This window comes from Schistocerca piceifrons, chromosome 1 (genome assembly GCF_021461385.2).
Source record: "Schistocerca piceifrons isolate TAMUIC-IGC-003096 chromosome 1, iqSchPice1.1, whole genome shotgun sequence".
NCBI classification, from domain to species: Eukaryota; Metazoa; Arthropoda; class Insecta; order Orthoptera; family Acrididae; genus Schistocerca; species Schistocerca piceifrons.
The window spans coordinates 608665388-608809566 of NC_060138.1; the positions used below are offsets into that span (position 1 = coordinate 608665388).

Here is a 144179-nt window from a genome sequence, read left to right on the forward strand (position 1 = left end):
GGGATTCATGCCTAGAAGACGTGGAATGTAGAACATTTCCAAATTCCGAAACTGACGGTAGAAAAAATATTTGTGTAGGAAAGCCATATAAAAAGATATGCTCAAAAAATATACACACATTTTAGAGACAAAAATATTTGATACGCTAACCAGCCAAAAATTATTCACTATATACTACTGGATTTTTTACCAAGCTTATCATGCCACGAGAATTATAAAATTTGTGCAAGGAAGTCATCAGTTCCACAGAGGAAATTTACATTGAGGAAGTCCTGTAAAATTAAACTTCAAGATTGCAACATATTAACAGTACCTCTGTTGTAATATACACTCTAAGACCAAAAAAGACGCGCAGTTCAGGCATAGTGTGTTTGACTAATAATTAAAAAGTTTTTGGTCCTGGGTTCAAACCTTCCAACTGCTTATATTTTGAATAAAGGTCATCAGCAATGGCAGCCAATGACTTCTGGCGTAAGAAGTCACCCCCATTCTGCCAATAGCTTTATCAAAGAGGATGGAGGCGAGGGCAGAGGTTCAGGGCACTCTCTTGCCTGTGGGATGGGAAACTGCCCATAAAAGGTGGAAGAATCAGCAATAATCAATGGCATGAGGATGCAGAAACCAATGGAGACCACTGTATTAAAGATACATAATATGTATGCTAAGGACATGGGGCGTGCCAAAATGTCATGATAATCTCTGCATTGGCGAAAGATCTAGCCCTTTTGAATCTCCATGAGGGGACTATCAAGGGGAGGTGACCACGAGAAAAAGACTGAATAAACAATGAAAGTCTAACACTCTACGATTTGGGGTGTTGAATGTCAGAAGTTTGAACGTGACAGGTAAGATAGAGAACCTGAAAAAGGAAATAAAGGAAAATGCAGAAGCCCAATCTAGATATAGTGGGGGGGGGGGGGGGGCAGTGAAGTGAAATGGAAAGAAGACAAGGATTTCTGATCAGACAAGTACAGGGTAATATCAATACCAGCAGAAAATGGTATAACAGGAGTAGGATTTGTTATGAATAGGAAGGTAAGAAAGAGTGTGTGTTACTGTGAACAGTTCAGTGGTAGAGTTATTCTTATCAGAATCGAGAGCAAACCAACAGTGACAATTGTAGTTCAGATATACATGCTGACATCACAAGCCAAAGATGAAGAGGTAGGGAAAATATGAGGGTATTGAATGGTTAATTCAGTATGTAAAGGGAGATGAAAATCTAATAGTCATAGGGGACTGGAATGCAGTTGTAGGGGGAAAGAGGAGAAAGGGTTTTTGTAGAGTTTGGGCTTGGTACTAGGAATGAGGGAGGAGAGAGAATAATTGAGTTCTGCAATAAATTTTAGCTAGTAATAGCGGATACTCTGTTCAAGAATCACAAGAGGAGGAGGTATACTTGGATAAGGGAATATTTCTGTTATATTACAGCATGGTCAGGCAGAAATTCCGAAAACAGATACTGGATGTAAGGCACACCTAGGAGCACATATAGAGTCAGATCACTATTTAGTAATGATGAAGATAGACTGAAGTTTAAGAGACTAGTCAGGAGGAAACAATGAGCAATGAAGTGGGAATAGAAAATACAAAGGAATAAGGAGATATGCTTGAAATTCTCTAAGGCTATAGATACTGTGATAAGGAATAGCTCAGTGGGCAGTTCAGTTGAAGAGGAATGGACATCTCTAAAAAGGGCAATCACATTAGTTGGAAAGAAAAATGTCGCTGCAAGGAAGGTAACTACAAAAAAGCCATGGATAACAATAGAAATACTTCAATTAATCGGTGAAAGAAGGAGGTGCAAATATGTTCAGGGAAATGCAGAATTACATGTCACTTAGGAACGAAAGAAATAGGAAGTGCAGGAAAACTACGGAGAAATGGCGGTATGAAAATGTGAAGAATTCGAAAAAAAATCTCATAAGGACACTCAGCATATAGAGAAATCAAAATAACCTTTGGTGAAATTAAAAGCAAGGTTGGTAACATTCAGAATGCAATAGGAATTTCACTGTTACATGCAGAAGAGAGAACAGAGAGGTGGAAAGAGTACATGTACACAGAAAGGCTCTATGAGGGGGAAGACTTGTATGATGATGCGATCAAAGAAGAAACAGGAATCGACTGGGAAGAGATATGGGATCTAATATTAGAACCAGAATTTAAAAGAGCTTTGGACAACTTGAGATTAAATACGGCAGAAGGCATAGAGATTAGATTAGATTTCCTTTGGAATTTCTAAAATCATTGGAGGAAATGGTTACAAAATGATTATTCATGTTCCTGTGTAGAATATATGTAACTGGCGATATACCACCAGACTTTCGGAAAAACATCATTCACACTATTCCAAAGATAGCAAGAGCCGACAAGTGCGGGAATTGTCACACAGTCAGCTGACAATAATAATATACAGAAGAACGGAAAAGAGAACTGAAGATTGTTTGGATGTCGAACAGTCTGGCATTAGGCACCAGAGAAACTGCTCTGACGTTGCGTTTGATAAAGGAAACACGACTGAAGAAAAATCACGACACTTTCATTGCATTTGTCGACATAGTAAAAGTGTTTGATAATGTAAAATGGTGTAAGGTGTTCCAAATTATGAGAAAAATAGGGGTAAGGTATAGGCAAAGGCATGTAGCATACCTTATGTACATGAACCAAGAGGGAACAATAAGAGTGGAAGACCAAGAACAAAGTGCTTGGATTAAAAAGATTTTAAGAGAGGGGTGTAGTCTTTTGCCCCTACTGTTCACTCTGCACATCGAAGAAGCAATGAGGAAATAAAAGGAAGGTTCAAAAGTGGGATTAAATATCAAGACGAAAGGGTATCTATGTTAAGACTCACTGATGACATTGCTATCCTCAGTGAAAATGAAGAAGGATTACAGGATTTGCTGAGTGGAATGAATAATCCAATGAATACAGAATATGGATTGAGAGTAAATCGAAGAAAGATGAAAGTAATGAGAAGTAGCAGAAATTAGAACAGCGAGAGAACTGAGATCAGGAATGGGGATCACAAAGTAGTTGAGGTTAAAGAATTTTGCTGCCTAGGCAGCAAAATAACCCATGATAGGTGGTGCAAGGAGGACATAAAACGCAGACTAGTATTGGCAGAAAGGCGTACGTGGCCAAGAGAAGTCTGCTAGTATCAAACATAGGTCTTAATTTGAGCACTAAATTTCTGAGAATGTACATTTGGTGTACATCATTGTATGGTAGTAAGTCATAGACTCTGGGAAAAATGGCACAGATGATGATTGAAGTCTTTGAGGTATGGTGCTACAGAAGAATGTTGACAATTAGGTGGACTGAAAAGTTAAGGGATGAGGACGTTCTCTGCAAATTCGGCAAGGAAAGGAACTTATGGAAAGCACTGGCAAGGAGAAGGGACTGTATGTTAGAACATCTATGAAGAGAACAGGGAATAACTTCCATGGTACAAGAGGGAGCTGTAGAGGGTAAAAACTGTAGAGAAAGACACAGATTGGAATACATCCAGCAAATAATTGATGACATAGGTTGCAACTGTTACTCTGAGATGAAAAGGTTGACACAAGAGAGGAATTCGTGGCATGCCACATCAAACCAAACAGAAGACTGATGACTCAAAACTGGTTAGAAATTGACATTCACACAGGTATTAACAAAAAATGCAAAATTGTGAACTTTGGCAGCCTATGGACAGAAGTGTGACACAACAGCACCATTTCACCACACAGCTGGCAAGAATAGTAAACAGGGGACATACCAATACCAGGGCATAAATTATTTGTGTATTTCATTCTGTGTACTTAGTTGGACAGTAACTTTGCCACACAAGCAGGTGCACGAGTGATACATACAGATGTCAGCAGCTGAGAGAGGACATGTAGTTAAGATTCAAAGAAGCCAGCAGGAGTAATTAGCGAACTGCTCGACGTTTGAATAGGAGCGACGCCACTAGTCGACAATGTTGGCAGGAATGGATGAACCAATGCATAAAACAGTGCAACGAAGGCAGTGTTCGACCCAGAGAGACAACAGAACATGCTGACTGAGCAATTGTCAAAGAGGCACACAGAACCCATGATTCATCTTTATCATTGAGCTGATGTGTAACTGTTGCATCTATGACCAAAATGTCAATTAATAGGCAGCTCACAGAAAGGGGGCTGAGCTCAAGGCGCCCCTTGCATCGACTACCATTCACTCCTGTACATCAACAAGCCTGTTTGCAGTGGTGTCAGGCACATTAGGGCTGGAATCTCATTGATGGAGTAGGACCGCGTTCATTGGTGAGTCATACTACGAACTGAGCCCTGATGGCCAGCAAAGACGTGTCTGGAGACGACTCGGACAGTGGTTTGATACTAACCTGATTCGTCCACCACATGGCCTGACAACCTAAATTTCAGTAACGTAATGCTCACCCACAGACGGCGAGAGTTTGCACTGGTTGTATTCATGTTTCCAAACTCCACCTTGGCAAGCAACGTCTTCAGGTCTTTCCCTAATTGAGAACTTTGAGAGCATTATGGGCAGGGCCCTCCACACAGGTCGAGATTTTGACGATCTAACGCGCCAGTTGGAGAGAATTTGGCATGATATCCCTCAATAGGACATCCAAAAACTCTGTGAATCAGTGCTGAGCTGAATAACTTCTAGCATAAAGGTCAGAGGTGGACCAATGCGTTATTGACTTGCTCAATTTGTGAAGCTATTTCTCTTGAATAAATCGTCCAATTTTTCGGAAATCGTAATCGTTTGCTTGTCTGCATGTGCACATCACACCTACAATTTCCGTTCCATTCTAATAATTCCTTCTTGCTGGTGGGTTGTTCTTCAAATCTCTGCAGAAATAGAACCACTTCTTAGAATGACATAAAATTTGAACACCATGTTACTGAGGCAGGGGGAACATCATTGAACAAAAAAATAATAATTTAACCAAATTTTTAGCAATAAATGGTACTGTAAGAGTCTTAATGCAAATTGGGTCAGTTACAAACAACAAATGAAATGCAAAACGACGACTACACTTTGAGTTGCACATTACACTATCCATACTGTTTAATGTGCATAACTACACAAGTTTGGGAGTCAACAATTGTGCCACTGTTAGTTAGGTAAGCCCGTCCACCACAGCAAGTTCATATGACATCAGATGAGGAAAATCTGTTTTTAATAGTCCTGGACCAAAAACTGCATAAAAAGCGAGATGACATTGGTTTCTAATTGTTGTGAGACTGGCCCAAGACATGTTCAATGTGCTGTCCAATGTCTTCTGGCACAAGTTGAAATTGAGAAATAGCATGTTCCACAACAGATGAGTTTCTTGGGGGTAATGTTCAGAATGTGTTGTACAATACGTGTGCTCAGTTCAGCAACGTTCTTAAGTGGAGCACAGAACACAACATCTTTCAGATAGCTGCACACCCGGAACTCACATGAATTAAGATCAGGTGATCTGGACAGGCAGGCTGGAGGGAAATAGCGGCTGTACTAAATTACATTATCAGAACTGTAGGGTTGGTGCTCAAATGTCTTCCACTTCCAGTGGATGAGGTGGTCACCCAGACTGACTGGCATCTTGTGTAGACCTGCGACTAGCACTGAACTTGGCACATCATTCCACAATGGTAGTTTTTGGCAGACATGCTGTCTCATACACATTCTTCATTCTCTGGTAGATGCCTCACACTGTCTGCCTTTTGGCAGCTGAGAAAAGAATAACAGCACAGTGGTCCTGTTTAGACAAATTTGGTAATAACATCACCATAGCTCAAGTTTCAACATTTACTACACACACATTGGAAAGATAGAATTGCCACATTAATCCCTTGCCTGTATGTCACTGCATATTGGACTCATGCTCTGTTGCATACGTACCGCAGCAAAACCCACAAATGGAAATCTTTTTATATAAATGTTTATAATAAGTGATATGAATGCTCTAAATGTGAAGTGAATATTAAATTTAATAACTGCCTGGTCAATACTAATTACTTGTATGTCATGTCACTGAGATATTTTTTAGACATTACTCCTTGTGGCAAAAGCAAACCAGCTGAAACTTATTATAGCCATAATTCTGCCAGACATGGTGTTACTTAAATGTATATCAGAAACTCTAATACATAAACCCACCAACAATCAAAAACGTGTGAACTATATTCAGTTTAATAAAAAACAATGTAATATCTACAAAGACATTGTGTATAGTATAAAATAAATATACAATCTTATCTTTCTGGGGAACTTTGACAATCGTAAACAGTATAGTTTCATTTTAAAATACATACATTGCTCCGAAGTAAATATTCTACATTACAGTACATGTTTATTCACATAGCTTCATTATTGTCAAGACCACAAATATGAAAGATAAATTAATTACATCGGGCTTATTTTGCTTATAAAGCTGTTTACAAATTGCATATGTGACTCTCTGGAAAGCTATCTTCCAACTTCGATTCATCAAAGACAGTGAGCAAAAATTCTCTTCATCATAATGATGGTCGTGACACGAATGATGTTGACACTCGATAGGTGAAACGTTAGTTGCCAAGATAAAAACTGGACGAAAAACACCAGTTAACGTTGATATTTCCTCCTAAACTAAATCACATTATCACCACAGTTTGTCGTATCTCAGCTATTCTACATATTATTTTATCAAGAAACACCTTCCTCTCCTTCATATATATCGTTACTAAAAATCTGCTACATACGACTTTTTCAGCACCTGAATTTCTCTCTTTTTTATCTTTAGGTTTATCCATTTTCCATTGTTTCAGTTTTTCGCAAAACTCAAGCTTGCCTAGTTTCCAAATTCTGAGGAACTGTAATCGGCTTCCGCTAATGGAGCACAAATTGTCGCGACTCGAACGCCAGATGCAAAGTTAAATCGAGTTACGCTCTGTTATTCCGCTTGCGCGTCCCGCGAGTGACGTTTATTTTAGTTACATGCTGGGACACTAATTATAAGTACAATTTTTACCATCTAGTGTTTTGAAGACAATGAGCAACAACTTCTGCTCATAGTACTTGTTTCTGGTACACATAGGAAGTAGAAATTAATTGCTGACGTATTATTTTCCAAATAAAATTAAGTCTGAACTAGACTGCAATACGCATTTTACACCTCTATTGTAGATAACCTATACAGCCTTCTACAACGTCAATGATATTTATCGTGGATTAACCGATCAGTTCCTATCTTCGGCGTTGTGGGCTTTGGTTTCAGTTCAAAGGCCTTTAAAAGTGAATTGTAGAAAACGGCTACTCACTACAGTGATTTATGCTGCTCCGCGTATTATACTCCTGTGGAAGAAATATTATACACAGTATGCGAACAAATATCAAAGATGTTTCGATAAGAACCCGAAAGGTTTCTGCGATATTATTTGATCTTGACAATACATTAATAACCACCAGGAAAAGTGATCAGCTGACGTGTGAAAAGGTACAGTATGTTTAAACGAAAACAAAGACGCCTCTATATACCGGTTGTTCAAGGTTAATTTTCAAGCGACTCTACAGAAGCCTATCGATGTTGCCCGATAATCGATAGATAGTGGCGGAACTCGCGTTTGAGTGCTAGAAATAACTCGACCACGGAAGCCGATGGAGACGCTATGGAAACTCTAGACATGTGTTCCAAATATAGACTTCGGGGCGACGGTCAATGTGTTTTCGAAAATAGACAGACTGATAGGCAGCTTCTGCTAGTCGCTTAGCGGCCCGTGACACGAAAATCATGTGCTGCTGATTTCGTTTGTTTACGCAGTTGTTTCGAAGTGAAAGTTTACGCAGTGCAGACGGCGAATTTGTGTTTATGTTCTTCACGTAGTTTCCATTCATAAAAGTGTGTGAATACTTCCTCCATCATGTCGGGAGGGGTTCCAGAATCTGTAAAGAAGTGTGTAGCCATTCTCAAGGCGTCCCAGAGCGATACTGAAAAGTTTGCTGCCCTTTTTATGGTGACGAAACTTGTTAAAGCTAAAGATTGCAATACCGCTAGCAAAAGACTTCTGTTTGAAGCAATTGGTTTCCCGTTCTTGAAGAGACTGTTGCTAAGCCCGGACGTTCCTGCTGATTGTCCACCAACTGTTTACAAGTCAGTGGCATTGTCAGTCTTGTCAAGTTTCTGTTCAGATCCTGAACTCGCAACTCATCCAGAGATGCTTGCTAATATACCCGTGTTCTTGGATATCGTGCAACAAGCAGATGATGACGATCTTGATGATAATCTGATGGTTGTAAATGAGGCATACACATGCCTTCAGCATATAGCTGCACATGAACCTGGTCAGAAAGCTTTGCTAGATGCTGGTGCTATTTCCAAAATGTCTGAGATATATTCGCAGCAAAGTTTTCAGACTGATGAAGCCCTTAGTATATTAGTGACTCTTGTTAGCTGTGTCGGGCCTTCTGCATGGGACAATAATCCAAAACCATTCCATGCAATAGTGACTAAAATAGCGCTGGATTTTGAGACTGATCATAGTGAGCGGAAGTTTGAACTCTGTGGGGTGCTTCAGGCCTTACTGGCTAATTGCAGGAAGGAAATAATTGCTGCAACAGCCACTGAGGAAATATGGCCTGGAACTATTCAAAAAGGATTGACAGATATTTTGTCTAGCAAAATAGGTAAATCACAGAGAGACCCTGCTCTTAAACTTGCTTCAGTCATGGTAGAAATATTGGGTGTTGAGTGGACACTGACAGATGAAGATAAGCCACGTCAGTTCTTTATGCTCTTGGTTCAACTTTGCTCAATTGAGGTTAGAATGCAACTTGAGGACCAGAAATTTCAGGCTATTATGGCCAATGCAGATCTTGTTTCAGCTTGCTTCACTGTGTTAGAATTATCTATTTCATTTGTAGCTTCAGACACACTTGAACTGGAACAGAAAGAAAAGCAGCAACTGTATACAGCACTGAAAGGTGCATTTGCAGCTGTGATGAATGTTCTTTTGCAAGTGTCAAAAGACTTTCCTAAAAATAAGGACACTTTAGATATAAAAGCAAAAATGTTTATTTGTGCCATGGTGAGAGTTTTGTCTGCTTGGCTTGCACAAGAAACCTCAGCCATGAGGAATGCGGTTTACACTTTATTGCCTTTTATGTTAACAATAGCTAATGAAACATTTTATGCATACAGATCAAGATATCTGACTGAGAAGGCCCAAGCCTCTCAGTCAGGAGTGACTGATATGGCAGCAGCTCAGAAAGATCCAATTAGTCAAGCAAATGTATTGCGTTTCATGCTTCCAGCCTTGTGTCATTTGGCTGTAGAAGAAAAAGCCCGAAAAATTTTGTTGGATGTGAAAGAAGATGAAGTATTGTATGAATCTTTTGCATTTCATTGGTCAATTGTACACTATAAAAAGCCACCTGTCCCTAAATCGGAGAGGGGCAAAGCAAAAGGTCCAGAACCAGAGTTAGATCCAAAAACACTGGAGGAGATGAAGGATTCCAGAGCAGCCATGATTAGTATTTGTAATATTTTTATGAATATAACTGTATTAGAACCAAAACTTGTCGAAGAAAGCACTTTGTTTGCCACATTACTGAAATTTATTTTTAATAATTTACCAGAACTGAAAAACATACCAGAAAATCTGGTCCTTCATGGCAACATGGCAGTTCTTGGTCTTTTACTTTTGAAACAACAGGCTAAGAAAGTGAAGAAAAATGATTTCACCATCTGTCGGTATATACAAGCTACAATTCGTTTCTTATGGGATGCATTTAATGTAGATGAATCAAATGATGCCACCTCACTTGTTGTTACTATGGCATATAAGAAGTATTGGATAGAACTCATGGAACTGTGGTTTTTAGGAATGCAGACTATGAGTGCCGTGTTGGCCCTTGTCCCTTGGATATCTGAATTTGCAATTGAAAGTGGATGGGCTCAAGGTATTATTGACACACTGAATAAAGTTAAAACAGGTTCTCTACCAGCAAATACCAAAGCAGCATATGAAGATTTCCTTTGTCGCCTTGTTGATGCAAACAACAGTGTTGCAAAAGTCCTTAAGAAACATGATGCTCTGTCAGTATGCAGAACCCACAGATTTATGGAACTTGGAAAACGTCTTTTTGGGGATTAGTTGTCAGTTACTTGTAACTTTGTGTAACTAAATTGTGTTGTGTCTTTTCTATAAAGCATTTTATTTTCTTTGTTACTGTAGGCATTAATAATGGGAAATTACAAATTCTGTAAAAATAGTATATATTTTTGTATTACTTTTCAATTGTGAGAGTTCTGTGATAACATGTGGAGATCAAAAAAGTGTCATTGATTGTACTTGCTTATAAATTCCAACACAACCACAATGCTTAATTTCACAAGAAAAACTTCAGTCTGGCTACTTTTGGACGATTCCTGGAGTACTACGATCTATGCCACTATTGGATAGAGGTATTTTATGATCAGACTGTATACTATATGGCATGGGGTGTAATTACATTATCTAGTGTGGTGAATTCTGTAGGAATTTTTTGGGTAACACAAGTGTGCTGTGATAATATGAGAAACACTTTCCATTGACTGTTAGCATGAGAAATGATAGTGTAACCACTCACATTATTGGGAAAAAAAGCCTGTAGTCAATCCCTAGTATCCAAATTAACAGTCTTAATCTAATGCATTGAGTAAAATAGGTAAACACAGAGAATGCATTGAGTAGAATAGGTAAACATAGAGAAATGAGCTGTATGATATGGTAACATGAAACATTTTGGTGTTTACTGTTTAAAGTGGTTACTCGTATAGTGAAGGACAGACATGATGTAATGAAGAATCAGCAAAGAATAGAACAAGCATTACAGGTGATTGAGCAGTGAAGTTTCAGACTGTGTGTGAACACCAAGACCAGTGAAATTAAAAATGTAATTGAATTGTGTGAAAGTGACTATATTCAGAGGGGAAAAAAGGGGAGTGGCTTGTAAGAGGGAAACATTTCTCACCTTCATTTGCTTTTGTTTAATATCATATTAACAATAAAAAAGTATTTCTAGATCAAGTCCAAATCTAAAAATAATGTGAATAGGCATGTAAAGTCCAAAATACAAATAATCTGAGGTATGGGTTGGGGGTACAACAATGGAGGAGAAGAACGCGTACTTTTCAGTTGTCAAATGTAGATACAGTGACTCTTGACTTTCCATTACATTTGGTAAGTCCATTAAGAAAGAAATAGAAGTGTAGTGACAGGCCAGAGACTATCTCAGCAGGCCCCTTGCATATCAGTTCTTATGAACTGAGATATTTGCAGCTAACAGTAAGGGGTATTTGCAGGTACTGGTCTTTTGTAATTGCTGCCATTACGAATTGCATACAGCCACAGTTTCAGATACAGAATTTCACGTCACTGACTTTGTTCATCCCACCATCAAGCACTGGTGCAGAGTCAACACCATTATCAGTGTAGCTGTTGTACAAAGATTTCATACCTAGTACACACAGTTTTCCATTGTGCTAATTATTTTCTCCAAAATTAGTTCGAGGAAGGAAAGGGACTACCTGCACTATGTCTTAAATATTGTTGGGGAAACTTATGCCTTAGAATTTGGCCTGTAAATTATTGCTTGATCATTTTAAGGTTTTTTCCTTTACATAAATGACTGACATTTAGACAGACATGTTTTTACTTGCCAGCAATGACTAATGCCATTTTACCAAAAGTAGTCGGGGAAATTAGAGCCTTCATTCTTTACTTTCTTAATATTGATGGATATGAAATACAGTAAAGGAGATAAAATACATCATTGTCAAAAACGAGATCAGATCATTCATAAAGAAGATTAAGAAGTGTAAATTATATAGGCAAGAGAAATTTACACAAAGATGAGTTAACAAACAACACATGAAAAGTTAGTGTTAAGAAATCTGGGAAAGAGAAAGAAGAATCGAGGAGGTAAAGGATACTAGAGCAGCAGCATAGAACATTGTTAGATGACTAGATTTAAGGTAGCATGCAAAGAAGCATGGCACAATATAAACAGAAAAATGACTGAGAGCAGAAGTAATTAATACAGACTGCTTTGGAGACTGATTGTGACTTTGGTGTTGAAAAAAAACCCACTTTAAGGCCTTGACTAATTGATATAATTATTTTTGTATAGTCTGTTGTGTTTTAGAGACTGCATGTATACTCAATTCAGTTTTGTACTAATTCTGTGAAGTAATTGACTAATTATTCAGCCAAAATTATGATTGTTGTAGTCCTTTAGGATTCATGTATGTACACTCAGCTCTGCAGTATTATATTTGTACAGTAACTTTTTCTAGCTTTCATCTGTACAGCTACCATCATTAGCTTATGCTCACACAAAAACCATGTATATGGACTTTTATATGGGCAGTATATTTCATGATGTACTAACAATATTACTATGCCAAGCATTAAGCATTTAGATTAAATGAATACAGTCACAAGATGTATACACTAGTATATATTTCTATGTAGCAAAAAATCTTTGTAGGACTAAGTGATCTCTGGCACTGATTTCATCTCACTGTATTTGAATATTATGAAGGTCTGGGGGTACACATGAGAGTGCTTACAGATACTTCACACTCACTGCCCATACAACACAATACTTTTTCACCACAATTGAAACTTTTCACATTCAGGTCCTTCACTCTGTGCACATACAGTAGTTGTTTAAACTATACTTCTGTTCAGAAAAGTAAAACTGCTGCATTCTCAACTCTTTTGCTTTTTTTTCTTGTCTTCTCCATATAATCTCTTCTTTTTGCATCCAGCTCCCTTTTCAGACCCATGAATGCATTTTTTTTTACTAACTGGAAAGCTGACATCTATCCAGTGTGCCATCAACCTACTTCGTAAAATCTGTAGCATCTTTTAGTGTTATATTTGGTGTGACAGTTCATGATGTTAGTGCGAGACATTACTGAAATATTTGCCAATGGACACTACCACCAGTACTGACTAAGGGTTCCAACTGTCATTTAATTGTGTGGAACAATTTCGCAAATAATGTTTGAATTTTTTTCACTAGGCTCAGAGAAATGTTTGAGCATTCACATGTTTCACAGATCATAATACAATCTCTCTTGAGGCCATTTTAAAATTGCAGTACATTTACTTAGTGAAAAACATTACAACATAGACCATTAACATGGTTGTCTTAAGATACTTTTTTTGGTTCTAAAGACAGGATAATTCTGTGCTTTCTCAGCTTTGACAGTTATTTAACGTTTGTAGGTGAAAGTTAATGATGTATTTCAGATGGAATAATGAATTTCAAGCAGAGCAATATTGACTTTATTTATTCACTACTAATTAAAATTATTTATTGAGGCAAGTTAAGATGATGCAGTTGATAGAGAATGCATTTATTCCCAAAATAAAAACAACATACACAGGACAATGACTTCTCTTAATTTGGAGCCGCTGTGGAACCGTATATACAGAAGACTACTTATGATTATGCTCTCATCTTCTGGTAGACCTTTTAACACATCAATTAAAAACGGTTCAGATCCTACATAACTGACAATATCCAATGATACATGCAGATGTTTAATAACAAAATGTATGTAACAAAGTTATACTGGATTTTTAGGAGGCTGAGCCGTTAGCATGGTATAATGTGAAGCAATAAGCTAGATGCAAAGCATATGGGAAAGTACCTACATTCAGAAATTATAAAGTTTGTAATTTAGCAACTAAAGATTTTCTTGAGGGGATTGACTGATATAGTTTTGTCTCTAGAACAGATGAAGTTGATGAAAGCAAAGCAGTGTGAGTTACACTCTCCATCTTCTCTCATAAGACTGTGCTGCATAAAAAAAGAGTCCATTAAGGATGCACTCAAATAGTAGAATTGAATTTTCTCATTTTGAGAGTAATGAAAATGTGATCTGTTTTAGTTGCTAAAAACCATTCAACAGGCTAGATGGCATAAAATGCAGGCGTTTCTTTATTTAAGACAATTAGTTTTGATGGACTTTGCTTATCTTCAGGTCTTAAAAATATGTTTGTTGTGAAAACATGTCCATTTCACACTGAACTTCACACCAAGTTGTCACGTGGATAAAAATCAGCACATTCTAAAAGGTTTGTCATAATGCAACGAGCATCTGTGATGTATATATGAACACATTTTCCACAATAAAAAGATTTTTAAGACCTGAAGATGACAGCAAAGTCTGTCGAAACCTGGTATCTTAAATAAAGAAATATTTTATGTGATCTAGGCTGTTGATAGGGATTGTGGATAGGTGGTGCTAAGTGGGAATGTGGATTGGCCATGAGAAGTGCCGAGATGTCTGCACAATTGCGATCGTGCTGTGTCTCAGGTGGTGAACATGGTAGTCGTCGGATGTTGCCTGAGTAACAAATCTACTAGGAAGATTTCAATGTTTCTAAAGCTGTTCATGTTGACTGTCTGTGATGGGATTATGTAGTTGTGAAGTGGAGCGGACTTCATGCACTGACAGACTGGGACTGTCTAGAGCATTGCAGAGGATGATCATAAAAAAAGTCACATGATATCATCGGAAGGAATCACTAGTGAGGTACAGAGTGCTACCAGCAGAACAGCTAGCAGAATGACCGTGCGTAAGGACTTTAAAAGAATGAGGCACAATGGTTAAGCAGCTTCTCACAAGCCACACATTTTGTAGCCAATACTGACGCCTGAGGCGGTGAAAAGAGCAGCGTCACTGGACAATGAATAACTGGAAACAAGTAATTTAAAGTGATTAATCATGCTACACTATGTGGCAATCTGATGGAAGTGTTAGGGTTTGGCGAGTGCACGGAGGTTGCCTGCCATCAGGTTTAGTTTGGTGTTATGGTAAGGGCACCATTTCTTCTTCTTCCTCCTCCTCCTCCAGACCCCCAACCTGAATCCAATGGAACATCTTTGGGAGGAATTAGAAAGTCGACTTCACTCCAGACCCCAGCATCAAAGCCAAGACCTTCTTTGGTCTTGGCTCTTGAAGAAGAATGTACTGTCAGTTGCTCCAAAGACATTCAGATGTCTTGTTGAAAGTGTCCACAGCAGAGTTCAACCTGGCACAAAGGCAAAGGGGGCACACATCCATATTAATGTATACTAATAGGTGTTCAAATACTTTTGGTCAGATATCTACATCTTGCACTAACAATATTTTTAATAAAAGAAGAGTGTATTCTTAAGTTGCTGAAACAACTGAATCAGGAATGGGCCTGGAAGTCATCTGTCAACTATTGAAAGCACTGCACACATCTACCCCGTGCCCCTCCTCACATGTATGCAAGTTTGTATACCAGCAATTCAACACTGAATTGCTTCACAAGCTAGATTCATACCAAGTTTAAGTCTAATTCGTGACTCCTGCTGTTGACTTTGTGTGTGTCAGCTCTGATCTCTTGTCTTTCCTTTGGTAGCTCATGAGTGGAAAGTCCTCATGCCACAATTGTTGTTTGTACTTATTTTTTACTTTCATTCTGTTAGACTTCCTCATATCTTGTTGCATTGTATGATATCACTAAGAGAAGTACACGGACCAATTTATCTTATCCAGTCATATTGCATTTGGAAGTATGAAGGTAAATCACATTAAACTAGAGAGGGAAAAAAAAGTTGAATGTTTCATTACCCTTTCCAGAAATATTCAATTCTATGATTGGTGTTTCAGATTACTGAATAATTAGTGTACTGTAGAGGAAAGAGTTCTGACTTTTTCACAAAATATTTAGTTTCACAAAAAATACTCTGCTTTGTTTAGTTTCAGTGGTATGAGACTTCTTGATAGCAGGAAAACCTTTACACTCCCCTCCTATATCTGAATCCCACTATATTTTTATCTAATGGATCATTGAGAGCCATGCACAGGCAGTTATCAAGAAACAAGATGGGAGAATGTTCATTTGCCATCTGCATAAATGGAGCTTTCCACTAAAGTACTTTGTACAAAAAAATGTAAGTTGTTCAGATGCAATGATACATGTATCAGTTATTACAGACCATTCAGGTATTGCTTTCAACGGAAAACATAAGTTTACTAAAGAATGGAAAAACTGCATCAAATACACTTCTGCAACAAAGTTATGATACTCTGGTAAAATCTGTCCCATTTCCAAACTGATCCGGTCTTTCAGTGTTTGACACTTGTCATTATTTGGCTAAATTCCAGTGTCTGAGGACACAAAGCTCCTTATTAATAAAGCAATGAATACTAAAAAGACCTCTAGTTTAACTTCTAACTTTATTGTTTAAATGAGTCCCAAAATTATTCTAAAGTTGACAATCTGTAACATGTTGTTTGTGATAATGAGCACCTGCAGTAATGCAACTGAAAAGTGCTACATCTAAAAGCAGCTTTGTTACCCAAGTGTTATCTTGACATCACGTACAGCTTCTCAAAACTGAGGAACAGAGGTCTGCATCTGACATTTATGCTCGCTCATATTGCTCGGTGAATGCAGTTCTACTTAAGTCTGGCAGATGTCAATACAACTGCTTTGGACATGGCGAGCAAGTGCACTCAACTTCCTTGGTGCTCGTTTGAGCAGGCTCAGATGGTCAAAAAGTCTACTATCCTAACCTCAGCGGCCACTCAGTTCCCCGCTGTAGGATCATAGCGCATATATGTGAGATGAAGGGGAGTGTGAAAGCAACTCCTTTTCCTGTGAAGAAAAAAAAAATCTGAGGAATTTATTAACAACTACATCTAGAAAACATTACTTGCTTTGTAGGAGTAAACTGCCAGCATTTGAATATGCTTTCACTTGTTGACGATCGAGGTACTAATGTATGCAAGGCATTGCAATACTTTCAGCATGCATAATGCTTTACAAATGTGTTGAACACAGTCCTGAAACACATTTTTGATGATGATTATTTGATAAATGAGTTTGCTGTAATTAATTCCAGAACTTATGCTGTCAAAGATACTGTCCACTTTTTGAAGAAAACTGGTCATGTGAATTTGATGCAGACAAGCTTGAAGCAAGAAATGGACACTAGGTAGGCTTTCACAGAATGCTACAGTCTGCAGTTAGGCAGTATGATTAAATCATGGAAATGCCTCGGGAGAGAAGCGTCTGTCTTAACAACTTACTAGTTACGACAACAACACTCAAAAAGAACTCATCACATTCTTAGAGCCATTCAAAGATGCAACAGAAGTGCTGGAAGGCAAGAAGTTTCTAACAGTTCAGTCTGTTTTGTTACGGGTACACGAATTGAAAAGTCATTGTAAAACAGGGCCCAAAGATACAGAGGTACATTTAAATTACTGTGGACCCATTTTCTTGTTTAACAGATTCTGCGTGTCCTGCAAATGAAAACTGCAAAGTGCCAATTTCAGCGGCACAAGTATCTAGACAGTACAGCACAACTATCACATTATCGTCTATTAACTGTGGATACTACGATTGTCGAATGAGTGCTGTCTCTGTTTCGTAGGGGAGAAAGCTGAAATTCAAAAGTTGCACAGAATTGAAATGTGTCTGTGATTGACCTTCTGATTATTGAAAATGGTCTGTTTCTGATCGGGCTGGAACACTTAATACTGTGCATCAAATATGAGATGGGATTCAGTTCCTGATAAGCTACAACAAAATTATGACATGGCAGTAATATCTCACTGTTTTTATAATGGCCACTGAGAGAATGTCAATCATGCTCAGCAGTCAAAAAAATGCTCTGTTTTCAGAGTGACTAGATTGTGGACCATGTCATACACAATCTACCGATGAAATTGACTTGTATTTAACCTGAATGGATAGTGGTGACAATGACGATCCACCTGAGAGGTGGAAGTATAACAGCAGTCTCTTTCCTAATTTAGCAAGAAGAATGTTTTGTGTTCCAATCTGAAATATGACTAGTGAAAGAAATTTCAGTGCAGCTTGGAACTTTATCTCGGATGGACGAAGTAGACTTGAAACGAAATGAGTTGATTTGCTGTAATTACACTAACAGGGAATAATTTGGAGGCAATTTTGTCCTTGTTACAATTCTAATTCCTCAGATGATCAAGTTCACACATGTACATTTGAATCAACTAAGCAGGTGGTGTTATAAAAAACAGGAATGCTCTATCAGTACAAAAATTGGTAGTTAAGTTTTCTAATGAAACTTCAAATGATTCCAAATTTCTGTCATTGCATGAAACAAGCTATAATCAGATGGCATACTGTAGGACTCTACAGTGTAGTGTAATGCTGTGAAGCAGTTGGTATACGTTTATTCTTTCTCCTGTCTATCAATAAGTGTAGTGCTGTGAAGCAGTTTGTATACGTTTATTCTTTCTCCTGTCTATCAATCCATAATGCAGTATTGTGGAGCTTATATACATATATTCTCTTTTGCCAAAAGTATGTAAACCTTCTGAAAGTGCACAACTTTATTTTGAAAAGTTTAAGGATATCTTTTACACCAATTCCTGTTGAATTCTTCATTTTATTAATTCACACATACAGGGCTATTACAAATGATTGAAGCGATTTCATAAATTCACTGTAGCTCCATTCATTGACATATGGTCACGACACACTACAGATACGTAGAAAAATTCATAAAGTTTTGTTCAGCTGAAGCCGCACTTCAGGTTTCTGCCGCCAGAGCGCTCGAGAGCGCAGTGAAACAAAATGGCGACAGGAGCCGAGAAAGCGTATGTCGTGCTTGAAATGCGCTCACATCAGTCAGTGATAACAGTGCAACGATACTTCTGGACGAAGTTCAACAAAGATCCACCAACTGCTAACTCCATTCAGCGATGGTATGCACAGTTTAAAGCTTCTGGATGCCTCTGTAAGGGGAAATCAACGGGTCGGCCTGCAGTGAGCGAAGAAACGGTTGAACGCGTGCGGGCAAGTTTCACGCGTAGCCCGCGGAAGTCGACGAATAAAGCAAGCAGTGAGCCAAACGTACCACAGCCAACGGTTTGGAAAATCTTACGGAAAAGGCTAAAGCAGAAGCCTTACCGTTTACAATTGCTACAAGCCTTGACACCCGATGACAAAGTCAAACGCTTTGAATTTTCGGCGCGGTTGCAACAGCTCATGGAAGAGGATGCGTTCAGTGCGAAACTTGTTTTCAGTGATGAAGCAACATTTTTTCTTAATGGTGAAGTGAACAGACACAATGTGCGAATCTGGGCCGTAGAGAATCCTCACGCATTCGTGCAGCAAATTCGCAATTCACCAAAAGTTAACGTGTTTTGTGCAATCTCACAGTTTAAAGTTTACGGCCCCTTTTTCTTCTGCGAAAAAAACGTTACAGGACACGTGTATCTGGACATGCTGGAAAATTGGCTCATGCCACAACTGGAGACCGATAGCGCCGACTTCATCTTTCAACAGGATGGTGCTCCAACGCATTTCCATCATGATGTTCGGCATTTCTTAAACAGGAGATTGGAAAACCGATGGATCGGTCGTGATGGAGATCGTGATCAGCAATTCATGTCATGGCCTCCACGCTCTCCTGACTTAACCCCATGCAATTTCTTTCTGTGGCGTTATGTGAAAGATTCAGTGTTTAAACCTCCTCTACCAAGAAACGTGCCAGAACTGCGAGCTCGCATCAATGATGCTTTCGAACTCATTGATGGGGACATGCTGCGCCGAGTGTGGGAGGAACTTGATTATCGGCTTGATGTCTGCCGAATCACTAAAGGGGCACATATCGAACATTTGTGAATGCCTAAAAAAACTTTTTGAGTTTTTGTATGTGTGTGCAAAGCATTGTGAAAATATCTCAAATAATAAAGTTATTGTAGAGCTGTGAAATCACTTCAATAATTTGTAATAACCCTGTATATGAATCACAAGCATAATCTTAATTTGATGTCTGTAGTGTCCAACGTGAAAAAACTTACAATGGCAATGCTGAAATTGGAGATTAAGTAAGTGCAAAGAATTGGTGGATATGTCAGCTGTCACAATAATGACTGTGGGAGGGAGAAGGGGGAGAGAGAGAGAGAGAGAGAGAGAGAGAGAGAGAGAGAGAGAGAGGGAGAGAGAGAGAGGGGGGGAGAGAGAGAGAGAGAGAGTATACACTGAGGCATTCTTGCAAAAGGTTTCTTTAACAAAAGTATTTAGATAGCTAAGTAGGACAGTGTTTCTTCATAGACATAAATGTGACAGCGTGCCTCTACACAATTTTGTCTTCCGAGAGTGGGTTCCAGTAATAACTGTGTATGTAATATCTGTTTGCCATTCAGTTTTAGCTTGAAAAGTTTTTGCAGTATTGACTAAGCAGATCAGCACCTTCCTGAAAATTTTCTCTATTCTAACATGATACTACATACTTTAATATTACTCAGTTTTCTTTACATGTAGTATTCAGATCTGCCGAGGTCTTCCGAACACATGCAATAAAATAGCAAATAATTCAAATTTAGGAACAAATTAACAGTTTTGTTTAACATTCACAAGCTATGGATTTAAAAACAAACAAAAAAAAAAAACCTAAATGTCATACTAGTTAGAGGAGCTTTCCTTTCCATGCTGAAAGCAATCCAGTTGTCTCCAAGGCAATTGAATTTCAGGTTCTGGGATAAATCTGTAGGATGAAGTTTAAAGTCTCCAGGCAACACACAAAGTACATATATTTTAAGGTACACAGTCATGTCTTGTACCTGCCAATTTTTTGGCTAAAGCTGCATCCTGACGATAACATTGTGATAAATCAAAGAGAAGGCTGTATAATACTCAGCTCAAGCAATGAGAGCGAAGTGGTTAGTACAGCACTTGAATGCAAATACCTCACTGGCACACTGTCAAGTTTTAGAAAATGACTCTGAGCGCTATAGGACTTAACTTCCGAGGTCATCAGTCCCCTAGAACTTAGAACTACTTAAACCTAACTAACCTAAGGACAACACACACATCCATTCCCGAGGCAGGATTCGAACCTGCGACCGTAACGGTCGCGCGGTTCCAGACTGTAGTGCCTAGAACCGCTCGGCCATACCGGCCGGTGTCAAGTTTTAGAGAAAGCAGTAGTGTTATAAGAAAAAATGGTAGAGATATTAAAAATTGATTAGCGAATTACACAGAGGGGGTAAAAACAAGAACAGACTGCAACACAGTATTATTAAGATCTGAATTAAAAACATATGATAGATAATAAGGCTCATGCAGTGTTATCTGGCTGCAAGATGATTCATATTTATTTTCAATTAGCTGAATAATTATTAAGACGCTCACAACCTTCTTGCCATAAAAACACAAACAGAGTCTGTTGCTCTAGTTTAAAAAGTATATCTTCTCTTTTCTGAGAATATGAAACAATCTTCCATGTGGGGTCAGCTCTTCGCTGAAAATTTCCTCTATTCTAACATGATACTACATACTTCAATGTTACTCAGTTTTCTTTACATGTAACATTCAGATCTGCTGAGGTTCTGAATACAACAATAAATAGCAAATACAGTAATTCAGATTTAGGAATAAATTAACAGTTTTGTTTAAGAGTTACAGACTATGGACTTAAAAACAAACAAAATAATCTAATGTTTTACTTAGTTAGTGGGGTGTTCTTTTCCATTCTGAAAGCAATCCAGTTGTGTCCAAGGCAACTGAAACTGCTAATTATTGAGAAACTGCTTATTATAGTTGTGAACTAGGAAGTAATAAACAAATGCCTTGTTTTGATGACCATCAAGCTCAAACCTTGAGTGAAAGGGCAAAAATGGGAAAACGAAGTCAGGAAATGTTGGTTCGCCATTCATAATACAGTCAATCTCAATTAATGGTCTATATTTAAATTTTTACCTACTTTGACTCAGAATAACATACAAGCTAAATAAACCTCAAACACTGTAAATTAACAGGTTTCAGAATACTTACAAGAAGAATATGATGTACCAAAATCAAAAGCTGAAGCATACACACGTATATTTCTGAAGAATTTCCAATCTTGTCCAGAAAATAGTGACATGAGTCTTGACCAATGGCGACTCTTTCTATGGACCCAAGCACTTGGCTCTACATATACACACATATCAGGTTGGTTGTTACTAACTGTCCTATTCTGTCAAGAATTTTCACAGCAAACAAAGAAACTATGGCATCTGTAAATCCTTAATAATGATAATTAATATGAACATTATTATTACTAATAATGTATTTTCAATTATAATATGTAACTTTAACTGATATATTAATTGAACACATTTTAATTATCCATTGCAATTGTTTTCAGACAATGTATACAGGATGTGGCTTCAATTAAGAATGACATATCTACTTCCTGGTGCTGAGATCTGGGCTTTGCTGCATAAACTTCAGTCTCAGTATCATTTAGGTTTGATTACAAATGGAACATCTCGTGCTCAGTGGGAGAAGATACAGGGATTAGGTCTTCAAAACTGCTTTGACTGTATATTGGTATCTGGAGATCTGCCTTGGGAAAAACCTCAAAAAGCAATATTTTTAGAGGCATGCAAACAGCTTCAGACAGAACCAGAACACTGTCTCATGGTTGGTGACAAACTTGAAACTGACATCTGTGGTGCAATGTTGGCTGATATTGGAACAACTGTATGGGTTCCACTTACAGGACAACAAGAACTGGATCCACGACCAGACTTCATACTGAATTCCATACTTGAGCTGCCTGAAGCTTTGCATATGCTTTCTGGATCAAAGGCATTTTCCTACTCACACAGATCAGTCCCTTCTCCTGACATAAAATCAGAAAGTAGTAATGTATGCAACAGCTTGAGCTAGCATAATGTACAAGTTTGAAATTCCTGCCTCAGTGTTGTGTGTAAAACCAAATGTTTTTATTAGGACTCTTGAGTAAATAATGAATTTAGGATTAAGCAAAAATAATGTAATTCAAGTGAATACTTTTACAGGAAAACTAGTACAACAAGAAAGACAACTGTACACTCCAAACTGTGAAACTTGTCCTACTGCCAAAGGCTAATGCCAAATCCATTAACTCCCTTGGTAACTTCGTTAGAATATTAGGCCCTGCAGAATTCTTACATTTGAAGCATACCTACTAAATCCCATTACTCGTATGAAAATCTCACAAATGAAGATGATAGCTGTACTGTGGGTGTGTTTCACACTGGACTTTACAATCAGTTTTCACAGCAGCCAGCAACATGCAGTGATTGTTGTACATTGCAAATATTTGATATATGTCCTGTTACGAAACATTTTGCTATTAAAAGCAATTTATAAAGTACAGTACCTGTACAATGGGATTTTCACTGGATAATGCACATGTGTTAAGCACAGACTTATGGTTTGTGAGCTTTAGCATGCTGTATGATTATGTGCAATACAACCTACCTACTTAGTGTAGATTAAATAACTTCAACAATCTGCACTGATGAAAGTTAGGTTCACATCCAACTGATTTACCACCGCAAGTAAGAAAATGTCAATTATCTTGACTACTCATACACGTCTCAGACTGTAGATCAGTGCTCAAGCCCTGATAACATGGAATACAACAGAATAAATACGAAGTGGTTCTCTGAGCTTTGTCTTCTGTTAAATCTCAAATTTGTTAGCTGACCTTGTGACCTTTGTTGACTCCAAGTTTACCTCCATGCCAACAGTGATGCCTGCAGGAAAGTGTAAAAGTTATTTCTCACTCATTTTTCACAAGTCTTTAGTATACTGCTGTCAATACTCTTATTATTTCCTTCTGTATTTAGTGGAACACACTGTATAGGGAATACAAATTTTAGCTTCCACAAAAATATTTTTTTATATTCAAAATTTTTGTAGTCCTGTTAGCAAGTAATTAAACCTACAGTAGAATGTAGTTTGGGTGAGACACTGTGACTCTGCCCTGTTAAACGAGCTGATGTTCTCAAAGCATTATAGTCTCTCTGTGTGCTGGAATTGTCATACGCTAGATGTTACAAAACATACTCTGACCAATCCTCACACTTAATCATTTGGGAAACAGTTCAGTTGGTACATGCTGCCTCATAAGGGCCTTCTATTTGGTCATAGGAAACAGGGTTGGAAGGTAGTGTGAAGAGTAAGGAAAGTGTTCATTTGTGAATGTCAACCACAAAACTGAAAAAAACTTTGAACAAGTTAATGTGAGACAGAAAACTGTGGCAACTGTTAAGTACCTATTATTCAAAACAAATGTGGCCTTGTTATTAGAAGAAGTGTACGTTTCTATAGACATAATTTATGTACGAATGGTTAACAAAATAACTTGATTCTTAGCAAACATTCATCAGTTCAAATTTATGTCCTGCTTCTGAAGAGCATTATAAAATCTGGATTTATTTCCACGGAGTTGACACTGTTTCATGCACTGAAGTTGTACCTGAGCCACACTTTCAATAGCAGGCAGGGAGCTGATAACCTCAGTACTTAGGGTCATAAATTCACAGAAACGCAACTTTGGATAGCAGCATCAATCATACTTTAAAATACTGCTTGTCACTAAAATTGTGTGTACATAGAGAAAATGCTTCATTTTTTTAGAGAAGCTTTTTTGGGCTTCAGATAATTGCCTTTATAAGACAGCATGTCAACTTATTTGTTAAAAAGCAACAATTTTGTGTGTTTTTTAATTATTTCATCTTTTGAGGAAGGAAAAAAAAAAAATCACGGACCATTTGTAATTTCCTACTAGAAGACTGCATGTGCCTTTATTTATACAAAATGTTTGTAACAGAGTAATACGTTTGTTACTAAATTTGTATAAATATATTTATATATATTAACTCTTTTAAATGTTTTACTTTTTAATAAATGAGATACCAAATTTAATATGTTTATTTGGATGACATTTTCCCTTACATGGTATACTACTTTACAAGAAAAATGCAAACCATTGATTTCCACACAAATTTGTTTACAGTGCAGATGGAATGTTCACAGAGAAGAATGTTGCCACATTTCAAATATCGTATTCTATTTGTGAGATAATCTTTAATTCATATAATCATGTATTTAAATGAATAATATGGAATATCAAAATTAATTACTTTACTACATCTAACAGCACACAGCAAATTGTCTACTTGCTGGAGGAGAACAAGTGCCAACCAACAGTAATATGTTAAAAGTGTTTTCTGTAAACAGTGCTGCAAGACTTTAATGTGTTTAAATAATGGCACCACAAAACTACCAAATAACATTGTAATGAATATTTTTCACAGGCAAATAGTTTCAGTCAAATGACTATATCTTCAAAACACAGATTAACATTACATCCAGCTTAAGGGAGTTTGCTGAGCATGAAAAACACAATTTTTTTTTTTTTTTATTTGCAATGACTGTCACCTGCATTTGTGTCTTTTATCTGATACATTTTCCAGCAGTCACCAAGACAAAAACAGAAAGTCTTATTACAGTGTTAAGCACAATGTCTGGCCAACACTGTACCAAATTTAATTTACAAGGAAACTGCTTTGAAACTGTTGTCATGTTATTCTGCAACTGAAAGATGGTTGCTTGACTGAAAATAGTTGCCTACAAATAAATATTCATTACAACTGCCTCTGGTGGTTTCAAGACATCGTTCTTTAGTAATTTAATATCTTGTTTCAAAATAATTATTGAGGGATAGGACACCCTCATATTAGAAATGAGGGCAAGAGGAATCATAAAAAAGGAGTGTTTTTGCTGAATTTTCACATTCTTCATAGTGGAGAAATAGTTCAACCCCCCCCCTCCCTCTCTCTCTCTTTTTCCTTTGTCTCTCTGCTCTGAAGAGTAACTTAGGCAAAAGTTGAAACCACTGCAGAAAACACTTACCTTTCATAAATCTGTCCACTACTCATCTCCTTGCGTGTAGAATGAATGGTAGCTTTTTTTTCTAAACCATTAGTTTCATATATTTCAAAGTTACCAATTATTATAGTCCTACGATAGTCATCTTCTGTATTCAAGAGATTATTTCTGCTTATTGCCAGTCAGGAATGCAAATTATTCATCCAAGTTTTATTAAAATAAATGTCCACAAAGGAATAGTGCCATAAAAATTACTGGTTTCCACTGAAGCCCATTTAATATCTTTCCTCAAACATTCAGATGAAATGCATATTTAGATAGTGATAGCATACATAGTTCTGTAGAGACAAATGTATTTACTGAATTGTTATGACCTTGAAGCTGCAACACATCAAAATTATCTATTTATGTATTAGGGAAACTGGATAAAACTAGGCCCAGATTGGTCAGTATTCACTATGCAAGATGTCCTGGACTTTCTACATGTGTAAGCTATACCAAATCAGTACCTACTGCATGTTGATGAATTTTACGTATCACATAAAGTTTCTGTGGCTTCTGTATGGTTACAGGTTAATGTTCTCTATTGTAAGAAAACTTAAAAAGGGTACAAACAATGAATGATCAATGCAACAACTTGTACAACATGAACTGTAAGCAATGAATCAACATAGAACGTCATAACAGTGCTGCACTGAATACAGGTAATGAGCGCATCAGCAAAACAGGAAAGAAAATGACTTAACAGGGTCTGATAAAGAACACAGGGCCGGAAGAGTGGGTCTCCCAATCACACAAATGTCTGTTCTTGTAATGTGTTCAAGAGCTTCCATACTAAAAGTGTTTGACATTAAGACGTTAACGACTATGGATTCACCGTGTAATGCAACTGCAGTACAGGGTAATGGTGGTGTATAAACCATTTGGTGTGTCAAGCACCTGAAATTGTTGCACCTTTTCCAAAAATGCAATGGCATCTTTCAAGGTTATAACACGGCTCTCTACAATGCACATTCTGTACAGAAATTGTAGAAAGAACAGTGTATAGGCTTTCACCACCTTGAGTCATTCTTTAACTTCATGAGATGCCAACATTACTGGGAAATAATTGAGCAACACGGAATAGCATGTTGGTCATGTAATACAAAGTGTACAACTTTGCTCATGCCGTTTGCCGACAGGTGGCGACAACGGTAAGTAGGGGTCGAAAGAAACAGATCGCAGACATCAGACAGTTAGCTTGGACCTCGGTCAACATAACCTCATTCAAGCATTAGTTGATTTGTGCCTGTATCATAAAGTTGTTCTTGATTGAAAATGTCAGTTTATGAGCCTAATTCTCATCATTTGCAGGAGGTGTTACTGTTTTGTTTCAATATGAAGAAAAGAGTGGCTGAGGTCACATCGAATGCTCTCAAGTACATATGCTAAGGATGCTATTAGTGACAGAATGTGTCATGAGTGGTTTCAACACTTCAAGAATGGTGATTTTAACATCGTTGACTGGCAAAGTGGTGGAAGACAGAATGTTTTCGAAGATGCAGAATCGGAGACATTGCAGAGTGAAGACTCACGTCAAACTCAAGAAGAATTGGCACAATTAGTGAGAGTGACACAGCAAGTCATTTCAAAATGTCTCAAGGCTATGGGCACGATTCAGAAAGAACGAACTTGGGTACCGTGTGAGTTGAAACCAAGAGACGTTGAACGGCGTTTGTGTGTTTGTGAACAGTTGCTTCAGAGGCAATAGTCACATTGTGACTGGGGACGAAAAATGGGCTCATTACGATAAACCTAAATGCAAAAAATCATGGTGATATCCTGGCCATGCTTTCACGTCTACGACCAAACCGAATATTCATGGCTCCAAGACCCTGCTCTGTATTTGATGGGACCAGCTCAACATCATGTACTATGAGGTGTTAAAACCACGTCAAACAATCACAGGTGCTTGTTAACAAACACAATCAAGGCGTTTGAGCAGAGCATTAAAAGACAAACTAATAAGGTACCTCCTATCCTACTGGTGAACCCTGATACAGCAATACATACACCTGCCCTGGCAAAATTATGAACACTTCAGGATGAGTGGCAGTCCTTGATCAGGTCAAGTGTACATGGCCTGAAGGTGAATAATCCTTACCAACAGATGTGAGTAATTAATTGTTACACATGACACAGGTGAGCCAGCACGATTTACCTTAGCTCTTGGGACAGGGCTCAATCGTCTTGCTGGACTTGAGCTTGCACAAAGGACGGGACTGCTCATTGTTGGACGTTCCAATGTGAAACAGATGATAGAAATCTCTCAGGGAAATAACAACTCTGCTGTGCATTCAGTACATATGCTAGGTGCTCTTTAAAGATATATAGTACATATGCCAGGTGCCCATTAAAGATGTATAGGAGTTTTTGACAGCAGCTACTGAACACACTGGATGCAGTTCTGATCAATGCCTGGTGCAATCATTGGCAGCTGATCCTCAACACAAATAAATGTAGTCCATGTTAATAGATGAAAAGATCCCATACTGTTTGAAATGCAAGTTGAAACTATTCCACTTGCTATTGTTCTACTTCTTTTATTAATAATTTTTTTATCCTTCAGCTGATTGTACTTATGAAAGTATGGTATAGGTCATGTACATATTTGAAGTAGGTAATATTTTGTTTCATTGGAAGCTTTATTACTTAAAAGAAATGGAGAACTGAAATTGTTATAACAGCAAGTAATGGTGAAATCTGAGTGGACTAATCAGTAGTTACAAGAATACTTAACCCAATCATTAGAAAGCCTTGCGACATTCTTTCTAGTAACCAGTTTCAGTTTAATTAAAACAAACATGAAACATATTCATAATCACAGATCAATCACACACAAATTTACTTTTGTCTACTGAGCCACTATGCTTGTTAGATTCCAGGATTCGACTATATACTTTTCTGCCCTAACGCTTCTGAAGCGGATAACTCTTCATTATTCAGTTAAGAACTTAATTAAAAATTTGCATAAATTAACAAAACTTCATACATGGCAACTTCACCTGAAAGTACACAATTCAACATGTAGGTATACAGAGAGCTAATCAAATCGTACAGAAAACTTAACGTAAAAAATAATGGAATAGCCACCACTTGAGGATTGGTGCTTGGCACCCAGAAACCTGTAATAGAAAACAGTTAAGACTAGCTTTTGAGCTCTTGCTCTTTTTGTTTTTGTAATAAGAGTACATATATTCACACATGCACCCAAGCGTACGTGCTCACAGTAGCGGCATGTCTGATTACTGAATACTGATTATTGAAAGCAGTTGCCTGTGTAGATTGAGGTGGGGAGGGGATAGGGAAGGACATTTGAGACAAGGGGGGGATAGAAGGGTTGTGTGAGACAGGTCTTTTGTCACATAACTCAGCAGCTGCATAATAAGATGAAAGGATTTCAGAGGGGGAGGGAGAGAATGAAAAGAGAGGAAGGTGGTGGTGAACAATGAGAGAGTAAGGAAGAGGGGAGGAAAAATAGATGGAGAGAGAGAGGGGGGGGAGAACTCACATGGGGGGAGGAAGAGAGGTGAGAGAAAGCATTACATGATTTGGATGGGGAAAGTGTGTTGTGGAGTGAAGAGAAAGGGAAATGGTAAGGTGAGGCAGTGGGAAACAAGTTAATGCAGGTTTAGGCCTGAGGATTGTGAGTGCGCAGGATATGCTGGAGAGAGAATTCTCAGCATCATAGTTCAGAGAAACTTGTGCTGGAAAGGAGAATCCAAATGGCCCATGCAGTGAAGCAACTGTTGGAAGTTATTGTCGCAGTGTGCTGCATGGTCGGTGACTGGATAGTCAAGCTCATGGTTTGCCACTATCTGGCGATGGCTGTTCAAGTGAGTGGAGAGGGATTACTTGTCACATAGAATGCTGTACAGTTAATGCAGCATAGCTGATATAACGTAGCTACCCTCACACATGGTGCTGCCTTTTGTTGGGTAGGAGGTGCCTGTGATTGGACTGCTGTGGGAGGGGCTGGGTGAATGTAAGGAATAGGTCTTGCACTGCGTCCATCACAATGGAATGACCCATAGGGTGCAGGATGGGGAGCACGACTGGAGTAGTGATGGACAAGAATATACTGAAAATTTGATGGTCCACAGAACACTACTTTGGGTCATGTGGGCATGACAAGACATGGAGAAAGACTTGGTGGAGGATGTGGTTGAGGTTTCCGAGGCCAGGGTGATACTGGATCATTAGAGAGGCGCTGGTCTTGGCTTGGTTAATAGGGTTATTGGCATCACAAGAGGAGATGGTGCGGGATATCTTTTTGTGTGTGAGCTGGATAGGATACTGCCTGTCAATAAAGGCTTTTGTAAAGTTATCAATATATTTCAGTAATCCTGTTCTCCACTACAGTTGCAGTATACACAGGTAACAGGACAGGCACTTTGGAAACACTTTCAAGAAGCGTCTTGAATGTAGGTTGGGAGATTACAGACAATGATTTGGAGGTGTTGGTCAAGAAAGGCAGTTCTGTTGAAACGTTGTACCAGCTACAATGGGATGTCCAGTGGGAGGACCTGTGGGGTTGGGTTCGTGGTGTTTGGGAAGTAGTTAAAGGTACCCCAGTGCTGAGTGGTCAGCATGACAGAATGTCAATCCTCAGGGCCCGGGTTTGATTCCCAGCTGGGTCGGAGATTTTCTCCGCTCAGGAAGTGGGTGTTGTGTTGTCCTAATCCATCATCATTTCATCCCCATCGATGCACAAGTTGCCGAAGTGGCGTCAAATCGAAAGACTTGCATCCGGCGAACAGTCTACCCGATGGGAGGCTCTAGTCACGCGACATTTACATTTTAAAGGTAGAAATCTGTGTATGGGGGGAGGAGTGGGGATGATGAGGGAGATGGGTTCAGGTTTTGGGATGGAACTAAGGCCTTGAGAATCTGCTGAAGGTCCTGTTGTACTTCTGGGATGGGATATGGTTGTAAGGTTTATATGCAGAGGCATCAGAAAATTGGTGGAGACCTGCAGCCACACAGTCACTACTATTCATGACAACTGGTTCCATATAAGTGATGTTAGACTCACTGGGGAGGGATTTAGAAAAGGAAGATGAGGAATTCCTGAAGTACAACACAGGATGATTGAGTGGAAGGGGAGGAGGGATCACAGCTGGAATAAGGGTGGAACAGTTTGAAACAGTTCCACACATTCCTGTTCGTTCTACCCTGCCAATTCCAGAAACTCTTCTTTGTCCTAGTAGAACTCCAAGCACACAACCTCTTTCTGAAATCTTATCTGGTGCAAGAGACCCTGCCTGATGGGCTTATTACTGACATTGACATCTCATGCTGCCATCCATCCTACCACAAGAACCTTAACCTTCCATCAGTCCCTCACGCTCACTAGTATGGTCCGTCGTATCATACTATACAAACTCAAACCATACTTTACAGCCTCTATCCCTTTTGCAAAATCCTTTTACTCTGTGACTTAACTTCCTTAATTCTATTACTACAACAGACACTCTTGCCCTTTAACAGTTGGAAGCATTCCCAGCACTATATGAGGAAGACGCCCCAGCTACTTCTGTCCTATACCTGCATGGGATTAGCTATAGCCAAGAAAGAGCCTACTACTCTGATGTAGCCCCTCACAACTCCCCAACCAGGCCTTGCTAGCTTACTCCACCTTCTATATCCCCTAAAACATTTACATGTACATCCACAAAACACACTACCCCTAACCACCCATTCTGTAACACTGCTGTAACATTTCTACCAAAACTTGGACCCCTGCAGAAATCTCAGTGCTTTCTAAATGCCTCACCTTTCACCCAAACCCTAGATTCAACCACGCTGCACTTATAAGTGGCCTCCTTTCCTTTATCCATTCTCTGCAGTGGAAACATTTCTTCATCATACATCCCACTGACAACAGCCAATCAAAAACTCACACAAAACCTTGTTTAAAACAGTTCCACAACCTCTCTCAAAATGTGATCCTCCTTTCCTTCCACCCAGCCATCCTCTGGTTATCTTTCAGGAATTCCCCACCTGGTCTCACCTACCTTTCCCAAATATCTCCCCAGTGAGTTCAACATCATTCCTATGGAACACACAGACCTTATTATCCTTCTCACAGACAAAGGCTCCAGCACAGTGGTCATGAATCATTGTGATTATGTGACTGAGGGTCTCCACCAATTTTCTGACACATCTGCATACAAACCCTATGATAACGATCCCACACCAGAAGTCCAACAGGAATTTCAATAGCCCATGAACAAACCTCTGCCTTTATTGACCAACATCTCCAACCTGATGCCCGTAACCTCCCATCCTACATTAAAAACACTGCTCACTTCCTTCAGTCCCTGTCCACAGTTCCTGTCTCACTGCCACCAGATTCCTTGTTGGTCACTGTGGATATAACAGCCTTATACAACAACATCCCCCATGCCCATTGCCTTGCGACGTGTCCCAACATCCTGCTAATACCAAACCCACCACTTCCTTCCTAATCCTCTGAGACAACCAAATTATTTCAAACTTCCTGGCAGATTAAAACTGTGTGCTCGACCGAGACTCGAACTCGGGACCTCTGCCTTTCGCGGGCAAGTGCTCTACCATCTGAGCTACCGAAGCACGACTCACGCCCGGTACTCACAGCTTTACTTCTGCCAGTGCCTCGTCTCCTACCTTCCAAACTTTACAGAAGCTCTCCTGCGAACCTTGCAGAACCAGCACTCCTGAAAGAAAGGATACTGCGGAAACATGGCTTAGCCACAGCCTGGGGGATGTTTCCAGAATGAGATTTTCACTCTGCAGCAGAGTGTGCGCTGATATGAAACTTCCTGGCGGATTAAAACTGTGTGCCCGATCAAGACTCGAACTCGGGACCTTTGCCTTTCGCAGGCAAGTGCTCTACCATCTGAGCTACCAAAGCACGACTCACGCCCCGTCCTCACAGCTTTACTTCTGCCAGTACCTCGTCTCCTACCTTCCAAACTTTACAGAAGCTCTCCTGCGAACCTTGCAGAACTAGCACTCCTGAAAGAAAGGATACTGCGGAGACATGACTTAGCCACAGCCTGGGGGATACTGGCAAAAGTAAAGCTGTGAGTACCGGGCGTGAGTCATGCTTCGGTAGCTCAGATGGTAGAGCACTTGCCCGCGAAAGGCACAGGTCCCGAGTTCGAGTCTCGGTCGGGCACACAGTTTTAATCTGCCAGGAAGTTTCATATCAGCGCACACTCCGCTGCAGAGTGAAAATCTCATTCTGCAAATTATTTCACTTTTGAAGGACAAATCTATAATCAAATCCGTGGTAGTGCTATGGGTACTCGCATGGCACCATCCTATGCTAAGTTATTCATGGACCTTTTGAAGGAATCCTTCCTATCAACTCAGCACCTAAAACCACTTGTCTGGTTCGGATTCACTGATAACATTTACATGATCTGGATTCATAGCAAGGCCAACTTTTGTTCCTTCCTCCATTTCCTTAACACTTACTCCCAAATCCACGTCACCTGATCTTTCTCAACTCAACGAGCCACCTTCTTAGATGTTGATTCCACCTCTCTGATGGCTTCATAAATACATCCTTTCATATCAAGCACACCAACCATCAACAGTACCTCCACTCTGACAGCTGTCATCCATTTCATGTCATGTGAGAAAGGCTCTTCCATACAGCCTCACTATCTGTAGATCTACAGTGGAAAGCTGGAGTCGTCAAAATATACTGATAACTGTATCAGAGTTCATCTGTAAACAGATCTGCAACATCTCTTCCTCTGACACCAGTACCCCTGTCAACTAGCCACCAACCAGCACTCCTGTAATCACCCAGAATCACCCTTCCTTTGAAAAGCTTAACCACAACCTTTACTATGACCCTAACTAACTTTCATCATGCACTGAGAGGAGGGACAGCATGCCCGAAGTCCTACCCACATTACCCAAAGTAATGTTCCTCCGCCCACCCAACCTACAGAATATCCTTGTCCATCCCTACTCAAATCCTGCTCCCAGTCCTGAACACCATGGGCCATTCCCTTGTGGCTGACACAGGTGCAAGACCTGTCCCATACATCCATCAGGGTGCAAAGGGATAGGGTCTTATTGTTTTTAGTACCTATCCTATTCTGATCAGTTATATGACGAAATCTGCAAACTTTGTCAATTTATAGGAACATAAGGGTGGCTATATTCTGAGTTAAAAGAAAAAGACTTCAAATCAAAATGGTTTATTTTAACCAAAAAATAAAAATGCCATATTTACAGGTAACATTGTTAATAATAATATTTACATTGGGGACTATCAGCTGCTGGGAGCACACAGACATAAAAATAAAGAGCATTATCTACTTCAATAAAAATTACACTTTTTAGAAATAGAGCTGAAATAAAATTCAAATTTGAACAAAGAAATTATGGAAGGAACAGTAATATTGTATTTTGATGAGGGCACTAACATGAACATTAAGTGAAGTCACAAGCAGGTGTTTTTAGTGATAGACCTTCTTCAGTCTGAGAAACCTCTTTCTCAGCAGTATCCATGAGTTTTGTTTTCATACTTTTTAGCACTCTTAGCTTTTCTCTGCTCCCATTCTTTTTTCTCTCATTTCTTTTGAGGACTTCTCAGCTGTCCGTTCCTTTTCTACTGTTTCATTGTACCTACTACGTCCATTGAAAAGTTAGCAAATGAGGATATCAATGACGCAGAGTGTCGCCTCCCAACTTCCACCCACATGTGTTGCACTGTTCCTGCCGCAGGCTTTAGTTCAGTGTTAACTAAACCAACAACTGCATGCCAAAAGCCCAATGGTTGACTGTTAGTTTTCTAATGACACTATTTTATGCGTACCACAAAAGATCTATAATCAATCTTATTCATACACAACAGCAATCAGATCGATAAATGTTGGCATGCTATGTAATTTTTCGGTATATATGCAAAACACAATGTATTGTATGTGCACTGATCATGCCTTAGTATCCTTGGTTCACAATAAATGGATCCAGATAGGCTACAAACTGCCCTAAAAGCAAGTCTTTGTGATCACATCATTTTAGCAAACAAGGGCATACTTACATTTGAACAGATGTAAATGTAAACCACACCAAATGCACAGCTCCTTGCTGGTCACAGTGTGTGACAAATTCCACACATCAACAAACCAGGGAAGCACAGGCAGGCTGCAGAAAAAGGCCTGAAGCCATTCCGCATCAACAACAACAAATCTCTGCACAACTCATCTGGGCTCAGCCAGGGTGCCCTGGCAAGCTGGGCACTGCATTGGACTGAGCGAGGGGAGGGGGAGGGGGGAGGGAGGAGATGTCAAAACAACGGTGGCAGGTGGTCACACAGTACTGAACTGAGGATGAAAGGTCAGTGCAACACAGTATCAAGCAAAGCAGAAGACAAGCAAATGCCTCTACCGAAAATAAAATCAGATATGCCTTTTCCAGAATTTTTAGGCAGAAGGCCGAAATTCCCTGAGTTTCCAGAACAAAAAAATACCCTGAGTTTTCCCCATTTTCCAGGTTTTTCAAGACATTGAACACCCATCCGCCCACCACTTCCTAGCACAGTCCAGTCACGCAGGCATTTCCTACCCAATAAAAGGTAGGACAATGTGTTAGCAGCCATTTTATATATCAGCTCTGCTGGAATTACTGGACAGCATTTTAAGTGGATATGACATGTAACCAACTGTCCACTTGCACGAATGACCACTACCAAACTGTGGTAAACCACAAACCTGACAATTCAGGCGCCAAACATGCTGCACACCACAACACTAATGACTTCAACAATTGCTTCACAACACAGGCCATTTAGACACTTATTTCCAATTTCTCTGAACTACACAGGTGGGAATTTTCTCTCGAGCATCTCCTGCATTCTCACAGTCCCCCTGATCTAAACCTTCCCTAACTTGTTTCCCATTGCCTCGCTTTACCATTTGCCTTCTCACTTCAGTTCACACCACACCTTCCCCACTCAGATATATCCCCCTCTCACCTCCCTCTCCCTTTTTCCACCCCTCTCTCTTACTCTCTCACCTCCCTGTCTCCCCTTTCATAATCTCCTCCAGCTCCTTTCCTCCCCCCTACTCTCTGAACTCCTTTCCTCATGTTGTTCAGCTGCTGAGTATCTGGCCACAGACTTGCCTCACACTACCGATCTACCCCTCCCTGCCTCGTGCATCCTTCCCTATTCCTCCCCACCTCCAACTTTCAACAATCAATATTCAATAATCAGTCTTGCCACTACCAAGAACGAGTATGTTTGGGTGTCTGGTTGCCTGTGTGAATGTGTCTACTCTTAGCAGAAAAAGAACAAGAGCAAGAATGAGTTAGGAAGCTAGTGTTAGCTGTTTTCTGTTACGTGTTTCTGTGCACCATCCTCTATTGGTAAGTGGTTGTCTTTCCCTTATTCTACCTATTTTTCATCCAGGGATATCAGTTATTGTTGTAGTGAGAACTTTTATATTTTTTGAACAAATTACCCTTATATCAAACCATTTTTGGAACCTTTAGGTCACATATTCTATTAAATTTTCACACAGCCATTTTATAAACTATAATGCAATTATCCACATCACAAAAAATCATAACACCATTCTGTACACAGAACTCCCACCTCAAAAATCCTCAGTCTGCGTCAACATTTGTACAATCAACACCTCTGTGTTAAAAATTTTGAGCAAGACAGTCAAGCAATTAACATCTTTTCATCACTCATTGAGATCCCATGTCTAACAATTGCATAATTAGCACCTCCTCGTATACGTATACATGTGTGTGTGTGAGAGAGAGTTTGTGGGTATCAATCGCCAGGCTTACACCTCGACGTAAGTGTGCACATGGTTATGATCATGTTAACAGTTTTGTTGTATTTGGATCAATAAAAATCAGTGGCTCATTTTGTATAACAACAATTATTACAGCCTCCATGATGCTAGTATCTCCTTAACTATTAACTTTTCTATCACAATATATAATGATGTGTTGTGTTATTTTTGGTGGACTGCGATTTGAAGGACAAGTAGGCTCACTGTCATTAGTGTCAGTATTAGTACTAGTGCTAATATTGTGTTGAGAGTGAATTCAGTGGATTACAAGGTAATGCTAGTTGCAAAAGAACTGAGTAAAGACGAAAGTAATGCTTTGCAATAAATCTTCTGTATTTTACATCCACTGGTTTTGATAGATGCTTCAACTACAATGAAGGGTGAATAGATCTCATGGCTCATGACAGACTATTTACTGTTCGTGTAGCTTCTTCTGCGTAATCTTTCATTGATTGAATCAATGCCCATTTGTATTGTAATATACCATGAAATTTTGAACATTCGCCAGCGCAGCAATAAACTAGTACTGTTACTGTCAGTTGTGAGCTTAAACTAAATTACTGTCTTTTAAAAATTTTAAGGACAGCAGGTCTATCCTCATTCAAAACAATCTTTCTCTAATTTCATTGTCCAGTTATTTTTGGACACTTAAACAACTATATTTTCGTAAGTTGGTGGTACGAGTGTTTTGGATACATAATTTAATTTGTAGCAAATCAGCATTTGTGGTTCACAGTTCAGTCAAAGTATACATCACCCCTGAATTTCATAGTATATCAATGCAAATAAACACACGTTTTTGAGAATTTTTGGAAGCTACCATCGTCTTTTGCATAATCTACGAGCAATCAGTGTCAGTGACTTAGTTACTGATGCAGATTTTCTAACTAATATTTTGTGTTCCATCTAGTTTTCCCTGAAAGAGGAGTAATCATATATATTATCTGCATTTATCATAAATTATCTTGGTTTTCGAGTTTGCTAACAAGTATAATTAACAACAGAACGTTTTAGGAAACTAGTAATTTCTACCACAGGTTTTTGTGTTGCCTTAATAGAAATCTCATTTAAAATCCTTTGTTCACTGCCTTGTAATGCATTGCACCAGCCAGAATGCTGTTCCCAAGCAATGGAAGGTTTCATTGACATTCGTAAGCTGCTGGAAATCCCCCTGGCAACTGTCAAACAATTGACAGCCTCTGCGAATTGGTGTGTTGGAAGAGCTCCTGAGAGTTGTGTACCTGTGATACCTATACCAGTGGTACCTCAAGTACTATCCTCTCCTGCGGATCCTGTCTCCTCTGCAGAAAATACAGGATGTCATTACCCATCCACTTGACTACGAATGGCGTGTCAATGGTAGATCTAGGCATCCTGTACAGAGTGGACGGGGACCACGGAGGACTCATGATGTTGTACCGATCCCCCTAATCAATAAGTTTGAAGTGTTGTCTTTCACTGAAACTGAGCCAGTAGGATTCACTTCACCTGTTTTGTCTGTTGTCAGGAAGAGTCAACCTCAAAAGGGTTGTTGTTGTTGTTGTTGTTGTTGTTGTTGTCTTCAGTCCAGGTACTGGTTTGATGCAGCTCTCCATGGTACTCTATCCTGTGCAAGCCTCTTCATCTCCGAATGATTACTGCAACCTACATCCTTCTGTATCAGCTTAGTATATTCATCTCTTGGTCTCCCACTATGATTTTTACCCTCCATGTTTCCCTCCAGTACTGAACTGGTTACCCCTTGATGCCTCAGAATGTGTCCTACCAACCAATCCCTTCTTCTAGTCAAGTTGTGCCACAAATTCCTCTTCTCATCAATTCTATTCAGTACCTCCTCATTAGTTACTTGATCTACCCATCTAATGTTCAGCATTCTTCTGCAGCACCACATTTTGAAAGCTTCTATTCCCTTCTTGTCTAAACTCAAAAGGGTAGGGGTCTATTAATCGTTGGCAATTCAAATGTACAGTGAATCATGGTACACCTTAGGGAAATGGCAGCGAAGGACAGGCCAGGACATCAGGGGCACTCAATGTGTAAGTCTGGGTGCATCATTCAACACGTTGAAGAGGCTATTCCAGCAGCCATTAAGCGAATAGGGTTCAACCAACTGCAGATTGTGGCACACACTGGAACAAATTATGCCTGTCATCTGGGCTTTGAAGTCATTCTCGGGTCATTCTAGAGACTGGCAGAGAAGGCTGATAAGATCAGTCTTGTGTGTGGAGTTTCAACAAAGTTCACAATTTGCAGCATTGCCCCAGAACTGATCATGGGCCTATTGGTTCTGAGTCAACTGGAAGGACTGAACCAGATACTTTGAAAGTTCTTTGACAAGCCTGCCTGACTACATGTGTGATGCGCACAAGGTTTTTTTTTTTTTTTTTTTTTTTTTTTTTTTTTTTTTTTTTTTTTTTTTTTTTAGATTAAGTGACTCTCCATCCAATCCAGATAATGATGGCTGTAGGAAACCCAGAAGTATCAGTGTAGGATTGAAAGAAGTGCCTCCCACTGGTAAGAGTATTAAAATCCTAATGGTAAGCTGCCAAAGCATACACAACAAAGTGCCAGAGTTTGAAGTGCTCCTGAAAAGCAGCGAAGCTCACATAATATTAGGTACAGAAAGCTGGTTGAAGCCTGAAATTGATAGCAGTGACACTTTTGAGGAAAATTTAAACGTGTATCGAAAAGATAGGCAAATGAGAAATGGAAATGTCGTGTGGCTAGGGCCTCCCGTCGGGTAGACCGTTTGCCTGGTGCAGGTCTTTCGATTTGACGCCACTTCGGCGACCTGCGCGTCGATGAGGATGAAACGATGATGATTAGGACAGCACAACACCCAGTCCCTGAGCGGAGAAAATTTCCGACCCAGCCGGGAATCGAACCCGGGCCCTTAGGATTGACAGTCTGCCACGATGACCACTTGGCTACCGGGGCAGGCAATGAGAAATGGAGATGGTATATTTGTCACAGTGGACAAGAAACTCAAATCCAATGAGACAGAAATTGAAGCTGCATATGAGATCATTTGGGCATGACTCAGTATCAGGGGTGGGAATAAAATGATAACTTGATCCTTCTATTGTCCACCAGACTCATCTCCTGATGTAACCCAAAACTTCAGTTCACTTGTACATAAGTTTCCCAGTCCTATTGTAATCATCGGTGGAGACTTTAATCATCCAATAATTAATTAGGAAAATTACAATTTTGTTAGTGGCGGGCATGATAAGACATCCTATGAAACTTTACTAAATGACTTCTCTGAAAACTATCTAGAACTGATAGTTAGGAACCCCACTCATGATGAAAATATATTGGATCTAATGGCAACAAATAGACCTGACCTCTTTGAGGATGGCCACATCAAAACTAGTATCAGTGACCATGAAACGGTTGTGGCAACAATGACTATCAAAGTACAAAGGACAACTTAAACAAGCAGAAAGATTTATATGTTCAGTAAACTACATAAAGTCAGTAATGTCTTACCTCAATAAGGAACTTGAAACTTTCAGCACAGGTCAGGAGCACGTAGAGGGACTCTGGCTCAAGTTTAAAAGAATAGTTGACCATGCACTGGATAGATATGTATCCCATAGAATAGTTCATAATGGGAGGGAACCTCTATGGTATACAGTCATTGTAAAGAAACTTCTAGAGAAACTGCATAATAGGTGTAAAACAAAGTGTAGGGCTATAGATAGAGAGATGCTGAATGAAACGCATTTGGCTTTCAGCAGAGCAATGTGTGATGCCTTCAATGACTATCATAGCAGAATATTGTAAAATGACATTTCACAAAATCTAAAGAAATTCTCGTCATATGTTAAGGCTGTTAGTGGTAGCAAAATTAGTCTCCAGTCCCTAGCAAATGAGTCAGGAACTGACATTGAGGGTAGCACAGCAAAAGCTGAAATGCTGAACTCCATTTTCAAATGTTTCTTTACAAAGGAAGACCCTGGAGAATTGCCCCAATTTAATCCTAATATCACTGAAAAGATTAATGAAACAAGTATTAGTGTCAGTGGTTTGAGAAACAGCTGAAATCGTTAAAATTGAATGAAGCTCCAGGCCCCTATGGAATCCCTGTCAGATTCTACACCGAATTTGCGGCTGAGTTAGCACCTCTTTTAACTATAATCTATAGTAGATCCCTCGAACGAAAAACCATTCCTAGTAGCTGGAAAAGGAAATAGGTCACACCTGTTTACAAGAAGGATCGTGGAAGTGATCCACAAAAATACCACCCCATATTCTTGACATTGATTTGATGCAGAATCTTACAACATATTCTGAGCTCAAACTTATCACACCTACACTTATTGTCAAAAGTACAATCATATGGGGTATCAAGAGAAATTTGTGACTGGATTGAGGATCTTTTGGTAGGGAGGACACAGCATATTATCTTGGATGGAGAGTCACCATCAGATGTACAAGTAACTTCGGGTGTGCCCCAGTGAAGTGTGTTGGGACCCTTGCTGTAAATGTTGTATATTAATGACCTTGCAGTCAGTATTAATAGTAAAATCAGGCTTTTTGCAGATGATGAAGTTATCTATAATGAAGTACTATCTGAGAGGAGCTGCATAAACATTCAGTGAGATCTTGATAAGATTTCAACATGGTGCAGAGATTGGCAACTTGCTCTAAATATTCCGAAATGTAAAACTGTGCACTTCACAAAATGATAAAACATAGTATCCTATGACCATAATACCAATGAGACACTATTGGAATCGGCCAACTCATAACAAATACCTGGGTGTAACATTTTGTAGGGATATGAAATGGAATGATCACATAGGTTCAGTCGTGAGTAAAGCAGGTGGTAGACTTCTGTTTATTGCTAGAATACTGAGGAAGTGCAATCTGTCTACAAAGGAGATTTCTTACAAATCATTTGTGCAACCAGTTCTAGAATATTCCTCCAGTGTGTGGGACCTGTGCCATATAGGACTAACAGGGGAATGGAGGAGTGGCATAGAAATACTGAAGGAACTGAAACAGCAGACTCTTGAAGATAGATGTAAACTCTCCCAAAAAAGTCTATTCACAAAGTTTAAAAAACTGGCTTTAAATGCTTACTCTAGGGATATACTAGAACCTCTTATGTATCACTCATACAGTGATCATGAGGATAATACTAGAATAATTACTGCAAGCACAGAGGCATTCAAACAATCATTCTTCCCGTGCTCCACACATGAATGGAGCAAGAAAAAACCCTAATAACTGGTATAATGGGACATAACCTGCACCTCATGTTGGTTTGCGGACTATAGATGTAGATGTAGACAATTTAAAACAGACATGTGTCTTGCTATGACATTAGCAACTGAAAGTGAGTGAGTGAGTACAAGTTCTCAAAAAGATATTTCATTTCTTTCTGCTTGTTTATATTCTTGAATGGATCTCTATGCTCCTTGACCTCCAAGCACAACCAAGATGTGATATCCAAAGAACAAGTGCTCTTTCACAGCAGAAGGAGAAGTTTATTCACTGCCACACCTTGCCAATGTCTGGAATTGATGTGAATTACACTATATCTGCACAGACATAAAATGAGAACATGCACACTGAGACTTTTTCCCCTGAACAACTACCTAAACGACATTTTCAGCTCTCGCAAACATCATTCATCAGCCTAAGAGGATAAGAGTGGAACATTTTATTCTGAATAATCTCATGTTACTCTACAATCCACAACAGAAAGCAAATACACAGACTGCTAATTTTGCAGTTCCCATATCAGACATGAACCCTATGCCCATGGCCTGGCTGCTACCAATCACTTTCTCTCCCATCAGCCTAAGAGGATAAGAGTGGAACATTTTATTCTGAATAATCTCATGTTACACTACAATCCACAACAGAAAACAAATACACAGACTGGTAATTTTACAGTTCCCATATCAGACATGAACCCTATGCCCATGGCCTGGCTGTTACCAATCACTTTCTCTCCCAATGTCCTATCTACTCAAAACCCACCACCTCATTCCTTAAATATCTGTCAAATTGTATCTTTAAGTGTAACTACTTCTTTGAGGAAGAGATGAACAAACAAATCTGTGGCATGACCATGTGCACCTCCATGGTACATTCCCATACCAAACTGTAACTAGGCCATCTAGAGGAAACTTTTCCAGTCATCCAAAATCCCAAAGTATGTATCTGGTTCAGCTTCAATGACAATATCTTCATGATCTGGACCCAAGGCCAAGGCATTCAACCCTTATTACTCCACAGACTCAACACATTCTCCCTCATCTGCTTCACCTCATCCTCCTAAGCACAGGATGCCATCTTCCTGGAAATTGACCTCCACCTCTCCAGTGGCTCCATCTATACCAAGCCCAATAACCTAGCAACAGCACCTTCACTTTGATAGCTGCCATCCCTTCCACACTAAAATCTCTGTTCCATGTAGTTTGGCCACCCACAGATGGCACAAGCAATACCTTGGATAGTAGACTGAAAGTATTGCTAAGGTCCTCACAGACAGCATTAACCTCCAAACCTAGTCTGCATATCCATTTATGGCCCTTATCCTCTGACCACTTCCAGTAACCATTTGCAAAGGAGCAGCCCACTCATCACTCAATCATGATTTCCTCACCAGGGCTTCAACTACATCTACATCTACATTTATACTCTGCAAGCCACCCAACGGTGTGTGGCGGAGGGCACTTTACGTGCCACTGTCATTACCTCCCTTTTCTGTCCCAGTCCCATATGGTTTGCGGGAAGAACGACTGCCGGAAAGCCTCCGTGCGCGCTCGAATCTCTCTAATTTTACATTCGTGATATCCTCGGGAGGTATAAGAAGGGGGAAGCAATTTATTCGATACCTCATCCAAAAACGCACCCTCTCAAAACCTGGACAGCAAGCTACACCGTGATGCAGAGCGCCTCTCTTGCAGAGTCTGCCACTTGAGTTTGCTAAACATCTCCGTAACGCTATCACGGTTACCAAATAACCCTGTGACGAAACGCGCCGCTCTTCTCTGGATCTTCTCTATCTCCTCCGTCAACCCGATCTGGTACGGATCCCACACTGATGAGCAATACTCAAGTATAGGTCGAACGAGTGTTTTGTAAGCCACCTCCTTTGTTGATGGACTACATTTTCGAAGGACTCTACCAATGAATCTCAACCTGGTACCCGCCTTACCAACAATTAATTTTATATGATCATTCCACTTCAAATCGTTCCGCACGCATACTCCCAGATATTTTACAGAAGTAACTGCTACCAGTGTTTGTTCCGCTATCATATAATCATACAGTAAAGGATCCTTCTTCCTATGTATTTTCAATACATTACATTTGTCTATGTTAAGGGTCAGTTGCCACTCCCTGCACCAAGTGCCTATCCGCTGCAGATCTTCCTGGCATTTCGCTACAATTTTCTATGCTGCAACTTCTCTATATACTACAGCATCATCCGCGAAAAGCTGCATGGAACTTCCGACACTATCTACTAGGTCATTTATATATATTGTGAAAAACAATGGTCCCATAACACTCCCCTGTGGCACGCCAGAGGTTACTTTAACGTCTGTAGACATCTCTCCATTGATAACAACATGCAGTGTTCTGTTTGCTAAAAACTCTTCAATCCAGCCACACAGCTTGTCTGATATTCTGTAGGCTCTTACTTTGTTTATCAGGCGACAGTGCGGAACTGTATCGAATGCCTTCCGGAAGTCAAGGAAAATAGCATCTACCTGGGAGCCTGTATCTAATATTTTCTAGGTCTCATGAACAAATAAAGCGAGTTGGGTCTCACACAATCGCTGTTTCCGGAATCCATGTTGATTCCTACAGAGTAGATTCTGGGTTTCCAAAAATGACGATACGCGAGCAAAAAACATGTTCTAAAATTCTACAACAGATCGACGTCAGAGATATAGGTCTACAGTTTTGCGCATCTGCTCGATGACCCTTCTTGAAGACTTGGACTACCTGTGCTCTTTTCCAATCATTTGGAACCTTCCGTTCCTCTAGAGACTTGCGGTACACGGCTGTTAGAAGGGGGGCAAGTTCTTTCGTGTACTCTGTGTAGAATCGAATTGGTATCCCATCAGGTCCAGTGGACTTTCCTCTGTTGAGTGATTCCAGTTGCTTTTCTATTCCTTGGACACTTATTTCGATGTCAGCCATTTTTTTGTTTGTGCGAGGATTTAGAGAAGGAACAGCAGTGCGGTCTTCCTCTGTGAAACAGCTTTAGAAAAAGGTGTTTAGTATTTGAGCTTTACGCGTGTCATCCTCTGTTTCAATGCCATCATCATCCCGGAGTGTCTGGATATGCTGTTTCGAGCCACTTACTGATTTAACGTAAGACCAGAACTTCCTAGGATTTTCTGTCAAGTTGGTACACAGAATTTTACTTATCATCTGCTTGTAAATGAAGAAAATATGACATGTTAACCTTCCCTCAAAGTCTGGTAATCTATTAAGGAAAGCAGGACTGCAGCCACACATATAGTACTTGAATAATAACAAAACCAGTGGCTGTATTTGGATCTACCATTATTTGTTCTTTTTAATACATGCTTCCAGTTCCAACACCACATGGTGTCGTCTTCAGGTCCTGAACATAACCTTCCATCCACAACTGTTTTCATGTGCAATAAACAGAATCATATGCAGCAGGCCAAAGTTAACTGGATTTCATATCTCCCGTGGCAACAACAAGCCCAGCATGGTCAGACAACCATGCTGGGCTTGTTGTTGCCATGGAAGGTGCCCGCTGCTTACAATTCTGTTCATTGCACATTCAAAACTGTTAGCATGTATTAAAAAGGAATAAACAATTGTTGATTCAAATACAGCCACTGGTTTGTTTTCATTATTCAAGGTCCCTCAAAGTGGTATTCTGCCTATCTGAAACACACCTAATACAATCTGCTCCTCCTCATTGCCAAAATATCCTATCCTATGAGAGGTGCGCCCACCTGTGACAGCAGTCAAATTACGTATCACCTCTGCTGAAATTTCTGCACAGAATTTGATGTGAGCATGCCTACGAACCAGCTATCCACACCAAGAGTAGAACTGAGTACCCTGTGGTGGACATTACTTCTTAATATTTGACTTGATGCTGAAGCCATCTTGAAAAGCTAAGTACAATTTTTAAACTAATATGTAATGTTGCCTACCTTTAACGTAGGAAATCATTGCTTACATAATGATGGCTTGCCTCCCTATTTTTTAAGCTAGCAGGCTGCACATTAAAATATACAAGCAGGCCATATGAACTTATTCATTACTGAGTGCCTGAAATTATTTGATGACATTACCTTCTAGCAATGATGATAAAGACAGACACAATACATTTCTTGTTACATGGCACTCATTTGATATACACCTGCAGAATTTTGCATTTTCAAGTTACAATGTTGTAACAAAGGTTTGTGTGATATAAAAATCATAAATAAAAAATTACTAGTAGTTTATTTACATACCTTTAGTTACAAAGTATTATATTACAAAATTTATGAAAATCTTTTTGTGTAGCTTGGCAAACGCTTACCAACTCAGCTACTTATTTATGCATTATGTCATCTTCGAGGTCAAGTTCATTTTTATCCCAGTCTTTCAGTTTGACACCAGTCATAAAATCATCCTGTAATACTTTCCATGTTTGGTTTACAGAATCCTCCTTGTTCTCATCCTCTTCCTCCTGAAAAAATAAGTATGTTCTGTGAGATGTTTTCGATACAAAGACATGATCAGCAACTTGATCTCTATATAACTTCCCCACAGGTGCTAATGCCATTTCTGCAGTTTTCTATTTGTGGTAGAGAAGTACCTTTTCCTTCAGCCATGACAATCGACACACAAAATTAAAGTAAGTAAACAAGTTATACAGTATCATTTCAACCTATGCAATGTTTTCTGAAGTGGCACAGTCCACGAGAGGGTACTAGAATAATTTTACCAAAATTCTGTAACATTAAATTACAAGAATGGCTGCTGGAGTCAAAAAGCTCTTTTCTAGTACAACGTGCATGTCAACCATAAACATCAACAGTGAAAATGCATAACTGAAGGTAGAAACCTGATACTATAGGGCTTTGTCATATGATTTTTAAAATAAAACACACATGACACTTTATCCAGCAGACATTTAGTATGACACACACAAGACTAGTGGCGTGAGTTGACTGACTAGGATGTGTAGGCACTGGTTTTAGGTAAACTATGGTAGGTGGCATTTGCTGTGCAAACAAGTATGTGCATAGCCGCGCTGAGCAGCCAATGCTTCATTCAGCCCTCTTGCCAGAATCCTAGCTGACACACATGTATTTTATTATTGTGTTCTTAATTTTGAATATTTGCACATTTGTAATTTTACTGAACATTGTTACGAAGTATGTGTCTTTTGTACATTAAGTGTATGAATTAATATGTAATATAACTGGTTCATGCTTAGGGCTTTTAGGGCTGTAAGTAACAGGAAAAGGTGGAGGGAATGGGAGGTGAACATGCCAACTAAAACAGTTGGAAAGAGTGAAGTCAGAACACCAATACTAGAACAAAGACACAGTCTGTGGATAGCCAGTGACATGGAAGCAACAGGAGAGAAGAGAGAGGCAATGTTATTACGAAACTGTAATGAATGAGCCTCAGATGGAGCTTGGCGTTTATTTATGGTTGCATGGTAAATAGTCATATGCCTTAATTTATAATTCTGTTGCCTAGAAGAGTTTCTGCAGGAAAAGCCACAGTTGCATAATTCTGGCCAGCAATACCACCACAGCAGCTCAACTCTTTGAACACCTTCTGGTAATGTAATGCACTACAACTGTGTTGTCATGTTTGGACCAGTTTTTCTTAATGTGTTCTGAATGTGTTTCCCAAAATTTTGTGACATTTTAGAAGTCCCTACCCAGAAGTGAATTATTTAGTCTCACCTGTGTGCTTTGTTAGCTTAGCTGTTGAATCTCTGTGTTTTAATTTAATTTATTAGACACAGTTGTCACACTTTCATCAGTGTCTACAGTAGAATTCTGCACTGGGTGTTGACAGTACTTTGCCTGTGTAGTGTAGTTTTCCAGAGTCTTTAGTATGCATAGGGACTGTGATTGCTCTGTGCAGATGCAAGCCAAGTTGGTGACAGTTCGCCCTCAGCTCCAGGCTGTGTTGACTTCAGTCACACAGCTTGAGACTGCAGTGGATGAGCACCACTGCTTTGGGCCAGCCATGAGGATCCAACAGATGTCCAATGTAACCCCCAAGTCCACTGATCAATCTGCACTGGTGGCCAGCCCAGTGACTGCTCACATTGAGGTTGACCTCTCAGTCGCACTCAAGTGGGAGGTCGCCTTGGGGCATGGCATGCTGTGAAAGAGTTCCTGAGCAGCCGAACATAAGGCCTCACTGGTTAGTCTGTCAAACAGGTCTTAGGTGCTGTCTGTGGCTGACACTGTCCCTCAACTAGATGTGGTCACTTATCCTTTTCAGAGGAAATCTCTCAGCCTGCAAGATCTGAGCAGTCACAGAGGATGAGATTACTGGTAGTTGGGACCTCCAACATTAGGTGCCTTATGGAGCCCCTTAGGGATGTGGCTGCCAAGGATGGGAAGAAAGCCAGTGTGCACTCCATGTGCACACTGAATGGGGTCATTCCAGATGTGGAATGGGTCCTTTCGGATGCCAAGAAAAGCAGAGGATGTAGCCAATTGCAAGTGGTGCTCACACTGGCAACAATGACGTGTTGCTTTGGATCAGAAGAGACTCTCTCTGGTTTCGAGTGGCTATCAGAAGTGGTAAAGGCTGCCAGCCTTGCTTGCAAGGTGAAAGAAGAGCTCACCATTTGCAGCATAGTCAACAGGACAAACTGCGGATGTTTGCTACAGAGCCGACTGGAGAGTCTGAATCAGAGGCTTATACGATTCTGTGACCTTGTAGGCTGCAGATTCCTTGACTTGTGCCACAGGCTGGTGGAGTTTCAGGTTCCACTAAATAGGTCAGGAGTCCATTACACACAGTAGGTGACTACACGGATAGCAGGAGTGTGTGACATGGGCTGAGCAGTTGTTAAGGTTAGAGGGTGTTGGGGAAAAACAAAAAGGACTTCAGTATCAAAGGGTGCAGGTTGAACACAGGAAGAATATAGGTCTAGGAACTATTGGTATAACACTTGTAAATTGTAGTAGCTGTGTTGGTAAAGTACCAGAGCTCTAAGCACTAATAGAAAGTACTGATGCTCAAATTGTTACATGGACTGAAAGCTGACTGAAGGTGGGGCTAAGTTCAGCTGGAATTTTTGTGAAGGATCAAACAGTGTTCAGAAATGATAGGCTAAATATAGTTGGAGGTGGTTTGTTTGTTGCTGTTAGTAGTTTATCTTGTAGTGTAATTGAAGTAAATAGTTCCTGTGAGTTAGTAAGGGTAGAGCACATCCTTAGCAACTGGAATAAAATAATAATTGAATCCTTTTACTGACCTCCCAACTCAGATGATACAAATGTCGAAAGGTTCAAGGAAAACATGGGTCTAATTTCAAACACATACCTGATTCATACAATTATAGTGGTGACTTCAATTTACCCTCAGTACATTGGTGAAAATATGTGGAGATATGTATAAAACATCATCCGAAATTGTGTTAAACACACTCTTTGAAAATTATTTTCAGCAGTTAGCTCATGAGACTACTCAAATAGTACATGGTTGTGAAAACACATCTGACCTCTTAGCAACATATATCCTGAGCTAATAAGGAGCTTCAAAATGGATGCTATACTCTCCACTCCTTTCATATTAACAATGTAAGTCTAGACCAGATGTGGCTAGAATTCAGAGAAATAGTATCAATGGCAATAGAGAGATTTATACTAAATAAATTAACAAATGGGAGAGCTGATGCCCATGGTACACAAAACTAGTCATAACAATGGTGCAGAAAAAATGAAAAAAAGTCCAATTTAAATGAACGCAAAATCTCCAAGATTGGCAATCTTTTACAGACATTTGAAATTTAGCAAGGACTTCAATACGAGATGTGTACAATAGTTTCCACAATGAAACTTTGTCTCAAAACCTGACAGAAAATGCAAAGGAATTCTGATCATATGTAAAGGATGCTAGTGGCAAGACACAATCAATGCCTTCTCTGCACAATAGCAACAAAAATACTATTGATGACAGTGCTGCTAAAGTGGAGTTACTAAACACAGCCCTCTGAAATTCTTTCACCAAAGAAGATGAAGTAAATATTGTAGAATTCTAATCAAGAACAGCTGCCAACACGAGTAGCTTAGAAGTAGATATCCTCAGAGTAGTGAAGCAACTTAAAACACTTAATAAAAGTAAGTCTTCTGGTCCAGGCTGTACACCAATTATGTTCATTTCAGAGTATGCCGATGCAATACCTTCGTGCTTTACAATCATATACAACACAACCACATGCTTGACTTAAGACCTATACCCAAAGTCTCGAAAGTTGCAAAGTCACATTAATATTCAAGAAGCAATAGGAGTAATCTGCTAAATTACAGGCCCCTATCATCAACACTGATATGCAGCAGTATTTTGGAACATACACTGTCTTTGAACATTATGAAATATGGTGAAGAGAAGTCAATGTAGATTTAAAAAACATCTTTCTTGTGAAACACAAGTAGTTCTTTATGTACACAGAACAGAGTGCTATCAATAAGTGATTTCAAATTAATTTCATATTTCTAGATTTCCAGAAGGCTTCTGAAACTGTATCTCATCATGAGTGGCTTGCAATCAAATTATGCACTTATGGAATATCATCTCAGTTATGTAATTGGATTCATGATTTCCTGTCAGAGAGGTCACAGTTCGCAGTAACTGATGGGAAGTCCCCAAAGGGAGTGTTATAGGGCCTCTGCTGCTCCTTACCTACACAACCAATTCAGGAGACAATCTGAGCACCCGTCTTAGGTTGTTTGCAGAGATTGCTGTCATTTATCGTCTAATAAAGTCATCTTAAAATCAAAACAAATTGCAAAATGATTTAGAAAAGATGTGTGTGTGGTGTGAAAATTGGCAATTGACCCTAAATAATAAAAAGAGTGGGGTCATTCACATAAGTACTAATAGGAATCCATTAAACTTCAGTTATACGACACATCAATCAAATATAAAGGCCTAAATTCAGCTAAATACCTAGGAATTACAATTAAAAACAACTTAAATTGAAAAGAACACACAGAAAATGTTGTGGGGAAGGTGAACCAAAGACTGCATTTTACTGGCAGAGCACTTAGAAGATGCAACAGGTCTACTAAAGAGACTGCCTACACTACTTCTGTCCATCCTCTTTTGGAGTACTGCTGTGCAGTGTGGGACCCTTACCAGATGGGATTAATGAAGTACATCGAGGAAGTTCAAAGAAGGGCAGCATGTTTTGTATTATCGAGAAATAGGGGAGAGAATGTCATGGGGTGAACTTCATTAAAACAAAGGTGTTTTTCATTGTGGTGGGATCTTCTCATGAAATTTCAATCACCATCTTTCTCCTCTGATTGTGAAAATATTTTTTTGACACTGACCTACATAGGGTGAAATGATTATCATAATAAAATAGGGGAAATCTGAGCTTGCACAGACAGATATCGGTTTTCATTTTTTTCCATATGCTGTTCAAGAGTGGAACAACAGACAATTATTGTGAAGGTGGTTTGTTGAACCCTCTGCCAGGATTTATGTATGATCTGCAGAGTATCCTTGTAGATGTAGATATGTGCCAGGTATATAACTTTGAACGTGTCACTTCACGTATCTTAAGATGCTATTCCTAAATCACAAACAGTATCACTGAAGTGATTAGCTTAATTTAATACAAAGCTATATTTGCTTAGATTTACTTAAAGAACTAATGCTGAGTATATTTTATTTGCTATGCATATCTGAACCTAAAAAGTGTTTAGCAAAGTATGTTGTCGGCCATACTAGTTTAAGGGCCTCACTCATGTTCTAGGTAATATACTGAATTACAATAAGTGAAGTTTATTTCAATATAGTGTGTCTATATCTTACATGATGATCCATAGTAAGAGTTCCTGCTAAAGAGAGTGTAGTAAATAATTTAACAGTTTTAGGGTACTTCACACTTTAGACAGCGTGCGCATTATTAATCACTCTAAGTTCATTAAATGACATTTGGTTAAGGTTTATGTGCTTGTACACAGTGAAGATTTGACTAGAACCACATTTGCGTATTGTAACGGGTTCAGGGTACCCATGTGTTAGTCACTGCGTGGTTCAAAAAATCTGTTAATTTTCATAACAACAACACAAAGCACGAAACTACAAGGTAATAAATACATTTTTTTGGAAATGTAGGCATTCTTTATGTGTTTCGGCCTCCTTAATTCAAAACCGATACTCACACAAATCACATACATTGGCAATAATGATAATATTTACGAAAACACCATATGAAGCTCAGAAGTGGTACATCGCTTTCAACTTTTCAACTGCACCTTCAGCTGTCACTGCCACAGTTGTAATCATATGGGTGACTGCCCATAATCAAATAGTAAATGATACAAGTGAATCCACAACTGGCCTAGAGAGGTCATCTCATAACCACAGGGCACAGCAAGGTCTGTGCTGTGTGCAAAGCAGCCCAATATAAGCCTTGTGAACCAGCCCCTCGGCCTCACTTATGTTTACTTGCTTATTGTATGCTCACCTATGAGACTGTATACTGATGTGTTCTACAGTTATGAGGCTTTGTACTGTTCTATACTTCATTCAGTGTTATTGTGAAGTTGTTCATTTGGAAGCAGAATAAAACTTGGTTGTTGTTATTTCTGATACTGTCTCTGTACAATGTTAGAGCAATCACACAGCAAAGTGGAAAGAAGACAGAATATTCTTGTCACCTCTGCACATCAAACTGGGCATAATGAAGCAGTTTGTCAAGGTATTACCCGAGTGTGACAACTGTTTCACATGTCTCTGTTACAAGTTTCCCAACGCGTCATGCTACATTGAAAGAGGGTGTGTTCACTGGTCCTGATATTCAGAAACCAATGCTAGATGAAGATTTCCTTCATTCAATGAATGCTGTGGAGTGAGAAGCCTGGACTGCCTTTAAGTGTGTGGTTTAAAACTTCATGGGAATTGCTGCTGTAAGTGAGCAAGAGGGTAAAAGATTCCAAAAAATTCCATCAGCACATCAAGACCATGGAACAACAATATGAGAGAACTTGGGATGTTCAGATGATGGGTGAGTACTGCTGGATGCTTCACCATGAGCACATGGAAATGCCCCATACGAGGAAAGGCAACACCATGACAACTAAGAAAGTATGGAATGAATGAGGTTAGTGCATGTTTTGTACCACATTCTCTGTATTCATCTGTCCACTGTGTGCATATTTCAATATGTTGTTGTTTTAAATTTTTATCCTACTTTAGCATCATTCATGGGCCATATATTTGTACTACTTCAATATGTGAGATCAATATTGGCAAAGTATACAATTGGTGCCAAAACTGTGGAATATGATACTTTGAGCATCATTTTTGAGTTCAAGAGGCAGAAAGACATACAGAAAATCTACGTTTCCTAAAAAAGTTCTTTCACTGTTACATTGTGTAATATATTGATAAAATCTATGTGTCTGTGTACAATAAAAGTTCAGTCAAAAGTTCAGTGATACACCATAAGAGATTCTGGATCCCCATTCGCTAATACTGTACTGGTCATTAGCCAATTGAAGCTCACTACAGAATATAGGGGTTATGCAGTTCATCTACTAGTACAAGTTAGTGTGACAAAATTTACTGCTTTATCCACACATATCAATAGACCAATGTGAATTGAAGATAAATGACTGAGCCTGCAAGTGCATCCTCATCTGAATCTACTTTAGTTTTGCATTTTGAAAATTGAGGTAATTTAAAGTTCAGTATTCATTCTTGAAGTGCTAAAATTATTAAGACTCGTTTAGAAATCATCTGCTCAATACGAGTTGGAGACTGTGTTTATATTGCCACATACAATTATTATAGCTGAGGAAGATAATTCTTTTTAATTTGAGGCTATGTCAGGAAAAAACTTCATAGTCTGATTGCTCAACCCATTACATGCATGTTCACAGTCAACAAAAAAGCCCCGTAAAAGGGTAACATTACTAGGATCGCAGTAACTGTGGCAATTATGTATTACTGTAAGGTAAGTCGCAGCAACATAAATGCACCAGGTTAGTGCTATAAAATAATCAATACATAGCCCTAGCAGGTGTGATATTGCTACTATTTTAAATTTGTTATTTGTCATTGTTTAAACAATGGTACCTCAGAAACTGGCCAAGTACTTTGTTTATGGCAAGCTTTAAAATAAAGGCAGAGTCATCCTTAGGCATATCGCTGACTGCACAACATTCAATTTTACCTGATCATTTACCTGTAAAAAAGCTCAAAAGCTGGCTCATGTCAATTGGTGGAAGGAAATGCTGAAAAATTCGACTGAGGCAATGCAAACACCTTATATACAGCGTCATAACAGCAGACAAATCTCAGATATATTCCTAGGAACCAAAAACTGTTTGGGTGTGAATCGAAACTAGCAAAAGCAGTTCCAGGAAAATCCTCACTTTTTTCTTTTTTTAAACAGGACACTGTGACCACTGCTTTAGAAGATCGAAGAACAGTTAATGCTGAATTGTATACACAACAATTTCGATGTCTCAAGTCACTCACGAAATAAAGTTTTTTTTTAAAAAAATCATTTTTATCTTGACAATACCATTTGTCATACAGCCCAACAAACAATTAGTTATTTGATCATTCAAAAACATCAAATTAATCTGTCAATGCTCAAATTATCACTAGAAAATTTTTTTGTTTCCTTATGTCAAACAAAAATTAAGTGGTCGGCAATTTTCATTGCCTCAGGAAACTGTTAAATCCTCGCAAAATCTTGTTGTCTTTTATGTACCAACATCAAAATGATTCCAAAATTGATTCATACACATACTAAAGTGTATAAATTTTGACCATAAACTTTCTTACCACTAAAATATCTTCTTTTCATTGTTTTTGTAAAAACTTGGAAGGCTGCCCTCATAGAGGTTGCTGGGCAACACTTTAGTTAGTATTCCGCTGAACCATATCAAGGACTCACTGATAAATGCCGTAGAATTCCCTCTAGATGTTATGCTCTATGTCCATTGTCTCAGAATTACTAAATATAATTGGCTGAGAATAATCTGTTGCCCACTAAGTAGATTGGTGCACATAGAAAGGTCATTGGCGGGGTGAAGCACAGTAGCAAGGGGTGGTGAACAACAGTCGTTGCGCAGCATCTGTCTGCAGAGTGCAGTTAGGTGTGTGCAGAAAAGATTTAGCATTGATTTTCATGTTAGTTTTGGTATGGTGAAGATACTTAGGTATTGTAATGTTTGTTATTGGTGGCATACCGCATACACATCAAATAATATGTTATCCAGTGACAGTGATAATCTTCTGAGCATATAAATTATTCTAGGGAGACTCAGAAGCAGAAACAGTGGCCCAATGCCACATCACCGTGGTGTGGCCAGTTGCCAAAGTAGGTGACAGCTCAAGCGCGCGCTGGGGGAAAAAGAAAGAGCGCTCACTGGTGCAACCACAAAGTATTCAAAGTATTTTCTCTCTCTCTCTCTCTCTCTCTCTCTCTCTCTCTCTCTCTCTGTGTGTGTGTGTGTGTGTGTGTGTGTGTGTGTGTGTGTGTGAGAGAGAGAGAGTGTGTGTGTGTGTGTGTGTGTGTGTGTGTGTGCAGAATACATCATGCACCTGCATTCTTAATGACCCATGTAATGGATCTGGGAGATGTTATTTTTTTTACCGTATTTGTCGATACCGAATTGTAAATGTTTTCTTATATTTTTTGTCAGAATTTATTATAATTTGTCTTATTATATGTTAATTTACTTATGTTTTTGAGAGTGAAAGCATATTGATTACTATTAGTAAATGTATCGAAGAATAGCAAAGAGACTGATTACAAGTGGAAGCTTGTGTGTTGTGTAAAATATCTTTGACGTTGGAGTCGTTTTTGACTATAGTCAGTCGGCAGTGAACTCTTGGTGTGTGTTGACGGAAGAACAATGTGAAGGTTGCCGTCATAAATAATTTTGAATTATGTTACTATTTTTTTTGTATGAACTATAAAAAAGAAATTACATTTGAAGAAATGGTATTTGAAACACCAAAATGAGGCAAACACGTTGAACCACGTCTTTTCTGCAGCCGACAAAGATGCAATGTGGAATCATACTTCTACTAGACAACTGAAGCCAAAATTAATATCGCCTTGTATCCATCTAACGGAAAAGGTACTGTTATGAAATATGCCAAATTTAAGTGAATAAAAAATAGTGACCATATTTTCAACTTGTGTCTTAGCCGGGATGCCATATTTCAACTGGGGACTGTAGCCGGGATATTGTGTTCACGAGATCTTCAACAGTGCTACGAGGAAGAAAATTTTTGTGTGTTAATACCAGTTTCTTCAGAATGTGTGTTACAGTATTTGTGTTCATCGGGAAGTAAAAGTTTTGAGAAGAAATGTTTCAGCAAAAAATATAATTTTCGACAGAAGAAAATACTTCAAGAATTTTGGCCAACAATCACATGGATGGAAAACGTGGTTTTGCAACAGTAGAAGAGTGTTCCAGGTAAGTCACGAAACCCTCGTATTTTGTTAAAACAATATTTTTATCTTGTTTTGTATTGTTGCGTATAAATTTTTGTTCTTCACAATGACTTATGAGATTTTCGAGAGTATTGTGCCTAAAGTAGAAAGTAGTAATTTAATAGACTTCGAAAATCAGGACAGGTCAAATGAAACAGAAAGAACCGATCAATTTGATTTAAAAAGTTTTCTTGTAAATTTCATGAAAGAAATTAAACAATCAGTTGACGACAATAAGACTTACTGGGATGAAAAAATTGATAACATTTTGTTGCAAGTCCAAGCAGTCAATACCCAAGTGGGTAATCTTTCGAACAGAGTTGGCAGTGTTGGGGAAAAAATTGAATCCGTGGAAGCAAAAGTAAATGAAATTGATGCTAAATTGAGCGGTGAAATTAATACTGTAAAAAATGAGTTACTGGTAGATAGGAAAAGAAATTTAATTGATTTTAATGAGATAAAAGGGGAAATTAAAAATTTGGATGAGAATACAAAAGTTTTAGTTAAAAATGTACAACAAGAAACTGACAATCGTTTGGTTACTCTAGAAAAAAAAATAGAGTGCAATGATTTAGAAAACAAAAAATCTGTCAAAGAACTTAGCGAAAAAATTGAAAGTTTTGACATTGAATTTCAAAGCAAAAATCACAATGTCAACACATGCAATCTTGTATCTAATATTCCAGTGAAGCACTTTTCGGTAGATGGACCCTTACAACCTGTTGATTTTATACAGTATTGTAAGGATTGTTTTTTACCTCACTCACCAGATGAAATAAAAATTAAATTTGTGAAAAAATTCTTGGAAGGGGAAGCTTTGACTTGGGCAAACCAGATTGTAACTTTGGGGATGACCTTTTCAGAATTTGAATAAAAATTTCTGGAAAATTTTTGGGATGATCTTAAACAAACTAGAATCAAAAGTGAATTTTTGAATGGGAGAAACTATAGAGAATCAGATGGGAGCATGAAACAATTTTGCAAAAGTGAACTTCAAAAACGTATTCATTTAACAAAACTTTTGGATGACTTGATCAAAATTGATACCTTAAAGAGAGGATTGCCATCAGCAATACAGTTGAGTTTAGTTCATTGTCCTGATAGTAATGTAGAGCAGATTCTCAATTATATTGAAAAGTTGGATAGGGTAACAACAAGAACACACAGTGGGTTTACTCAGAAAGGTAATGGTCAAAATTGGGGAAATCACAACTTTCAAAAAAGGGAACAAAACAATTATCATGGTGCCAGTCAAAATTCATGCGGATATAACAATTTTCAAAAGAGGGACCATAATTTTTATCCAAAACAAGAACATGATTTTCGCGGTAATAATCAACAAAACAGAGAACACTTTACGGATCAAAATCACAGAAATTTTGTTAGAGATCAGTACAATAGAAACTACCAACAATCAGGTAATGTTTGGCATAGGAATGGGAACAGAAATGTTGATCAGAGACATTGGCAGAACCACAATCAGCAGTTCAAACAGGAACCGGAAATAAAAAACGAGTAGACGCCCCCTTGAAGGTCCGCAAGGTTGAGGCAGAAGGTGAGCATGATGAAAGGACCAATGGATGTGACTATCATAAACCCAAACATGACAGTTCCAAACCTAAGCTATCACATGAGGTCATTAGTTGTTACTTATTGAAGAAATTTCAAGAGGAAAATAATGATGATAAAGATAACCTTTTCAGTACACAAGAACATACAGTAGATAAAAGTAATTGTGATTCATTTAATTTAACAGAGATTTACACTTGGGCAGAAAAGAACAACACTTTGTCAGATGATTTAATTTGTAGTAATTCAGAGATGTGTGTGAATGAAAGAGAGAATGCATGCTGTGAGAATGAAAATATTGGTGAAAGGGCTCTGGTAACTTTAGAAAGGGGAAATAATATTTTGGGGGATAATTTGAATGTGTATGACCTGAATATGTGTAATGATAATGATGTTGATGATAAAGTTGATAATGATGGTAATGGTATTGATGATGATGTTGAGGAAAGGTATTTCATTAGTTTAAATAGGGAGTTGGGTATACACATGGTTGAAAATGGATTAAATAGTGAGAATATTATAGAAATTCCCAGGGATGTTACCAGGATGAATAAGGCTCACAAGCTGGGTGTAAGTGAAAGTGTGAATTTTGATGTTGTTGGTAAAGAATCTGACTACACAAATAACGATGACACATGTATAACTTCTAGCCTAAGTGAAACTTTTACAGATACTAATGACACACACACATTTCTTATGAATTTATGGCTGAACAGTGAAACTATTTCTTTTGACAAGAACTTTAGAAAGATGCTTATTAATGTATGTGAAACTGTATGTCCTGAGTGGTGGAAAAAGATGAGATATTTTATTTTTGAAAAGCTGAAGGATAAGTACTTCAATAGTATACAATGTGATTTGGATGAAAATTCTTGGCTATTTGAGATAATAGAGACTACTAATGACAATTTTGTACCTTGTGCAAATTTTATAACTGTGACAAATAATACATGTAATGATATACCATATGATTCTGATAAGTATAGGTTCGGGGAAATTGAAAGTGATTTATTACATGAGGATACAGGTTCTGAGAAAAGTGATCAATTTTGCAGTCCTCATATAAAAGTTCAAATTGGATCATGGATTGGTAAATATTTAATTGATACAGGAAGTGAGATCTCGGGAATATCTGAAAGGTTAAGCGAGAAATTGAAAGTGGGGAAAGATTATGTTGAAATGCCAGTTGTTGGGGTAACGATAAAAGGTGCTACTGGGAAGAGCAGTAAATTGGTAAAAAGCCAGGCTTTAGTGACATTTTTAATTGAAGGCAAGTTGTTCACACATGGATGTTTTGTAATTCAGGAATTTAATGAGGATTTTCTTTTGGGTATGAATTGGATAGTAAAAGTAAATACAGCATTTGATTGGGTTGGAAGAAAACTTTTGATAGAAACTAGTGAAAGGGAATACACTCAGACAAATTTTGTGAACACACTTGGTGATCAGAGTAATGGAAATTTTGACAGTATCAATTTACTAAAAGAAACTGGATTGGAGAATATTGAAACTCATAGATCTGATACTGATGAAGTTGAATTTGGGAATTTGGGAATTTAGTAAATTTGAAAATTTCAGAAACACAAAATTTATCTGGGGAGCAAAAACAACAGTTAGACAATCTGCTGTGGGAATGCAGTGATGTTTTCAGTGACATACCTGGTAGGGTAAAGGGTTATCAGTGTGAGCTTCAGGTAAAACCTCATGAACCATTTTTCATAAAACCATACAGTATTGCAATATCAAAAAGACCTACTGTTGAGAAAGAGCTGAAAAAGATGGAAGGATGTAATATAATAGAAAGGAGTATCAGTGCATATAATAATCCTCTAGTAGTGGTTTCGAAAAAAGATTGTGGAGTAAAACTATATAAACAGAAATCATAATTTCAAAATTTAAATAACCTATTATCATCTAAAACAAAAGTCCTCCACTGGAATATGCTTGTTAGAACAAAACTACCTGTACAACCACCAAGTATGTATATTTGCATGTATAAATTAATAATTTGAAGTCACATGCTAATTGAAACTGATGAAAAAACACTGTTGTAACAAAGAATGAGAGAAAAATTTATTTTTACTTTTTTACAAAAAAAAAGGTCTCCATAGTGAGCATTTCTGAATTTTTCTAATTTTTGGAAGCTAAGTCTTCCCTGTGGGTGAAGGCATGCATGTGAGGACATGCATGCAAAGGTAAAGTTTCAAAACCAATTTTAGATAAAGCCTCATGATATATGAGCAGTTTATTGTTGTTTATACTGATGTTGTGGGGAGCAAAAGTACTCTTCACAAGAATGTGACTTGTAGTAATATTGTAGTAGAGAGGCAAGTGTACATAAATAATTGCAAAAAATTTAGATAATACTGATGTATCTTTAGCTGTACTAAAAGAAGAAAATCATAAGCAAAAAAAATACAAAAAAAACCATGAGTAAAAAAAAATTTTAAAAAGAAAATCATAAACACAAAGAAATATAAAAAAAAAACATGAATTAAATAAATAAATAAAAAAATCAAAGTATATATATATACAAAGATGATGTGACTTACCAAATGAAAGTGCTGGCAGGTCGACAGACACACAAACAAACACAAACATACACACAAAAGTCAAGCTTTCGCAACAAACTGTTGCCTCATCAGGAAAAAGGGAAGGAGAGGGAAAGACGAAAGGATGTGGGTTTTAAGGGCGAGGGCAAGGAGTCATTCCAATCCCGGGAGCGGAAAGACTTACCTTAGGGGGAAACAAGGACGGGTATACACTCGCGCACACACACACATATCCATCCACACATATACAGACACAAGATCCATCACTGAGTGTGGTCGGGATTTTGTTGTATATGTCCATAACAACAAAAGCCCTGGGGAGCAGTTGTAATGGATCTGGGAGATGTTATTTTTTTTTACCGTATTTGTCGATACCGAATTGTAAATGTTTTCTTATATTTTTTGTCAGAATTTATTATAATTTGTCTTATTATATGTTAATTTACTTATGTTTTTGAGAGTGAAAGCATATTGATTACTATTAGTAAATGTATCGAAGAATAGCAAATAGACTGATTACAAGTGGAAGCTTGTGTGTTGTGTAAAATATCTTTGACGTTGGAGTCGTTTTTGACTATAGTCAGTCGGCAGTGAACTCTTGGTGTGTGTTGACGGAAGAACAATGTGAAGGTCGCCGTCATAAATAATTTTGAATTGTGTTACTATTTTTTTTGTATGAACTATAAAAAAGAAATTACATTTGAAGAAATGGTATTTGAAACACCAAAATGAGACAAACACGTTGAACCACGTCTTTTCCGCAGCCGACAAAGATGCAATGTGGAATCATACTTCTACTAGACAACTGAAGCCAAAATTAATATCGCTTTGTATACATCTAACGGAAAAAGTACTGTTATGAAATATGCCAAATTTAAGTAAATAAAAAATAGTGACCATATTTTCAACTTGTGTCTTAGCTGGGATGCCATATTTCACCCATCACTACACCCAGTGTGAAAGGTCAATATTGTAACAAAAATTGACTTATAAATTAAAGTTTATTGATCATAGAATCATTAAAGTTGTTAATATTCAGATAGGACACTGTTCAAGTTAAACTCAGTGATAATAAATCTTCTTGTGGGATGTGAGTTATGAATCAGGTACACTATGTGAGCAAAAGTATCTGGACACCTGGCTGAAAAAGACTTACACAAGTTCGTGGCACACTCCATTGGTAATGCTAGAATTCAATATGGTGTTGGCCCACCCTTAGCCTTGATGACAGCTCCCACTCTCGCAGGCATATGTTCAGTCAGGTGCTGGAAGGTTTCTTGGGGAATGGCAGCCCATTCTTCACGGAGTGCTGCACTGAGAAGAGGTATCGATGTCGGTCGGTGAGGCCTGGCACAATGTCGGCGTTCCGAAACATCCCAAAGGTGTTCTATAGGATTCAGGTCAGGACTCTGCAGGCCTGTCCATTACGGGTATGTTGTTGTTGTGTAACCACTCTGTCACAAGTCGTGCATTATGAACAGGTGCCCAAATGTGTTGAAAGATGCAATCGCCATCCCCAAATTGCTCTTCAACAGTGGGAGCAATAAGGTGCTTAAAACATCAATGTATGCCTGAGCTGTGATAGTGCCACGCAAAACAACAAGGGGTGCAAACCCCATCCATGAAAAACATGACCTCACCATAATAGAGATGGGCAAAGTCGTTCATCCTTGGGAACTATTTCACTGGTGATCGCTCTTTTTTGGGAATCATTCATTTTTAATCGTTCACCTTGCATTATGCTTGGTATATGGTTCTTATGAAAAATTGAAAATTAGTAGCATAGGTGGTTGAAGATGGAAGGCGCCAAGTGGGGGCTCTTGTCTACACCCTGGAGTACAGAGTTTCTATTCATAACAGAATTCTCACACACATGTAATTTTCGTGATTCTGCAAAACATCTCATTTAGCCAACTGTAGCATTACATGGCTGATCACAGTGCAATAATATAAGGAGGCGCATGAAAAACCCGGTCCCGAGTACTGACTGCTTGCCAATTATGCACTATTTGTTGACGGCTACGAGCAGAATAGATAAAGATGTAATAATTAGGCAGTGAAGAAATAACAAATAAGCTAATGCAAACAACTGCTTCCAAACAATAGATGACGACTGGTAAATGACAATGAGCAGTCTAGTACTCGGGATCAATTTTTTGTGTGCCACCCTGTACCACTGAAATAATATTGTAGGAGTTACCATATTCTCTTTACAAAAAGTGACACCATACACTCCATTACAAAGCGCGGGCTTCATTTGGTTGTGAGTCGGTCTGCCTTCCATAACAATGAACATACTCTTGTACCTTGGATCAAAAAAATGGCCACTCGTGTGTGCCGTGCCAACGTCCTTTGCATGTGTAATCACAAAATATCTTGCCTTTTTACAAGTATTTCTTCTGCTCTTTATCGAAATAGTGAAGTAAGCTGATATGCTGCTTTGTTATCTGAAAAGATGTATGTATTACATACTATGTAATTTTTATGTAATTTACATAATCATAAAATACATTTTAATTACCAGTCATGGATGCTGAATAGAATACGAAAAGAACCAGAAGTTCAGAGTTCAGAAAAGATTTGAAACAGATCTAGAATGGGCGTGCAAAGCTAATGAAACGAACAGCAACAACTCAACACTGAACTAACTATGAGCAGTCTGCACTGGAACTGCGACTAGTGGCCATGCAAAGAAGGACAAGTCTGGCCGAGCAAGACCGAGACAGATGGGAACAGGCCCGGGGCTGGAACGAGACCGGTCGACGTGCCATTCAGGAATGATACCGACCATTTCCCATTCCCAGGAACTGTAAGTAGAGAGCCGAGACCGAGACCGAGACAGACGGGAACGGGACCGTGGCTGGAATGAGACCGGTCGACACGCAATTGCAGGAACAGACTGACCGTTTCCCGTTCCTGGGAACTATAAGTAGAAACCCAAAGCCGCGACCAAATTTAACTATGAAAGGCCGTTCCATAGAATTCGTTCCTCGCTCATTCTGTTCATTTTCGTGAACCATTCCTTTGGACCCGTTAGTTCGTGAACAACCCATCTATACACAATAACACCAGCACCTCGGAAGTTTACTGTTGGCACTACACATGCTGGCAGATGACGTTCACCGGACATTCATCATACCCACAACCTGCCATTGCATCGCCTCATCGTGTACCGTGATTTGTCACTCCACATAACATTTTTCCACTGTTCAGTCGTCCAATGTTTATGCTCCTTACACCAAGCAAGGCATCAGTTGGCATTTTGCGGCATGATGTGTGGCTTATGAGCAGCTGCTCGACCATGAAATCCATGTTTTCTCACCTCCCACCTAACTGTCATAGTACTTGCAGTGGATCCTGACGCAGTTTGGAATTCCTGTGTGATGGTCTGGATAGATGACTGCCTATTACACATTATGACCCTCTTCAGCTGTCAGTGGTTTTGGTCAGTCAACAGACAAGGTTGACCTGTACGCTTTTGTGCTGTACATATCCCTTCAAGTTTCCACTTCACTATCACATCAGAAACAGTGGACTTAACGATGCTTAGGAGTGTGGAAATCTCGCATACAGACGTACGACACAAATGATACCCAATCAGCTGACCACGTTTGAAGTCCATGAGTTCTGCAGAGCATCCCATTCTGCTCTCTCATGATGTCTAAAGACTACTGAGGTCACTGATATGGAGTACTTGGCAGTAAGAGGCAGCACAATGCACCTAATATCAAAACATATGTTTTTGGGGGTGTCCGGATACTTTAGATCACATAGTGTATAATAATTATTCCAGCTGGAGAAAAGAACAAAGAAGAGGAATAAGGGCACGTTAATAAAGATCAAAGGATTCAAACTGCAACACAGAAATTTTCCCTCTCAGAACAGGGAAAAGAGAAAGAAATATAATGAAACAACAAAGTTTATTTTCTCAAGGACAGTTTTCACAATGTTTTGTTCCTATCAACTCGAATAACACGAGGCTGGGTGAATGGATGGAGGGGCAAGACAGTGCCACAAACCCTGGGGTGTTAGTAATTCTGTGGATATTTACATCCTTCAGTCTGTGGTGCAGCCCACCCTCCCCCACCCCATGCATTCTTCCCAGTGGTGTCATTCTCACACAAGCAAAGAGAAAACCTGTAATTACAGTTTAAATATCAATAACTTTGGAAGTGCAGTTCAGTCTCGCGGCTTACAAGGGTTGTCTAATTGGTACTTGCAAATCCTTGCAATTAGTAGGACATTCAGGTTTGAATCCCGAGTCAACGGCAAATTTTCAGTTGTCACAAAAGATAACTTAATGGATAACAATTATATAGAGAAGAAACACATTATGGTGTACCAATGTGTGCAAAACTCTAACACAAACTCTAACTTGGGTGGGACAAATTGATATTGTGGTGAACAGCATATACTGACTGCGAGAGTCAGACATTCCGTGCTGCCAAAGCATCTCTGTGTCTTACCAAGCCATAGATTTTGTTTTATGGACTCTTTGTGAAGGAAATGGAGAGATCAGACATGTGGGAGAAGGAGAGAGATTGTATTGTTGTGAGATGCCATTACTGAATATAGTAAATGTTCAAATAGTTTTTTGCACAAAAAAAATCCAATAACTAACACCCAGTATTCAAGGTGTGTATATCTCCATACCAAAATTAGTTAATTATTATGGTACAGGTATTACGAGACACAGATCGCTCAGAGGTGATGTTTGGAATGATAGTGAAAACCTGGATTTTTCACGGTCATAATTCATTGAGAGATTATCTCCAAATTACTAAACTTTAACTTGCTATATTGTTGGACCTATCATCCAGACTCACTGAACAACATAGCACACAGTTGTGCCAAACAATCTGCGTAGTGAGTAAAGGTTTTAGAGATTTCAGGTGGAGCAGATAACGACAAGGAGTTTCTGCAAGATTGCCACTGCGGAATACACCTCTTGCTCTCGTGTGGTATTTACGAGGGCCGTTCAGAAAGTAACCTCCGGTTGATTTAAAAAAATACACCAAGTTAAATAAAAATATTTTAATATATACATCTTACAACTACATCTTTGCACTATTTTTCTACATAGTCTCCATAGCGATTGAGGCACTTATCGTATCTCTTCACAAGCTTTGAAATTCCTTCTGCATAAAAATCACCCGCTTGTGCCTGGAGCCAGCCTGTAACCGCATCTTTGAGCTCTTTGTCGTCATCAAACCGCTGTCACCCGAGCCATTTCTTCAAATGCATGAAGAGGTGATAATCACTTGGCGCCAGGTCTGGGCTGTAAGGTGGATGGTTGATAACGTCCCACTTGAAGGACTCAAGAAGGGCCGTTGTTCTGCGAGCAGAGTGAGGACGGGCGTTATCGTGCAGAAAAACGATACCGGAAGTCAGCATACCACAGCGTTTGTTCTGTATAGCCCGTCGTAACTTTTTTATTGTTTCACAGTACACGTCTTGATTAACGGTCGTACCACGTTCCATGAATTCAACCAACAACACCCCTTTGGCATCCCAAAACACCGTTGCCATCAGTTTTCTGGCAGAAAAATCTTGCAAGGCTTTTCTTGGTTTGGTAGGCGAATTTGAATGTGCCCACATCTTTGATTGTTCTTTTGTCTCAGGGTTCACGTACTTAATCCAGGTTTCGTCACCGGTCACGATTCTGTTTAACAATGGTTCTCCTTCGTCCCCATAACGTGACAGAAAGTCTAATGCAGAGGCCATTCTTTGAGTTTTGTGGTGGTCGGTAAGAATTTTGGGCACCCATCGTGCACAGAACTTACGGTAACCCAATCTTGCTGTCACTATCTCGTACGAGAGAGTCTTAGAAATCTGTGGAAAACCAGTAGACAACTCCGACATTGAGAAACATCGATTTTCATGAACTTTTGCATCAACTGTCTGAACGAGTTCGTCAGTCACCAATGATGGTCTACCACTCCTCTCTTCATCATGAACGTTTTCTCGTCCACTTTTAAATAAACGTACCCATTCACGGACAACTCCTTCACTCATAACTCTTGGTCCGTACACGGCACAAAGCTCACGATGAATAGCTGCTGCAGAATATCCTTTGGCTGTAAAAAACCTTATGACAGCACGCACTTCACATTTGGCAGGGTTTTCTATTGCAGCACACATTTCAAACTGCCACAAAAACTAAACTAGCGCAGGTACGACGTTCACTCGACCACGGCTTGATGCCGACTGACCTGTTGAGTGCGTGAACGCACAGATGGCGTCGCTACTCCCCCCACAACCCACACTGTGACCAATCGGAGGTTACTTTCTGAACCGCCCTCGTAAAATGAGTTATTTGTATTTTCCAGGTTTTCAGCAGAATAAAGATAAAAGGAAATAAGGAATTAAGCTAAACCAACTAAAACCAATAATTAAAACAAAAGCACACATAAAGAATATTTACTAATAATAATAAATAAATAAAGAATATTTTAATTAAAAAATAATAATATATTACTTTGGCATCTGAGTACAGGATGTCCAACAATTAGCAGTTGTTGTATATATTATATTTCACTATTATATGCATTACTAATCCATATATTGTGTCTGTGTTTCATGTACAATAATTAATATTGGTGGAGTCTGGTCGTGTGAGCTGCTCAGTTCAAATCCCCACTGCAGAAATTCACATCGCTGCAAGATGTATAAGGCAAGCACACACAACAATCAACATTCTTGTCTGAATCTGGGGCTATAATCTGAATAGTCTCAACCTGTACATTGTAGAACTGTGCCATATTTTCAATTCATTTCCGTATTTTCTTCAGAAGTAGTCATAGGCAACTATTCTGTGCATTCTTTTCAGGAGAATTTTTTATGTGAAGTAGTATAATTAGGCATGTAAAAGCATTTAGGTCTAATTGGCTTACGGTCAAGAGACTCGATCACAAATTAAAATGGATAAATGGGCATCCGCTAAAGAACAGCAAATGATGCAATGTGTAGACAAAAGCATAAAAGAAGCAGTAAACAAATGGCCTACTGACGGCTTACCAATTTCAGAGAATATTAAGGAAGTTGTTAAGGAGGTAAAAGAACAATTAGGAGTGAAGTTTCACAGGTTCCAGAAATCTGTGAAATTCCTAGTGTAGAGGAGACTGCAGCTTCATCTCAACAGGAAACAAATCCTTTAACTTTAATTTTGGAACTAGTTCAGTTGGTGCAAAGTTTGTGGTCAAATGGGGCAAATTGTTCATGATTTCCTCAAAGGAATCTTGTTTGTTTCGCATGGCAATACGTTCGCATAAATCTGTTCAATTCACGAAAAACCCTCTCAGTCAGGTTCGTGCCCAGATTATATTTGTAAATCAAGATTTGTGTTATATTTGCTAGGGCTAATGTGTGCCTCCACATATATCCGGTAAAATTTGTAGCATTGTCGGATAAAACTGCATTCGGCTTCCCAACGTGGAGATTCAGAATTGGTGCTGCTGTAGCAGTTTTCATTCAATAGAATTTTACATGTTTGCTAAATACATCCAAGAAAGCTACAATATATTTATAGCCTCCCTTAGCCCTCGGTAACAGTCCACCGATATCGACTGATGAAATAGCTAGAAGTTTTTCAGGAACGATCGAATGTAAGAGGCCTTTACTACCTGTGTTGTTTGGTTTTGTTTTCTGTCACGACACATTTTCTCAGTACCCTCCATACTTTCCTACATAAATCTGCAAAGTAACAGTACATTCGCACTTTGTTTGCATATTTCGTGACACCAAAATGTCCGCAAGTGTTGTGAGTATTCGTTAATAACGTTTCCTCATATTCTTTGGGTATACACACACATCAGTTCTGATTCATATTGCTCTGGCGATGAAATAGTACATCATTCACTACCTTATAGTACTGGCTCATTTTATCTACTTGTGGATCTTCTAATTTCTGTCTAATGTTTATCCACCTTGGATCACTTTGCTGGAGTCTTGTCCTATCTCCACGTAACTCTAAATAGTATCTTCAGTTTACCTGGTCTCTCATCAGTAATACTGGAAACTCGTCTTCATTTTCAACCGATATGATGCCTTCTTCTAATTTTGCTGGACGACAGGATAACGCATCTGCTATGATAGTCTCCTTTTCTCGGATATATATACAATACTAAATTGGTATTCCTGAAGAGCAGCCGTGCACCTTGCTAATCTCACATGTAATAGTTTACAGGTTTGTAAAAAGCTAAGAGCTTGATGGTCATAATATACTGTGGTTCTTGCTCCATATAAATAATAATGAAACTTTTTGAATGCTCACACTACTGCAAGAGCCTCTTGTTCTGTTGTAGTGTAAGATCTCTCGCAACGTGATAGTGTCCTACTACCCAAAGCTATTGGGCAAAAGGTGGGCTTGCCATTTATAATTTGAATCTGGAACAAACCTACACCCAAACCAACAGATGAAGCATCATTCATTAATCCAAATTCAACTGACATATCACGATGATATAGAATCTTCGCATTGAACAAAGCTTGCTTGATTGCTTCGAATGCTTGTTGACATTCTTCAGTCCACTGCCAATGCACATTGTTCCTTAACATATTTAATAATGGCCCAGAATTCATCAATTAATCTTCAATGAAAAAAATGATGCAAAACCTAGAAGTGCTTTTAACAGCCTTTTTGTTCTAGGAACAGGAAAATTTTTTATGCACTGATCTTCTTTTCATCGGGTAAAATACCTCTTGAATTTATTAAATGTCCTAAGAATTTTATTTTCTCCAGGCAGAAATGTGACTTTTGTAGATTTACTGTTAATCCCACAATAGAAAATCTCTCTCATACTCATATCAGTATATTCACATGTTCTTCCCAGGTATCTGTAGCTATCTGGATGTCATCAACAAATAATGTAAACTGACTCCTTAGTTCAGGTCCTAATGCTGCATCCAATGTGGATATGAATACGCCTGCATTGATATTCAAACCAAATGGAAGAACCTTGAATTGATAACTCCTACCAGCGTATACAAATGCAGTATACTTTCTTGAATCTTCACCTAATGTGACTGCCAGTATGAAGCACGAAAATCAATTGTTGTAAAATACTTCACTCCATTGAACTTTTGAATCAGCTCATCCACATTTTCTGGGTGAGTACATGTTGGTACAATAATTGTGTTAATTACATGTACATCAAACACTAGACATACTTTTCCACCTGGTTTTGGCACAACGAGAAGAGGAATGCAGTAGGGACTGTTTGAAGGTTCAGTCATATTCCAGTCTAACATCCTCTGTATTTCTTGGTCCACTGCATTGCATTGTTTCCAAGGAACGGGATAGAAACTGTAGCAGTACGTTCTGTGTGGCTTGATGTTCAGATGACGTGTAAACCCTTCACAATACCTGGTTGCTCTTCGAATACTCTAGTATACTTGCATAACAGAGCAAACAATTGTGTCCTTTGCTCTTTCTTAAGGTGCTCTGGCTCACTTGAGCTCTGTTGTATCTGCTCGGACACTTCTACTACTTGCATTACTCTAATCGGACTTGTCTTGAATTGGCAGTGCTCTTTTATTATTAACTGTAACTTTGCCCTTCGGTAATATCTTCCATGTTTTCCTTCTTTCCTTAGAAAGTCTACCTGGGTTAGGGCTCCGTCGATCCAAAAATTTACCTTCCCGGTAGAGAAGTCTAATTTTGCGTTCTTCTCCCAGATAGTCTCTAATCCAATCACACAGTTGACTATTAATTTATCAACTACTAGGAACACGTATGTTATCGCTGCATTTCCTAGATTCAGTTTTAGCACCGTCTGCAACCTCACGGGTTGGGATCGCATGCCAAACGCAGTATCTTGCAGTGTTGTGCAGGAAAAGTCAGTAACTGGGCCTTATTCATTAATTTATTAAATAGATTCATAGACACTGCATTTAACGATGCACCCGTATCCAAAACTACTGTTGCTGGAATACTCTCTATTATAACTTTAATGCAGATGTGGGTTCTGATAAGTATTCTTCGGTACATGTGACTGTCTCAGCCCAAAGCTCCTCTTTTATTAACTTTCCTTCATTATATCTCTCATACGAACTTTCTGCCCATAGCCCCTATGCCTTTCCTCGACCGCTCCTCCGGGGCACGATTCAGTCGGAATTAGTTTTCCGAGCGCAATTCCTTTGCATGAATCACACCCTCTCTCACTTCTCTAATAATTGGTATCTGTTGTCTCCAGTCATTGTTCATTGGCACAGAAAACTGCGTCTGTCTGTTATTGTTTTGCCAGTTTGTAGTGTTTGGATCTACATTATATCCTGGATTGTATTGTCAATCATGTCTATTCTGTCTATTTTTGCCATAACAGACATTATTTGCATTGACACTACGCTGGTTACGATGTTGGTCATAATTATTAAAGTGCTGCGGGATGTGACTCGCATTTGTTTCTTGAATTAGCTGATTGCTCACACGGCTGCCGTAGGCATTATTTACCTTCGAGTACAAGCCGTTCCTATCTGCTCTTGCCTTAATATCTTCTCGGATCAAGTCAGTGGAGTCCAAGACTGACATAAATTCTTCTAAATTCTCCTCTGATAGGTGTATTAATTTTTCTTTCTTCTCAGCCAGAAGTTTCGCCCTCATAATCCACAAAATATCCTTATGTGTTATAGGCTCATCCCAGAATCTTGCTTTGTTCAAATACTTCTCAAAGTATCACCGTAGACTTACAGATTTTGCACAGAAAGGTTCCAGGTTAAATACTTCTTTCCTTATTCGTTCTTGCATGCCATGGGACCAATATTTAGCAAGAAATGCCTTCTCAAACTCCTCATAAGCCTTGCACATAACTATCATATCCATGGCCCATAATACACCATCACCTTGGATATAACCTGAAATGTAGCTAATCTTTTGTGCTTCAGTCCATGCCCTTGGTAATACTCCACAAAATCCTCGTATGAATACAACTGGGTTTATTGATTTTTTGTCAAGTGAGAATGGCTGAAACTGCCAATGCTTCAACAATTTTTCTTCCAATAGCATTGCAGCATACACATTATTAACTTGTGGCACTGCAAGTATTCCGTTGTAATTTACATTTCTCATAGGCAAAGCATGTCGGTTATCAAAACGATTTGTGGCTCAAGACCTGCATTCGCTCCGTTTCACGCAGCTCATTTCTACAATCTTTTACTGTCCCTCGAACCTGTTGCACATCTATCGAAATATTTTCGACAGAATGGACTATTTTATCCTTCCATTGTTTGAAATTCACTCCTAATTGTTCTTGTACCTCCTTAAGCTGTCAATAGGCCATTTGCTTACTGCTTCTTTTATGCTTTCGTCTCCACACTGCATCACTTGCTGTTCTTTAGCAGATGCCCATTCATCTAGTTTAGTTGAGAAATCTTGTTGGTGCTTATTGAAATTTGCTTGTATCAACTGATCACACCCAGAAACTATGCTAGTCGTAGTTTCTGTTAACTCTCCTATGGAAAATTCTGCTTCCTCCTGCTTCGATCTAATGGTTTGCATTTCTTGGGTAATCTTTTGAATTTCCAGTGGAAACTGCTTTTTCTTTTTCTTTGAGGGAATAGAAAGAAATGAATACACGGATTAGATTCCGAAGATACCACAACAAGAAACCCAACGGCAAGATAAGATTTGAAGAGCATTAATAAATCTCACTGAAAAGGCAAGAAAAAGGAAGATTGATTTTAACAAGAGCATATTACAAAGACAAATCTTTTGCATTTGGGAAAGGTGGCAATTAATGTACAAAAGACCATTTGAGGTAATTAGGATACCACACCCATCAGCATATCTGTTAGGACATCCTGAAACAAGAAATATAAAGGGATTATATCCCCATCATGATTTAAAAAAGTTTCATTCCTTCACATCCATGAGCATATCTATTAGGACATCCTGAAACAATAAATATAAAGGGATTATATCCCCATCATGATTTTAAAAAGTTTCATTCCTGAAGGAATGGCAGAGAAAGAAAATAATTTTAACTAAGAATAACATAATCATTTTTTTAATGTAATTTCAGATAAGCTTAGGATGATTCAACAGAAATGATTAGGAGATGGTTCATAGTGATTATATAAATATGTATGTTTTGTTTCCGCAACATAACTTTTGTTTTATTAAGGAGAAGTTAATTATGATGTTTCTTAATTTCAGTTAAGACTATAATTATTAGTGGATATCCATTTCAGTTTTTTATGAAAATGTTAGTATTAGGTACATGAGAATATTCACGTCAAGAGCATATGGCTATATATACCGTATTTAATCTAAGCCGCACTTTTTTTCCGGTTTTTGTAATCCAAAAAACCGCCTGCGGCTTAGAATCGAGTGCAAAGTAAGCGGAAGTTCTGAAATATGTTGGTAGGTGCCGCCACAACTAACTTCTGCCGTCGAATATATGTAGTGCTACACAGGCATGCTTTGCAGGCACAAAGATAAATTCTGGCGCCAAATTCTCTGCGTCAGTAAATAAATTTAAAAAAAGGTGGAAGACGAGCTTTCTTCTCCGCCCCGAATTTCGACCACTGCATTTTCATACATTATCCAATGAAGTAAATACAAATTCCGTATTGTTCATCTTCGAATGTAGCAGCTTTTCAATGTACTAAGAAAATCCGACTGGCAAGACTGTTTGCAATGTTTGTCAATATACGTTCTGAATTTTTTCCTACCTGTGAGAAGGGATGGTTGCTAATGGGAACTTTTATGAATTGTGAATCACATGCAGTATTCTCTTCACCATAAGAATAATACCAATATAAACATTTTGCCATGTATTCTTTCGTGTTTGCTGCTATTTCATTTAAATCCTGTCTGCCTAATAAACTACGAAACTAGAGTGAGACAACAGCAAACGAGGAAGAATACACGTATCATGTCATGTTTATATTTGTATTATTCTTATGCCTAATAGTGATACAGTCAGAAATGAAGCACGGCAATTGAGTAGATTTTTAAATCTAAGATGACTCTAATTTCTGTGCAGAAAGTAATGTACTAAAGAGGCGTCTGCAAAGATTTTCAACAGAGAAAAATTTTCACTAAATTCTCGTTCAGAACATCTTCTATCATACGCAGTTTATTATTTGGTTCTTGTTGATCATTATCAAAGAAAGCGGCAGTGTCAATAACAACAAATAGCAGTCCCTTGCCACTGTTTCGCTAATGAGACGATTCTTCTCTTTTTTTTTTAAATTGTAAGCGGCGGCAGCGCACACCAAAGCAAGCCATGCCGCGAGCGGCGACAGGTCGTGAACACACATTACCAGAATGCGACAAACAATGCATGACACAGTACAGGAATACATTTTCAGCTTAGAGTAGCGTAAACACCTATAACAAAGAGAATGGCACTTATTAGATCAAAGAAAAATAAGCAATCAATTCAAACCAGACGAAGCACGTGAAAAACGAAGGGTACCCGCATAAAAACGGATGGAGCGCCTGACGCATAGCAATGGCTACTTGGTAAAGCTTAACTGCTAAGCTTACGACTCGAACCAAACTACTGTATCTGTATCGTCATTCATTCGACCTAAATTGTGTCTCATATCACAATGGACTAACTTTGTTTCGATTTGGAGGTGCGGCCTAAAACTTTTCTCTCCCCTTGAATTTCGAGTCTCAAATTTCAGGTGCGGCTTAGATTCGGGAAAAATTTTTTTCCTTGATTTCGAGTCTAATTTTTCAGGTGCGGCTTAGATTCGAGTGCGGCTTAGATTCGAGTAAATACGGTATTCAAGGCAATGGCATACGACTACAGATGATTAAATATTTTAAAGATAAAAGTCAGTTCACTTGGTGGAGTTTTTACAAAATTTGGGTGAGATAGATTACAAATGAGAATATGAGGACGGACAATTCGGGAACAGGTTGAGACAGACATGTGTAATTGTTGTGGGATGTTTGAAATTAAGTTGTCATAATTTAAAGTAAGAATTATGACAACAGATTAAGAGAACTGACTGGGCTGAATTTATATAGATTCAGGGGTAGTAAATAAATTTGTGATTGAATTCTGTAAAACTTAGAATTAGTTTTGAAGACTGATGTATGTGCAGATTAGTGACGTATACTGTGAACAAGAACGAACTTCCAATGAAGATAAGATTTGATGAGCATTAATAAATCTCACTGAAAAGGCAAGAAAAAGGAGGATAGATTTTAACAAGAGGATATTACGAAGACAACTCTTTTGCATTTGGGAAAGATGGCAATTAATGTACAAAAGACCAGGTGCAAAATAAGTTATGAACACTGCTGGTGCAGCGTCATAAAAAGGAACTAGCGAAGAGATGCAAGAGCAATTATCTGTGTACTAAAGAGTAAAGGTATACTCAAGTGCGGCATATATGATAACGATTATTGTGCTTTATTAAAATAGTATGTGAAGACACTAAAGGGAATTATCAGCAGAGTTTACCATGGACAACATGAGTGTGTTGATACGGTACTCTGATATTCATAAGTGACTATATAAAGATGAAAATTGATAAATGTGACAAAAGACTACCCGAATTCTGCGTAATAAGGTAGGGTACTACTTCTTCCGAATCTCTGAATTCAGATCAGTAGCGTGAGAATGAAAAGTATAGGTACTAACCTGTTCCCGCACAGCACTTTTCCATCAGTAATGATTAGCATTGATACTTGTACAGGGAGATGTTACATGTTTACACATCACCACCCTGTGAATGGCCATATGAGGGTCTGATCCAGCCTTTCTTTTACCTGAGGATCAACCCTGTTCCTGACCATCCCTACCATCCCCATACCTGCCCTCCACCTTCCATGAGACATCGTGCTGGCGCCGCTACCAAGATATCTTCACCTTTGTTTATACGTGACTCCATCAATGCAAGAATACATTATATAAAGACACTTTCAGATCTGTCAGTTGAAATTTTAAATAATTTTTGTAAATTACTGGGTGGAACATAAGGTTAACTTAGCCATGTTCCAGGTTTTCCATGGTTTCCCTTAGGAACCCTCGCCTGAATGGGAAGGCTATTCTGATCAGAAGTCCATGGCCACATTAGCCATTTACTTTTGTGGCGGTGTTCGTAGCGACAAACACTTGGCTGTGGAAATGGCTTACGAAGTCACCGCCACACTTTTAATAGCGGGCCGACCGGTCCGCTGGAACAGTGAACAGAAAGATGAAAGCCCAAACACTCAGATTAAATAAAAGTCGGTACTTATCTTTTATTGATGAAGATACAGTAACACAGTAGTGAACTCCGTGTCTACGGAAATCTGTCTAGTTCAAGTCGGAGCGGCTAGGTCAGCGTCGGCTGACGACAAACAACAACTCTGCTGCGATGAACACACAACTGACTAGCAAGTACACAATTTGGTGGCGAGTATACAACTGAGCGGCGAATACAGAACTGTCCTAGAGCTCGCGACTCCAGCGCTTAAGAAGCCAGAAGCCAGCGGTGGCGCGCGCAGACTTGCGGCGATTTCCTGTATCGCTGGCGCTGCTTATGCGGACGGCGTCCGGACTTTGATGCTGCCAACCTTTTGGCAGCGGGCTCGGTTGGCATTACTGCCTAGGATGTAACATTTACAGAGTTACTTAAACAGTTAATGTCAAATTATTTAACCTTATGATCAGTAGTGACTGATTATTAAAGCTACTCAGATTACATAAGCAGCAAAAGTTGTCAACTGCCGCAAGCACATTCCACTCAGTAATATTGTAGTAAAATAGTTGTCATTTTTATTGTAATTTTGACCCTGAATTGTCTAAGGAAAGAAAATTCGTGCCCAAGAGGGGCAATATAGTGTACCAATGTATGCAAAACTCTAATTTGGGTGCGACAAACTTAGACTGTGGTGAACGGCATATGCCGAGTGGTGAACGGCATATACCGAGTGCAAGAATTGAACATTGCTTACTACGAATGCATCTCTGTGTCTTGCCAAACCAAAGATTTTGTTTTATGGACTCACTGTGAAGGAAATGGAGAGATCAGACTTGTGAGAGGCGGAGAGAGATTGCATTGTTGTGAAATGCCATTACTGTATATAGTAAATGTTTAAATAGTTTTTTCACAAAATAAAATCCAATAACTAACATCAAGTATTCAAGGCGTGTATATCACCATACCAAAATTAGTTAATTATCACAGTACACATATTACAAGACGTAGATCGCTTGGAGGTGAAGTTTCGAACGACAGTGTGAACCTGGATTTTCCACGGTCATAATTCGTCGAGAGATTATCTCCAAATTAATAAACTTTAACTTGCTAAATTGTTGGACCTTCCATCCAGACTCATCAAACAACATAGCGCACAGTTGTGCCGAACAATCTGCATAGCAAGTAAAGGTTTTAGAGATTTCAGGAGGAGCAGATAACGACAAAGAATTTCCGCAAGATTGCCACTGCGAAATACAGCTCTTGCTCTTGTGTGGTATTTAAAATGAATTAGTTATATTTTCCAGGTTTTCAGGAGAATGAAGATAGAAGAAAATATGGAACTAAGCTAAACCAATAACTAAACAAAAGCACACATAAAGAGTATTTATTTATAATAATAAAGAAAGAAAGAATATTTTTAATTAACCAATAATAATATATCAAAACATCCAATTAATATTTCTTTCTTTTCTTCAGCAAAAATAGCAAAATACTATTACAGCAAAAGAATGAAACCACTCACTGAAAACTCCAACAAAAATGTTTTGTAATCAAGGAATATGACAATGAAACTTTATCATATATTTTAAGAAAGAAAGAAAAGGAAGAGGAATAGAGATTACCAGCAAGAAATATTTAGCGAGGAGGATTGTTAGTGTAATGCACGTTACAAATACGCAACTTCTGAACAGTGTGTCATTTCTGCCCCCACTGAATTTTGTATGATTGTATTTGTTTCCTTTGAGGTTATTAGTCACAGGATACTGTAATTTGTATCAGCTTGCTTGTTCTTATGGTCAAAATTTATGACAAATCTATGCAAACAATGTTAAATTTAAGGCTGTTGTAATGTATATGATAAGTATAGTGATGACATTGATACAGAAACTTCAGAATACAAATACAACTAAGAACACTGCAATGTCCATGCATCCCTACATTCTCTGTTATCTTGAAAACATCAGATCATGATCTCAGAGAAATCAGTCTGTTGATGGCCACATGAAGTGAACCATCTGAGAAGCAACACGCAGGTGAATTCTGGAAGAAATTCAGCAACTGCATGCCCATGAGATGGTAGTGACTCGTGTTCAAGTGAGATAAACACTTACAACCTCAAGAATTTGTCACTAGGAGAGTTTAGGAGGAAAAAGCAAGCAATGGTTTCAGCAACAGAAGAAGACTCGCTTTCCTTTAAACAATTTCATCCACAAACTTCCTGGCAGATTAAAACTGTGTGCCGGACTGAGACTTGAACTCGGGACCTTTGCCCTTCGCGGGCAAGTGCTCTACCAACTGAGCTACTTAAGCACGACTCACGCCCCATCCTCACAGCTTTACTTCTGCCAGTGCCTCGTCTCCTACCTTCCAAACTTTACAGAAGCTCTCCTGTGAACCTTGCAGAACTAGCACTCCTGAAAGAAAGGATATTGCGGAGACATAGCTTAGCCACAGCTTGGGGGATGTTTCCAGAATGAGATTTTCACTCTGCTGCGGAGTGTGCGCTGATATGAAACTTCCTGGCAGATTAAAACTGTGTGCCAGACCGAGACTTGAACTCGGGACCTTTGCCTCTCGTGGGCAAGTGCTCTACCATCTGAGCTACCCAAGCACGACTCACGCCCCGTCCTCACAGCTTTACTTCTGCCAGTACCTCGTCTCCTACCTTCCAAACTTTACAGAAGCTCTCCTGCGAATCTTGCAGAACTAGCACTCCTGAAAGAAAGGATATTGCGGAGACATAGCTTAGCCACAGCTTGGGGGATGTTTCCAGAATGAGATTTTCACTCTGCAGCGGATTGTGTGCTGATATGAACCTTCCTGGCAGATTAAAACTGTGTGCCGGACTGAGACTCGAACTCGGGACCTTTGCCTTTCGTGGGCAAGTGCTCTACCAACTGAGCTACCCAAGCACGACTCAAGTCCTGTCCTCACAGCTTTACTTCTGCCAGTACCTCGTCTCCTACCTTCCAAACTTTACAGAAGCTCTCCTGCGAACCTTGCAGAACTAGCACTCCAGAAAGAAAGGATATTGCGGAGACATAGCTTAGCCACAGCTTGGGGGATGTTTCCAGAATGAGATTTTCACTCTGCAGCGGATTGTGTGCTGATATGAACCTTCCTGGCAGATTAAAACTGTGTGCCGGACTGAGACTCGAACTCGGGACCTTTGCCTTTCGTGGGCAAGTGCTCTACCAACTGAGCTACCCAAGCACGACTCACGCCCTGTCGTCACAGCTTTACTTCTGCCAGTACCTCGTCTCCTACCTTCCAAACTTTACATAAGCTCTCCTGCGAACCTTGCAGCGCACACTCCGCTGCAGAGTGAAAATCTCATTCTGGAATTTCATCCACAAGTTAAACTGCTCTGGTACAAAGAAGCAAGATCTACTTGACAAGAAGCCAATCAATCCTCAATGAGTACTTACGTTGAAGTAACTGTGCTGTACTTCTTTCAAGACACCATGGGAAAATAGTAATAGTTTACAATGAAGATATTCCAACTGATGCAGTACAATGAATCACAATAAAAACTAAAAATAGTTATTACTTGTACCATGTAACACTGATTGCTTAACAATGTATGTACATCATTATTTCACTACTCTTCAGACTTACTTTCAAGTTAGATTTTTGTTTTGGTAAACAACTGTACTGTTATACCACATTGGGCTGTGCTTATTGTAACATCCAAAGCATGCATGGCACATAGTGAAGTTTGTAAAGAATTTAAAAGTTAATTGTAAAGAAACAGGAATGATTTCTTTTAATCAGCTGTCCTCTCACCTGTTTCCAAATCCAAATTACCACACTCAATGTGCAGCAATCATCACAACATCCTTATGGATTCTTGCCATAAATTGGAGTCTGACATCTAAGTTCACCATATCTAGATTTATGTGATTAAATCACTCCAGACAGACATCCATCCATAGAGACTTAATAGTTGTGACTGATTCCACTGGCATCATCAACAGTGAAATAGACCAATACCAGGTCCTTTTGTATATTTACTCACATTATAGTGCATTATTCAGCTGCCAGTCTTAATACCAAAATCTGATAAGCTTCAAGCATAACTGCATTTTGTAGGAGTTTATTTATGATGTGACATCCATGACACTCATGTGTCAACTGTGAACAGCAGATTAATGTTAACTATCAGGTAGTACACACAACTGACATATTCTGAGAATAGCATTAGTACAGAAGAGTGATGAAAGGTGTCATCAAATCAAGAAACACAGCATAACATGGGCTCTAGTTTCTATAAACTTTTGGATATTGCGAGCGAACAGCGCAAGCAATTTTCAAGCAATCTGTGTCTGAAGAACCTATATTGATTTGAAGAAAGAAATTTTTCAGTTGTCAAGGAAGTATTGACACAAAGCACTAAATATGTTCCATTATTCTACTGCAAATTGACATCGACAAAGTAGGTCTGTAGTTCAGTGCACTTGCCATGCGAGCCTTCTTAAAGACTTCAATGAGTTGAGTCTTTTTAAAATCATAATGGATGTTCCATTGACCTACAAAAGTCTGTTTATAGAAATGAGCAAGTTCAACATTGACTGTAATTGGTATACCATCAAGTGCAGCAGATGTTTCTCTATGACACATTTTTCAGTTGTTGTTCAGTTCTGAGAATCACTTATTCCTATTTTTGTCTTTTTCACATCTTTGTGATGGTTGAAAATATGAACTTTGTTGTCTTTTCCTTGGTAAGATCATTTTGGAAGAGAAACGTTAGTATTTCATCGTCCTTATCATCTTCCATTTCACTGCCATCATGATAAACACAGCTGTCTAGACAATTTTCAACGAGTAGTAGATTCTATGTAGAACCAAAATATTTTAGTGATTATCAATAATTCAACAAGTAAGACACTACAAAAGTGTTCTTATCCATAGTTTCTCCTCACTTCAGAGCAATTGCAGCTTAATTTTTTTAGTTTCAGATCAACAAGGTACACGAGTAGTGGCTAAAACATTAGTCTGGCACCTACAACACACCATGAAGGAATTATCCGAATAGGAAGGAATTTGGTAGATGTAAGGTACACATGCAGACAAGCAAATGATTATAATTTCAGAAAAATTGGATGATTTACTCAAGACAAAGAACTTCACAAATTGAGCAAGTCAATATTGTGTTGCTCCACCTCTGGCACTTATGCAAACACTTATTCAGCTTGGCATTGATGACAGCATTGTTGGATAGCCTACTGAGGGATATCACGCCAAATACTGTTCAATTGGCATGTTAGATCGTCAAAATCCAAGCTGGTTGGAGGCCCTTGCCCATAATGCTCCAAATGTTCTCAGTTGGGGGAGAGATCTCAGGACCTTGTTTGTTTGTAAGTGTACATAACATCTACTGATTTCCATCCCACTTGGATAATTCCTTCATGGCCCCCTCATCCCATTCAGATAATCCTTCAGAGTGGTGGTGTTTCTGAGGTTTCCCTTACAAACAGATATAAAGAGTGTTCCAAAATAATGTACACTCTTGACAAAGACAGAAATACAATTTTTATGGGTAATAATCTAGAAGGCGGTGAAAAACATAACAATGCTTTCTTTTGCTTCAGGGTTGTTAGCAAACATGGAGTTATCGTTTGAACAACAGAAATGGGTGCTAAAGTCTTACTGGAAAAAAGAGAATGTACATACGGTACACTGACATTAGAGAGTTGAATTTGGGACACCATCACCGACAAGAGTAACAATTACAAGAATCAGAGATAAGTTTGAAGTCGAAGGAATGGTGCACGATATGAAGAAGGGACATAGCAGATGAAAGGGAAGGTCAACAGACAATGAGAGTGTTGATGCAGTAATCCAGGCATACACACAATCCCCGAAGAAATCTGTGAGGCAATGTTCTCATGAGACTGGGAGCTGCAGAAGCAGTGTTCATAGAATTTTGTGGTTTCGGAACTTTAAGCCTTACATTCCAAGACTTCTCTATGCTCTTAACGACAATGATCCTGGGAGGTGAAGCAAATTTTGTGAGTGGTTCATTAACAGATGTGAAGAAGAGCAACATTTCCAAGATCGAATCCTTTGCTCAGATAAAGCGACATTTAAATCTGATTGAACAATTAACCGCCAAATTGCGTGTACTGGGCCAGGGAGAATCCATATGTAACTGAGAAAAGGCATGTTAATCTACCAGGAATAACAGTCTGGTGTGGTCTGTCTTCTAGAGTTAATCGGGCCGCACTTCTTTGACAACACTGCCACGGGTGACTCGTACTCGGAAATGGTAACTCCTGGTCTTAGCGTTGTCTTTGGAAATGAAGATTATTACTATCAACAGGATGGGGTGCCACCTCACTTTCACCTGGATGTGAGGGCATTCATACATTTCCTGTCAGATGGATAGGACAAAGAGAGAATGTAGAGCATCCAACTTGATCTCCAGATTTAAGTACTCTTGACTTCTTTCTGTGGTGTACTCGCACGAACACAGTTTAGGCTGCGAGACCACACACACTGGATTATCTTAGAGAGCAAATTGAGAAAGCCTGTGATGCTATTCCATTGTAAACAATAAAGTTGGCACGTCGCTCAGTCGTGAGTCATTGTTGCCGGTGTATTGCGATGGACGGACACCAGTTTGAACATTTACCACATTAAGTCAGACCATGAGGCGCCTAACCCAACTAAAATTGTATTTCTAACTCCTTTCATTAAAGAGATGTTCAGTTTCAAAGAGTGTATACATTATTTTTGGACAGCCTGTATTAAAGTGACACTTGAACATACAAAACATGCTTACCTTCATAACAGTTTCAAATTTGGCTGAACTGCCTTTCCCCATTAGCACATCTAAGAAGGCCTTTTTATCAACAGACTTCATAATTTTATCTTTTTTAACTTCAGAATGCTTGACTTCTCTAAACTGCTCATCCAGTTTTTTCTGATGTTGTCGCACTGCATTAAACAACTGCACCACCCCTCTGTAAACAATATAGTATTAATTCAAATAAAAATTCTCTAGTTGCTGAACAACTAAAGTTTGGTCATTTTTCGTTAATTAGGTAGATTAAAAAATACATTCTCCATTACAATACACAGTGACACCAAATCATTTATAAAGATTTTGATATAAGGGATGAAATGCTACTGAGTATAAAGACAAACCTTACTGTACATAAGGTATTCTGAAACTATACCTGGTTCTAAAAGAATGGAAGATACTATTCTGTAAAAACGAAAAATGATAGATTTACTTATTTTTGAAGGTCGAGTCCTGTGAATTCTTATAAAGTCACACAATTAATTGGTAGAAGAATACCAAGTAAATTTTCTATAGTCTCAAGTAATACTTCAAAAACCTACATTTCCTTCTTAGTGTCAATTTCAGATGTTATGATTAAAAAAAAATGAAAATCAAATAGGGGTAATGCAGGAGTAGATTTAATAATGAATAGGAAAATAGGAATGTGGGTAAGCTACTACAAACAGCATAGTGAACGCATTATTGTGGCCAAGATAGATACGAAGCCCACGCCTACCACAGTTGTACAAGTTTATATGCCAACTAGCTCTGCAGATGATGAAGAAATTGAAGAAATGTATGATGAAATAAAAGAAATTATTCAGATAGTGAAGAGAGATGAAAATTTAATAGTCATGGGTGACTGGAATTCGTCAGTAGGAAAAGGGAGGGAAGGAAACGTAGTAGGTGAATATGGATTGGGGGTAAGAAACGAAAGAGGAAGCCGCCTGGTAGAATTTTGCACAGAGCACAACCTAATCATAGCTAACACTTGGTTCAAGAATCGTAAAAGAAGATTGTATACAGGGAAGAAGCCTGGAGATATGACAGGTTTCAGATAGATTATATAATGGTAAGACAGAGATTTAGGAACCAGGTTTTAAATTGTAAGACATTTCCAGAGGCAGATAAGGACTCTGACCACAATCTATTGGTTATGAACTGTAGATTAAAACTGAAGAAACTGCAAAAAGGCGGGAATTTAAGGAGATGGGACCTGGATAAACTGAAAGAACCAGAGGTTGTACAGAGTTTCAGAGAGAGCATAAGGGAACAATTGACAGGAATGGGGGAAAGAAATACAGTAGAAGAAGAATGGGTAGCTTTGAGGGATGAAGTGGTGAAGGCAGCGGGGGAGCAAGTAGGTAAAAAGATGAGGGCTAGTAGAAATCCTTGGGTAACGGAAGAAATATTGAATTTAATTGATGAAAGGAGAAAATATAAAAATGCAGTAAATGAAGCAGGCAAAAAGGAATACAAACGTCTCAAAAATGAGATCGACAGGAAGTGCAAAATGGCTAAGGAGGGATGGCTAGAGGACAAATGTAAGGATGTAGAGGCTTATCTCACTAGGGGCAAGATAGATGCTGCCTACAGGAAAATTAAAGAGACCTTTGGAGAAAAGAGAGCCACTTGTATGAATATCAAGAGCTCAGATGCAAACCCAGTTCTAAGCAAAGAAGGGAAAGCAGAAAGGTGGAAGGAGTATATAGAGGGTCTATACAAGGGCGATGTTCTTGAGGACAATATTATGGAAATGGAGGAGGATGTAGATGAAGATGAAATGGGAGATATGATACTGCGTGAAGAGTTTGACAGAGCACTGAAAGACCTGAGTCGCAACAAAGCTCCAGGAGTAGACAACATTCCATTAGAACTACTGACAGCCCTGGGAGAGCCAGTCCTGACGAAACTCTACCATCTGGTGACCAAGATGTATGAGACAGGTGAAATACCCTCAGACTTCAAGAAGAATATAGTAATTCCAATCCCAAAGAAAGCAGGTGTTGACAGATGTGAAAATTACTGAACTATCAGTTTAATAAGTCACAGCTGCAAAATACTAACACGAATTCTTTACAGACGAATGGAAAAACTAGTAGAAGCCAACCTCGGGGAAGATCAGTTTGGATTCTGTACAAATATTGGAACACGTGAGGCAATACTGACCCTACGACTTATCTTAGAAGCTAGATTAAGGAAAGGCAAACCTACATTCCTAGCATTTGTAGACTTAGAGAAAGCTTTTGACAATGTTGACTGGAATACTCTCTTTCAAATTCTGAAGGTGGCAGGGGTAAAATACAGGGAGCGAAAAGCTATTTACAATTTGTACAGAAACCAGATGGCAGTTAGAAGAGTCGAGGGACATCAAAGGGAAGCATTGGTTGGGAAGGGAGTGAGACAGGGTTGTAGCCTCTCCCCGATGTTGTTCAATCTGTATATTACGCAAACAGTAAAGGAAACAAAAGAAAAATTCGGAGTAGGTATTAAAATCCATGGAGAAGAAATAAAAACTTTAAGGTTCGCCGATGACATTGTAATTCTGTCAGAGACAGCAAAGGACTTGGAAGAGCAGTTGAACGGAATGGATAGTGTCTTGAAAGGAGGATATAAGATGAACATCAACAAAAGCAAAACAAGGATAAAGGAATGTAGCCGAATTAAGTCGGGTGATGCTGCGGGCATTAGATTAGGAAATGAGACACTTAAAAGTAGTAAAGGAGTTCTGCTATTTGGGGAGCAAAATAACTGATGATGGTCGAAGTAGAGAGGATATAAAATGTAGGCTGGCAATGGCAAGGAAAGCATTTCTAAAGAAGAGAAATTTGTTAACATCGAGTATAGGTGTAAGTGTCAGGAAGTCGTTTCTGAAAGTATTTTGTATGGAGTGTAGCCATGTATGGAAGTGAAACATGGACGATAAATAGTTTGGACGAGAAGAGAATAGAAGCTTTCGAAATGTGGTGCTACAGAAGAATGCTGAAGATTAGATGGGTAGATCACATAACTAATGAGGAAGTATTGAATAGGATTGGGGAGAATAGAAGTTTGTGGCACAACTTGACTAGAAGAAGAGATCGGTTTGGTAGGACATGTTCTGAGGCATCAAGGGATCACCAGTTTAGTATTGGAGGGCAGCGTGGAGGGTAAAAATCGTAGAGGGAGACGAAGAGATGAATACACGAAGCAGATTCAGAAGGATGTAGGTTGCAGTAGGTACTGGGAGATGAAGAAGCTTGCACAGGATAGAGTAGCATGGAGAGCTGCATCAAACCAGTCAGGACTGAAGACCACGACAACAACAACAATGATTAATAGCTATTTCTGCTGGGGCAGACTTCTATGCATATTGCAAATAAGGCAAACTACCACAAAGACATAATTTTAAAGAGTAGCACCCTTACAACTGTAAAAGATTTTTATTACTTTTTTATTTGTTTACTTAATTTCATTAAATTGAATAGGTATCTCTGCAGCAAAATTTCACAATTTACAGAAAAGAAGAACACAAAAAAGGTGTTTGACAAGGTAATGATCTCCCCCCAACTGCCTTACAGTTGCATTCTTGAAAACACTGTCCAAATCAGACAGAAAAACAAAAACTGTTTATCCCAATAAGAATGGGAAACAAATTTAAAGGTATCACAGTTAACTGACTAGCTTTGGCATCTTTAGGTGTCTTGTATTCTGCCACGCACCAGCATCGTTCATGCATGCCATTTGGACAATGTGAGCCATTATCTTCATTAGGTGCTACCAGAGACTGCTCATCAAGTGTAATGGGTCCAGTAATTACATCAATGGCCTGCCCCTCCCATGGTCAGTTTCAGGCGTTCTGTCTGCAGTCTGCTCCCACAAGTAGTGTTCTCAGTTATTCCCTCTTTGGTCCGGTGCACCAAGTCAAGTGCTGGTGTTCTGTCTTCAGTCTGTTGCACCTGCACCTGGCCTGGTGCACTGGACTGAAGGGGGAATGTCTAAGAACTTTTCTAGCAGAAGTGGACTACAGAGGGAACACCTGGAACCACACCAGACCAAAAACGGAACACCAATGCAAGAACAGATGCACTTCAGAAAAGAATATGCAAATTTCAGCAATCAACAACAAAAATGCCTTTCAGAGAACAAAAGGAAACATTGTTCTATGATGATGTTGAAAGCAGCGGTTTTGTATGGATCAGAAACACAAGTGGCAACTTCTCAAAGAGAGTTTGGGCAAAAAGAGTGTCAGATAATTCTGAGAACCACTTACAAGAACAGCTTTCATTAAAAAATTCAACAAATAAATTTAGTGCAAAGTAGAAAAGAATCACAAACAATTAAAAAAAATATGCATGATTTTGTGGTTGCCTCAAATGAATGGAAGTCAATGTGGTGACTAAAAGAGTACTCTTAGTCTTTTGACACAAAACCCAAACCCACAATGTACCGGTACACAAGCAACAAAAAGGGCCTCCACATAGTCAAAATCAAAGTCTGAAGATGCTTTCAACAGAGATCACAAAGTGATAACAGCTAGAGGAATAAATCCAAGTGCCTCAGAGGTAACTGCAGCACATGTTTCCACCACTGGCATGCTGTCTAATGGATCCGTAAAGACCTGACCAGTGATACCTGAGTCTGATTTCATCTAGAGTTTTCACAAATCCTAGGTGACCAGATGTTGGGAATGTTGTGTAAAATTTTCAGGATAGCTGTCTTTATGTGAGATCAGATGGCGAACAACCATAACCACCCCATTGGATTACTGTCCCTCTTATACGATGCTCCATTAACTAATGAACTGAAATTCTCCTATGGTTGGTGCCTCCTCCTCCTCCTTCCTGCTTCTATGGTTTTCAGCAGTGGTGGATCTTCCCTCTTCTCGGCAGCACGTCATTTAACATAGCGATGACTGGGATTTCATCCATGCTGCTGTGATTCGCCAAAGAATTTCTTGAAACGCAGTTGGCCTCCATGTGTTTGCATCCATTTTTGCATACCACTGTAATGTTGTAGTCGTGAAACCTCAGTGCCCATCTCAATAATCGACTTGTTGGATCCTTCAGGCTAGTCAGACAGCCGAGAGAATGGTGGTCTGTCACGACAGTGAATAGTTTGCTAAATAAATATGACTAGGACTTACTGATCGTCCAGACTCTTTCTAAGTTGTAGAGTATTTTATCTCAGCCTTGGAGAGTACTCTGGAAGCATAAGCTGTCATCTTTTCACCACCTGCCTCTGCTTGCTACTCACACAATGCCAGAACTGGAGGAGATAGTGCCTCCCTAAGGATAAGAAAAGATCTTTCCTGCGTCTCATTCCTGGAAAATATGGTGCCTCCCAGCAGTTGTTCTAGCAAGGGGGGATGTATCTTTGTAAAGATGACCTCTATCAATCGCCGATAGTACAAGCATATTCCATGAAAACTCCTCCCATCAGGAATGAATCAAGGATTCACAAAATCTATGTCTACTTTTATTTTCTCTGGATCAGGGTGGACTCTATCACCATTCAGCTGGTGCTCAAGATTTTTATTTCTTGGGCAGTGAAGAGAGAGTTTTTTCAGTTGAGACAGTGACCTGCGTTCTGTACACACTTCAACACGGTTTAGGTAGCTTAGATGTCCTTCAAATGTCTTCTAAAAAACAACACTGTCATTCAGATAGCAAAGATGTTTTCCATTTAAAGTGTTGTAGCATGTTATCCATCGTACGTTCGACGATGGTTGAAGCATTACGTGGTGCAAATAGAATAACTTTAAACTGACAGAGGCCATCAGGTGTAGTGAAGGCAGTCGTTTCCCAAAAAGCCCTAACAATCCCATTTGCCAGTAGTCTCTCAGTATGCCCATAGCAGAGAAATACTTTGTTCCTTTCAAGGACTCTAACGTGTCATCAACTTGTGGCAACAGATAGACATCTCTCTACATGAATTTGTTCAGTCATTGATAGTCAACTCAGGAGTGCTATGTGCTCTCCTCCTCCTTTGCAAGGACCACAGGAGAGGATTAAGGACTCTCTGAATGTTCACAGGTATCACTCCTGATTTGTAAGCACCTGAAAATTGACACAGAACAGCTATCACATGTCGACGTTGCTCCTCAGTCAGGCCACATACTATCGGCAGATCGATAGCAGCTTCCTTCACTGCAATGTCTCATCGTAGCAAAGAGTGGTTCTTTGTCGATAACACTATGCTGCCCCCCTGAACTTGTTTGGCTGTCCCTAAGCACATACTTTTAGGGATGAGTTGTGGCTGTTCATGACAATTATTGATCCAAAGTCCTCCTTGACGATCTACAATACCCATGATTGTCGCAGGCATGTGTATTTCTTTGGTGAGCCTGAGTAGCTTTTGCAATCAAAAAAACTCCGTAGTTGCACTGAGCATCTCAACTGATGACTAGAACTCATCTCGTTGATGACGGCCAGATAGCATCTGCAATGGGAACAGCCCCTAGCCTAATCTTTGTTATGTGTGCTTGTTGGAATAGCTCTGTCAATAATGAGCTCTGATCTTTCATAGTCTATGACTGCTTGCGATTTCTGCAAGAAGTCCCATCCGATAATAGCATCTTGTCTATGTTCTGCTAAAACAACAAATCTGAAAGGCTGCATTCTGACACTGATAGCTATTCTTGCAATAAACATTCCTTTCAGCTCGATGTATTTCCCATTTGCAACCCTCAGCACAACTGCTTTTGTATCACAGAACATAGTCTTCTTTAGATGACAATGATAACCATTTGACATTACACACAAAGAAACCTGGGCAGGTCAGCTGTCAAAGAAGACCTCAATGAGATTTCCTGAGATATTAGGGACTGTCATCCATGGATGATTTTCATCTGTGTCAGCTTCACCTCCATGTAACCTCACTTAAGTTTTCCTGAGGCTGGGGGATGGGTGAATGACACATACTTCCATATGGCAACACGCTGAGAAGTAACCTTGTCCAGTGTACAGTGATGGGCTTCATCACACATGTTGATTGTATATTGTTTGCAGTTGAGTGGTGTGAATAAAATTATTGCAATAGTTCACATCTGATGCCATATCAGTAATTGAAAACTGCCTTCCCTCCTCTGCTGCAGTGTACAACATATCCAGGGATCCTGCAGGTGAAAACATACCTGGGTGTTGTTCCCAGTCCTCCAAATGCCTGTTCTCCTGTGGTGCACTGTACTTGGCTTACTTGTCAGTTGCACCTGTGTTGGTTGAATGCTGGGTGGTTGTTTGTCAGTTGCAGCATAAGTCTGAGTTGGTCGTGTCCATTCTTCATGGTGTGCTCGACTAGTGATGGAGATTTGTGCCAAAGATCAATACACCCCTTTTCAACACTCTCTGCTGTCTCATGGCTGCTAATCTCCTGTATACTCAGTTTAACATTTCTAAACTATTTAGTGTATGAGAGAGACAAGCTCATAGTGGTCTTCCACAACTGCCACAGGGAGCACATTTGGCAGTCTTTCATGCCACCCTTTTCTGTTAAATTTTCTCATTTCACTGGCATCACTTGATGAATTCCTCTGTAACTGTGACATCCTTTTATGAGAAGAGGTTGTTATTTGTCTTCTGCAACTTCTTTAATTAAGTGTGAAATTTTGTTGGCTTCAATCATATTCAGATTTATACTGCGGCATTGGGCCAAAACGTCCACCCCTCGTGGTCTCGCGGTAGCGTTCTCGCTTCCTGAGCACGGGGTCCCGGGTTCGATTCCCGGTGGGGTCAGGGATTTTTCCTGCCTCGAGATGACTGGATGTTGTTGTGTCGTCTTCATCATCATCATTCATCCCCATTACGGTCGGAGGAAGGCAACGGCAAACCACCTCCATTAGGACCTTGCCTAGTAAGGCGGTGCGGGTCTCCCGCATCGTTTCCCTACGCTCTGTAAAGAAGCATGGGACTTCATTTCATTTCACGTAGGGCCGAAACATTCTGTATGTATGACAGTGTCATTTCCTCATGACATTGGGTCTTATCTTTCAATTGTTCTGCCTCTAAGCAGACTTGCTGCTGACTGCCACTGAAAGTGTTTCTTCAGTTCGACCTCGAATTTGTCCCTGCTATTATGCTTCTCTTCATTGTTTTTGAACCAATGCTGAGCTGTGCCATCCAAATAAAAGTACACATCTGCCACACACCATGTTGTCCCATATACTGTATCTGGTGACTCGGTCAAATCCTTTCAGCCATTCTGTCATATCCTGCACAATGTCTTTGAAAAACACTGATAGATGCCTGAGGTGCAGCTCACTCACTGCTGTTCTGGATGCTATCTGTCTCCTAAATGTACAGATCTTAGGAACAATGCACTACTTGTATTTCAGTTCCATCTATGTAGGTGATGGCCTTTACATTGCCTAATTGGAGCCATGGTGATGTAGATGTCTTGAAGTACCCGACATCTCCAGCAAACAATGTCACAGAAAAACCACAATCAAGTGCAAATAGGAAGGTAGGGTCTTGGATTAAAGGAAAACAGTTAGCAGCATGAAAGCACATTTATTACTCACTACAACATACAGCCTGTGGTATGAAGGGTTACCCCACCCTTTCCTTGAAATCTGATGAAAGATGTTCACGTAAAAATGTTTTCTACGTATGTAGCATCTAAAGAATATCCATTGTGCGTGCTTTGATTTTTGTTTCTGAGGAGACAATGCAAGAAGCATGAGCACATGACATCTGCAAGACACGATGCTGCCACGAGTCTCTACCTGCTCTAGAGGTGGCATTTATACTTCGGTGTCACAGCTTGGCAGTGTTTTGGAAAGTGCAGAAGCAGCACCTTACTGACAATGTAAACATTCAGAAGAAAAGGAAAGAGTTAATGTCAGTCTCTTATGTGTTATTCTGAAATTCAGTTCAGATATGTTGTTCTGAGTAATAACAGATTTCCCATCGAACATTTTACTGAATACCAGCTTTCTGGAATATACAGTGTTTGTATAAATGGCTGCACTACCTGTCCAGGAACTCAGTTCTCTTCTGCTTGAAGTGATTTATACAATCACTGTATATTCCAGAAAGCTGGTATTGATACAAAGACTGAATGTAACAGAACATACAAACATTACAAATATAAGGTATTTCGAAGTAATTCCAGAAACAATAAATACTAAGTAACAACTAACTGCTGGTGGTCAGGTTTGAAATAGCAACCTGCAGCACACCATCCAGTAACGCATACCATAGCTCACAACAATATTACAGTTTTCTAATTTCTGCTTTCATGGAAAAGTCCACATCATACTGAATTTGTTTCAACAGTCTTATACTTCACTTTAACAGCTTCTTTTTATTTTATTTTTTTATTTTCTTTTCTTTTTTATTTTTTTTTATATCAACATTCCCCTCACTAGTTCCTAGCAATAGAACCATCAATTCCAAAATTCTTAATTCCATTACCAACTGTTATTTAGTGGTGATGGTGGTGGTGCCTATGCATACACAGTCATGTTTCTGCCTGTATTTACAAGAGTACATTAGATAATTAATTATAGGAATCCAGTTATTTCTCATAGTGACGTCTCCAAGATATATTAAATGAACCTTTTGTTCCCCACACTGATGGCCACCAATTTCATTTCTTAAGGCTACTTATGTCAAATTCAACACAGCATCTGACATTGTAACTGACATTTCTGTTTTCATATCTATGTACATACAAGGTTTTAAAAATTAATTAATTTTCTATATTATTTTATACAAGAATTAACAATTATCCTGTTACTTACTTTGTTGCTATCTTGGCTAATGCCTTTTCTCTGTTCTTGTCCAAAATATGTGGTTGTACCCTGCCTTTGTTCTCCCACAGTTTCTTCTGCAGCATAGAAGAGTTGATAAAAGCTTTAAAGGCTATATGTGTCATTCAAATATAAAATAAATAATAAAACTCTCTCTCTCTCTCTCTCTCTCTCTCCCCCTCTCTCTCTCTCTCTCTCTCTCTCTCTCTCTCTCTCTCTCTCTCTCTCTCACACACACACACACACAAATTTCAAGCTTTTGCAACCTAAGGTTGCTTCATCAGGAAAGAGGGAAAGAGAGGGAAAGACGAAAGGATGTGGGTTTTAAGGGAGAGTGTAAGGGGTCATTCCAATCCCGGGAGCAGAAAGACTTACCTTAGGGGGGAAAAAAGGACAGGTATACACTCACGCACGCACACACACACACACACACACACACACACACACACACACACACACACACACACACACACGTGATTTACCACGTGATTTACCAACTGACATGCCTACACTGTGAAGCCTTCTATGTGGGAATGACCGGCAACAAACTGTCCATTCGCATGAACGGACACAGGCAGACAGTGTTTGTTGGCAATGAGGATCACCCTGTGGCTAAACATGCCCGGTGCACGGCCAGCACATCTTGGCACAGTGTTAGACCATCCGGGTTACCTGGATACTTCCCACTGACACCAACCTATCAGAACTCCAGAGATGGGAACTTGCCCTTCAATATATTCTCTCTTCCCGTAACCCATCAGGCCTCAACCTCTGCTAATTTCAAGTTGCCGCCCCTTGTACATCACCTGTCATTCAACAACATCTTTGCCTCTGTACTTCTGCCTCGACTGACATCTCTGCCCAACCTCTTTGCATTTACACATGTCTGCCTGTGTCTGTATGTGTGCTGATGGATATGTGTGTGTGTGTGTGTGTGTGCCCGAGTGTATACTTGTCCTTTTTCCCCCTAAGGTAAGTCTTTATTAAATGATGCTGAGTTTATAATTGAACTATGCCCATCTAATCCTGGAGTACTGTAGATGGTGATACAGTCACAATCAATGGTACATTACAGTACATCTTCTACTCCTGTTATATTTCATACCTTTGGCAATGCATATTTCTCAATGTGAGATTACTGATTAATACCCATGTCTGCAGATCTATATTTTTTATGTCATATTATTTACTATCTTTTATTCTGAAAACCTTTCAAAAATTATCTAACATTCAAACTCAAGAAAATGTAATTATACCTCAATGTATTAATTCTACATAATTATTTTCTGTGATTAAGAATCAATGTGAAATATAACTACATCTAATGTACCATTGTGAAATATATTATTATGTTTCATGGAGTGAGAAGAAAGTGTCTTTGACTTTTTGAAAGTGAAGAATATACAGCAGAGTAACTTTACCTAGCGTTTTATTTTACAGAAGTTACATTTTATACCTGAAATACATTTTGTGAGCTCAGCTAATCATCATTATTGATGAATTTATTGAATGAAGGAATTACACCTAACTGACTGCAAGAAGAAGATTAATATAGTGTTGTTAAGCACTTACAAGACCCAGGAAACCTCTTGGTGATCTCAAATCCCATTTTCTTTTTTAGGACAAAGAGTCACTATAACAACAGTTACTATGGCATCAAACAGAAAGATGAGTGTTGTTTTCACTGCTGACATTCTACAACAAATAGTGTTAGCAAAAATTGGTCTAGGCTCCTTGTCCTGCAATTAACTATACTCAATTCTATGTTTGGAGATGTCTGACAGAATTGAGTCTCAAATTTATTTTGCCAGTTATTTAATGTTAAAATAGTATGGATTATAGAAATTGGTTTAAGAAGGCTTATTATTTTAGTAACAAATATTTGTTTTCGTATTCATCATGTAGGAAACTTGTGTTTATGATTCGCATGTGTTGTCTATATTTCAAGATACAGTGATTTGTTAGAAGTTAGCAGAGCAGTGTCACTACTCGATTTATAACAAAAATTCACTGCCCATTTCTTGCAACAATTTTTGTTTATGGTGTCTCACATGATTGGCAAGTTTGACTTTTCCAAGCTCATAGTCACAGGTTTATACTGTCTGGTAGCCCCGCAAGTAGAATATACCAAATCCAATGTTTAACTTCAGAGTTCAAGCCATTTAATTTTGTGACACAGATATGATCTCTGACACGTATTTTTTTACTGATAAACAATTTTCAAGTCAGTCCGTCATCAACGCCTTCACAGTGACCCTGTTTGTAAGAAGAGGGCAATGAACTGGTATTTTGAAAAACCATCGTATTTGTGAATCTGTTGTTTCAAATTTCTCCACACTGCCATTAATTACTGCTAGCCATTTTTTTTAGAATATTACACCAACATATGCAGCCCAGGCAGATAATCTGTTAGCAGAGTAAATTACAAGTGGCATCTGATTGGAAAGAGTGCATGTACTGCACACACATTCACAAAAAACTGTAACAGGGATTCTGATACAAAATATTACACAGAATTGAAAACACAGTGTGTGCATAGATACACTAAAGCAATTTAAAAGATGTTTAACAGGCGAGACATAGATTCTAAGTTTTTGTAATGGACAGAAATGTGTTAAGGTTCCACCAAATAACTCCAAGCTTGGTACTTGCAACCACAGTGCAAAAGCAATATATGTAGCAGTGTCTGAGTTTCTGTGTTTCTTTGTAGCAACACACAGAATAAGATGAAATTAATAGCATATAGGCTTAAGTTTTTATGAGTTGTTGAAATTACAACAGAGCACAAAATAACATGAGCTGCTGGTAAGATCATGGTAAGCAGTACAGAAGTAGATCTTTGATAAGATATGAAATAAATTAAAATTCATGACACTTATTAAAGTTATTTGGAACTTGGAAGTTCCTGTACACTTGATTTGAGCATTGTGAATAGCTAGTTGCATTCTGACATCAATCCAGATGATTGCAGAATTATTATGTGCCAGTTTCCTTCAATTTAAAATGAAAAGCCGTCACATCTAAATCTAATTAGTTTAACTCAACTAATAATCCATAACAAGTTAATTATTAGCATTACACTGCATGACCAGAATAAAGGAATATCACTATAAGTAACATATTTTTATCAGTGAGTAAGGAAAGATCCATGTGAACAGTTTCACAATAGCCATACATACCGATGAACAACTGGTTGGTTATCATGCATATATTAAAAAAAGAAAAGAAAACTGTTTAGAGACTGCAGTGAAGTTGCCACATGACTTGATTCCTATTACAGGTTATCCTGCCTACGATAAAGTGGGACAGTCGTTCCATAACACCACCTGCCCTACACTTTGTTGATGGAAAGTAACATTCTCCAGGCATTCACCAAATGCTAAACCTTCAAGCGAATTGCCTCATGGTGTAGTATGATACATCACTCCAAATCACTCATATCCAATCAAATGCTGTCCAGTGGTGTCAGTCTTTACACCATCTCAAGTGTCGCTTAGTACTGACTACAAAAATGGGTGGATTATTTGGAGCTGTTTGACCATGTACCTGATATTTCTTAACTCCGTACACACAGTCATTGTACTACCTGGTCAGCTGGTAGTGCCTTGGAACTTAAGAGTAAGTGCTTCCACTGGACACAAGATCACATACGTTGTCAGCAGCTTTTCCGTTGCATGCTGCTGTTGGTAATTGTATCTGTGGTGAATGATGGGAAGTGGGCATGATGAATTACGAGTCACATGATTAAACAAAATGGAGGAACCAATGATAAAATACTGCTCGATGTCATCATAATATGGAGTTTACAAAATTATGTGGTGGCATAATGGAATATACTGTGCAGAATGTTGACATTTAAAACAGAATACTCCACAAAATTTAAACTGTATTCTTAGGTTAATGCTTAACCACAACCTCAGAAATGGGACAATTTGAAAATACCCCACAAAGTTTTTGAAACAATCACTGGGCTATGCTACAGATCAGTCTGTTACCACAGCCAGGTTTCCTCCAGTCATATTCACAGGCTTCACCAACTTACAATGAAACTATCACACTGGAATATGAAACAATGTTCCAAGAAATTCTGTAGTATTCCGAGCAAAATATACAATGCAAGAAATACATACAAAAACAGCTAAACAACTTTTTAATCAACAACAGTCAGATCAGTAATCTTCAATCTAGCAACATCCATGTTGAAAACAAAAGTAATAAAGCCATATCTTCCGCCGAAACAAGTCAATAGATTCAGTGATTCTCAGTGGCTACTGTATACTAAGACCTGTCTCACCTGATTGGTTATAATCAATAGAAACAAAATGCCAACAGCAGCACACAGTGGAAGTACCACTGACGCCATAAGGGCACTTATCACTCCCACCGATTTCATGTCACTTTTACAACCACCCTCAACAATGCTCAGCAGTTCCTGCCCATCAGTACTTGAGGTCTGCCTAGTCTATTGTTGTTTCTTTGCATTTCTAAATATAAAATTAGGATCATGTTAATGCAAAGAGCAGAACAGTGAAAATAATAGGGAGCTGACAACAATTTCATACTTTTAATAAATGTAAATTGGGCCTCACCTTTAACTTTCTGGAATCCTTCATAGCATTTTTCTCAAATTTTACAGTGGTATCTTTTTCTTCTTTCTCAGCAGTATCGGTTTCTACTGAAGGTTTTCCCTTTTTTGCAACTTGTTGCAGCTTCTTTGCTTTAGCTAACACAATGGTTTTCTTATTTTTTGGCTTGTTTGTCTTCAGGATCTTGGCCATTGCATCAGCCCAGCCAGGGTTCCCACCAATGACACCTGTCCCCTCGGTTGCACTCTTGCTTGTGTCTGTTCCACAGTCACTGTCATTAGTATTTTCAGCCATCTCATGGTCTTCATCAAGTGAAGATATTTCAGCTTCTTCATCTTAAACAAATGTAAACACAATATTAAGAAAAGCAGAAAGACAGAAAGAAAAGCACCAGTAATTCATGTGAGGAAATGAGGGCTCATAGCTCTGTCATTTTTAACTTTTAAAGGTATGGAAATATAAATTATAATTTTACAAAAACAATGTTAGTAGATCAGCGTTTTAGAGCAGAAAGCCAAATAACAGAAAATTAACTCAGAAACTGAATCCTATGTAACACACGAGGATGCTTTCTCCCCCTCCCCCTTAAGTGGAACAAAGTCTAATTAAGAATTAATTATTTGCTCTGAAGCAAGGTACAAGCTGCTATGTAATTTTTCTGACACACAAACACTACATGCTGAAAGGGATTCTTATATAAGAAAATGTCATGAAACATAAACAGCTTGCTGCTGTGTTTCATCAGCTTTTCGTACGTTTACTTTCACTGGTTAAACTGTCCACTACTTGCCTGCAGCTACACCACTACATTCAAAATTGAATGCCACGGAGAAGCAGTACCTCTTCTTGCCTATCTATACTATTTTCAAATGCAGTGCAGAAAAATGCAACTGTTTACCCTCCAAGGAGAAGCCTCTTTGGGGAGAAGTTCCTCGGATTCAATACCAGTCATCCAAAAGATGAATGTCTTTCCATACCTTCTCACAGTGAAGAAAGTTGAGTGCTTGTCAATGTATTCAATGTTAACTGAACACGCCCAATGAGATTCACGGAGCTGTGTCTCCTTTCCCTTTCCTTCTCTAATGGCTGCAACTTTGTAACAAATGCAGATAAAGAACAATATTCAAGAAACGAATCCCTAGCAGTCTTACAAATGTTTTACAATAGGTGATCTATTTTTCCTCGTAGTTCTCCAACTAAAATGGTCTCTGTTATTTTAAATGCTTTGAATGACTATAGGTTGAGGAGCATTTTTTTCCCAAGGACATGCAGCCTTACTGTATGGTATTCTGGAGGTAAAATAGTCCCCCATTCTGGTCTCCGGGTGGGGACTACTCAGGAGGATGTCGTTATCAGGAGACAGAAAACTGGTGTTCTACGGATCGGAGCATGGGATGTCAGATCCCTTAATTGGACAAGTAGGTTAGAAAATTTACAAAGGGAAATGGATAGGTTAAAGTTAGATGTAGGCCTAATGGGAATTAGTGTGGTTCGGTAACAGGAGGAACAAGACTTTTGGTCAGGTGAATACAGGGTTATACATACAAAATCAAACAGGGGTAATGCAGGAGTTGGTTTCATAATGAATAAAAAAATAGAGTGCGGATAAGCTACTACAAACAGCATGCTGAATGCATTTTAGTAGCCAAGATAGACATGAAGTACCCATCTACCACAGTAGTACAAGTTTATGTCTCAACTAGCTCTACAGATGATGAAGAGATTGAAGAAATGTACGATGCGATAAAAGAAATTATTCAGATAGTTAAGGGAGACAAAAATTTAATAGTTATGGGGGACTGGAATTTGACAGTACGAAAAGGTTGGGTTGGGCTGGGTTGATTTGGGGGAAGAGACCAAACTACAAGGTCATCAGTCTCCAGCAGTGCCCTTTCAAAGGAACCATCCCGGATTTTGACTGAAGCTATTTAGGGAAAACATGGAAAACCTAAATCAGGATGGCCAGACACGGGATTGACCCGTTGTCCTCCCGAATACGAGTCTAGTGTGTTAACCACTGCACCACCTTGCTCAGTATGTACGAAAAGGAAGCTGATAGGTATTCCTGCTTAAGGGAAGTCTCTCTAACAAAGAAATCACTTTCTACAAAGCTTGGGTATCCGATTAATGAGGGAATTAGTATATTTCATCAAAATATACAAGGTATTAGAGATAAACTTAGTGAACTGCTTATAGATGTTGACTCTGAAACTATTGGTATATCTGAACATTTCTTAAATAAGGAGATAATTCAGAGGCTTCCTTTACCAGGATACAGGTTGGCTGGCAGCTTTTCTAGGAGCTCTTTGCGGTGTGGGGGAGTAGCCATGTATGTGAAAAACGGTATCCCATTTGAGTCAATTGATGTTTCAAAGTACTGCACTGAAAAGGTGTTTGAATGTTGTGCAGGTGTGGTTAAATTTAGTGGAGCTAAACTTCTTACTGTTGTTATTTATAGATCCCCAGACTCCGATTTCACAACATTTTTGCTAAAGCTAGAGGAGGTTCTTGGTTCACTTTATAGGAAATACAAAACGTTAGTTATATGTGGTGACTTCAATATTAATTGTATAAGTGAGTGTGCAAGAAAAAGGATGCTGGTAGACCTCCTTAATTCATATAATCTTATGCAAACCGTATTCTTTCCAACGAGAGTGCAAGGGAACAGTAGAACAACCATAGACAATATTTTTGTTCATTCGTCATTATTAGAAGGGTATTCTGTTAGCAAAAAGGTGAATGGCCTTTCAGATCATGATGCACAAATTTTAAGTCTAAAAGATTTTTGTGCTGCAACACATGTTAAATATAGTTACCAACTTTTTAGGAAAGCTGATCCAGTTGCTGTACAGACTTTTGTAAACCTTATCAAGGAACAAGAGTGGCAAGATGTTTATAGTGCTGATACAGTAGACGATAAATATAATGCTTTCCTCAAGACTTTTCTCGTGCTCTTTGAAAGTTGCTTTCCGTTAGAACGTTCAAAACAGGGTACTAGCACAAACAGGCAGCCTGGGTGGCTGACTAAAGGGATAAGAATATCTTGTAGAACGAAGTGGCAATTATATCAAAATGTTAGAAACAGTCAAAATCTAAATGCAGCAGCCCATTACAAACAGTATTGTAAGGTGCTTAAAAAAGTTATTAGGAAAGCAAAAAGTATGTGGTATGCAGATAGAATAGCTAAGTCTCAGGATAAAATTAAAACCATATGGTCAGTCGTAAAGGAAGTGGCTGGTCTGCAGAGACAGGTCGAGAATATAGAATCAGTGCGTGTTGGGGATGTCCGTGTTACTGATAAGTCGCATATATGTACAGTACTTAATAATCACTTTCTGAATATAGCAGGTGAACTAAATAGAAACCTAGCCCCAACAGGGAATCATATAGCGCTCTTAGAAAAAAGTGTTCCGAGACTGTTACCTGAAATGCTCCTCCATGATACTGACAAGAGGGAGATCGAGTTAATAATTAAATCACTAAAGACCAAGAACTCTCATGGATATGACGGGGTATCTAGCAGAATACTGAAGTATTGTTCCACGTATGTTAGCTCAGTACTTAGCCATATCTGTAACTTTTCCTTTAGGAGTGGTCGGTTTCCTGACCGATTAAAGTACTCGGTAGTGAAGCCACTTTATAAAAAGGGAGACAGGGATAATGTTGACAATTATAGACCTATTTCTATGCCATCGGTGTTTGCTAAAGTTATCGAGAGGGTTGTATATACAAGGTTACTGCAGCATTTAAATTTACATAATTTGCTGTCAAATGTACAGTTTGGTTTTAGAAATGGCTTAACGACTGAAAATGCTATAGTCTCTTTTCTCTGTGAGGTTTTGGATGGATTAAATAAAAGGTTGCGAACGTTAGGTGTTTTCTTTGATTTAACGAAGGCTTTTGACTGTGTTGACCACAAAATATTACTGCAGAAGTTGGAACATTATGGAGTAAGGGGAGTAGCTTACAATTGGTACGCCCCCTACTTTAAGAACAGAAAGCAGAAGGTAATCCTCCGCAATATTGAGAGTGGTAATGATGTTCAGTCCCAATGGGGCACTGTTAAATGGGGCGTTCCCCAAGGGTCGGTGCTGGGGCCACTGCTGTTTCTTATTTATGTAAATGATATGCCTTCTAGTATTATAGGTGATTCAAAAATATTTCTGTTTGCTGATGACACCACCATGGTAGTGAAGGATCTTGTGTGTAATTTTGAAACATTATCAAATAATGTAGTTCATGATATAAGTTCGTGGCTTGTGGAAAATAATTTGATGCTAAATCACAGTAAGACTCAGTTTTTACAGTTTCTAACCCACAATTCAACAAGAACTGACATTTTAATCAGACAGAATGGGCATGTTATAAGCGAGACGGAACAGTTCAAGTTCCTAGGCGTACGGATAGATAGTAAGCTGTTGTGGAAAGCCCATGTTCAGGATCTTGTTCAGAAACTAAATGCCGCTTTATTTACCATTAGAACAGTATCTGAAATAAGTGACATTTCAACACGAAAAGTAGTATACTTCGCATATTTTCATACGCTTATGTCATATGGTATTATTTTTTGGGGTAATTCTTCTGATTCAAAAAGGGTATTTTTGGCTCAAAAACGGGCTGTTCGAGCTATGTATGGTGTAAGTTCGAAAACCTCTTGTCGACCCCTATTCAATAGTCTGGGACTTTTGACATTGCCCTCACAGTATGTATTTTCTTTAATGTCGTTTGTTGTTAGCAATATTAGCTTATTACCAAGAGTTAGCAGCTTTCACTCAGTTAATACTAGGCAGAAATCAAATCTGCATGTGGAATGCACTTCCTTGACTCTTGTGCAGAAAGGAGTGCAGTATTCTGCTGCATCCATTTTCAATAAGCTACCACAAGAACTCAAAAATCTTAGCAGTAGCCCAAACACTTTTAAGTCTAAACTGAAGAGTTTCCTCATGGCTCACTCCTTCTATTCTGTCGAGGAGCTCCTGGAAGAGCTAAAAAATTAAGTAAATTCCAGTGTTACATTCTTGATTTTCTTTATTTAAACTAACGACTTGTCGCCTGAATATGTTTCTTATATTTCATTTTATCTATTTCTACAATCGTGTTATAATTTCATGTATTGACTCGTTCCATGACCATGGAGACTTCTCCTAAATGTGGTCCCACGGAACAATAAATAAATAAATAAAATAAAATAAAGAGAGGGAAAAGTAGTATATGAACATGGAGTGTGGATAAGGAATGAAAGAGGAAGCCGTCAGGTAGAATTTTGCACAAAGCATAACTTCATCACAGTTAACACTTGGTTTAAGAATCATGACAGAAGGTTGTATGGAAGAGGCCTGGAAACACTGGAAGACTTCAGTTAGATTATATTAGGGTAAGAGAGAGATTTAGGAAATCAGATTCTAAATTGTAAGACATTTCCAGGGGCAGATGTGGACTCTGGCCACAATTTATTAGTTATGAACTGTAGATTAAAACTGAAGAAACAGCAAAAAGGTAGGAATTAAAGAGATGGGATCTGGATAAACTGAAAGAACCGCAGGTTGTAGAGAGTTTCTGGGAGAGCATTAGGGAACGACTGACGGGAATGGGGGAAAGAAATCCTTGGGTAACAGAAGAAATGTTGAATTTAATTGATGAAGGGAGAAAATAAAAAAATGCAGTAAATGAAGCAGGCAAAAAGGAATACAAACATCTCAAAAATGAGATCAACAGGAAGTGGAAAACGGCTAAGTAGGAATGGCTAGAGGACAAATGTAAGGATGTAGAAGCATATATCACTAGAGGTAAGACAGATACTGCCTACAGGAAAATTAAAGAGGCCTTTGGAAAAAAGAGAACCACCTGCATGAATATCAAGTGTTGAGATGGAAAACCAGTCCTAAGCAAAGAAGGGAAAGCAGAAAAGTGGAAGGCGTATATAGAGGGTCTGTATAAGGGGGATGTACTTGAGGGAAATATTATGGAAATGGAAGAGGATGTAGATGTAGATGAAGATGAAATGGGAGATATGATGCCTGCATAAAGAATTTGACAGAGCACTGAAAGACCTAAGCCAAAACAAGGCCCCGGGAGTAGACAACATTCCATTAGAGCTACCTTGGGAGGGCCATCCATGACAAAACTCTACCGTCTGGTGAGTGAGATGTATGAGACAGCCGAAATAGCCTCAGACTTCAAGAAGAATATAATTCCAATCCCAAAGAAAGCAGGTGTTGACAGGTGTGAAAATTATCAAACTATCAGCTTAATAAGTCATGGCTGCAAAATACTAACACAAATTCTTTACAGACAAATGAAAAAACTGGTAGAAGCTGACCCCAGGGAAGATGAGTTTGGATTCCATAGAAATGTTGGAACACGTGAGGCAATACTGACCCTTAGACGTACCTTAGAAGATAGATTAAGGAAAGGCAAATCTACATTTCTAGCATTTGCACACTCAGAGAAAGCTTTTGACAGTGTTGACTGGAATACTCTCTTTCAAATTTTGGAAATGGTACTGGTAAAATACAGGGAGCAAAAGGCTATTTACAATTTGTACAGAAACCAGATGGCAGTAATCAGAGTCACGGGCACGAAAGGGAAGCAGTGGTTGAGAAGGGAGTGAAACAGGGTTGTAGCCTATCCCCAATGTTACTCAGTCTGCATCAATTATATTCCACTTTTAGCAAGCCACAAAAGTGTCAACACATTGCAACGAGGAACTTACTTCATGTCGAACACTGTATTTCCACGTAAGCCCATGAACAACGGCTTAATAACACATCACACTATTGCTCAGCTACCACTTCTGTGTACTACAATTTTAAAGGACATTTCAGTGCCACTCCACTTCATTCCTGCTGTACAGTCAACTTTGATGAAGCACTGCAAGCCGTTTGATGGTGAACCACCACATTCACTGGCCCATCCAATACTGTCTCCACCAGACTGCACTTTCCACTTATAAGCTTTGGTGCTGCACACTCACCACCTCACAGTGAGTAATACAATGCGGACAATTGTAAGACTCTGTACTCGATTATGGACTGTCTAAACGTCCCACACTAAACGCACCCACAAGGCTTAATCTGGCTAAACTGGACCTGCATTCGCTTCCTCGTTTTGGTGTGCTGCAGTCAGAAACTGACAGGAGAGATGTTTCCTACAGTTTTGCATGAACCTGCAAAACTAGGGAGAATCTTCTGGGTAATGCTCTGACAGGCCTTGGTTTGAGCTCCAAAATTCTGCACATAAACCAAATCCCCAGTATCGAAACTACACTCCTGATGTGCATGAGCAATATTTCAATATGCCATGCTCCACGTAGTGTTAACATCTGATGTCTGGCAGCAGGTCACCAATCATCTACCAGTTAGAAAGTTTCGAGTTGACCGGGTAGCCCAGCATCAACTGAGCAGTAGTAGTTCTATGGGCTTCAAGAAATGCAGTATCAAAGGCTAAACTCAACCATCTCACTGACCTGTCAAAACATGACTGACTCTTAGCATGGTATATATTTAAGGCTGTCCTTAAATTATAGTTGATCTGCTCGGCAAAGGATGGTTGCAAATGATAAGAAATTGTGGTTATCTAGTTAATGGCATAATCAATGCATTACCTCTCAAAAGGTGTAGAAAGGAAGGCAGCTGCATTATCGGAGACAGATTAAGCCCGACAGTAAATGTCATGTTAACAAGGAGGATTATATGGTGCTTCCCCTCCCCCCCCCCCCCCTCCCCCACCTTTTAGCGGATGGGAGGTTGAGATGATCCATAGTTGATTTCAGAGTTCTGCTAGAGACCCATGATCTATTGCTCACTGCAAGCTGACAAGCGTGCATTGCTGAAGCTTACAGGAGGAAAAGCGGAGGTAGGTGGAGACAGTAGTGGACAAGCAAGTAAATCTGGTAATTTACCACTGAGCAGGTTGCAATGCTTCATCGAAGTTGAGTTTACGCCAGACACAATGGGGTGCTGGACCAAGACTGAAACTCAGGACCTCTGCCTTTCACAGGCAAGTGCTCTACCATCTGAGCAACCAAACACGACTCACGACCCACCCTCAAAGCTTTATTTCAGCCAGCTGTGAAGACAGGTCATGTATCATGCTCGGGTAGCTCAATCTGTACAGGACTTGCCTGCAACGGGTAAAGTTCCCGAGTCCAAGTCTTGATCCAGCAAACAGTTTTAATCTGCCAGGAAGTTTCATATCAGCACACACTCCACTGAAGAGTGAAAAATCATTCTGGAAATATTTAGCTTTCTTTTTTTCACCAGTCACAATTTCTAAGGTTGTGGTTAGGATGGACTTAATGTTTTAGCTTCAGTTTTTGCAAATGAAATAAAATACCATGTACCATCATTTATGAAGCATAGGAAACTCTGAACAAGTAATGTGACTGTCTACTCACATCTAACTCACAATTCATTGTGTTCACTTCCCTTAATTTGTCACGTGAAATGTTAGCAACAGCAGTATGCAACACAAGTGCCATAATACATTGTAAGTGCACTTTTTACTGAAGTACCAAAATATGTATGATTGGCCAGAATATTAACACAACAATAGAATGAAATACTACAGTTTTGCTGTTGACCTCCTAGCCCAATGCAATTGTGACACATTCTTAAACCGTATCATCAATGAGGATGAGACTTGTACTCAACCTCCAGAGAGAGAAATATACGACATTACATGCAGCAATATTATTATTTGTGCTAGTATTGGAAAATATGAATTCTAGCATCCTGGAACAACTATACAGCTCTAATATTTGTATGATATAGATCTTGACTTTGTCAGTATGCAAACAGCTGACAGCGGGAAAATTACAGTAGAACCTTGGGGTCAACTGAAGCGTCCAATTCCACCTGTCGGCTTTGACCCGTAACGTAATTCTGTTGTGGTGTGTGACGTCACAACGGCGCGGAGTTTAGTTTGTGTGAGTGGCATGTTTGTAGGTGTCATTTTGATGTGATAGGTGGTGCTCTCTGGTGGTGTGTTTATGTGTTGTGTGTTAGGTGATGTTTTTGGTTTAGCTTGCAGGTGTGTCGTGTTTAAAGGTGGCGTATTGTTATGGTCGGTGTTTCTCTTTGGTGGTGTGTTTATGGGTAGCATGTTATGAGGCGTATAGGGTTCATTTGTGTGGTAGCATTGTATGTGTGTGGTATCAGTGGTGATTGTGTTTTCAGCGGAATATTTTTCGGTGTGTTAACGATTTTGGTTTTGTTATGTCAACATTATTGTAGTTCTTTTTTCTGTTCGTCGTGTGTGAATTTTAGTAAATTGCTTTGTTTATGTCTTTGGTAGATATGGATATGATGCACAATGCAAACAGTTTTCAGTTTTTGGCGATGATGGGGGCAGTGCGTTGTCTCTAATAAAATTTCCTCAGCTATTCGGCCTGTTGGCTGAAGTCGTGAAGTGTTCAGTGTGTCGTGAAGAAATGAGGCTTACTAGTTCCTGCGTCTCGGAACGGATGGCTAAGTGTGGTGGTGGTGAAATTTTTGAGATTGAAGGTTGTGGGGTCTTCTTATTTTAGTGTTTTTTGTCGTTTGGTGTATTGGTGTGTGTGTTTATATTTGGTTTGTCCCCACTTAAAAACCCGCAACTTCCCCCGCTTGTCCCGTTAGTTTCATTATATTTTTGAAGAAATATCTATTTGGTGGTTTTTTTCAATCTGTTTTCGTGTTTGTTGTTATGTTCGCCTGATGACGTCATAGGAGCGGTATGGGAGTTGTTGTGAATGGTCGTTTCCCCCATATTGGTGACGTCATTGGTCAAAGTAGAGGGATGGAACCGGACCATTCTCTTAACCCGTTTGTTTAACGATATTACACAAAAACAGCAGCAAAATGAGCAATGGATATTTTCAAAGTAGTGGCATTTCTCCCAATGTACAGAACCTGCCTAAAGGACTTTAGAAGTAGACATTTCAAATCCACTGGATGTGAGACTGTTTGAGCAAGACTCAGCATCAAGGGCACGCATGAACTTCTTATCACATCTGTCTATAAACCACCAGGCTCACATCCAGGTGTAACCAAAAACTTTAGAGAAAAACAGACTTAGCTAATACAAGCCATACTGTCATCATTAATCATCCAGGAATCCAATGGATAAATCACAATTTAGTAAATGGTGGGTCTGACACGACATCCTGTGAACTTAATGTCTTCCCTGAAAACTACCTTGAACATATGGTCTGGAAGACTAATCATAATGGAAATATAGTAGACCTGGTGGCAACAAACTGATTTGATATCTCTGAAGATTTCCATATTCAAGCAGGTATCAGTGACCATGAGCCACATTAATATTTGAAAATGGAGTTCAATGTATCTGCTTTTCCTTTGCTACCCTCACTTTCAGTTTCTGTGTCTAAACACTAATTTTGGTTACACTGACAGCGTTACATACAACCAGAGTTTCACTGATTTTTGAGAGAGTTTTGAAGGCACCCATATTGAAGCTGGTATCAGTGGACACGGGGCCATTGCAGTAACTATGATTTCTAAAGTACAAAGAGCAGCTAAAACAAGCAGAAACAGTTATATCATCAGCAAACTAGATACAGGTGAAGTAGTGTCATATCTCAATACGGAACTAGAAACAATTTCTGAGGAGGACCATGCAGAAGAAATGTGGCTCAGTTTTGGAAGAATAGCTGCTCAAGCATTTAATAGATATTTACCTAGCAGAATAGTTCACAATTGGAGAAACTTCTAAAGGAACATAGCCTACTGCATGATAGGTGTAAACAAAGCACATGGCTATAGATAGGGAATGTTGAGTGAAATGTGCTTGGGCATCAAGAGGGAAACATGTGAAGTCTTCATTGCCTACCATAGCAGAAACATATCAAAAACTCAATCACTAAATCCAAAGAAATTCAGGCCATATGTAACAGCTGTTAGGGCAGCAAAGTTGGTGTCTAGACACTCATGAATGACACAGGAACTGAAATAGAGGGTAGCAAAGAAAAGCAGATCTACTGAACTCTACTTTCAAATGTTCCTTTACTAAGGAAGATTCAGAAGTACTTGCCTCATTTAACCTCCACACCACTGCAAAGATGACTGATGTAGATATTATTATAGTTAGTGGCACTGAGAAATAGCTAAGATTAAACAAGGCTCCAGGGCCAGATGTAATCCCAGTCAGATTCCGTTAATTTTCATCTGAGTTAGCTGCCTTTTAACCATAATATACTACAGATTCAACAAACAGAAAACTGTGCCCAGTGACTGTAAGAAAGCATGTCACACTATTTTACACGGAAAATAGCAGAAGTGATCCACAAAACTACCGTCCTGTCTCAACAGTGGCCATCTGTTAAGAGTATCCTACAGCAGTGATGGTGAAAGATGATCCCTGATAGCTGTAAGTGCTCTTTCCAGCTTTTAACTGTGAAGCACAAATGTCTGCAGGTGAAAACAACAGTTGTCTACAGAGCTGCAACAACACTGAGACATTGCCACAAAGATGTATACAAAATTGTATTATGTGACTGGTTGTGATACACATGTGAATCAGCCATGCGAAGTCTAGTCCAGCTGTTAGGATCTTTTTTCATCGACTTTACTATAGAACCTATTCTGAGCTCAAACAAAACGAGATATCTCAAACAGATGACATCCTCGGTGCCAACCGGCATGGACTCCAACAATATTGATTACACAAAACCCAACTTGCGCTTTTCTCAGGACATCTAAAAGGCAAGAAAATGAGGTGGACACAGTATTTCTTGACTTCTGAAATCCATCTGACTCAGTATCACACCAAAAGCCATTCACAAAAGTATGGTTGTATTGAATACAAATAAAGATTTGTGATTGGACTAAAGTTTTAATCTCTTATGACGTCTGCATTGACAACTGGTTACAATTTTTTATACAACAAATATTATATGGTATTAAGTGTATGACTACACTGTAAGACACTGTTTTTGCTTTCTGTATCCACTCTATAGAATATGTTTTCATTAGATACACAATATCACTAAAAATCTGTAGTGTCCATGTGGAATGGGAAATCTATTTGTAGGTGAGGGTGTGGGATAGTAGAACCTGTTTGTAAGGATCCCTGCAAGGCCTACAACTTTTTTGTGTGAAAGGGCTAGCAGCCATGAATATTGCATACATTAAAAGAAATGATGCTCCGAGTTGCTCTGTGAGGTCTGCTTGGATGGTGCACAGTCTTTGAATAGCAAAGATTGGATCTGAGTAACGTTGCAAAACATATTTTCACACTATAAGTGAACAAACCAAGTACTGGGTAGTTTCATGGCATATCGTTGTTAGGTATATCTCAAACATGCCACAGAAATGACATGCAACAACTAAAACAAAAATCAACAAAACGTACAATGCTCTCATGGCTGTTAAACATGTTAAATGTAATTTATGCACAAGGCATACATGAAGCCACTCTAGCAAGATACCACAAAGTATAATGGTAAAGAACACTAAACGGAAAAGAATTCCGTTTCAGATAGGACTACATTTTAGTGCAGAAGATGCCTCACCCACAATGGAAAGGAAATAAGAGTAGAATAATGATCAAGATTAGATACGTGATTCCGAAATATTTTGCCAACTGACAGATTGTTTAGTGTATGCTCTCTGTTTACAAGACTGGGCCTGAATGTAGCAGCAAATTATTTCATTAGAGACACAAGCAAAACAATGAGGTGCCATTTGAGGGCACTTAAAAGCTAGATTAAATGATGTCTGGACTGTGGGAGAGGAGCTGAGTTGGTTCTCTGCTATGCAGACACAGATGTTGGAAGTGAAAACGACAATCTACCCCAGGATTCCTTTTGCACATGCATGGAAATAGTTGAGATATTTGAATAGTGGGGGAGTGTTGAGGGTTGCAATCCGAATGTCTTAAATTAATATTTTTTCCAGGCATAACTCAGTAATTATCTGTTATTCCATTGTTGATAGGTCGTTGCCAAGTTCACAGTTCCTTGTGCTTATTCAGAGGTCAATAAATGTTATCTGAAGTTCATCACGCAAATGTCTACTATTACATATAAATTGATAAGTTGTGTGCCTGAGGAATCCACATAGCGCTATAAATTTATCAGTATTGGTCACAGAATGAAAAGCTATGTACCCATATATCTTGGTCACGTTGAGGTGTGATAACTGAATTGCGAATTGAATATGCCCGGTTCAAATTACGAAATTGTGAAGGATGCGAGGTTAAAATGATGATAACTTTGTACTCTAAACAAGAACGTAATTAAAATGGTCAAATGTGTGTGATATATATGTTTCTCTCCACTCTCTGTGAACATGCAGTTTCATAGACGTAACATGCAGGAGTAACGTTTGAATAAATTAATCATCATATACCTTCATTAATTCGTGGCTCCTCCACAATTTGCGAAAAGCTCAGAAAGGTCGCCATGTTGAGTCTGTCAGTATTTCCAGAAATTTACTACTAATTCTTTTTAATCAGTTCAGCTTATTTCACGCAGTACACACACCAGAAGCGCCAACGCAAACATAACGTTTCCACCAAAACAATCCCACGTGCAGAACTGTTGATGTTGACATCGTCGTCATAACATCGGAGGTTCAGAGCTTTAAAACGAAGAGTCGTAATCAAAGTTCGTAACACTACCTGTGCTGTCAATTTGTCATGTTGGGCTTCCGCGAGCAAGGAAAACTTGCACATGCACACTCTCTCCATCTCCAAGAAACACAATTTGTGTTTCAAACCGTGCAAAATGATTTCCCACTGCCATAGTACTCAAAATGCCGAAATAAGTTCAGACAGCGTAAATGTAATTGTCAGAACCTAAGTCAAGAGCTCACAGACGCGTTAACGAAAAAACGTGGCCCCACAAACACTGGATACAAAAATGTAGTTCTCATTGAAAACATTTAGGGGTGTCAAACATGAAAGTGTTGTTAATACAGGACGAAGTATAGACTGAAAAGTAAATGAGTGAGTAAAATTACTTCTGAATTTCTTTTTAGGAATATTACTTACTCGTTATCGAGAAGTCAGATACAAGTATACGAGATGAAAGGGCAGCTCGGTTGAGATTGCTGGCAACTGAAGACCTTTTTATTATCGTTGTAGTATTCTTACTGCACAGTTTCTTAATTTTTATGTGAAATTTGGGCTGCTGATATGTAAAGCATTTTGTAATATAAAAGTGAAAGCTTTCTGTACTAACGTTTTCTTAATTAATCAGAACGTGCATAACAGGAACTACATACCCCAGAATGCGTAATCACTACCGACTAATTACAACGCAAAGGAATAAACAAAAAATACTGTCGAAATCAATTTGTGTTTCTCAACATGTCCCTTAAACTGACAAAGACATACAATATGAAGTCTAAATATACATTCACTCTTTCACTTATTTCCCAAAGGCCGCAGTTTCTTGCACATGTTTTATGTCTGGCATTGCTTAGTGGTCTTGTGAAATCATCAGTTAACATTTCTTCAGAAGGCAGATGTTTTGCATTAATAACACCTGACTTAATGTGCCTTTTTATAAAGTGATACTTTGTATCTATATGCTTTTATTTATTAATTTAGCATGCATTACATTGAACAAGCAATATTGGACTTGGTCATAAACAGAAATAGGTTAACAATGCAGTACAAAACTGAATCACACACAAAAATAAAACAGTAAATTTACATTTTGTCAAACGATAAATCAGGTTAAATTCATCACTACTAAATATAGAATTCATACAAAATAAACTATATATAATAGGCTAAAGTCCTATAAAGTGCAACATAATAAATACAAAATACAAAACTTCTCACAGTTCCTCCTTTGAGGTGATTAATTCCCTGGTCTATTACAGGAATGAGATTACATAAAATTAACAATACATTTACATTCTATTTGAAGATATTCTAAGTTTTAATCATAATTAATAATAAATGTAGAGACTAAAGTATTGAATTTTTGAAGGAATACGTAATACATAAACAAAATAAAGGCATCTCAGAACTTTTAACAAACAAGGACACTACATTTATGTCATGGTTAGTTTTCCATTTCTTTACCCGGATTTTCATAAAATTCATTTACTGAATAGTAACATTTTTCAAGTAAGTATTTTTAAGTCCTAATATAAATTTTATAATATCTCTTAAATCTTTAATGTGTTGTGGCAGAGCATTATGAATTTTAACACAAAATAGCTTACATGTTTCTGAGTTCATGTTCTTTTTGTAGATTCTACATGCAAATCTTTCTTGTTCCTTGGGTTATAATTGTGACAGTTTGCATCTGTGTGGAGATTGCTTAGGTTTGACTTGGTTACAAGTACACACCTGAATATGTATAGTGAAGACAAAGTGAGAATTCCTAATTTCTGGAGCAGTGGTCCTCAGTGAGCTTGTGTGTGACTATGTGTAATTATTCAAACAACTCATTTTTGTAGGCTAAAAATTTCTTTTAAATTTGATTTTGAACTGACCCAGAAAGTTATCCCATATGAAACAACAGAATGAAAATATCCAAAGTACGCCATTCTGGTGACCTCAGGAGTCCTAACATTTGCTGTAACTCTCAAGGCTGAGTTGCGTCTGTGTGAAAGGTATTTAACATGGTTTTTCCACTTTAAAGCTTCATCTATATGGAGACCCAGTACTTTTGCAAACTGTACTCTGTCAATTTGACTACCATCCAATTGTAGGACAATGTCCTCATCTTGAATTATTTTTCCAAAATGTAAGTAATTTGTTTTCTTTGCATTCAGTGACAGTTTGTATGCACAGAACAAGGTCTCAATACTTTTCAAGAAGTTATTTGAAGTAAATAATTCGACCGAGAGTTTGTCAATAGATTCTTGGGTAAATGAATGGCTCCTTTATTATCACAATATACTCTAAATGACTTTACAACTCTCTTACATCTACCTCAGACATAAAGTGCCTTAACCGCAGTAAATCTTGAACAGTTGATGCCAAGGCCATATATTCAGCTTCACAAGCAGAAAGCGCAATGGTTTTTTTTTTATACCAGACAATGAAGTAAAAGAGTGTTGCAATTGTATGCATGAACCAGTTACAGAGTGCCTCTCATTTATTTGATTTCCCTGGTCTGCATCACTGAAGGCCATTATTTCTATGTTAACATCTCTAGAAACTTCCAGCTTGTAGTCCATGGTTCCCTTAAAATATCTAAACAATCTTTTTACTGACAACCAATGGATCTTTATAAAATAATGATTATAACTGCCAAAGAAATTTACAGCAAAACACATATCAGGTCTGCAGACTTGGGATAGATATAGAAGACTTCCTGTTGCCTCTCGATGAGGTACATTAATATCACCTGATTCGACTGCTTTGAAATCCAAACCAGGTTCAAGTGATGTTGACATTGGCTTCGCACCACTCTTTCCAAATCCCTCCAGAACTTCTTTTGCACAAGATTTGTGAGAGATCCAAATTTTTCCTATTTCTCGATTGCATGTACTTTCCATACCTGGGCATTGGCTTATCTGCTCTAGATCTGTTATCTCAAAAAATTTATTCCAAAAACTTTTGAACTGATCCAAAACACTTCTGTCATTTGAGAGTAATAATGTGTCATCGATATATAAAGCTATGATATGTAGTGTGGCTCCATTCTATGAAAATATATAGATGGATCAGTGTCTGATCTGTTCAACTTTAGTTTTCTTAACACCTCATAATTTTTTTGATTCCAACTCCTATCAGCCTGTTTGAGTCCATAAACAGTTTCTTCAGCCTCCATACTTTTCCATGATTTGAAAAATTTTCTGGTGGAATGACATACATTTCTTCATTTTAGTCTCCATAAAGATAAGCAGTAATGATCTCAATGTGATCAATCCCCACATACAAGAGAAATGTAATGGATGCCAGTCTGATCACTGACATGAAGGTTTCCTCATAATGAACATCTTCAATTTGACTACATGCTTTTACTAACAGGTATGCCTTAAATGTTTCTGGTGTACTGCTAGCCTCATACTTTATTTTAAAGCCCCCTTATTCGTGAGTGGTTTGTGTCCCCTCAGTAGCTCCTGGATAGCACTTCTTCAGATGTGTTATTATGAACTAGAGATCCAAATTCTTTCTTCTTTGCTTTCTTCCATTCTTCGTATTTGTCCCTTCAGAGGCTTCTTTTAAATCAATGTCTTCACTTGGAAGTACTCCTTTCAAATAGTAAATAACATGATTAGGCCATGTCTTGAGTTTTGGTTATCTGTTTGATCTTCAAGATGTAACCTCTTGAACTACGCTATGTGATAAAAAGTATGCAGACACCCCCCAAAACATAGGTTTTTCATATTAGGTGCATTGTGCTGACACCTACTGCAAGGTACTCTATATCAGCGACCTCAGTAGTCATTAGATATCATGAGAGAGCAGAATGGAGCACTCTGCAAAACTCACGGACTTCAAACATGGTCAGATGATTGGGTGTCACTTGTGTCATATGTCTGTATGGCAGACTTCCACACTCCTAAGAATCCCTAGGTACACTGTTTCCGATGTGATAGCGTAGTGGAAACGTAAGGGGACACGTACAGCACAAAAGCGTACAGGTCGACCTCATCTGACAAAGACCGCCGACAGTTGAAGAGGGTCGTAATGTGTAATAGGCAGACATCTATCCAGACGATCACACAGGAATTCCAAACTGCATCAGGATCCACTGCAAGTACTGTGACAGTTGGGCAGGAGGTGAGGAAACTTGGATTTCATGGTCGAGCGGCTGCTCATATGCCATACATCACGCTGGTAAATGACAAACGACGCTTCGCTTGGTGTAAGGAGCGTAAACATTGGATGATTGAACATTGGAAAAATGTTGTGTGGAGTGACGAACCACGGTACACAATGTGGCGATCCGATAGCAGGGTGTGGGTATGACGAATGCCCGGTGAAAATCATCTGGCAGCGTGTATAGTGACAGCAGTAAAATTCGGAGGCGGTAGTGTTATGGTGTGGTCGTGTTTTTCATGGAGAGGGTTTGCACCCCTTGTTGTTTTGCGTTGCACTATCTCAGCACATACCTACATTGATGTTTTAAGCACCTTCTTGCTTCCCACTGTTGAAGAGCAATTCGGGGATGTTGACTGCATCTTTCAACACGATCGAGCACCTTTTCATAATGCACGGTCTGTGCGGATTGGTTACACGACAATAACATCCCTGTAATGGGCTGACCTGCACATATTCCTGACCTGAATCTTATAGAACACCTTTGGGATGTTTGCAACGCCGACTTCATGTGAGGCCTCGCCGATCGACATCGATATCTCTCCTCAGTGCAGCACTCTGTAAAGAATGGGCTGCCATTCCGCAAGAAACCTTCCAGCACATGATTGAACATATTCCTGCGAGAGTGGAAGCTGTCATCAAGGCTAACGATGAGCCAACACCTTACTAAACTCCAGCATTAACGATTGAGGGCGCGACGAACTTGTAACTCATTCCAAGCTAGGTGTCCGGACACTTTTGATCACATGGTGTATGTTTTGATTCTCAAGACTCTCGTCTTGAGCTTCAATTTCTACTGAAGCCATAAAAGGGTTCAATATCATAGTCTTCTGGTTTAACTTTTTGGTCAGTTTGTGAAGTATTTATGTCCTCAAGAACTGCTTCTTGTCCCAGTCCTTAGTGATCTTAGGTCCCTCTGTTTTTTAACTTGGAAAATTCTCATCATCCAGGAATTTTACATCCCTGCTGACAACTATCTGGCCAGTCTCCCTATTAATGAATCAATAGCTTCTGGTTGCCTGAAAGTAGACTACAAATAAAATAATAATAAGTTCATTAACTAATGAACTACAAAGACAGGCCTCACATAGAAAACACGCAGAGATCGATGAATTTCAACAGAAAATGCATACCAGCGAAGCGAAAATCTGTGCCCAAGTGAAATATTTGTCTCCAAGAATAAATAATAAATCTTCACGAAATCTCACTGAGTTAAATATCTACTCAGATAGCCACGGACGCGGACTGGCGGAAGTACTACGAAACCATTACGATCTGAAAGTATGCAGTCTTGTGAAACCAGGAGCACCATTGCGGGAAATTATTAGGGACGTTTTACTGGACAAACAAGACAACAAAAATCGTCATGTTGTATTAATTGGAGGAGCAAATCACGTGTATTGTAACGAGTTAGCTAACGCTATTATCAGTCTCAAAAGTGCCCTCAGTTCGATAGTAAACCAAAAAGTAACTGTTATTGGTATACCACATAGGCATGACCTCATATCTGCTTCATGTGTGAACGCCGAAATTAAGGAAGCAAATAAATAGATACAAACTGTGTGTAAAGTGTACCCAAACATAAGATTTCTATCAATCGATTTCCTGGATAGATGCAGCTTTACAAAACATGGCATGCACCTGAATAGAAGAGGCAAGTCATCTCTGTGCAAAGCAATTTACGAAACGTTAGAAACATATAAAAAACAAAGTATCTATGAGTCAGTACCAGCCATTGTAATGAACTACCAATACATTACTCGAAGCAACCATGGAGGAAGTGAATCTGTCTTGGAGACAACAACTAAAGCAGCTGCAGAACCACAAATTGCTACAGCATCACGATAAAATTCAGTAACAACTGCAGCACCAGCAAAACCAGCAACATCTGAACCAGCTCAAGCAATAAGACCAATAACAGCAGCAGCACAAGCAACAGAAGCAGAAATGGTATCAACTGTAGCAGTTCCACTACAGTCACTGGCAGAAAAGAGGAAGGAAACCGCAGGCATCAGCAATTACAGGGCAAAACCAACAGATACTACAACAACAGATCCACCACCAACAGAAATAGTGCCAATAAAAGAATCAAAGGCAGCAACAGCACGAAGAATCCTGTCAGCACCACCACCACATCCACTAACACTACCATCACCACCACCTCCGGCCACAGAAGCAGCAGCAGCAACAGCAGCAGCAGCAACTGAACCAACAACAACAGTAGCAGCAGCAACAAAACCATCAACAACAGTTGCAGCAACACAACACTGCCTAAGGAGGAGTCAAAGACATCTACATCATTAAATAAAGATTTTTTATGGCTTCAGACAAAGAAATGGAAAAGATTGTGACAAATCAGCAAGAAAATTTGCAGATAAGTCACAACTACTATGGAAAAAGCAGCACAATACCAGGTAATGACAAAAGAAAAAATACTTGCAAAACAGTCAGGATAATGTGTCAGAATATTCAATGCCTCAGAAACAAAGTACTAGATCTAGAAGTAGCTTTAAATAATCTTGCTGATGTCTCTTGTATTTGTTTATCTGAACACTGGTGCAAGGCTAGTGAATTAAGTCTCATAAATATAAGCAAGTTTAATTTAGCATCACATTATTGCCAAAGTGTTTTTAAAAATGGTGGGGTATGCATTTACTCTAGAGTAGGACTGCAGTTCAAAGTGACAACAGAATTGGACCATCTAAATAAAGAAAAACATTTTGAATCATGTGCCATAGAGTTAAAAACTGAGAAGAGTGAAAAACTAGTTGTCATTACAGTATACAGATCTCCAGTGGGTGACAAAAACATATTCTTAAAAAAAATAGAAGCAGCATTAAACACTTTTTATAGTAATGAAGTGAAATTATTTTTATGTAGAGATTTTAATAATAACCTGTTAATTGAAAGTGATGAAAAAAGACAGCTTTTGAGTATACTCAGCAGCTTCCACATGAAACCACCCTTTACAGATGCCACCAGAATAACAGAACTGTCATCTTCTCTTTTACACAATATTTTCTCAAATATGGAGAATGGTATCACTGAGCCACTAAACATAAACTTAGGTCTTTCGGATCACAATACACTATTAACATACATAAATTACTCTATCCCCAAGGCAGTAAAATATAAGTGGGGATACAAAAGGCACTTCTATACAGAAAAAGTAAATACTTTCATCCAGTTGTTAGATAATGAAACCTGGGAAGATGTCTTTGCACAAACAACAAACGAGGAATCTTTCAATGCTTTTTCTAGTACATTCATGTCCCTATTTGAGATGTGTTTCCCAAAAAAGCTCACAAAGATCAATGTCATGCCTAGGAACACAAGCCAGTGGATAACACCTGCTATTAGAGTATCTAGTCAAACACTAAAACATATCAGTCAACTCAAAAAAGATAACCAAGATGAACACTTCACAGATTATGTTAAGACATACAAGAAAATTTATTTGCTGGGTCAGCAAACAAATCGAAAGCTATATGGAATGTAGTAAAAAAAGAAATAGGCCCAAGCAAAAATTTTAGAAATCCAGATGACTTTGTTTTAAAAGATGATCAAGGTGTGCTAGTCAGAAATCTTACTTTAGCAAATTACATTAATGACTACTTCATAAATAGTCCAATCAATCTGAGTAAAAATTGTTCTAAGATTAGTAGAAAATCAATCCTAGAAGAACAAAGTGTTAATTCATTATTGCTACCTCTCACGAACAAATTGGAAGTTAATCGAATAATAAAAACAATGAAGAATAAAATGTCCTCAGGGATTGACGATATACCTTGCTCAGTCATGATGAGATGTGCTAGTGTCATATCAGACCCACTCTCACACATCATAACCATATCATTTTCAGAATGTGTCTTTCCACAACGATTAAAAATTGCAAAAGTAAAACTATTGTATAAAAAGGGCAATATACATGAAGTGGGAAACTATAGACCAATAGCTTTATTATCGGTATTTTCAAAAGTAATAGAGACAGTCATGAAAAACAGAATTACAAATTACCTCGAGAAATTCAATCTATTGTCTGTAAACCAACACGGCTTTCGCAAAGGAATGAGTACAGAGTCAGCCATCACCCAATTCATTGAAAATATTGTAACGGGGCTAGATAAGAACAACAGTACAATAGGAATAAATTTGGACCTCTCAAAGGCATTTGATACTGTCCAACATGATATCCTGCTAGACAAATTAGAATATGTCGGTATACGAGGAGTAGCTAAAAAGTGGTTTCAGTCATATCTCCGTAATAGGAAACAGGTAGTAGAAATTGCAACAACAAACAGTAAAAACCAAAGTTTTGGCTGGCTGCGGTGGTCTAGCGGTTCTAGGCGCTCAGTCCAGAACCGTGCGACTGCTACGGTCGCAGGTTCGAATCCTGCCTAGGGCATGGATGTGTGTGTTTTCTTTAGGTTAGTTAGGTTTAAGTAGTTCTAAGTTCTAGGGAACTGATGACCACAGATGTTAAGTCCCATAGTGCTCAGAGCCATTTGAACCATTTGAACCAAAGTATTGTTTACAGATCGGATATTCAGACTGTGCCAATTGGGGTACCGCAGGGGAGTGTTCTAGGACCTCTCCTATTTCTTCTTTACATAAATGATATCAAGATTCCAGTAAATGGTACTCATATAACCCTGTTTGCGGATGACACAAACATTTTACTAACTGACATAAACTGGGTATTGTCAACATATGCAACCAGAGTTATAGAATATTTGCAAAATTGGTTTGAAGTGAACAAATTAACCATAAATATCTCTAAAACTAATTATACCCATTACAGGAAAGCAAAGTCACACTCTGATCTAGATCTCAGAATACAAAATAAAGAAATTGTGAGAGTTGCTACCACAAAATTCTTAGGTGTACATATAGACGAAAATTTAGACTGGAAATCCCATATCCTGTATCTTTCGCATAAGTTAAGCTCTGCTTGCTTTGCTTTACGCGTTATTAGCTTTGTATGTAGTAGGGAATGTAGCAGAGCTGTTTACTTTGCTTATATACTGTTAAAAGAAAAGAAAAAATTCCTTGACGTCTCTACTTACGTGCTGCTCCATGACTCTGCTGTCAATATCTTTATTCTTGGCTTGTGTGTAACTTCTGTGTATTTTCTTACAGTAAATGTGTTTTTTTCGTATCCAGGGTGTAATTACAAAGTTAATAAAATGTTTTCTTGCCTTTAAATAATATTTTTCATCAGGTTATGGGCCCAGTACACGTGTAAAGGCAAACAACACAGTTTAAGTAAAACAATATTTGAAATGAGCGTATGTCTGTAGAGAAACATGACTGCTAGCGGTGATTATAAGGTCAGCATTGATAAGCTTGAAGGACCTGACGTCTGGGCCAAATGGAAATGGCATATTTCTATGGTGCTACGTTCATATGGACTAGAAGATATTATTAACGGTACACGTGAACGTGTAGAGTTGCCGCAAGATGCGACAAGTGAACAAAAAGAAGCGTACGTGGAATGGCACAAGGACGACGCAAAGGCAGCAAGTCTTATAGCAAGTGAGCTAAGTAAACCTGTTGCAGAACTCGTCTTAACGTGCAAGAATGCTAAAGAAATCTGGGAAAAATTACGCGCCCGATTTGAACGTAGCAGTACTCAGCGTTTGAATGTTGATTGAAACATTTTTCCGTGTTAAACGTGATGAATCGGAAGATATTAGTGCACATGTGGCCAAACTGCAAAAGTTATTTGTGGACCTGAACGATGAATTATCAAAACATGAAGAAAATACGCTATCTGAAAGAATCTTAAATGGTCGAATTTTGTCTACACTGGGAAAAGACTACGACAATTTTAAGGATCTCTGGGATACGATACCGACAGAAAAGCAAAGCTTGAATTTATTGATTGAAAAACTCTGTACTATTGAACTGCGTGAACAAGACGTTAGTGGAAGTGCAGCTTTTGTCGTTTCTAAAACAAGAAAACGGCAAACAAGTAATCAGCAAGTAAAGATGACGAAGTCACAATTAAAACAGAAGTTTCCGTGTAATAAATGCAAACAATTAGGTCACTGGGCAGCAGAGTGTCCACAGAACACTCGTGAAAGCAATAAAAGAAAAGAGAAGAAGCGAGACAGTGAACACGCTGCATTTACTTCATACGCTATGGGTGTGTGTACCAGTAATCACAGTGACCCAAATAAATGGTATTGCGACAGTGGCGCTACAAATCATATCACTCCCAACAAACAGTATTTTGTTTCGTATAGTGAATTTGATGTTCCTCAAGTAATTTCATTGGGAAAACAAAATGTGAAAATGTGTGCGTACGGTCAAGGAACAGTTTACATCCAAATCCGACGAAACAATAAATGGTACAATGCTAGAATGGACAATGTTTTATACGTCCCTGATGCAAGTGCTAATCTGTTCTCTGTGAGAGCCATTGCCTGCAGATGCTACAGTACTAATTTTAGTTATAATAATGTCTGTGTTCGAAAACAAGTCAGTGGCAATATTGTTATGACAGGTTATGTGAAAAATGGACTTTATGTGTTGAACATGCGTGTTGTTAGAAATGCAAAAATGAATCGTATGAGCTTGATGACTTCATCCGAAACATTGCAAGTGTACCATGAAAGGTTTGGTCATCAGAATAAACAACATGTGAAGAATATTTTAAAAGGAATGAACATTAATGTGGAAGATGCCAAGAGTGAATTTTGTGACGGCTGCGCGGTTGGAAAGATGCATAGGCTGCCATTCAAAACACGAACAATACGCGCTACCAGTACTGGTGAATTAATCCACGTGGATGTAAATGGACCAATGAGCACGAAATCTTTTGGAGGCAAGCATTATTATGTATGTTTCAAAGACGATTTTAGTAAATTTCGTCGAATTTTCTTTTTAAGACACAAAAGTGAAGTGTGTACTGTGCTTAAGCAGTTTTTAAATGAAGCACGACCTAATGGACATGTTGTCAAACAATTTAGATGTGATGGTGGCAAAGAATTTAACAATAAGAATATCAGTGAACTGCTTGCAGACAGGGGAATAGAGCTACTGATTCCTCCTCCTTACACTCCTGAACAAAATGGTGTGGGTGAATGGGAAAATAGGACCATTGTTGAAGCTGCCCGGTCAATGCTAAATCCGAGTAAATTACCTAAAGGGTTGTGGGCAGAGGCATGTAACACAGCAGTCTACCTAATAAATCGTACTGGAAAATCTTCAGTTGAAAATAAAACCCCTTATGAACTATGGTTTAATCGACCAGTAGGACGACTTGATCATCTCAGAATTTTTGGTACAGGCTGCTATGTTCACATAAACAAACAATTCCGTTCCAAGTTTGATGATAAGGCAGTTTTTGGACGACTTGTTGGATATGTTAATGACAAAGATGGGTTCAGAGTTTGGATTCCATCTAAAAGAAAAGTGGTGTTGAGTCACGATGTAAAATTTAAGCCAGAAATTGTTTGTGATTTACATAGTGATCATGTTGAATTTGAAGTCCCTCGGGAAGAATTTAATGATCCGAATTCATCTAAAGATGACCAATGTAAATCTCCTAGGCTGTACACTTCAGGAGGAAGCCAAACTCAAGAAAAAATTGGCACTCTCGATTCTAGAGAAAGTCAAGAGTCGAGTGAATCTGAAGAAAATAAAGAATTAACAGAAATTCTAAAAGCCAAAGCTGCTGAATCTTCTAATGAAGCGAAACAGAAGAATAAAAGACAACGAAGAAAACCAACCTGGATGGAAAGTGGTGAATGTTGTATGGCAACAAAAGTTGATGCATTTGGATACAAAGATCCAAACTGTTTTTCAGAAATATTGCAGTCAAACGAGAAGGAAGAATGGATGCAAGCTATTAGTGAAGAACTTCAATCACTTAAGGAAAACAATACCTGGGTGCTGGTTGACCGTCCGAAGAATGCCAAAGTATTGCAAAACCGCTGGGTTCTACGGCGAAAGGTCGCAGTCAATGGAGGTACTCGCTTTAAAGCCAGATTGGTTGCAAAAGGCTGTATTCAGAAAGCAGGAATTGATTATGACGACGCCTCTAGCCCTGTGGCACGTTATGACACCATACGAACTCTGTTGGCTATAGCTGCTTCAAAGAAAATGCTGCTAGAACAATTCGATGTAAAGACAGCTTTTTTGAATGGAATACTTGAAGATGAAGTACACTCCTGGAAATTGAAATAAGAACACCGTGAATTCATTGTCCCAGGAAGGGGAAACTTTATTGACACATTCCTGGGGTCAGATACATCACATGATCACACTGACAGAACCACAGGCACATAGACACAGGCAACAGAGCATGCACAATGTCGGCACTAGTACAATGTATATCCACCTTTCGCAGCAATGCAGGCTGCTATTCTCCCATGGAGACGATCGTAGAGATGCTGGATGTAGTCCTGTGGAACGGCTTGCCATGCCATTTCCACCTGGCGCCTCAGTTGGACCAGCGTTCGTGCTGGACGTGCAGACTGCGTGAGACGACGCTTCATCCAGTCCCAAACATGCTCAATGGGGGACAGATCCGGAGATCTTGCTGGCCAGGGTAGTTGACTTACACCTTCTAGAGCACGTTGGGTGGCACGGGATACATGCGGACGTGCATTGTCCTGTTGGAACAGCAAGTTCCCTTGCCGGTCTAGGAATGGTAGAACGATGGGTTCGATGACGGTTTGGATGTACCGTGCACTATTCAGTGTCCCCTCGACGATCACCAGTGGTGTACGGCCAGTGTAGGAGATCGCTCCCCACACCATGATGCCGGGTGTTGGCCCTGTGTGCCTCGGTCGTATGCAGTCCTGATTGTGGCGCTCACCTGCACGGCGCCAAACACGCATACGACCATCATTGGCACCAAGGCAGAAGCGACTCTCATCGCTGAAGACGACACGTCTCCATTCGTCCCTCCATTCACGCCTGTCGCGACACCACTGGAGGCGGGCTGCACAATGGTGGGGCGTGAGCGGAAGACGGCCTAACGGTGTGCGGGACCGTAGCCCAGCTTCATGGAGACGGTTGCGAATGGTCCTCGCCGATACCCCAGGAGCAACAGTGTCCCTAATTTGCTGGGAAGCGGCGGTGCGTTCCCCTACGGCACTGCGTAGGATCCTACGGTCTTGGCGTGCATCCGTGCGTCGCTGCGGTCCGGTCCCAGGTCGACGGGCACGTGCACCTTCCGCCGACCACTGGCGACAACATCGATGTACTGTGGAGACCTCACGCCCCACGTGTTGAGCAATTCGGCGGTACGTCCACCCGGCCTCCCGCATGCCCACTATACGCCCTCGCTCAAAGTCCGTCAACTGCACATACGGTTCACGTCCACGCTGTCGCGGCATGCTACCAGTGTTAAAGACTGCGATGGAGCTCCGTATGCCACGGCAAACTGGCTGACACTGACGGCGGCGGTGCACAAATGCTGCGCAGCTAGCGCCATTCGAGGCCAACACCGCGGTTCCTGGTGTGTCCGCTGTGCCGTGCGTGTGGTCATTGCTTGTACAGCCCTCTCGCAGTGTCTGGAGCAAGTATGGTGGGTCTGACACACCGGTGTCAATGTGTTCTTTTTTCCATTTCCAGGAGTGTATATATGGAACAACCAGAAGGTTTCGAAGATGGTACAGGCCGAGTATGTTTCTTAAAAAAAGGTCTTTATGGGTTGAAGCAAGCGCCTCGTTGCTGGAACAAACGTTTTGTTGAGTTCATGAAGAAAGCTGGTTTTTCAAACAGTGATGCAGACCCATGCCTATTTTATCGTAGACAAAATGGAAATAGCCTTTACGTGGCAATCTACGTTGATGATGGCCTGATTGTCGGCAGTAACAAGAAAGAAATTGCTGTTTTTATGGATGTTTTACAACATGAATTCGAAATAACAACTGGCAGTCTTGACAATTTTCTTGGCATAAAAATAAAGCAATATGAAGATGGAGCAATAATGATAAGTCAAGAGAAATACACAAAAGAAATTCTGCAAAGATTTCAAATGGCAGAATGCAATGCAATCTCAACTCCTATTGGACGTGAGGACAATAATCAAAACGAAGAAGTTTCGTCATCTGTACCCTACCGTGAAGCAATTGGTTGTCTCATGTACCTTTCAACAGTAACTCGTCCAGACATCACTTTTGCAGTCAATAAAGCTGCTCGAGCTATGGAGAAACCAACCACTGAAGACTGGAATAGAGTAAAGCGCATTTTCCGGTATTTGAAAGGGACCTTAAATTTTGGAATTGTATATAATAAAAAAGAAGAGTTAAAGATTTACGCTGATGCAGATTTCGCAGGTGATAACCGGACAAGGCGCTCAACAACTGGAATTCTTGCAAAGTACTCAGGTGGTGCAGTGTCATGGACAAGTCAGTTGCAGAAAGTAGTGGCCACATCCACAATCGAGGCGGAAATAATTGCAGCTAGTGAAGGAGCAAAAGAGTTAGTTTGGTTATGTCGTCTGCTATCAGAATTAGAGGAAATGTCGGGGCAGCCTCCAGTTCTTTACATTGACAATGCTAGTGCATTGAAGTTGGCAAAAAATCCAGAATATCATCGACGTTCTAAACATATAGAGGTCCGACATTTCTATGTTCGTGAAAGATATCTGAACGGTGAGATTTTCTTGGAACACATTGATGGACACAATCAGTTGGCAGATATTTTGACGAAACCTCTTGAACGAGTTCGATTTAATTTTCTATGTTCAGAAATTGGCATGCAAGAGACAAAGCAATAATTTCATGATTTTTTCTTTTGGAGGAAGTGTTAAAAGAAAAGAAAAAATTCCTTGACGTCTCTATTTATGTGCTGCTCCATGACTCTGCTGTCAATATCTTTATTCTTGGCTTGTGTGTAACTTCTGTGTATTTTCTTACAGTAAATGTGTTTTTTTTTCGTATCCAGGGTGTAATTACAAAGTTAATAAAATGTTTTCTTGCCTTTAAATAATATTTTTCATCATATACATTCTGCTATTACCTATGGCCTCATCGTCTGGGGTCATAGTAAGAAAAATCTCAAAACCATCTTCACTCTACAAAAAACGAGCTGTTAGAATAATTACCAACAGTTCAAGGCTAACTCTTTCAAAGCAATTATTTAAACAGCTGAATATTCTACCCCTACCGTGCCTCTGTATACAGAAAAGCGTAATTAATGTAAAACGAAATATTAACAATTTCCAATCCAACTCGGATCTACATACTTACAACACAAGGAAGTGCAATGACATTCATATAAAAAGAGTTAACAAGGCTTTGGCGCAGAAACAAACAAACATACAAGGAAGCAGATTGTATAACAAACTACTGGTAAAGATAAAACAAATAAAAAAATTGTCTTCGTTTAAAGAAGCAGTATTCAAATTTTTAATGACCAACTGCTATTATAGTGTAAAAGAATACTTGGAATCGCTTCATACTAAACAATTATATTTATGTACTCTGTGCCAATAGTAATTTTTATCTGACTGTTGCTATGATCTAAATAAATAATGTGTACAAAAGTGCTAGAATTGTATGTGTTATATCTAAATATCAACTGTGTATTCCATGTAAAAAGTCTTTCTCATACATCAATGTAACTAATCAAAGTTGTACATTCTATTTGAATGTGGTCCGATGTTATGTAGTCTACTATGCATATCTGTATTTTGTATAGTATTGTTCATCCTATATGTGTGTATATATATACTATGTATTTTTTGACGAAATCCATGCAATGTAAATTGTCTCTGGATGAATAAACTACTACTACTACTACTATCAACTTCTGTGACCATATCCCATTTCTTGTGCTGAGGTTTTGCAATGTGAACCATTGCACACCCAAAAATTCTCAAATGTAATGAACAATGCTTTCTCCAAAGCCAAAGTTCATATGGCTTTTTATCTCCAAATATGGTGGATGGTGAACAAGTTTATAGATATGCAGTTGTCCACACAGATTCAGCTCAATACTCCTCTGGTATGTTAGCATTGAGCATTATGGCATGAGCTTTTTCAACCAGTGCTCTATTATCTGTCTCAGCAACACTATTTTGCTGTGGACTGTAACATACTGTAAGCTGGCGGATGATATCTTCAGAAGTCAGAAATCTTTTTAGTTCATCATTGACACACTGCTTCCCGCTATCAGACCACAACTTCCTGATATTTCTACCTATCTGATTTTCCACCATAGCTCTGAAGTTTTTAAATATCTGTGTTACCTCAGATTTTTCTTCAAGAAATAAATAAACCTGAACCTTGAATAATCGTCAATGCATGTGAGAAAATAACAATTTCCACCAACAGATGTCTCCATTTGCCCTCACAAATCAAAATGTACTAAGTCTCACATGTGTTTAGAATGCTTTTTGCTAGGTTTGAATGAAGTACATGACTGTTTTCTCATGATGCACAACTCACAGGTATCCTTAACGACAATATCTTCATTTAGTCCCGTCGAAACTTTGATAATTTCAGCATACTTTTGCGATTCATATGTCCTAGTCTGCAATGCCATAAGAATCCACTATCTTTTGTACAATAGCAGTGTTTCATTTCACTTGTAGTCAAACAGTAGATGCCACTCTTAGGCAATGCTTTGGCAGTTAGTTCACCTTCTGCATTGTAGATGAATCCATCTTTTTGTTAGGTCACTTCATGCCCTTTGCTCACAATTTTAGTAACTGAGAGCAAATTTACAGCTGAGTTTGGGATATGAATGACATCAGATGCTTCTACTTCTACTGTTTTATCACTGGTATAGAAGGTTAGATCAATAACACTTCCAGTAGTCCCTGCTACTTAGTGATCAACTCCCTTCTGGTCTCTGAACTATCACATGTCTTCGCAATATGAAGTTTCCTTCCAGCATTAGTGATGTGGGTCGAGGCACATATCCTTTTCGTGAGACTGATTAACATCTGCTACAAGAAAAGCTTTCTTTTGCTGTGACCTTAATTACATATCCATCATCGTTATTTTTGAAGAGCTTCCTCCTTTTCCGTCCTTGCTAGAACAGTACTTAGCAATATGATTCGGTTCCTTACACCTGTAGCATTTAATAATACGTTTTTTAGGCCTCTGCTTATTCGTATGTAGAGCGGGTTCTTCATTTCCACTCACGTCTTCAGGTTGTAGCAGTTCCACTTTAATAGAATCTCCCGTGATACACATGCCCTGAGTCTTCAAATGCTTTTTCCAAGGCCATCCAGACTTCTGGTGCCATATTCGTGTCCCTTATATGGGAATAATTCATCTTGCCCAAAAAATTATGAACCGGGAGAGTGCCTTTTTGTCTCTTGTCTCCCAAGAATCGACCCACCTTGCTGGATCCAAAGGAGGGTTTTCAAGAACATTCCACAGTTTGCCTTCATGGCAAATTTCGACGTCGAATAATTTTCGTTCCCAGTCAACTTTCCACCACTGGAAGTCCATTTGGGGCTGTAAAACTCATTTTTCGCTCTATGTGAGAAAACAATAACAGCAGCGTGCACACATTAACGATCAGTCAGCAAAAGAAGAATGATTATCACATGTGAAACTTCCAAACCGGCTCTGAATTACTGCATGCAACTTCGATGTTAACATTTACAAAATCTTAATTTCACACCTGTACCCGTGCTCATAACTTTTTTGAGCCTTTTTAATATAAACGTGAAAGCCTTCTGAAATAACGTTTTATTAATTAATCAGCGCACACATAACAACAGCTACATACTCCAGAGCACATAATCACCATCGAGTAATTACAACACAAAGGAATAAACAAAAAAAATGTCGATACAACATAATGCGAAAAATGTCGTGTGACTAGGGCCTGCCGTCGGGTAGACCGTTTGGCGGGTGCAAGTCTTTCGATTTGACACCACTTCAGCGACTTGCGCGTCGATGGGGATGAAATGATGATGGTTGGGGCAACACAACACCCAGTCCCTGAGCAGAGAAAATCTCCAACCCAGCCGGGAATCGAACCCGGGCCGTTAGGATTGACACACTGTCGCACTGACCACTCAGCTACCGGGGGCGGACACAACATGATGCAATAACATGAAGGTACCACTTTATCGGGAAGTAAGCCTTTTGTATCAACATTTAAGTTTCTTTTTTTCATTTTTAGAGTTAATCAAGGTGTGGGCAGCTATTAGTTGCTGTACATATAATTTTGTATACAATCATGGTGTGTTGTATGTTAAAATAAATACAATGAAATCAGATAATATTAGTAATGCCTACTTAAATATAATGTACACTTATGGCATGCCTTCACTGGCAAATCTCCAACTAGAATAACCATAAAATCTTCTACATTGATAGACCATGTAGCAACAAATATAGATAGGAAAAAATTCTATACAGGGTGATTTTTTCCATTGTACAAACTTAAGGGAGCGATCGATGAGAGGATACAGAACAAAAGAAGTCAAATGAATTTATGTCTGGAAATGCATGGTTTCCATGCTAGAGACCATTTTTTCAATCATAAATTGTTACAGAGGCTGTGGTCTAGTACACGCTGTACCATGCAGCTACAGTTACAATATGTGCTGAAAATTGTTTCCTTGTGCCTCAACGCATGCATGTATACTCTGTAGCATGTTCTGTCTCACACGTTCACATCAGCCAAGTTGCATCCAAACAGTGTCAAAGGCAGAATGAATATGCTGCTCCAGTGTCTCCACATCTAAAATGGGCTCTGCAAACACGAGACTTTTGAGATTGCCCCATAACCAGAAATCGCAGAGATCCAGTGAATGAGCAAGCCCTTTGTCCGATCCATCGACCAGGGAACACATGAATGAGATGCATGGCAACGTTAACAGTAAAATGGGCTGGAGTACCATATGTAGCAGCTACATAACCCTTTGAATCATTAATGGCACTTCTTCCAGCAAAAGAGGCGAAGTCACCCACAAGAAACGTGGCGTGACATGCGATGTGGACAGAAGACTGGTCCCAAAATATGGACGCCATTTATCCTGGCCCACACATCCAGCTCCACCATACTATGGGGCTTCTGCATACTCTCTCACAGATGATTGTTATAAAAGCTGAAGATACAACTCCGCACGAAATGTAGTCTCATCTGTGAATAGGATGGATGACACAAATCTCAGAATTTTGGTTTCGTGGTGAAGAAACCATGTACAAAACTGCTCCCAATGTGGAAAGTCTGTCGCTAGTAAGCCTTGCTGTAAGTGATGAGGGTAGTAATAATTGCCAGGGATAATGTTCCACATGGTAATAGGACTTACCCTGAAGTGGCAGGCTAACTGCCTGGTATTGACACGATGGTTGCCTTCCACAGTGTTAATCACTTTTTCCTCCAAGTCTGGTGTCCAAGCATTTCGAATACATCACTACTGATTTCCTGCTTCCTGAAATTACCATGTTTCAGACAAACAGCGAAACACAGTTGCAAACATTGGATGTTGTGATTGTTGTCAACAGGGAGAGATCTGATACAATTTTACTGCCCACCACCCATTGGCATTTTCCTTTCCATAAGTAAACGTCATTTTGGCAAGATCTCGATTAGAATATGGAACCATTGCCACAACACTGTATCACATCCACTACAAGGTGAGTCAGCAAGATAAGTGAACTGGACTATGGCAGGAGAAGGCGCTAGGGCATGATATATGAGGAACAATACCACCCTCTAGTAGGAAGCCATGGATACTGTAACTGCGGCTGCATGGTACACATGTATTTGATTGCAGTCTCTGTAACAAAGCATGACTGAATAAATGGTCTCGAAGATGGAAACCATGCACTTCTGGACATTAGTTCATTCGACCTTTTTGCCCCATATCGTCTCATCAATCAATCCTAGAATGTGTACACAGTGGAAAAAATCACCCTGTATACATGTTCAGTATCTAGGTCTATCAAATCGTCTGTGTCAAACGATTAAACTAAATATTTATGTCAAAAAGCGCTCTTAAATTAAAAGTGTACAAAAGTGTCTTCTCAATGTCAAACCTGCATGAATTTTCACAGGCTGCCACAGGAAACTAAAAGTGTAAATGAACTTAATACTTTTAGCCAAAAGCTAAATACATAGTTTCTGAGTAAAAGCTGTCACAACGTAAATGAATATTTACAATAATTATAGGTAGGCACTTAATATTCATGGATAGCCCACACATTAAGCAAAACTATGTAGTATAATTAAAAATATTGTGAGAGTAATTCCATTAACTAAAAATTGTAAGAATCAGTTACGTTTATTTACTAAAAACGCACTTCCACCAATCTACAGCATCCCTACAATTTGTATTGTTCTACAGATGAATAAATGACTCTATATATCTCTATTTAACTATTAGTGTGCAGAACAGTCATTAGTCATTTATTGTCCAAGTAAGAGTTGGTTGGTGGTTAGTGTTTAACGTCCCGTCGACAACGAGGTCATTAGAGACGGAGCGCAAGCTCGGTTTAGGGAAGGATTGGGAAGGAAAGCGGCCGTGCCCTTTCAAAGGAACCATCCCGGCATTTGCCTGAAACGGTTTAGGGAAATCACGGAAAACCTAAATCAGGATGGCTGGAGACGGGATTGAACCGTCCTCCTCCCGAATGCGAGTCCAGTGTGCTAACCACTGCGCCACCTCGCTCGGTTGTGTCCAAGTAAGAGTATGAAAGCCAATTCGCACTAGATGCGAATCGAACGTCATATGAACCTCCGTGAGGTACTGAGATAAGCTGGGTTCACTCACACAACAAAAGTGTCGCCACAGCTATAGTCCGATCCATGAATGAATGCGGTTCGCGCATGACGAGAATAGGTTGGGGGTTGCATTGTTGCTGGATCTAAGTGACACTTGCAGTACACCCGTGCTTTGTGCTTGATGAAAGTGTTTATCCTGCTAATTATGTCTCTCACTTGCTCGAGTAGAATTTGTTGCTTATCACTACCATCAGCTGAGACTACTTAATTGCAATAAAAATTTATTACATAACTCGCTATGATCACGTTTAATGCTCCCATTAGGTATGACATTTACAGCGGAGCGCTCAGAACACTGTTGAATGCTCATTGGCTGTCAGATAACACATGACGTAGGTGCGCAGAACGAGTGTATACTCTACTGCCGCCTTTTGTGACTCCAGCTATGATCATACAGTTGCATGTCTATACAACACCCAGTTTTAGTGGCGCTATTTTAGAGATTCAACTTCTGTCATGCCACAAAAAGTCCAGATTGCTTGCTCTTTGTTGCGCCACTTCCCTTGAACCACTACTCCATGATGGTTGTATTTCGAAAAACGAGCATCCTGTTACAGTTATCATTTTGGAGTAATTACTGTTGTGCTCCATTCGATTGCAGTGAGTTTTCATTTTATCACTGACGAAGGTGAAGACAGCACCTTCGCAGCTTCTGAAACTACTTGAACAACAACCTATGTTTAATTTGCTGCAGTGGAGTCTACGTGTCTGTCTGTCTGTGTGTGTGTGTGTGTGTGTGTGTGTGTGTGTGTGTGTGTGTGTGTGTGTGGAGGGGGGGCGCATGTGCGCACACAATATTTACAAACCAATGATGTATCCCGCAATCTAGAAAGATTTTTGGATGAAGAAATAAATAAATAAACTAACTTATTACTGGTATGTAACCAAAAGAACGAGTCATATAAATTTCGTGATTTGTGAGAGCAAGCACCGTATTAATTGCTGATTATTTGTGGGAAATAGCCCTTGAGTTTGACGTGGCAGCTTTTTAATTGAAAATTAGTTCTTGAAAATTCCTACATCAAGGAATACAATAAGATTCTAAAAACTTGGAACAGTGTCATGTCTGTAAATGATATTTACATGCTTGGTGTTGGTTAGTGTGCCATAGCAGACAGCATTTTCGACTCTGAGTGTTGTTTTTTTGTAAATATGTTTATCGCCTCTGATTTAGGCCTGTGTGAAGTCTGTTTTTGGATGTAACATTTGGGATCCATCATCCTTGTACTTAACTCTTTTCACAGCTCCAATACCATAACCTCCATTATAACACTGATACCCATATTTGTAAATTCAACTGACGCCATTTTGAAAGCTGTGAATCTATATAGAATTGTTGGGGTGTGGGTGTGATAGCTCACCATGCCAATATGGAAAGCTACAAGCTATGGTGTCAAATTAGTTGTCTGTGTCAACTTAGCTATACCATCTGTAATACAGAATCGAAACTAAGGAAGTAAAAACGATAAAGTTTATTACTGGCCAAAGCACACTTCACAATGAATATTCTTGATCTGTCTTATCTGGTAAATTGCTGAGAAGTGAAATAACATCTCAAAACATCGACATTTACTTTGTAATCCCAACATATACATACAAACACATCAGACAATATTTATAAGGGAATATACTGAGCCTGTTTACCTTATTCACGGACTTTTTCACTTGATAAAAGTTTATTTGATGACAATTGCTTCATCATATATAATGTAGTCACTAGCTCTGTTCTGTTATTAATAAAAATAGCCATACAAGTTCAATGTGAAACTTCCCCTTTGAACAATTTTACGGGACTGTGCTTAAACTGACATAAAATATTTTTAGCGCAACGCAATCTGACTATCAAAATTCCCTACAAAAGAATGGCCCTGACTAACATTAACCTATACCTTTCACAAATCACTTACCTCACAAAAATCTTCGCTACTCAAGCTACTGCAATACAGCGAGCGCCACTACTGCCAGCTAAATAAAAGATTCAAACTACTGAAGGCACTAACTACTGATAGGGATAGTTAGCAAATGAAAGATATTAATAGAGAACAAACAATGTATTTACCTTGATATCATCATATATAAATATAGCAGTTCATGACAAATTTCAAAACCATGCCATCTCTCTCCCCACATCCACCACTGCTGGCGGCTCACCTCCAACTGCGCAACGCTACGCGCTGTTCACAGCCAGCTGCCTAACACTACAATGGCGAGTATTACAACAATGCAAAGCAGCCACAGACTGCACACAGCACAGCCAGTGATTTTCATATTGAGCGCTACGTAACGTTGCCAATAAGAAAACATAAACAGCCTACTTACAAATGTACAATTTTAATAATACACAAAGTTTGAAATTTTACATTATTGTCATTTGCATAGCTTGTTATTGACCTTGTCCTTTTGACACAGGGTTCTGTATTGTAGCATTCGCATATTCAGTGACACAGTTTACATTCACACATAGCGTTTGGTTCATGATATGATATGTTGTTGCAAATAAGGTGGTGACAACCTAAGTTTGCCATTCTGGTGATCACGTGTCTCATCTTGAAGTTCTCCATTATCCATGTCCTGTCAGTTATGTCACATGTGCTGTAAAATTCTGAAGACACATGACCCTTTCTTCCATCAACATTTTTAGCAGACATTTCGAAGTGCTGTTGTCGGGTATCATCAGGTTTGTCCATAGGTCTTCAGTAATGAAGGATTTCCTTGCCAGCAGGTACATGAGTCTGGATCATGTAGTTTTGGACACTACAATCACTTTATTTATATAGGTCGCCTTTACTCTTTCTAGTGTCATTAGATTTTTCTCTATGTGATTCGTCCAAAGATTTCTATACCATACATAAAGTACTGGCGAGATTTTGGTTCTAAATAGTGCCTTTGCTGTCTCGAGGCTGAGGGACCTAATGTATTCTATTTCATGGGGCTCATTATAGCTTGCATTGCTTTCTCTGCTACAAATTTTTTGAAACATTTTGCACTTGTTTCTATCATGACTCCTACATACTTGAAGTCTGATACAGTTTTCAGTTTTCTCCCCTGTATGAAGATCTCAGCCAATGCAGCAGCTCTTCCTCCATTTCTGAGCATCATCAATTCTGTTTTTACCACAATTATTTAGAAGCCGCGTTCTACACACCAATCTTCCATACTGTTTGTTGTTTCTTGCCGCTTTGCAAATGTCCTTTGAGCCTATTACAATATCAACTGCATATGTGTATGAGATTATACTATCCCTATGGAGTATTCTTACAATTTCTTCCGCTACAAGGATAAATAACAGAGAACTCAGTGGGTCTCCCTTAACTACTCCATTTGTTTGGACTATAGGATCTTACAGGGAGAGTTTATCTGAGATCCTTATTTCGATCCATTGCAGTAGTCCACTAATGATTTTTGCCCATATGTTGTTTATGTTTAGTGATTCCTCCGGTTTTCTTCGTCATTACCTTTCTGTTTATAAATTCAAAGGCTTATGTGAAGTCTATAAATACTAAGTAGAACATTTCTCTCCCTCCATGGCCTACCCAAATGCTCTTTAGCAGGAGTTCTACTGTGGATAGAGATTATCTTCCTTTCCTGAATCCCGTTTGGTTTTCAAGGAGATGTTCGTCGATTTTTTTGCTTTATTCTTTACATTATTACTTTTGTGAATATTTTGAAAGATAACTTTTCTAGTGCTGTGCCGCTGTATTTGCTAGGGTTCTTAAGGTCTCCTTTTCTTCTTATTGTAAAATCTAAATAATTTTTAACTTTCAGATATCTGGCTTTGCTTATTGGAGAACACTCAATGGAAAAACTATGTTGTCGTGGGACATTGGCAATTTGTCACAAAAAGAAAGAAAACTAATAAAATGAAGATTAATAAGATATAAAAGTGCGAGATAACCTATAACAGTTGGTGAGTGCTAGGAAAATAGGTTAACTTTCGATGTTAGCAGACGATGGCAAGGTTCCCTGGCGCCATTACTGTCAATACTTCCATCCCAAGAAACAATGATGGTGACGTGATGTGGCATGACGCAATATGACATTGACAGACTGTGTTAACACCACTGTTTGAAATGCACTGAGGAATGTTTTCACATGATGTAACATGACAGCAAACGTAAATTGATATTTACATGGAATTTTTATCCAACCAAGACTAGCTATAAATCTCTGAAGGCACAAATAAATTTCCAATCGTTTCGATATTTACACTCAATAACTGAAGCAAAATATTATCAACATTTTACCAAAATTATACTTTTACAATATTGACTGTTCTGAAGTAATATTAACCTCAAGAAGTTTGCACTCTTTGTTAGAATGCATTCGAATACATTATGACCATCCAAATGACGTTTGATGCAAAAAAGTGTTTGTAAGGAATTGCTGAAGACCAGAATGAGATTCCTATCCTACACGCCAGTTGCCTGCCAGTGTGGAGGTGGGAGGATGCAAAAGGAAGGTTTTGTTTCCTGTGGTGTATGGGGTGAGCATAATTTACTATGTGCATCCCCAAACTCAAACTAGAATTGTCATGTGACTTCATTATTATCCTCTTTGTTAACATTTTTTACTGAGACTGAGATTTTAATACACACTTATATGCCCTGTCAGAGGAGGATAACGTATGAACTTGTTGTCTTCCACACTGAGTTGAAATAATATGATTATGGAAAAGGTGTTTTTCACTGGAAAGTTCTGCAAAAATCTAATATTGTTACCATAATAGTATATTACAGGAAGAGATACTTTTCAAAAGAAAGTACAAAAAAGGTCTAATTTAGTTCACATGCTAGCAGGGAGGCTCTTTATGTGTTGAAAAATATCGCAGCCTAGTACAATAAAGAGTTAATATATTTTTTCAGAGTATATATCCTTTAAGAGTTATGTAAAACTACTTGTGTGGCAGTGTGCTGCCAGCCAGTCTCTTGAAGGTGTGGCTGTAAAGTACACAAAGACATGTAAACTTCGTAAAAATTATAGATACAAATTGGAATAACAGATTTTTTTTGTTTATTGTTTCAACTGCAATTTGTTTACCGTTTCCACTGCAACTGGTATTTAAAAATATATGTGTTCAGGCATGGTAGTTTCCTTTGTGTGATGTTAAATAACCAATTATTTTTGCTACAAAACACAACTAGCGACTACAATGTGATCATGAATACATAAGAATCACTCCAATTATTATTTCAATATTACTGTGGCAATTTAAATTCGTTTTTTTATGGTAAAACCGCCGTTGATGACACCAATACGGAAATATTCCATGTGGCAGTGAAATACTACTTTCTGGAGAAAAAATGTAAAGATACGGTTTTTCCTGTGGAGTTCTCATGTATTACAGCAAATATTAGCAATGATGTCTCATTAATTTTTGACATCACTTGTTAGATTTCATGTCGAATTCTTCCCCATATACAGGCTTAAAAACAGGTCTTAATACATAATTTGCTGAATCTATCACACAAAGTCAAAAAATTACTAACTGGTAGTATTAGGAGACAAAAAGCCTTCTAGTTTGCTCTGAAAAGTGCGTTCTCCTGCCAGAATGTAAGTAACTATGATTTCTTAGGAGGTACAATTCTTCAACGAATGCCAACCAATGTACATTCTATACCAGCAGCTAGTCAAGATGTAAATCTCGATGCGTTGGCTTCTATGGCTGACAAAATGGAAGAATAACAACACCCAGTCATTTCGTATGAAGTACGGAATATATCTCGGCTCCACCTCAGGAAAACTTCTGGAAAGACAACTTTTGGAGCTAATGACCCGGATTTCGAAGCTATTAACTGGGACACAGTCGAGAAGCAGATCGAAACCATCGAGGCATGCACAGGAACCTTCCATGTGTTTGTATAAATTCAAACAGAATGAGAAGAAATGCACACCACCGTGTTCATTTATTCCTCAAACGTCCACTAATGCTCAGACAGAAAACTAATAAAGGCTACTACTCATTTGGGGCGCAAAGAATGAAGAGGCTGAATCATCTCGCAACCAGTTCGTAATGGATCACAACATACATCTCGTTTTACTGCCGTCTGCTGAGCAGACATTTCCGTATCACCAGCAACAGTACCAGACCACAAAAATATTTTGAAACAGCAACTCTACTCTGCAGACGGTTCTGTAAAATACACATGTTGTGAATGACTACTGAACCTCGATATAGGTCTCCAGAGATTTCCACGACCATTTCTTCTGTCGCCCTATTATTAGTGCCGATGTGCCCCAGGGCAGCGTAATAGGTCCTCTGCTTTATACGATTTACATAAACGATCTGGTTGATGATTTTGACAGCGGCATTAGACTGTTTGCCGATGATGCTGTAGTCGACAGGAAAGTAGTATCACACGAAAGTTGAGAACAAATCAATGAGGATTTGCAGAAAATAAATGCGTGGTGTAATGACTGGTGGTTATCTCTCAATATTAGTAAGTGTAACCTACTGCGTATAACAAGGCGAAAATCCCCATTGATGTACGAGTACAAAATAAATGCCCAGTTTTTGGAAGCAGTAACATCCGTCAAATATCAGGGTGTGACTATTCGAAATCATCTCAAGTGGAATGATCAGATTACACAAGTAACGGGCAAGGCGAACTCTAGACTGCGGTTTATTGGTAGAATCCTGAAGCGATGTAGTCCTTCAACAAAGGAAATTGCTTACAATACGTTAATTCGTCCAGTCTTAGAGTACTGTTCGTCTGTATGAGTCCCTTACCAGTTGGGTCTGATTCAAGAAATTGAGAAGGTCCAAAGAAGAGCGGCAAGATTCGTGACTGGTACATTTAGCCATCGCCAAAGCGTTACAAATCTCACTGAAAGTTTGAAGTGGGACACACTTGCAGATAGATGACGCCGTAAACGGATGGTGCTGCTCACTAAATTCCGAAATCCGATCTTCGCCGAGGATGTAGAGCATATATTATTACCACCAACCTTCAAATCACGCAATGATCACCATACAAAGATAAGGGAAATTAGAGCTCGTACTGAGGCGTTCAGACAGTCGCTTTTCCCCCGCGAGTGGAACAGAGTAGGCGAAATATGACTTTGGCGCGAATGTACCCTCAGCCACACACCTCTTGGTGGCTAGTGGAGTATATATGTAAATATAAATGTTTTGAGAAATTATGGTCTGTTCTTGATGTTAAGTCCCTAAAGTAACTCGAGCCAAAAAAAATTAATCGCCTGTACAGGCTTTGCAACGTACTTACTTTCAGTTTAGAGCTATTGATTTACCCACAGCACAAATACCGAAATCTGCTAAAGAGATATCTCATAATTCTCAGGGAGAAGCCTAATTACGATTTTTCTGAAGTTAAATTGCAGCACACAATTAAAACAACAGGATCTCCAGTGCATGCACGTGCCAGACGCTTGTCAGCGGAAAAAATAAGGTAAAACTTGAATTCCAGGAGATGATCAGCCATGGGCTATGTTGTCCTTCTAAAAGCTGCTTGTGTAGTCCTCTCTAGCTCGTTCCAAATAAATACGGAACTTCGCGTCCCTGTAGAGATTATAGAGCTTCAGATGCTGCCACAATGCCAGGTGGCTACCCAATTGTTCATTTACAAAATGTCAATTGCTAACTCGCAAAGCATATAGAAACTCTATAAAATTGACCTTGTCTGAGCGTATCACCACATTTCTGCTATGCAAGAAGATCTGTCTAAAACAACTGTCATCAAAGCATCTGGACTTTTCGAATGTTTGAACATGGCATTTGCTCTACACAATGGAGCACAAACGTTCCAACGATTGATTCACAGCACTTTGAATCATTTGTCTTTCGTATATTGATATTTAGACGATATTCTAGTTGTTTCAGCGTCAGATGAAGAATATATCATGCATTTCAAACAGCTTCTTGAATGGATGGATAAACATCACTCCACCAGTAATGTGGGAAAACGTATTTTTGTAGAGAAACGGATATTATTCTTGGGTTATTGTTAGTCAGGTTGAGGGATTTCTACTATTCGGAGAAAAAGTGAAGATAATCAAGGGCTTCCCTCACCCTAGAACATTAGCAGAATTACATACAAATGAAACCACATACTGCAGAAATCTAACAAACTTTGTTTAACTTGTGCAAAAAGCTCAAGAGGAATGATAATTGCCCTGTTACATGGCCCAACAAAGCACACAAATCCTTCAAGAAGTTAAAAGAAGATCCATCAATCGCAGCTCAGGTTGCTCATGGGTCAATTGTCTTACCTTAGTTATGATGGTTGGTGTGTCAGACTATGCTATAGGTGCTTCCTTACAACAACTGCAATAAGGAACACCTAAACCAATTGCATTTTTCTCCAGGTCTTTCATTGACACATATTGTAACTAACATACCAAGTATTGTGCATTGTTGACAGTATGTTGAGCAGTGAAACACTTCTGTTATCTTCTGGAAGGCAGAGAATATGCAACATTTACAGGCCAAAAGTCCAGAAAAAGCAATACAGGCAACTACACAACCTGGATTCCTTAGTTAATTCACCACAAATGTTCTATACCTTCCTGAAGGAGAGGGTGTTCCTACTGATATACATTCCAGAATTGCAAACGTCATATTGCCAGTCACCATTTCATATGAAGATATTTCAGAGGTACAAAGCAGTGATTAAGAAATGGCCAAAGTGAATAATTCAAATTTCTGTTCCCTAGCATTTATAACAATATTGTTATGTGATGGATCACAGTTACTTTGTGATCATTTCACAGGTAAACTCAGGCCATATGTTCAACCTACTGATAATAAGTCTTCCATGCACTACATGACCTGGCACACTCTGCAATCAAAGGTAGAGTGGATAACGCCTCATTTGGCCTTCATTGCAACAAGATGTAAACCTGTGGGCAAAAACATAAGATCGCATTCAACGAGCACAAATTTCAAAATATACGGGTGCTTGTGACCTTGCTGTTTAGTGCCCTCAGCCATTAATCATCATCATCAAATTATGCAACCAGAGCGTGTCGAAATTTCAGAGAAGTGGTCTGTTGCTGCTTGCATAATCATATTCGTCTAGTGGGATGAATACTTGCTTTCAAAGCTTCACCTTTCTCTTAACAATGATCGACAGGTCTACACTTGTTCAGACACAGTTCCATTGGAGGACATCTCTGCAGAAAGTGCTGCTAGCACTCTGTATTATCATGGATCACATGTTTTGGAGCTCCAGAAATCGTCACCACCAAGAGAAGACGACAATCTGAGTGGCAAATTGTCCACTCGCCTCATGATGATCTAGGTATCCACTGCATCAAGACCACTTGTTAATATATAGCGTCAGACAGCAAAGTGGAATGGTGGTGCCGCAATATCAAGACAGCATTAGAAGTGCGACTCTCAGATGTCTATGTTGCCAACTTACCAACAGTTTTAATGGGTCTCCACGCTTGTGTGAGTCCAGACTATAAAACCACTACTGCAGAATGACTTATGGCCTGACAACTAGATTTACAGCTGATTCATCAGATTGCACAGCAGTGGAGTGTAATATTTCAACTGTCATTTTGAACTTGAAAATTTTCAACATCATGCTATAAATAAGACTTGAAGAATAGAGAAAACCCATATAACCTACAGGAAGTTGAGTGAAACAGTTTGAGTCTAACTGACAATGTCTTCTTTGATGAAGCTCAAAGCAAGAAAATAACTTGTGAGCGTACAAGTTGTGGGAGGAAATTAGAGTGGGAGCTCTCCACCGCAGAGCATGTGGCTGGCGGTTGCTACGGGGCTGTGGCGAGCGGCTAGCGATTACGCGGCCTTGGAAAAACCCGTGTGGAAGCTTGGCAGGGGAGCTTATTGCTGTGTTTGCCCACTTGGAGAAATTTATACACCAGAGAAAAACTAATAGAAACAGAACTAAGACTGACATGGAGGTGTGAGTTGGCACTCCTGGACATAAAAATATGTAAAGCTAAATTACCTAGACGCACCATAAAATATATAATAGTTTAAAAGCTACTGTTGTCTTAAAAACTGCAAATTTATGAAAGTTCGAAAGCTAATATCTTGGCAATGCTTTGGCCGATTTTTATAAACAAAGTGTTTACGGATGTGGCTAGTAGAGTTGCATCCAGCAATCATGACCCATTTAGCAGAATATGTACCATTTTTGAATGAGGGATCGGAATACGATATTTGACTGAGAGAAACTTTGTTTTTGGTGATAAATAAATATAAAGAGTCGAAATTAACGGCAGCATTCTAAAGTGCAAAGAGGTAGGTGAGTAATTAAGAATATAATTTTATTTGTTTATTTATGTTTAGTACGAAAAATCTGGGAAAAGCAAAATAACACCACAATAACATTAGTTGAGAAAAAAACGGTGGCAGATTCAAAAAATTGGTCTTTAAATTGTTATTGCCCGGAAAATTTCCATATTTTCAATGTATTATATGTGTTTTTTTATTTAGTTTTTGAATACTCGACTTTTTTTTTTTTGCAAACTTTGTTTTGATTTATGCAGTCGTTTCGAGGGTGTATAGAGCGGCCATGTTTGAGGCAGTTGAGTTGGAGCGAGGGTAAGAGCTGGACGTGCCACCCATCTGGGGATAGTATTGGGTTGGTAGCCCAAATTGGAAATAAGTATGTATGTAGGGATGTTCAAAAACGATCAAGTTGAACGCAATATAGTGGTTTAGGACAGAAGACAACAGTTATTTTCTGAACTGTGGGTAGACTGTCGAGTGCTGTGATTTTGACATACGAATTTTTATAGTGAAGTGATGATGGTAATGATGTTTGTTTTGTGTGGCGCTCAACTGCGCGGTCATCAGCGCCTGTACAAATTCCCAACCTTTGCTCAGTCCAATATTGCCACTTTCATGAATGATGATGAAGTGATGAGGACAACACAAACACCCAGTCATCTCAAGGCAGGTGAAAATCCCTGACCTTGCCAGGGAGCAAACCTGGGACCCGTGCTCGGAAAGGAGAATGCGACCGCGAGACCACGAGCTGTGGATTATAGTGAAGTGTTGTAGCATCAGTTACTAACAGCTGTGTTTACATAAAAGCCCCTCGGACTGCATGTTCAGTATTTAGTCAATAAATTGAAGACTATTTGTGGAAAATTAGAAATAAACTGCTTTTTCAAATTGTAAAGCAACATGAGTGACTCAATATTTTAAATTTCATCGCAATCCCTGTCTGCATTGTCTTGTTTAATACTTCATTTCAGCTTGAAAATTGAGTTTATGGCAGGTGTGAGCTGGCTACCTATGACCATAAAAGTAGCCAAAGATTGAGAACAGCCACATCTTTGGGGCCATTCAATTAAGCCGAGTGTTGAGTGTAACAAATATATATATTTTCGTGTCATAGCACGTGGAGGCTCGAGCTAACTATTCAGTCTAAACTAACTTTTTTATCAAAAATCATCGAACAACACCAAAAACAACTATGTAGATATTTTCATCATTTTCAGCGAATTTTTACAGTGCATAGTGCCCAGTACCGCTGTAATGTGGGGTTTCTCATCAGGGAGTGTCTTAACTAAATAGGCTTGGTAGACAGTGCAGGATTTTGTTTGGAAGTGAAGAAGACTGGGAGAAACACTTTCCGGATCGTGAGCAGTACACTGAGTCTAATGTCGACCACCAAAGCTGGAGTTGAAGTGTTGCTGGTTGCCAAACATCGACGCGTCGACTTTGCTGCCACACTCAAGAGCTAGGGCTGCTTCTGCTGCCAACCTGCAAGCCGTTCCATGCCACACCACACAGCACCTCACCGCATGGCAGCCAACAACTTCAGGCAGCAGTTGTCATGGAGTAGCAGTCTCAACAAAGCTAAGAGCTGGCAGCAGGCATGTTAATTACTCAGTTTTCTATCTCACAGCCAGTTTAGCTATGGAGACCGAATTTAGCGAAGTGGTGATAAAGAAGTCAGCTAGTGATGTTGAGTCTGTAGGGAGTGGGAGTGATCCTCAGAGCCCTAACAGACAAGGAGAAGAAGCAGAAGCTAATGTAATGGCTATGCTTACATTATTAATGAGCCAAATGGGGGAACGTAGATCTGAATGAAAAACTGATATGGGGGATTTCAAGACTAAATTAAAAACTGATATTTGGGATATGGACAGTTCTTCAGTGGCAAAAATCAGAGAATTAAATGATCAATTGGGGGATTTATCAGAAAAAATTGAGGAGGTAGAAGGAAATTTGAACGCTAAGAATGATGCAGTTGCTGTTGAATTAACAGGTAGAATTGATTCAGGCAGGCAGTTGTGTGACACAAGGAATGATGATACAAGGCAAGCTCTGACTGATGTGGATTGGAAGACTGTGGCTGGTTGTGGTAAAACCAGAACTTCATTATTAGGTCAACTGGAAGGACACTAGCGACCTGAGAAACGAAATTGAAAATGTGGCTGCTGTTACTGTAAAGAGTAATGTAGAAATTGACCAAGTTAGCAGTAGATTAAGCAATATCGAATTATGTGGGACTAATGGAAGTATAGGGTGGCCTATGGTACAAGTGCCCAGTGGTAAGACTTTTCATGGGAAAGAAGTACCATACTGTAGATTTTCTGGCAGCATGCAAGGATTGTTATATTGATGGTATGAGTGACAAGAGCAAAATTAAACTGGTAAAAAGATTGTTGGAGGGTTCTGATCAGACATGGGCAAATCAATGTAGTGAACAATTTAAATCATATAGCATATTTGAACAGATGTTTCTAAATAGGTACTGGAGCCAAGGAAAACAACGCAGGTCACAGAGTGATTTTTTGAATAGGCCAGTTTACAGAGGAGGTAGGCAAACTATGAGAGAATTTTGTCAGGAGGAATTAAGAAGGTTATTATATTTGGATAAGCCATTGGGAATTTTGACTGAGATTTCTACTCTAAGGAGGAGGTTATATGAAAATGTACAATGGGAACTGAACATTGTCCAACAGATTCTATATAAAACATCTTGGATTTTATTAAGAGGATGGATCAAACTATGTGCTAAAATATAAACTCATGGAATAATCAGAGAAATAATTGAGAGTGGAAAAATAATGTGAGTTGGGGTAATAACTACCATAATTCAGGCAGGGTAGAAAATCAGAATGGTAACTGGAGAGAAAACAGAGATAGAATTCAAAATGAAACTTGGAGGGATAATG

General features: G+C 39.0%; 3 protein-coding genes across 4 annotated transcripts; 2 read left to right on the forward strand and 1 right to left on the reverse strand.

Annotated features, from left to right (window-relative positions):
• The first annotated feature begins 7272 nt into the window (after positions 1 to 7272).
• On the forward strand, positions 7273 to 24734 carry LOC124803939 (N-acylneuraminate-9-phosphatase). Of its 2 annotated transcripts, none has more exons than XM_047264713.1 (3): positions 7273 to 7456; positions 21809 to 21983; positions 22180 to 24734. In XM_047264713.1, exons 1-3 carry the CDS (start codon positions 7292 to 7294, stop codon positions 22704 to 22706), a joined length of 867 nt encoding a protein of 288 aa, XP_047120669.1. In that variant the 5' UTR covers positions 7273 to 7291; the 3' UTR covers positions 22707 to 24734. The 2 variants fall into 2 exon arrangements, with proteins under 2 accessions (XP_047120669.1, XP_047120670.1); XM_047264714.1 differs by lacking the exon at positions 7273 to 7456 and adding an exon at positions 10241 to 10423.
• LOC124803923 (neurochondrin homolog) lies at positions 7642 to 10123 on the forward strand. Its single transcript, XM_047264712.1, has one exon. The coding sequence runs from the start codon at positions 7881 to 7883 to the stop codon at positions 10110 to 10112; it is 2232 nt and encodes a 743-aa protein (XP_047120668.1). The 5' UTR covers positions 7642 to 7880; the 3' UTR covers positions 10113 to 10123.
• A 21265-nt stretch (positions 24735 to 45999) lies between the features above and the next one.
• LOC124791873 (RRP15-like protein) lies at positions 46000 to 110208 on the reverse strand. Its single transcript, XM_047257893.1, has 5 exons — positions 109952 to 110208; positions 96606 to 96937; positions 92008 to 92093; positions 82284 to 82464; positions 46000 to 46247 (listed from the first exon to the last, which is right to left on the reverse strand). Exons 1-5 carry the CDS (start codon positions 110004 to 110006, stop codon positions 46110 to 46112), a joined length of 792 nt encoding a protein of 263 aa, XP_047113849.1. The 5' UTR covers positions 110007 to 110208; the 3' UTR covers positions 46000 to 46109.
• Between the last annotated feature and the right edge of the window lie 33971 nt (positions 110209 to 144179).

What these genes read in the sequence shown, in the direction of transcription:
- LOC124803939 (XM_047264713.1), top strand. Translation starts at nt 7,292, where the DNA reads ATGCTGCTCCGCGTATTATACTCCTGTGGAAGAAATATTATACACAGT. An exon ending in ATCAGCTGACGTGTGAAAAG is followed by an intron (nt 7,457 to 21,808) that starts GTACAGTATGTT and finishes GTAAATTAACAG; the next exon opens with GTTTCAGAATACTTACAAGA. An exon ending in TACATATACACACATATCAG is followed by an intron (nt 21,984 to 22,179) that starts GTTGGTTGTTAC and finishes AATTGTTTTCAG; the next exon opens with ACAATGTATACAGGATGTGG.
- LOC124803923 (XM_047264712.1), top strand. Translation starts at nt 7,881, where the DNA reads ATGTCGGGAGGGGTTCCAGAATCTGTAAAGAAGTGTGTAGCCATTCTC.
- LOC124791873 (XM_047257893.1), bottom strand. Translation starts at nt 110,006, where the DNA reads ATGGCGACCTTTCTGAGCTTTTCGCAAATTGTGGAGGAGCCACGAATT. An exon ending in GGAGCCACGAATTAATGAAG is followed by an intron (nt 96,938 to 109,951) that starts GTATATGATGAT and finishes CATTTGTTTAAG; the next exon opens with ATGAAGAAGCTGAAATATCT. An exon ending in AGGATTCCAGAAAGTTAAAG is followed by an intron (nt 92,094 to 96,605) that starts GTGAGGCCCAAT and finishes TCTATGCTGCAG; the next exon opens with AAGAAACTGTGGGAGAACAA.